General features: G+C 46.0%; 2 protein-coding genes across 2 annotated transcripts; both read right to left on the bottom strand.

The window, feature by feature from the left end:
• Window positions 1-242: 242 nt before the first annotated feature.
• On the bottom strand, window positions 243-77,367 carry Ninl (ninein like). Its single transcript, XM_036185963.1, has 24 exons — window positions 77,214-77,367; window positions 46,668-46,861; window positions 46,070-46,166; window positions 40,997-41,169; window positions 39,525-39,591; window positions 36,633-36,823; window positions 35,817-35,969; window positions 31,467-31,631; window positions 28,900-29,036; window positions 28,138-28,278; window positions 22,081-22,255; window positions 19,723-19,833; window positions 19,517-19,597; window positions 18,537-18,669; window positions 16,440-16,546; window positions 15,620-15,927; window positions 12,365-13,441; window positions 9,504-9,608; window positions 8,939-9,008; window positions 6,909-7,067; window positions 6,107-6,220; window positions 5,031-5,198; window positions 4,534-4,647; window positions 243-1,095 (listed from the first exon to the last, which is right to left on the bottom strand). Exons 2-24 carry the CDS (start codon window positions 46,848-46,850, stop codon window positions 904-906), a joined length of 4,221 nt encoding a protein of 1,406 aa, XP_036041856.1. The 5' UTR covers window positions 46,851-46,861; window positions 77,214-77,367; the 3' UTR covers window positions 243-903.
• A 19,152-nt stretch (window positions 77,368-96,519) lies between these two features.
• On the bottom strand, window positions 96,520-105,150 carry LOC118582082 (N-acetylneuraminic acid phosphatase). Its single transcript, XM_036184592.1, has 2 exons — window positions 104,987-105,150; window positions 96,520-97,742 (listed from the first exon to the last, which is right to left on the bottom strand). The coding sequence occupies exons 1-2, from the start codon at window positions 105,074-105,076 to the stop codon at window positions 97,086-97,088; spliced, it is 747 nt and encodes a 248-aa protein (XP_036040485.1). The 5' UTR covers window positions 105,077-105,150; the 3' UTR covers window positions 96,520-97,085.
• Window positions 105,151-121,896: the final 16,746 nt, after the last annotated feature.

Genomic DNA, 121,896 nt, shown 5'->3' with positions numbered 1-121,896 from the left:
TGATATGCAGGATATCTGATATGTGGTCCCCAAAGGGGTTGCAATTTACAAGTTGAGAACCACTGGATTAAGGCATGTACCACTATACCTATCCATCCCTGTTTGTATTTTTATTGAAAGAGTCCAAGTTCTGTTCTCAAGCTTGCCCATCAAGCACTTTGTCCACTGAACCTTCTTCCTAGCCCCATAGTGATAAATACAACTATTTACTTATGTGTGAATAATTTACAATTTTAAAAAACTTAAAAGAGTTAAATCAATTTTAATAGGAAAGAAGTTATTGAAAATACAGTAACTTTTCATATCACAGTAGAATACTCTGGTAAACCAAATGGTCATAATTTAGGTATATCTCAGTTATAAAACTATACCTTTTTTAAAAAAAAAATATGTACAATTTCCAGTGTGACAACATTTCTGTAATGAGATTGCACTTGCAACAACCAACACTGCTATCCCTGAGCCCACCACCTCAGATGCCTCCCTCCCTCCCTCCTACCTCTAAGAGCAGCAGAGGATTGCTGGGGGTCGCCCTCTTCCTGGGGGTGTACTGACCCACATGCAGAGCTCTGATGACAGAGCCCACCCAGAACCTGATTCTGCATTTCAGTCTTCCAGCCCAAAGCACAACACTCAAAATACTCAGCCACTTTCTTTCTGCTGCTCTTTGCTGACGGCCTGTCTTTCAATAGGATTAAACTTGGGGACTTAACCCAGGACGTTACCTGAGACTGACTTCCCAGCACCTGGCACATAGTAGACATTCTTCAAATGTTTGTGGGGTGAACAGGACTCAGCCCTTATGTGTCTAGGAAGTGTGGCGAGTAAGCCATAGAAAATTATGGCATCAGAGTAGCATTTGAAAAGACATTCCTTCACATGAATTCTAGGAATCAGCAGCTTCTACACAGAAAGTGATGCTGGTGCCATCTTACTGATCAGTTTGTTGAGAGCTCGAACTTTTTCTTCCAAGACACAGTTTTTCCTCTCAGCACCTCGCTGCTTCTCTTCTGTGAGCTGAACAGCTTTCATGAGGTGGGCATTTTCCACATACAGTTCCTTGAGCAGCAGATCAGATCTGGTGTTCTTCTCCAACTAGACAGAGGAGAGAGACACACTTTTCCTGTGAACTGTTGCAGGATGCTAGGCCAGCCTGCCCCTCCTCCTCTGCTCCAGCCCTACCCTTGGTGTTCTTGAGTTCTGACATACATACTGGATACAATGACAATTTCTGTTCCCTGATATAAGGGAGAAAAGTAAGAATCTGCAGAACTATGTGGAGAAAACTTAAGACAAATTTATGGCCATCTTTGCCACAAAATGAAAACCCTGCTGTTTAATGAAGAAACAATGAAACCCTCAAGTTACCAGAATACTTGGTTTATGTCTATGTGCTCTGCCATGGTGATGCCATGGGGGACACAGAGTCACTACAGCCACCCTGTAGCTAGGTGTGTGAGCCAGTTACTAGGTACAGGGAGTCTGGACAGGTTTCAGTGACATCTCCAGGCAGTGGCCCTTGCTGTGTCCTTGTTCAAAACACATAGGTACAAAGATTAAGCACTGGGCTCCATGAGGCCACATGGAGTACATGGACATAATCACTGTGCCTACTCTGGCAACAACAGTGCTATGGCAGAACACGCTAACAATGGAGGCAGCCAGAAACAAACATGCAAGGGAACCAGAGCAGTGTGTGCCACTGTGGTGGGATGAACATGTAGGGCCTCTCTAAGGACAGAGATAGGAATAAAGTCAAAAGGCTAGTCAAAGCCGGCATGAGCACTGCAGAAGAAAGGACGCACACAAAGGCCCTGTGGCTGGCAGCTGCTTGGGGAGAGCTATGGTTGGACAGACTTGGAGTAGAAGTGAGAACAGGCTGGGCCTGCCCTAGCTTACTGTGTGAGTAGCAGCTTTCAGCCTGTGCCTAGCCTTGAATGGCTCCATGTTATAAAGCAACAGCCTCGACTGGAATTACTGTGTTTGGAATGTAAGTAGCAAGAAAAGGATGGCTGTGTCCTGTATATTCAAGTAAAGAAGCCATCTGCAGTACACCAGGAGGCACCAACTAATAGACAGTGTCACTGTTTATATATACCAAATCATGTCAGAAACACGAGGCCCATGAGCTCAGCCACGACATCAGAGACTAAAGGGAGCAGCAGTGCAGGGCTAGCATGCAGCGGGCACACTTCTAGTCATGAGGTCCCTCAGCCTAAGCCTCATCCAAGAAAACTGCCACAAGGAAGAAACCTTGCCTCTTTCCCAGGATGCGGTTCAAGCGTAGATTTTCTTGCATGTGACACTGAGCTACCTCAAGCTGACCCTTGGCCTCTACCTGACCTGAATCTACCTGCCCCTGACACACCTGCAGTGTCCAGCTCTGCGCCTGCACTCCTTGTCAGCTTCACTATCTGGCTCTTCCGTACCTGAATCAGCTCCATCTTCAACTTCAGGACACCCCCGAATGCTACACAGTCTGACCTGTTCTTTCATCCTGTGGCCTACATGTTTAGATTATTGTGTAAAATGCAATATGTGGTACAACAGTTAATATTAGTTAAGACTGTAATAAAAACCTATGATTGTCAGTGGGCAGTTACCGTGGGAAACCAGAAGTACTTGTCAAACTGTAGCCATGGACATGGATATAGCAGCTTGTGAATTTGTGACTAATCTAATCAGTTCTGACACTGTAGAGAGACAGAAATGTGTCCAAATGCTTCTGACATGTGACATTCATGACAAGGAGGCAGAGAGGCTCAGAATTATGTAATGGGGAGCAAGGCAAAGGAAGGGGACTATCAGCAGAACTGTGTGTGTGTGTGTGTGTGTGTGTGTGTGTGTGTGTGTGTGTGTGTGTGTTTAGGTGTGTCTGTTGATGTGTGTATATAATCATCTGGAGGCTAGAGGTTGAAGTCTGGAGTCTCCTCAATTGCTTCTTCTTAAATTTTTATTTTTAATTATGTGTATGTTGTGTGTCTGTGTGTGTGAGTACACACATAAGTGCTGGTGCCCTTGGAGGCCAGAAGAGGGCACCAGATCCCCTGGGGCTGGTGTTAAAGGCAGTTGTTTGCCACCCAACTTGGATGGTAAAAACCAAACTCCAGTGCTTCTGTAAGAGCAAGCAGTACACACTCTTACTTGATAAGGTGTATTTCCATCCCTCCTTTGGCTAGGGCTGGTTGACCCCAGAACTCTAGGAACCTTGTGTCTGCCTGCCTCCCACACTGTACCAGCTGGGCTGTTTCCCTGGCCCTTTAGAATTTCTGTTGTTTCTTTTCAACACATCTTACTTGTTAAGACTGTTGTGATTTAAAAGCTGGCTTCTGCCCCTGGGCTGAGTGCAGACAAGGGAGGATGAAGGAAGCCTGTAGGTGGGATGACATGTGGCTGGCTTTGGTGTCCAAGGTGAAGCTGAGATATGGATACAAGGTGTAGGGGAGGAGGTGGCCACGGCCCCAAGGTCTCTGATTGAGCCAGCAGCTGGGAGGACTGGTAGGCAGGCAGTAAAGATTAGACAGTGCCAAGGACACGTTCATAGGAGGTGGGGCAGGTGTAGGGCACTGGGTAGCGAGGGGTCAGAAGCATCAACAGTGTGTCCTATGAAATATGCCACAGGGACAGTGCTGTGAGGTTAGGGGAGCTCAGGCAGGGAGGTCCCTTCGGCAGGGCAGGTGTGGGAAGTGTGTAGCATCTACAGAATTTGACCAGAATTAACGTTTCCTAGACAAGAGATAAACAGGTGACTACAAGGGGTTAAGTGGAAGTGAGGCCACACTGTAATCGGAGTCCAGGAGACAGTGAGGTTGAGCAGGGAGATGCAGAAGAGGATAGATTACATAGGGTAACTCTGGACTAGATACTCCCATACAGCCTGAGGCCTGTGAAGGAGAGGCACAGATGTCTCGTCCTGCTGGACTCATTTGAGGGTCCTTTGGGTACACCATACACCTCATCCACAGCACAGGACTGTGTGTTTCCCATGCTGCTCTGTGATCACAGTGCAAATGTCTTCCCCCTCTAATATACAAGACAGTCTCACCCAGTAGAGAGCTTTGCTAAGTCCACCTGGCTCCTGCCAGGGATAGCACAGTCTCTGAGTGAGTGGCTCTGCCCACCCTCCTTGACCCTCCCTCCAATCTCCAATCTTCAGAGTATGAGTAAGGACTAAAGCTGGGGTCACCTGTGCTATCTAAGGCTTCTGTCTCTGCCTCCAGAGTGAGATCCTGCAGACAGCCTTCACAAAGAACCCATCCCGGGTTAGGGAGGGGCATCTGATGACTGATAAGCCAAAGGATGAATGAACGGTGTCCACCCTGAGAATGGCAGCCACATTAATGAACGATATACAAATACAGTATGACATGTATTGAGAAGTCCATCTCCCTGGATTAGTAATTACTAAAGAAAAAATACACACTTTCTGCCTGTGGTTCTGAATGAACCCTTCCTTCATGGATCTCCAGGCTCTGGAAGCAGAGCCTTCCTGGGCCATGGGGAGGGGAGTTTGTGGAGGAAGGGCACACTCACCTGTACTCGAAGCTCCTCCACCTTCTCCTGGAGCAGCCACTCCACATTGCGTAACCGAGCCTCAGCATCCTCCGCCTGGTCCTCCTTGGCCTTCAGTTGCTGCCTGTACTCTTCCTGCACAGAAGTTACACACCAGTGTTGGTACCACAGGCAGTGTCTCCCTGGGTATAGCAACCACCTCTTTCTCTAGTTCAGGGAGACACTGTAGATCACTCTGTCCTCAGAATCTTAATCATAAATGACCAGTACCAAATGCTTTTCCACAAAGATGTCACTCTTCACCAATGATGACTATGATGGTGTGACCTGAAGACAAACTGAGTTTGGGAGGACATGTGGACCCTGGCTGGAGGGGCCATTAGGGTTGGCTGGCTTCCTAGTCTTCAACTATGACCCTGACCTACCCTCAGCTTCGACTAGATGTCCCTTGTTCCAGATTCCTTGTCCTTAATGCCTTTTCCCAAGCAGCTAGCGGGAAGTGGCACATCCCCACTCACCTGCTGTGCATTTAGGCGTCTCCCAGCCTCCTCCTCAAGGTTGAGCAGGTGCTGTAGCTCAGCTACATGAGTTCTAGGAACCAACTGACCCATTTGCTCCTGCAGGTGCTTGACAATCTGGCCATGCTGGGACTGTGCAGCTTCCAGTGACAGCTGGGCACTGTGCAGCTATAAGGACAAGTTTTGGCATGACTGATAAATGCAGAGTCATTACCAGACATAGTGAAAGTGTTAGTGTTATCCTCTGTTAAGGTCACCCCAGAGAGGACATAAAGACCCACTCCCTGTGCTGTGGGACCTACCTGTGTGTGTAGAGCAGTCTTCGTGGATTCAGAACTAAGTTCCCACTAGCCACATTGTCTCCATGCAATGCGGTAGGGAAAGATTGTGTCTGGGACCCCCAAAACAACAGCTGCTAGATCAGGTTCTGTTCCATTCACTATCCATCATGACCTACTTCATGTGACCAGAGTGAGGTATAGGCCATGTGAGCCCTGCCTGGTTTCCTTACACAGGGGAGGGATTTCATGGTCCTGAGACTTGGCTATGGCTCAGGTCCTAGAGCGTGATTAATATACAAGGCATTAAGGACATTGGGGACAGGGATAGAATTGAATGCAGCATAAGGTCCTAAACCCAGGGGACCAGAGCTACAGGGTTCAGCATGGCTATGAGCAGTCTCTGCTATTAAACTATGCATAACTCAGCCAACTCCTTCAATCAAGCAATTAAAGGCAGACTGAAACACAAGTTCAGTAAGTGATGCTGGATGCTTTATCTGAAACACAGAACACCCTTGACAGCTTAAAAGCCCTGGCTGCCACAGTCTGTTTACCTCCGAGATCCCAGAGACAGGAGTGAGAAGCCTAGCTCTATCAGAGATGTGTTTGAGGCAAAGCTGATCTGTCCATGTTACTAACAGAATGGGGAGGCCTCTGAGCCTGATGAGTTCCTGGTCAGCTGTGGAGCATCTGGCTGGCCTAATAACATCTTTAGGCTAGATCTGTCGGCTTACTCTTGATACTTCTCATAGCCTAGGACTAGACCAAGTGCTTCCAGCCACTTCATCTACCCACCTGGTCTTGACTTTCTTTGAGGCTTTCTGTCAGCTCTGCCTGTGACAGTCTTAAGCCCTGGCATTCCTCATTTACACGGTCAAGTTCAACTTCAAGGTTTTGGATTTGGACACCCTATTTATAAAAAACAACAACAAAAAAACCCAAAAAAATATTTTCATAATTATAAGCAGAGCCTGACACAGACAAGGCAATAAGAAAGTTACAGACTGCAGAATTTTTATCTCCCATGACCCTGAGAGCCTGAGGCCCACCCCTAATTAATTTCTTTACCCCCTTCTATCCAAGTGCACATCTACTGTGAGCTCGCATCAGGAAGCACATAGTGTCCTGCAGTTATGGAACCTGGATCATTCCCAAACACTGCTATTTGAGAACATGGGATCTAATGGCTGCGCCATAATTTACTCATTCACCTACTGCTGATGTTCAAATTGATTCTGGTCCTGTTTTTCTATTATAAACAGGACATCAATAAAAACACTTCCAGCCAAATCCATAATGCTTTTAGGTACAATCATCATCACAAGCAAAATTATAATGCCAACACACAGGGACACTCTCAGGCTCTTGCTATTTACTTAAGAAAGCTGGAGAGCCTCCCCAGTTGCTCTGTCGCCTGCACTAGCAGTTTGTTCCCTTTCTACATCCTGGTGGCTTTGCCAGAGCTGCTCGGGCTGACCCATTTCTCCAGGGCTTGCCCCTTTACTTCACTTTTGGGGGTACCTACCTACTTCCTTGGCCTCTACCACCCAGCAGGCCCTCCTTCCAACCATTCCCCAGGTACAGCCTGGCCTCCGACCTGCTGCTCCTCCCGGTACCCTGCCTCCTCCAGCTTCTGCATTAACAGCTGGATGGCAACACGATTTTCCTCCTTCTGGGTGTGGAGGGCAGAAGTGTCCCCTTCCAGCTGAAGGATCCTGCAGTTGAGCTGTGACAATTCATCTTTGTATTTCTGAGTCTACAGGAAAAAGAGTTAAAACACATTTTTAAAAAATGCCTTTAAACAGCAGCTCAATTCAGGTCATTCCAGAGTTTCCCAACCAGGGGTGACTTTTCTCCCTGTGGGCATCTGGCAACTCCTGGAGACATTTTGAGTAATCAAAGAAGCTGGGCAAATGGGCAGAGGCTGTACGTGTACACAGAAGGCAGGAGATGATCCAACCTCAGTGGCCAGCAGAGCTTAGAACTAGAAACTCTGCTCTGTTCCATAAGACAAGAGACAACCCAGGCCACCAGAGGTCGTTAAATACCACAGCCACTAAACTACCCATCTGATGCCTTCCAGTCTTTACCATTCTTCCGGTCTGCAAGTCACACAGGTCACACAGGACCAAACAGCACGGCACCCTGAGGAAGCAGCTAACAGATACAGAATAGAGACAGCCTGTGAGAGAAGTCTCTTCCAAAAGCCAGTGTCATGGAGAAAAGCAGGTATTCTGGGTCAATCAGAGCTAATGAGTCTCTGCAGAAGACCACACTTACATATCTGTACCCAGCAGTGTCCCCTGGGTCCTTGTTTGCCATGTGATTGGACATGTGTCCAGTGAGGAAGCCACCCTGTGTTTCCATGAGTCTCCATGGGATCCATGGGAAGAAGTATCCACCTGACCCTCTTGGATGCTGACCTTTGGTACCTCCGCCTAGGACACTCCTCAGAACCTGGCCCCACAGAGAAGTGCCATGCCCACAGACCTGAATATTAGGAATGCTACTGATCACTTCAGCTGTCCAGTCTTCTCAGCTACGTGATGGTGATGATGGTGCTGATCAAGGCACATCACCAGAGATGTACATGCCAGGCTCATTCTCTAACCCCTTTACTCTGCAAACAAGACAAAGTGGCTGGCTTATGCCAAAAAAAGGTCTGATAGTTACATGCATTATGCCAGCTGCTTAATGTGTAACTTTTGGATCACTGAAGCAATGTGAGTATGACCTGAGCTTGTACTTTGGCATTACAGCAAGATTGCGTTTAGTAAAGGATGCACCTTTTGGGGACACACCTGCTGAAATGTTTCAGAGCACAGTGTCATGATACAACTCAGAAGAACACACATAGCAAACACAGATATAGTAATAATGAGAAACTGTGGCTACACAGAAAATCCCCCAAACTCACCAGGGGATGGTGATGTGTGACAAAAGACAACCCCAAAGGCCACACTTGGTATAGTTCCACTTACATTATACTTTGAAATGACATTTCTGGAAGGGAGGGAAGATTGGAGTTGCCAGGTGGGAAAGCTGGCATGGCAGCTAAATGGTAACAGGGATTCCCCAATAGAAACACCAGTCACATGTCTTCCAAGAACATACACGTCTACTCAGTTGATAGAATTATGCAGGATCCAATCCATAAGCAGCCAATGAGGACAGGTATGAAAACTGGGGGGTCTAAGAGTCTATCAATATCGTACTTGGGCTGACATTGTTAAGGGCTGAGGCAGGTCCTCCCCAAAATTCAAATCTTGAGATCCTAACTGTGGCACCCCAGAGTGTTGACTAGATTTGGAGAGAAGTGCTTTAAAGAATAACTGAGGTGATGCTGGAGTCCTCGTGAGAGGAGGTGAGGACACAGATACTCACGGAGGGACTACCATGTGGAGACTGAAGGAGACTGGATGGCACTCATGACTGCTAACAGTTGGGAGAGCTACCAACCTAGGAGGGGCCTTCGGATCCTCGTCAGGGACGTGAGGAGGAGAGCTGGGGTCGGCTGCAGCTGGAACTTGTAGGGAAAGAATTCTCTGCTCTTCTTTCATTAGAGAGAAACCACTTTAAGACACTAAGAAAGGGAGGTGGTACCGCTCATGCCCATCAGTATCCAACCTGTGTGCCAAGCTCTTCCAGGTCAAAGCAGGCCTCTTCCTTGTCTTTCTTTAAAACCTCAATTTCCTGCCTGTTAAAGAAGCAGATGAAAAACATCACTTCGCAGCTTGGGCTCAGCCCTGTCCCTGCTCCGACTCACTGACTTGCAGATGCCCATAGTAAAGGCTGAAGAAAAGCACAGTGGACCGCTGGGCGGTGGTGGCACACACCTTTAATCCCAGCACTCGGGACGGGACGCAGAGGCAGGTAGATCTCTGTGAGTTCAAGGCCAGCCTGGTCTCCAAAGCGAGTTCCAGGAAAGGCACAAAGCTACACAGAGAAACCCTGTCTCAAAACAACAACAACAACAAAAAGCACAGTGGACCACCACCAGGCTGTGCTAGGCTCTGCTCCCCTCCAAACATTGGCAGCCCTAGCCCTCAAGTGCCATGTGGGACATTTCTGCAGAGCCCTGAAGCCTGCACATCTGCTCACAGTCCCCCACTGTCCTGCCCCTCCTAAACTCATTTTAGAGTATCAACAGGCTACAGGACACAGGTCTAGGGAACCAGGAGGCCCACCTTACCTCTGTGTTTCATTTCTGCTCTCTGAAGTTTCTAGTTCCAGTTGAATCCTCCCCAGGTCACTTTTCAACACGAAGTTTTCTTCAGAAAGCCTCTGAAACTCAGCCCTGTGGTCAAAGTTGAGGAGTCCAGTTGAGAGCTGGAAGGGGTAAGCTGGACACAGCCTCACAGCCAGCTCATTGAAAACTGCAGGCTGCATCCCCTCTCGGGAGGAGACAAACACAAGGGTATTCCCTGTCTCCAAGGCAGCAAGCTCTGGTGTGTACTCCCCTAAGGTCAGGTCCTTTGAATCACACCCACAACTCCTACATGCACAGAGCACATGGACTATGCAGACACCTAGAGCCTGTGAAGAGCCAAGTCGCTTGGAGTATATGCCATCTTCACAGAGGCCATACTCCAAGGGCCCCAAACCAAACAAAAAACTGGACGCTGAACTGAAGCTGTGGGCAAGCAGTATGCCTCACAGACCTGGGCTGGCCCATAGCATAGTGTCTGGGTCAACACCACCACCAGTAGGGCAGAGAAGCTATACCATAGGCACCCACACAGCTGGGGCACAGAAAGAAGCCTGGGCCATCTCAGGTGAGTGGTGTCCCACTTCTCTGTGAAGGCAACACAGAAAAGCACCCTCTGCTGAGGCTCTCAAGATTCCTTGTGGTTAACCTCAGGTAAATGTGAACATACAGAGATTAGCAGACACGTGAAAAGGCCACCAGGAATGACAGCAGAAACAACAAACGGACCTATAATCAGACCCCCAGGAACTTCAGACACTAGAATTACCAGAAGTCAGGGCACTGAGGACAATACTCTACACCGCACTCTACCTGCTTGAGAGGCAAAGGTGTGGAGTAACACCTATAGACATCTGCAGGAAGCAAAGAGCCCTTTGGGTACAATGCAGGTAGATCTGGAGGGTGCGGGGCTTCTAGCCCATCAAAAATGTCCAGGACTTGTCTTGTTTTTTGCTTTAAATATTTATGGACGAACACATTTCAATCTATTTTATTTATAGGTTTTTGTTTGTTTGTTTGAAGACAGGGTTTCTCTGTGTGGCCTTGGCTGTCCTAGAATTTATTTGTTTTTTTTTTTTTTTTTTGGTTTTTATTTATGACAAGGTTTCTCTGTGTGGCCCTGGCTGTCCTGGAACTTACTCTGTAGAGGAGGCTAGCCTTGAACTCACAGAGATCTGCCTGTCTCTGCCTCCTGAGTGCTGGGATTAAAGGCATGCGCTACTACACCTGGTAAGCTTCTATTTTATTAAGCAAACCTTTTTTACTATCTAGGTTGGCACCCCCTCTCCTTCTTCTCTCCCATCTCTCCTCCTATAATTCTGCATAGATGAATGTCAGCTAATAAAAGTGACAAATGAGGCTGGAGAGATGGCTCAGTGGCCTACTACGTGCCACTAGCCCAGACACCCTGTGATGACTACAGCCTGTCTATAGGAGCAGTGTGCTGAACTGAGGGCTGACGGGCCACTCACGGCTCCCCATCCCTGACCATGAATTCACAGGGGCTGGGCTCTATTTTAAAGATTTGTTTATTTATTATGTATACGGCATTCTGCCTGCATGTTGCCTGCAGGCCAGAAGAGGGCACCAGATCTCATAGATGGCTGTGAGCCACCATATGGTTGCTGGGAACTCAGAACCTCTGGAAGAGCAGCCAGTGCTCTTAACCTCTGAGCCATCTCTCCAGCCCTATTTTGGTGAATTCTTGGGAGACAGTGTTTCCTGCTGAAAGGAAGCCATGTCTGCTTTCTTAAGCTGTTTATATAGTGACATTTACTTGTCTGCCATCCCACTTTATTCATTCATTTTGGTGCTGGGTATAGAACACAGGGCCTTACACGTGCCAAGTACATGCTGTGTCACTGTGCCATACTTAAACCCCACATCGTTCCCCAGGATGGAAGCAACTGCACACTACTCCCCAGTGAGCAGGAGTTCACCTTTTAGTGGAAATGGTTGTATCCTTCATATGTGAGCACGTACCATCCTGGGACAAAATGTGTGCCAACTGTGTGTCACCAGCCTGGGCTTCCTGTAATGACCTGTAGTCTGTCTCTATAGGAGTAGATATCTCCTTAGTGTGCTGGTTAAGGGCTGGTGGGAGTAAAGAGAAGCATATATGGTTCACAATCATGTGTCTGCAAATGTCCCTCTACTGCCAAAGAAGGAGCCAGAAGGCTCTGGAAGCCATGGCCTGTAGCTTAAGCAAGTCTTCCCTGGATTCTTGTATCTGTGACAGAATTGATACCCATCCATATCTCACCTCCTGGCCATCTGGCCAACAGACCAAAACCTCAGCCTCTTTCCCAGGGAGGCTATTCCAATGACATCAGCTACAACAATATTTCCAGCCCTGTAGCAATGAGTTCCCCAAACCAGACAGTGTTCAGGCCAACCCAAAGCACTGCAGCAGCCCAGGGGCCCATTCCACAGAAAGCCTCACTGGCTGCTGCCCACTAACCAGCATAGTAGTACCCTGTTGATTCACTTTCATCAAAGAACCTAGCACAGAGGCATGCTGCACCCCAAACCCTTGCTTCCCTGGAACTCAGAGGGAAGAGGGTTCAGACAACCCACAACTTATATGAAGCATAGTCCCCCTGAGGGGAGATGTGGGGACACCAGAGCCAGCTGAGCTGCCTCAGAAAGGCCTGCTCTTCTTGACCTACTTGCTGACACCCGGGAATCAGGGGAGACAGGAGACAGGAGTGGGCTTGTGACTTCTGAGTAATATTAATTATACAGCCACACTGGTGGTCAAGGGCGAGAAACTGGGGAAACTGTACAGTGGTCACTAGGGCCAAGGCTGAGGGATTCATGTGCATTTTATCACCAGGACGACAAACCTGTAATCCTCTCTGGAGTCTGCTTCTTTTTCAAGAGCCCGGACAACATCTTCCAGCTGCAGAAGTTTGGTCTTCACGTCATTCATCTCACTCTCTGACATCACTGATGTCACTTTGGCCTCTGTCTCCCCGAGAATGGCAGGGTGCTTGAACTTGGCCTCTTGCAGATCTGGGAGCTCAGAGCAGGGCAGTGAGAGCCTCATTCTGGAAGCTTCTCCCCTGAACTGGAGCCAAGTCTCTTGGATACCCTCAATATTCCCAGTTGGCCCCTCTGAAGCCTCTCCCTGGACCCCAACAGGAGCTAGCTTCCTGTTCATGGCTGTCCATGGCTCCAACATCTGGGGCTGAGTGGCTAAGGGCAGCTTCTGGCCCTGGCCTGGTAAGGTCCTAGCAGGAGGTTCTGGCTCCTTTGGGACAGTCCCCTCCTCAGCACTGAGTGGGCCTTGATGGTTGTCTCTGACACCCAGGCTCTCCAAGGACCTTCTGGACACCAGGGTAGGGGTTGGCCTTGGCATGGCAACTATATTACAAGGCTGGCCAGGAAGCTCACTCCCCTTAGCTCTCTCTTGGCCAGGCCACTCTTCTGCTGGTGCCCCTGTCCTTCCATCAGGACCAACAGCTTGCTGGACTGGTGGCTGCGGCCTGCTGTCTGGACCCAGGGACATGGAGCTGGGTGTCCTCTCCTGCTGGTCCCTCACCACAGCGGCTCCATCCTTCAGGAGAGCACGCAGTACATCTGCCTCCCGGGCAAGTCCTTCTACCTGCTCCCTGTAGGTCTGCTCCAGCTTCTCCTTCTCCAGCGCGAATGACCTGCAGATCCGCGCTTGCTCTTCACCCATCACAGCCTGCAGCTTCAACTGCTGCCTCCGACAGTGTGCCAGCACCTCCTGTTCCCTCTCCTCCCTGCACCCCTTCTCCAGGCCAAGCTGCGCGGCCAGGTCCTGTACTCGCTGCAGGTGGGTCTGTAGCAGCTGGTCCTTCTCACACTGATGCTGCAGGGACAGAGTCTCACAGCAGGCGGCATGCTGGGCTTCCAACCACGACAGCTTCTGGTTCAGCTCTTCTTCTGCCTCTCTCCTGCAGAAATTCAGTCATACATTGTGGGTGCTGCCAGCTGAATCCCAGGCCCTTCCACTCATGGAAGAAAAAGCCACTTGAACTCCTGCTCTAAGGGCCTGGCTAGCCTCCTCCCTCCTTTCTGTAGCCCTACTTTGTGTCAGGATGCCCTCCCTGTTCCCTCCCTGCAGTCCTTTGTGGAGTCCACAGCACAGAACCATTCACCATGTCTGACAGCTTAACGACAATAGAGGTTACTATTCAAATTCCTGTCCTTGGCCACACTGCAAGTGCTCAGTCAAGTGTGGCTGGGGCCTTGCACTGAGTGCTGCTGGGCATCGCTGGTCCAGGTGTTAGTGAGAGGTAGAACTGACCCATACTGGAAACGCCCAGCTTGGTGAGGCATGCGGTGCACCCTGGCAGGGGGCATAAGTACAGTTGGACTAGCTGTGGCTCCACCTCCATGGAGAAGCTACCAGGTGCCCAACTGAGCAGCTCCTCGGGAAGAAGGAGCCTGGCACATCCTGGATGCTGCAAGAAAGAGGGCTCCCCAACCCCAGCCTCCAGGCGCCCCACCGGGCCCCAAAGGAGCTGTGTTCCAGTCCCTTAACACAATCCTCATGTTGAAGAGGAGATGGCTTAAGGTTTGCGGAGGGAGGGCATGTGACCTGAAGATGGCTGCTTCCGCCCGTCAGTTCCCTCAGGTCCCCAGTGGCCCTAGAGTCTCTGCTGCTATCACCCCCAAAGGGAAGGAGAGCTCTGATTCTCTCCCCTTCACATCCTATGTTTTCTGGCTACTCTCAATTCCCTCCCACCAAGCAGAGTGCCCACTTCAACAGGAACTGACGCCATGACAGCCACTTGAGCTGCGGCTCTCACATGACAGGAATGCATTCCTTCATTGTCAACATCTGGACCCAGCCAGCCTCAAGATGAACCATCTGCTCAGTCTAGCCAGTGGGAGGTCCTGGCCCCCAACATGACGGTGGCTGGGCCAGGAGGTAGGATGGGCCATTTTTTGTGGAATGACAACCTCCACTGGCTATGTGTCCACAGTAACTGAGTACTGACTCTGCCAAGTTGGCTTCAAGGAATAGAGGGCAGGTGACATTTATTTATCAGGTAACTGACACAATGAAACCCACCACATTCACAGATTCCAAGTGACCCTTTCCTTCCCTGGTACAAATGTTTTAGCTTTTCAAGACTTTTCTCAACCTACATTAACCGCCTATTTAGAGGGGCTTCTGGATTTTCCTTCCTCTACTGCTGTGATGGCTAATATTGGTTGTCAACTTTGCTACATTTGGAATCAACTAAAACCCAAGCAACTGGGTACATGTGTGAGGGACTGTCTTGATTGGATCATCTAAGTGAGAAGGCCTACCCCAAATCGGGCCACACCTTCTGGTGGCAGCCCACATAAAAGGACGTGGAAGAAGGAAGCTTTTGCTTTCTGCCTGCTTGCCCTCGCTCTCATGGGCAAAGTCATCTACCCTGTTGTTGAAGCATTCCTTCACAGGTATGAGAATCTGCTTCTTCAGGATTCCACCGCTGAGACATCCAGCCTCAGGGACCAAACTACCAGACTTTTGGCCTATCTGTTGAGAGAAGCCACTGTTGGACTAGCCAGACCACAATCACAATCTGTAGGTCACTCTAATAAATCCCCTTTTACTGTGTGTGTGTGTGTGTGTGTGTGTGTGTGTGTGTGCACGCGCGCGTGCTTGTGTGTGTGTGTGTGTGTGTCTGTGTACGTGTGTCTGTGTGCGTGTGTTTTCCCTTCTATCCGTTCCTCCTTTGTAACTCTACTACACAGACTTTCTAATGTCCTCAGTATTTAGTATCTGTGTGTGCATGTGCGTGTGCGTGTGCGTGTGTGTGTGTTCCCTTCTATCCGTTCCTCCTTTGGAGAACTCTACTACACAGACTTTCTAATGTCCTCGGTATTTAGTGATGGGGAATACATTATCTTGCTACCAGACAAGTGAAGAGAAGTAAAAGCACAGGGTCAAAACAACACACAGCAAACTGCTCCATGGCCCAAGGTGGATTGAAAGCAAAAACCTTCTATAGAAAGGTGTTCTCTGGACCTTTGTTGGAAGGAATCTTGCCTGTTATCAGGCTCTTCATCCTGACCAGTACATAAGCCTAGGGTCAAGTTTTGGTGAGCGCCCTGAACAAAAACCCGTCCCAAACCTTATCTGCTGCAGCTGTTCCTGGTGTCGTAGGTGCATCTCCACCTCCAGCCGCTGGGCCAGAGTGCACAGTGCCTGTGCACAGCAGTGGGTCAGCCCGGCTGCTGCAGGCTCAGGGCTTCGTGCCGCATCCTGCAGCTGTTCCTTCAGGCCCAGGATGACCTCCTGAGACTTGGCATACAGGGCTTCTAGATCTGCCTTCTGGCCCTCCAGCACGCTGACCTCAAGCTGGAATGCCTGTTCCATCTCCTTCTTATCTTTCTCAGAGTTTCTCTTCATGATCTCAATTTCCTTCTCATAGTAATTTACCTACAGAAAGATGAGCAGTGAATTTGGAAGTCCTAACAACAATTTGACAAGCAGCATAACACATGAACAGGAGGCTATCAGGCAGGATGCTCAAAAGAGCTGATGGTCCAGACCTGACCAGGTCCCATGGCCTAGAAAAGGGAATGGCAGGAAAGTGACATTACCAAGGTGTGCAGTGTGCCTATGCACCCCTTCACAGTAACCCTGGGGTAGGGTCAGTGGGTAAGCTCAGAAGGCTTGGGACCAAGACTGCCAAGCCCTTGGCAAGTACCATGAGTCTAGAGAGTGTGACAACTAAGGAGCCTTCACAAGACCAGTAGGGTAGCACTCCACAGGCTGGAAGCCCTAGGGGAAGGGAAATAATCGAGATATTCAGGTAAAGTCATGCCAGAAGCTTCCAGCATATCTACCAGAAAACACAAGGATACGGCAGTAGAAGAGAATGGCCTGTCCTGCTAAGCAGTCTGAGGAGCTAGACACACGGCTTGCAGCCTGAAGTCCCAAATCCTGACCTTGGTCTCCAGCTGCATCCTGAGCTCTTGGTAATGTTCTTTCATCTGCTCCACCATTATCTCTGTTTCCAAATTCATTGGAGCAGAGTCACCCATGAACAGATTGCCTGCAAAGAAGAGGACACTCTATGACATTAGGCCAAGGATGCCTCGAGTGACTTCTTGTCCCCTTTCATCTGACTTCTAGATGGCAGCTTTCCACATGTAGCATGAGAGTGCAGGTCTGGCAAGACGGTCTTTCTGCCCTCCACCTGCACTGTATAAAGAACGTGGGCCTGGTGGTAAGGGTCACTCCACCCTCCAGGAGCATAGTGGTTGAGGACTCTGGGGATGGAAGGAAGGGTCACAGTTTTGCAAGTTGACACTACAAAGAACTCAGACGTTCATGTCTTTTTCAAAAAAGATGTATCTATATTTTATGCGTATGTGTTTTGCATGTGTATCTGTGTACCATGTGTGTGCAGTGCCCATGGAGGCCAGAGATGGATGTCAGATGCTCTGGAACTGGACTTACAGATGGTTGTGGGCTACTATGTGGTTGTTAAGAACTGAACCCAGGTCCTTTGTAAGAGAAATACACGCTCTTAACCTCCAAACTCTCTCTCCAGCAAGGTTCAAGTCTCCACCATATCACTAGTTACTAACGGAGAATGAGGAGATGCCCGCTAGATTCATCAGGGCCTTTAACTCTCTGAAAGATCCTTGTCAGAAGGTGTATTCACCGCATTTAAAATCTGGCTCCAGAGGATGCCAGGAGCAGAGGGCAGGAGGACAGCAGCTTCACAACCTCCCTACTGTGTCGAGCTTCATGCCCAAGACTCCACACTCTGAAGCATGTTCAAATGTATACACGGGCTCACATTTCCAGTCTCTGTCTTGTGTGCTCTCGGTGATTCTGTGTCATGTTTTTAAATCATACCCTTGGGTCCAGCACTGGAAATCCTGATGTGTGAAGGCTCTGGTGAGCACAGAGGGAAATGTGACTAGCTCCACAGCGGTCTATCCCCACACTCCTGACCAGGGCCACCAGAGAGAGGAGCAACCATCATGCTTTACCTTCTGGCTGGGCCCCTGGCAGAAGAGCACAGGTGACTGCATCCCACGACGTAGTCCTCTACCCTACCCCCTACAGGGGTGTGCCAAGGCCACTCGCTATTTCTTCCTGAGACTCTCCAGGGATTCCAGCAGCCATTCATGTCCCACATAGGTAAGTCTCTACTAAGTTTCTTTGGGGTATATTATTTTTTTCTGCTTTCCAACATAAATAGCTATAGGGTACATGGAGACTCATGGGCTCTCAAAGATTGGAGAACAGTGCTGAGGGGCTTGGACTGCCACAATGTAACTAGGTAGGGGTAGTCAGGGCTGTTGGATTCCATGGGCAGCAGAGAGATGGGGCCATGAGTGCCATATGTGTCATATGATACTGCCCAAAGAAGCAGAGCTGGAGTGATTGCATTGGTGACAGCCTAGAACAACCAGTGGGAGGGCAGAGATTAGCCAAGTACCCACTGATCTCCACAAGGACCATGACACCTCCACAACACACCCCCCAACCCCCCCCCCCGCCCACATCAGTCTCTAGAAAAGACCAAGACCACTTCAACATGGGCCTTTGTCTTGACCCCATTGCCCAAGAGCAGGAGAGCCTCTAGTGTGGTTTCAGCTGAACCCAGCAGCCAGGACTCCCTCAGTTGGGAATACCCCATGCCACTATTAGCCACCTTGCTATATGATCTTCCATGCCAGTGACCTTTCGTGTCACAAATTTTGTCTGTGATCTCGTAGGAACTCATGTAAAAACAGGTCCCTAGGGCAAACCTGTATCTTCCAGGGTCAGGTAATAGAACTTCTGTGATTTCTTTTTTTTTTTTTTTCTTTGAGCTGAAGATCGAACCCAGGGCCTTGTGCTTGCCAGGCAAGCGCTCTACCACTGAGCTAAATCCCCAACCCAACTTTTGTGATTTCTACAAACCTAACAATGTCTTCCACCCTCGTCTCCTCATCTCTGACCTCTGGGGTGCCAAATTAATGTGCAGCCTCGTGGCCATGTCAGAGAGCTCCACCTTCAACTTACCCTCAGGACTGAGCTCCTACCTGCTGGGCCACGTCCGGGCAGCCGCCTTCTGTGAGTGCCTGGGGTCCCTGAGGGGCTCTGTCGACTCCTGGGAGGCCGTACTCGCAGGCCTTCGAGCTCGGTTTGCAATTCATCATTGCGATCCTGTAGGTCCTGTGTAGGCAGAGACAGATACCTCCTCCAGCTGCTGCAGCCACTCAGCCTCGGAAGGCCAAACCCAAGACCAGCCCCAGCCGCAGCGAGTGTCCACTACAGGCTAGACATACAGGCAGGTGTAGATTCTGGACTTCTAGCATGTACCACTAAACCTAGATTTGAGTCTACTACCTAAAGGTCCTACCAGAACTGGGGAAACCATTTCTTGACTTTGTCATGGATATCACTGGATACCACTTGACATCACTGGATATATGGAGAGGACTCAGCAGTGGGGGAGGGTGAAGCTGTGAAGACCGGAAAGTTCTCAACAGGTGCTACTTACCACCAGAGTGGTGGCACGGCACACGCATGGGGGTCAACGTCTTGGCATATGTCTGGGGCTATGTGTTGGCTCTCTCCTCTCAGCTGTGTGAAACTGGTATGAGGTTCGACAGCTACAGCTGTCAGACCACTTGTCTGAGATGAAGTGCCCAAGAGCAGTGAAGCACTTAGCAGAGAGAAAGGATGGTATCTGGGAAGCAGAAGCCTGGGTGGGTCCAGGCCGCTGGGCAACAGGGAACTGAACTGGGAGAGACGCCCCTTTTGTGAGGATGGAGAGTCTGCATTTGTGGCAGGCACCACCTTGTTTGTACTTTAATGACGTGTCTGGATGAGCAGGCTCAGACACTTGCTTACTACTGTAGGGAAAGAAGCTTCTAGCACACTTTCCTGGGAGTCTCTGAGAAGCCACTGTGCTGGCCCTGTGTAGTGGACCTCCTTCCTGTCACTGCTGCAGGACAGGCTGTAGGAGCAGGACTCAGGGATGCTCAAGATGGCCAAGCAGACTCGGAAAGGCACGCACCCTGCACTTGAGCTCATATTCTTTCAGGATGGCTGAAAACTGCTCTTCTTGGGCCAGGAGCTCCATACTCTGAGGCTCCAGCTGAAAGTGAGAAACATGTACAAATCAGCACATCGGGGTTCCGGGGAAGACAAGCAGTGATGCCCCGACTGTGATCCACCAACCACAGGCACTGCTCTGAGAACGCGAAACAGCAAAAGGCTTGCCTTGTCCTTCAGCACAAACTGGAGGTCACTCTGCAGGCGCAGGACCAGCTTCTCTGAATCTGAGAGCTTTTCCACCACTTCTATGATCTCCTTCTGTAATCGGCTGTTTTCCTAGGAGGCACGGATATGGGTTCAGGACACAGAGAAAGACAATGACAAGTGTCCACGTCACCCCTCTGTGTGCTGGAGGCTTGTTTCCAGCAGCATTTCTCAGAAACAGCCCTGAGTGACAATAATGGATTAAACCTCTGAACTGTAAGCTATGCTCAATTAAATGTTTTCTTTTATAAGAGTTGCTGTAGTCATGGTGTCTCCTCACAGCAATACAAACCCAAACTAAGACAGAAGTGGGTACCAGGGACTGGGGTATTGATAGGCCTGACCATGTTTTAGTTTGGAAGAATTTGGACTTTGGGGGTTTGGGTTAGGAAAGCAGTGGGTGCTTTAAGAACTGCTTAATGGGGCACACCAGTAGGAGCAGGGAAGACACTGGTGCTGAGGATGACTCAAACTGTGGGGGCCTGGCTCAAGAGATTTCAGAGGAGAAGAATTTCAGTATGTTGCCTAGAGATCATTCTTGTGACATTTTGGTGAAGGAAGTGGCTGCTTTTGCCCTTGAAGAATCTGCCTGAAGCTAACGTGAAGATATTTGGATTAATTCCATTGGCAGAGGAAATCTCAAAAGAGCCTAGCATACTCTGTTGTGTGGTTATTACTGTTAACTCTAATGAAGATTTATAATAAAAAGGAGAAAGCTGAGCATGTGAAAACACAAACTACCATTTGAAGAGAAAAGGAGCACTAGGAAGTGGAATGGAGCTAAGTCCTGTGTTTAAGGTGATAAACAGATTAAGAAATGGAATAAAGGGAGTGGTGACTTCAGGGCAAGATCCCACCCAGCCAAGTTTCCAACTGTGAAAGGGAATGAAAGAAAAGCTTAGAGTTGGGTGTGGTGGTGCAGGCCTTTAGTCCCTGCACTGGGAAGGTAGGGGCTGGCAGAGCTCTGGGTTTGAGGCTAGCCTGGTCTACAGAGCAAGTTCCAGAAGAGCCAAGCTTAAGCAATGAAGGAAATCATCAAAAACACAAAGCTGATAAAGATGTATTTGAACAAAGGGCCAATTTCTAGCCCCAGGAAGCAGCAGAACTAGGCAGCTTCAGCATGTGGTTGTGGCTTTAAGAGTCAGGGATAGAAGAAAGGGGTTATGGATTCTTCCTCCGAGACTATAGAAAGCTGCTAAGGCCAGGCATGTGTCAGGGGTGTCCCTGAATGGAAGTCTAGAGAGGCCATTGTATGAAGCTGTGAAGTTGAAGCCAGTATTGCCTTGGAGTCCCCAAGATGTTGGAGATGCCAGAGTTGCTAACAGGGAGTAGAACCAGCCCAAGAGAAAGAAGTGTGTTGCAGTCAACAAAGATGAAAGGAATTAGAAATCTGAAGAATATTTATATCACACTTGGAGATATAGAGTTTGGAGTTTGCCTAGCTGGTATTTGCTCTTGTTTTGGTCCAGTATTTCCTCACTAGCCTCCCTTTCCTCCATTTGGAATGATAATATATATCCTGTGCCATTATATGTTAGAAGTATGTGATCTGTTTTTTTCATTTTGATTTTATAGGGGATTACAGATTGCATGAATCTCAGAAGAAACTTTTGAACTTTGGACTTTTAAACATTGTTGAGACTGTGACAGACTATAGGGAGTTTTGAAGTTGGACTAAATGCATTTTGCTTTATGTTATAGCTATAAGCCTATAGGGCTAGAAGTGGAATGTGGTGGTTTGAACACATTCCACTGTGGGTATGGCCCCACAGACTCATGTATGTGAATGGATGGCCCATAAGGAGTTGCACTACTAAGAGGTGTGGCCTTGTTGGAGGAAATTTGTCACCGTGGAGATAGGCTTTGAAGTCTAATATATGCTCAAGCCATGCCCAGATGGTTCACTTCTTGCTGCCTGCATTCAAGACGTAGAACTCTCAGCTCCTTCTCCAGCACCACATCTGCCTGCATGCTGCCATGTTTCCTGCCATGACAATGGACTAAACCTCTGCACTATAAGCCAGGCCAAATAAAATATTTTCCTTATAAGAGTTACCAGAGTCGCCGGGCGGTGGTGGCGCATGCCTTTAATCCCAGCACTTGGGAAGCAGAGGCAGGCGGATTTCAAGGCCAGCCTGGGTTACCAAGTGAGTTCCAGGAAAGGCACAAAGCTACACAGAGAAACCCTGTCTCGAGAAAAAAAAAAAAAAAAAAAAGAGTTACTGGAGTCATGGTGTATCTTCACAGTGATAGAAGCCCTAACTAAAACTCTGCCAACATGTGTCGTCACAGTTTACAACAGGGATGCATCCCACCTACCTTCAGGGCCAAGGTCAGTTTCTCTCGGAGACTGGTCTCCTCAGCCTGGAGGCGGTCCACATCCTGCTCCAGCACAGCTCTCTGCCTGCGGGCTTGCTCCCAAAATAGCTCCCGCTCCATCTCTACCTCGGACCGCAAGAGGCTCAGCCTGCCCCTGTACTCTTGCTCTAGGTGCCTACAACATAGCACAAAACACACAGTCCCACTTGAAAGTGTCACTTTGCCTCCCTGGACACCTGTCCTTGGAACGCCCCCTCTGCTGGATCTTGTCAATCAACAGAAGAACGGCGGATATTCTTCCTTCATGGGCTGGTTGTGGTGACACTCAGACAGGGGGCTGGGGTGCCAGTGAACACACGGCAAATATCCAAAGTTGCCCTTGGAGCCCTGAGGTGAGCAAGCAGGCAGAGATCTCTGGGCAGGTACCCTGGATGTCCTCTGCCTCCAGGCTCCTGCACCCACATCGTACCATACCACACTGGGCAGCCCTGCCCCTCAGCAGCCCTGTGACAGGCCTTTGATGCCAGATGCACATCAAAGTCAGCCTCCTTCTCTAGGAACCAGGCTGCATAGAACCTGTGGACACTGGATTCCCAGGGACTGGAGGAACAGGTGCTAACAGTGGGGAAGCAGGGTCAAGCCTCACTCTTCACTCTAGAAGCAGCGACATGGGCTTTCCAAGTCTATCTAAACTGCCCATGAACAAGGCTCCTCAGCAGGATGCCTTAGGCAGGGTCAGTGATAAAACCCAAGAGAAGGTGTGGGTTCTTCCTCCAGCTGACACAGCCAGGACTTTTATCTCAGCTCAGAGCTTTCCAGAAACAAAACCAAAAAGGGAGGAAGATGGAGGAAGGGCAGCTGTGACTTGGGGGGAAAACACAATAAATGTGATTTATGCTCAAAAACAACTTGGGGAAATTTTGTTTTTTAAAGATATTTTAAAGGTTGAGGATTTAGCTCAGTGGTAGAGCTCTTTTCTGGCAAACATAGGCCTTGGGTTTGGTACTCAGCTCTGGAAAAGAAAAAAGAGATATTTCTAAGACATATTTTATCACAGTTGCCCCTACCACCCTATTTAAAAACCTTAGAAATGGACAGTGAAAAGGAAGTTGATAAAGATTGCACACTCAAAATGGGACCTCCTCAGTCATCAGGAAAGTGTGTGTGTGTGTGTGTGTGTGTGTGTGTGTGTGTGTGTGTGGTGGGGGTTATTTGTGTATGCTCTTGTTTCATATACATGCATGTGGAGGCCAGAAATCATAATCAAGTGTTTTCCTCAGCTGCTTTTCCATGTTATTTTTTAAGACAAGGTCTCTCACTGAGCTTGGAGCTTGTGATTCCGATAGACTGGCCAGCAAACTCCAGGAATCCACCTGTGTCCATCTCCCCATCTGCTCCCACTGCTAGGGTTGCAGATGTGTATTACTGCAACTAGCTTTTTACATGGGTGCTGGGGATCTGAACTCAGGTCTTCATGCTTGCTCAGCAAGCACTATACTGACTGAGCCATCTACTCAAGCCCCTGTAATGTCGTCGTGTAAGTAATGATAAGCTTATGAAAAAGAAGCAAAATACTCTCTAGAAAGTGAAACTTCTGATTTTACCTGGGTTTTCTAAATTTTCTATAACAAATATGTGTTGTTCCTCACTATAATAAAACTGTAGTAATAAAACTCTAACAAAACCATGAAAGCTATATATAGGAACCTACTGATAATTCCCTTCTGCTATGTGATGAGATTCACAGGCAGGGGTTTCACTCAGCATCTCCATACATCCCTCAAGCAGATTCACACACAGTAATACTGTTCCAAAGTTTATGATCCTCTGGGCCTGGGGAGATATCTCTGTCAGCTAAGCACTTGCTCTGCAAGCCTGAGGACCTCACTTCCCATGAAAAAGTCAGGCACAGTAGTGATACTCAAAATCCCAACTCCAGAAAATCAAAGTCAGGAGGATCCCTGGGGCTGGCTGGGATCCAGTCTCACCTAATCAGCCAGTTCCAGGCCAGCAAGAGACCCTGTCTCCTCAAACAAGATGAGTGGTTTATAGCTGACCTCTGGTCTCCACATGTAGGCACATCTGCAGGCACATGCATCCTACCCTTCATTTACTCCTGTATAAAAATGCACACACACACACACACACACACACACACACACACACACACACACACACACACACAGAGTTTGTGCTCCTCTGACCACTCCCCATGAATGACACACCACCAAGTCTCCCCAGATGGCTAGGAGGGAAGCAAGCCCTACATATGCTGACCAGGTAGATCAGTTCTATATCTCAATATAGGTTTCAAAATCAATTTGCTTTCAGTTTGCTCTCAAAATCAATTTGGAACACAAGGTTTAAAAAAGAGAATCTTCTGTGAACATCACTGACTCAGGACTGGCAAGTAGCTGATGCATGACCCTGAGAGGATGGATGGTCCCCACATGCCTAGCATGAAGAGATCTGGAGAGGAAGCATTAATGTCCCAGTGTCACCAACAAGGAGCAGTTAAAAGCAAGCCCTGTACCCACTCTGGACCCCACACTTGGGAGTAAAGTAAAAGTGTCGTGGTTGTGTCAACCCTTTGGGCATCAAGGGAGAGAAAATGACATTCAAGTGACTGCACTACTGGCCTGCCTTAGTCAATTGCCAATTTTTTTCTAAGTAAGCACTCTAACTTTGAACCAAACCCAAAGCCCCTTCTACTCTTTTTTAAAAAATACTTTTTAAAAGATTTATTTATTATGTATACAGTGTTCTGCCCGCAGGTATGCCTGTGCACCAGAAGAGGGCACCAGATCTCATTATGGTTGTGAGCCACCATGTGGTTGCTGGGAATTGAACTCAGGTCCTCTGGAAGAGCAGTCAGTGCTCTCAACCTCTGAGCCATCTCTCCAGCCCTCTACTCTCTTTCTAACAACAGCTTCACTCTGAAAACGGAGACTTCACAAGCAGTTCTGAGAAGACAAGAAGCAAGGGGAGGTTCTTAGAGTAGCAAATACCAACGTTGTGAAGACGAGTTAGCCTGGGGCAGGCCACTGTGGAAGACTTCAGAGGCAGAACTCACAAGAGCAGAAACCTAACAAGTGATTTCTTATGGAAAAAAGTGGCCTATGTCAAAGGGAAGAGGGACTGGACCAGCAAGGCCAAGTGCCCTGGCTCCACCACTTAGGGGGTCTCCCACACTTGGTTCAGTCTTAAACACATCCTCCTATGATGAAATCACAGCTCGGGGTTGACTAGAAACACTTAAAAGTAGATACCTCACTTCTAGCTTCTTTGAAAATTACCATCGTCCTATCAAGCCGTTGGCGGTGGGAGTGAGCATGCAGCCATGCTCACTCACACCCATCCACCCCCGTGTCTCTTCGCAGATCTACACAGTCTCACACCTGTTTATCCACACTCATACATCTCTCCACACACCTGACACTCACAAACTCATCTCAAACACAGCTGCAGTCAAGGCTCACATCCTCATCTCCATAATGTCAACTTGCACACAACCCTCATCAAACACGTGAGCCTGTGGTATTTGGCCTTCCCCAGACCCCAGAGAGGAGAAGCGCATGTGGCCAGACACAAGCCCTGTCCTACCAGAGCTGGCCAGTGTGGGGCAGCCCTGGCTGCAGGAAGGGAGGCAGGTCATGAAGAAAGGGGAGACATGGGTCTTCACAGTAAACCAAAGGCCACAGCTGACTCTGAGAGGTCTAGTAATACACCCTGCCTGACAAAGTGTGAAGACTACGCATCCCTTGGCACTCCTCAGACCTAAGGTTCTTAAACTCCCTAAATAAATAAGCTATCTTTGAGATACAGGAGGACTAGCTAGGCACACTGGCCCAGGCTACTATTTATAACCACAGCTACTCAGGAGACTGAGACAGGAAGATTCTAAGGGGGAAGGTGGCTTGAGGAGCTTAGTAAGACTGTCTTGAAATAAAATACAAAGGGCTGGGATATAGCTCTGTGGTACAGCACTGGCCTAGTATGCATAAGACCCAGGAAGAAGGGAGAAAGGGACGGCACGGCGTAAGACTTCAACTGCATACACCCATGAGTAACAGTGGGCAAGCTATGAGCTTATCTGACTCCATTTCTCTGCCTAGAATAGGATTAAGATGGGTGTTGGATGGGTTGGGGATTTAGCTCAGTGGTAGAGCGTTTGCCTAGCAAGTGCAAGGCCCTGGGTTCAATCCTCAGCTCAAAAAAATAAATAAATAAATAAAAAAGATGGGTGTTGGGGGTTAGGTGAGGCAGCATTAACACAGACAGGACCACAGCAGCCTGAGCACTTATCTCCTTCCTTGCAGCTTTGGGCTGCCCTGCAAAAGTGCCAGGGCACCTCTGGGGAACGAAGGAAGGAATGTGCTTTTGGTTTAAACCCAGCATTTATCAGAACACAATCAAACTGATGGAAGAGGCTAGCTGCTGAGGTCCAGTAGCATGGGGAACACCCTGCAAAGCCTGTGGTACCTGGAACCAGCTATCCTCAGGTACCTCAGCTATGTAAGGTGTTGTCTAGGCCACTGGGGCTCCAATCTGACCCTATGCTGTTCAGCCCTGTCCCTACAGGCCCCTGGCCAGTAGACTCTAGCACCAAAGCTGCATCCAAGGCAAATAAAGGAGGATGAAAATCCTCTGAACTCCCATCAAGCCTGTGGGGGAGGCTTCTTCAAGATCTTGAGTAACATAGCAGTGCAGGCGCTGTAGAGCTCAGGCGTGGGCCTCCACAGGATTCTGGCTCACTTCCCAGAGGACCTGAGCCTGGCTTTCGCCTATAGCTTGATGGCGTACCACCAGGCGGGACCCAGTGCACACCAGGAGAACCCCATGCTAGACTTAGTGTTCATAGTAGATGACCCTGTTGCCTCACACGCCACAAACCTGAAGAAGAATTAGGGCTACTACTCCTTCCTCAAACTCTTGGGGCCCAGGATCATCTCTTCTCTTCAGAATAACTATGCTCCTGGAGTCTACTTCAACCCACTGATCATGTGTGATGGGAAGCTCATCAAATACAGGGTCATTACCACTGGCGCCCCAGATGGGACACAAACCCACAATCCCTGGTTTAGGTGGGAGGCTTCTTCAAGATCTTGAGTAACACTCACGGAGACATATGACTCCACATTCCCAAGCTGTCAGGACTGCTATGAAGAAGCATGGCCTTCAAACACCCCAGTACGCATGACGGGATTCACAGACTCCTCAGCAGGTGGACACCCATTCCACACAAAGTACCTTCCCTTTTTCTCCCATCATGCAGTGCAGACCACACTGAGACAAGTGGCGCACTCAATGCTAAGCACATGGATGCTGGACTGGCCCTACCCAGCCCACAGGGGAGGGCTTCTGCACAGCAGGATTGGGACTCTGGCCTGGCGCAGGCCTCTCCTACCTGGGTGCCCAACCCAAGAGGGAGAAGATGGAAAAACAAGCAGCAGCACTCTCTGGCCCACATCATAACCCAGAGCTGGGTGATTAAAAGCATCAGGCAGATGACCACGTAGCTGAGGCTGACCAGGAAGCCTAAGACTCCCACAGTGGAGCTGGGGATGTTCCTTCCATACTGTAGCCCTAGAAATCTTCATGCCATGGTTTCCTCCAATGTCTGGTTAATAAGCCCAAGAGGCAACTTTGTGTTTTTCTCTTTGGCTCACCCAGTCACCCTCTCTCACTGACCCTATGGGTCATTCCAAGTGCTATTCATTCCAAATCACTCACCATCTTGAAATACTGGCAACTCAAGTTGAGATGGAGCCTGATAAATCCATGGACAGAGCTAGGGTCTTCCCCATGGCCAGAGGCACACAGAGGACACCAGATGTCACTGTCCCCACATCAGAAAAAGCAGGACACTGCTTATCAGATGCCAATTTTTCCTTTAAAAAAAATGTGTTCCCCAAAGTTGTCCCAACTTCCATTGGCTCCAGTAAAATGGCAAGATCACCTCAGCAGGCAGCATCCCTGGCCCCTGGCTGGTGCCCAAGAATGGAGCGGTCACTGCTGTGGCAGCCTAGGAACTATAGCTGAGGGCCCAGAACCTACTTGATTTTCTTTTCCGTGAGCTGTTCCAGGGCGGAGTGGCAGTCATCCATCTCTCTCACAAAGTCCAGGTTCCTCTTCTCAGCTTTCTCCAGGTCCTGCCTCGCCTTGTCCCGTTCATGTACCAGCTGCTCCACTTGCCCTCTGCCATGGGAAGGACAGATGGGACACTGCTGTCAGCCTGACAGACGTACCTGAGTCTCCCAGCCCAGTGTGACCTCACTGCCCCACAACCACTTCCTGGGGCACTCTACAGTTGTGGCCATTTTACCAGTGCATACGTCAAGAAAGGCCAAATGACTTCCTCAGCCCACCAGAAAGGTTAGTATTCAAATGGACTTCCTTTTCCTGTTGCTAGCCTTAGCCAGGGATCCCTCTCAAACCACAGGGTTTCTGCCTCTGCAACAGTAAGCTCCAGAATCAGCAGGATGAGGGTCAAGTTTAAATCTTCAAACATCATAAAAGTGGCTGAATGAGGTCCCAGACATGGATTTCTAACCATATCCCATATTTGAGGATGTTCTGGTAATCTTTAATTCTGGGGATGCATAATCCAAGTAGTAGCAGCAGTGAACAGCTGTGGGCCCTCAGACCTCCTCTGCTCTGTGCATCTGAGCCCTGGTTACAAGGGCAGGAGAGCAGGTAACAGGCAGCCTGGGAGACACCAAGGGAAACTCAGATGAGGCAGGGAAGGTATGTCCTGAAGTTTCCAGGAGGTGGACCAGGCCAGCGGGACCCTATCCCCATTCCCTCATGGGCTCTTACTGGTGGTAGCTCAGTTCCTGGCGATAGCAGGCCAGGGCTGCCTGCTGGATGACACCATCAACTGTTAGGAGTTCATTGTCAAGGGCCCAGGTCAGCTCCAAGAGGTTCACCTTCTCATCCACGCTGAAGTCCAGGCTCTGGAATGAGCAAGCCCCAGAAGGCAAAGGGGAGTGAGGAACTTCTCCAAATGTACTCTCTTGCTCTGTGGCAGCTCCGGGGCCCATACCCACAATGGCTACTTTAGCTAGCACCTGCCCCTTTCCTGTCTACAAGTGTTTCTTGGGGTGCTCCTTCTCAACCTTCTCAACTGGGCTGCCAATACTGCCAACACATCATGCTGTGGTCTCTAAGACACCATTTCATTGGTGGGTACAACAAAGGATGGACATAATTCTTCTGTGTAAACAATATATAAGATGAAGGAAGGAGCATATCTCACCTCAGCGCATCACATGAACTGAAAGGGGGAACTGGGAAATGGGGCCCTTTCCCCTCTGGAGACCAAGTTGTATGTACTTTGTAGGCCTGTGGATGCCTCTACAGCCAAACTATCACAAAAGAGAAGATCTAACACTTGATGTCCAACTCCTGGGAGCCACTCGGGCCCCTAACAGGTTACTTTTGTGTGTATGGAAAGGTTTCATGACAAGAATGCTGGAGCCACACAAGTGCGCCCTTCCTTATAAGGGTCCCCAGATGGAGTCAGAGCCAAAAAGTTACAGAAACATGTCACGGCAACAGCAGCTTCTTGCCTAAGAAAAAGGGAGCCATCAAAACTACCCTGGAGGGCTATGGAGATGGGTCAATGGGTAAAGTGCTTGCTGCTTAAGTGTGGGAACCTGAGTTTGAATGCCTAGAACTCATGGAAAGCTTGGTGCCGTGGCTCATATCTGTAATGCCAGAACTCTCATAGTAAGATAAGGCAGGAGGATCCCTGGAACTTCACAAGCCAGTTAGCCCAGTATAGGCACTAATGAACAAGAGAGCTTGTCTCAAACAAAACAGAAGGCAAGGACTGACGCCTGAGGTCATCCTCTGACCTCCACCTGTGTTGCACGCTTACACACGAGTGCTCACACAGAGTGTTCACACACATGCATGCACCCCAAAAACAAAATGAATGAAGCGAGGTGGTGGCTCATGTCTCTATTCCTAGAACTCACAGAGTAGAAACAAGATTTTTTTTTAAAGGTAAAATCTATCGGGATCAACTACACAGAGCAACGTCAGCATGGGCACAGGGAAGTGGATACCTTACATATGCTGAGGAGAGAAGAAATGGAAAAACCTGCCCACCTGTCCAATAGCAAGGAAGGGCTGCATAATTTAGTGGTGACACACTCTGATACCAATACTGAAAAAATTAAACTAGAATGTATAGACACATTTACTTTTCTGTGCTTGGAAAAACTCCACAATAGGCTCATGGCATGCAGGGGTGTGTGTGCACATACTCAGAAGGAAGCCAGTGGGGTCCTTCCTCGGACGCCATTCATCTAGATTTCTTTCTTTTTCTTTTCTTTCTTTTTTTGTTTGTTTGTTTGCTGCTGTTACTTTGAAACAGGGTCGTTTTCTGCCAAGTAGGTTAAGCTGGAAGGCATTGAGCCAAACCCCAAGGATCTCTTGTCTCTGCCTCACCAGGGCTGGGACTACAAACACTCAGCTCCTCATGCATTTGTACCAAGTAATTTACCAAGTGAGCTATTTCTCCAGGCCTAGCTGTGATTTAAAAATATTATATTAAAATTTTTAATTTTGTGTATATATGTGTGTCTGTGTGTGTACATCTGAGTGCAGGTGCCAGTAGAGACCAGAGACCTTAAATCTCTTTGAGTCGCAATTAGAGGCAGTTATTAACCACTTGCCATGGGGGCTGGGGACTGAATTTGGGTCCTCTGCAAGAGCAGTGGGCACTTTTAATCACTGAGCTATCGTCTTGCTCCAAATTGTGATTTTTTTTTTTTTCAAATAATGGAAAGCAAAATTTGGAAAGAAAACTAAATCTAGTTTGTAACACTTCCAGGAGATAGTAGTCTCTCACCCCTGCTGGCCTCAGTGAGCCTGATGTGGCTGCCCCAGGGCAGAACTCTATCTAAACCACCAATGTAACTCAACCAAAACTTACAGAGCGAGAATAAGCCCACCTGGGTGAAGTCCACCTGCCTCTGCTCAGAAGGAGTTCTGGTTCACTGTGGCCTCGTCGTGACTGACAGTGGTAACAAAAGCTCCTCTTAGCACAAAGAAGCTATGTGACTTCCTTCTTTTGGGTGACAATCGGGGATGGAGTGTATGACACTGAAACTTACTTTGGAATGGACATTTCCAGACTGTTTCTCTGTACTTTCAAGTTTCCAAATTAAATTTTCCCACATTTTAATTGCAAAACTTGATGAAAAAAAAAATGTTCCCTTTGGGATTCCTCCGCAGGGGTGGGGGTTCGTCAGCACACAGCACATGCTCTGCTGCATTTATCCATCGTAGACACATGGCCTCTCATGTCCCCTGCTCAGCCCCACAGCGTCTTGGACACCACCCAACAGGGCAGCCATAACCAGTGCATTCCAAACCTGCAAGATCTCCCTGCCATTCTGAATCCCCTCCTGGGCCCACGCAGAGATGACTTGCTCGGGAAAGGCAAAACCACTGCCGTCGTCAACACTGGAGAAGAGGCGCAGGCCTGAGCACACGGACACCAGGGACGAGGTTGTGGTTGTGTGGCAGCCATTCTCCTCCTGCACATCAGGAAGGAAGAGGCCCTGAGCACCCAGGTGTCTTGAGGCTGTGGTGTCCGTGACCTCTAACACATATCTTACCTTGCCACTGTGTTCCGTATTTTTCCTTCTCATCCGGGCTTAAAACAAGAGACCATATACCCGCAATGACCTGGGCTCCCTTCCCTCGGGAAGAAGTGTGGCATGGCCCAGGGTTTACCTGGGATCACATGGTTCTGCAAGGGACAGAAGTGGGACTGCCCCCAGTCCTTAAGCCCCCGCCCCTGAACTTGCAAGGGTCCATGGGCACCTGCTCTTATCTGTCACTGGCACCTCACACCTGTTAGGCCTGAGTCAGCTCTGCCCGCCCAACACATCATCATGTAAAGAAGGCCCACAAAGGGATCTGGCCATTGCTTCCTATGTTAAGAAAGTCCATGCCAGGAAAAGCCAGGATGAGAAAGGAGGGGCAGAATAGCTCAAACAGAACCCCACATTTCCCAGAACTCAGAGCCCTACAGCCCAGCGCTAAGCAGTACTAGGGAAGTTTATGAGATTGTAAAGAAGTCTCCCAGAGGGAAAGCTGCCTGTGATGCTTCTTTACTACCTGAATCCAAGGGTAAGAAGGATTTCCCACCCTCTCCATCCCACCTGGGGTCCTTCCCTACAAGTCTCAGCTGTAAGGAGCCTTGGGACTGAAGTAGCTAGTGTTTCCCTTATACTAGGGCCTGTGCTCTGGAACCCTGGGCCCTCGCTGCACCCAGGACCACAACCCATATCCTGCGTGATAACAGACGGGCTGCTGCAAACTCTCCTCACCACCTCCAGTTCCTAGATCTCCTTTCTCTTTTCAACACTCCTGGGCTGAAATACTTTCTCCAACACTCCAGCCTGTCCTCTCCCAGCCTGGTTTGTCCCTTTCTTGGACTGCGTTTTGACTGCTCCCCGACCAGCCTGGAAGTGCTTCACCCACGTGTAGCACCCGGGCAGGGCTTGCCGGCCGCAGCTCCAGTCTTCCTTTTGCCCTGTACACCTGCCCTTTCACCCGGCCCTACCTCTCCAGCATGCGCAGGGAGTTTTTCCTGAGCTGTGTGGCTGTCTTACAACCCCACATAGCAGACATCTTGCCCCATTTACAGAGGGAGAGAACATCTCTACCATGTCTAGTGATGGCCACCTGTGCATAAGCCCTGATACCCAAATGCACTGAGGAACTGCTGGTCCCTCCTTTGGCTCCAGCAGAAGGGCAGGACTGACATGAATCTCTCTGGAGTTTGCCTTCTGGAGCTGGCACAGCCACATAAAGCCAGCAGAACCCACACAGGACATGGGAGGCTCAACTCTGCAGTTAAGCAGGTCACTCTGCTGAAGTCCTTGGAGTCCTGAATGCTGCCCAAAGTAGGAGGCAGACATTCGGAAACAAGAGACATCAGAAGGGCAGGAATTTGGTGCTCTACAGACTAAAGTCAGAATTTGCCCTCTCTCCATCTTGGCAGCATGTGCCATAATATGTTAGAACACAGTGTGTGTGCACTCATGGCATATGTACAATGAGCATAGGCTTAAGTTAATGTGTACATACGTTTGTATATAAATTATGAGTAGGCATGAATGTGTGCCATATATGTAAACATACAGTGGGCTTATACATTCAGTAGATAAATTACTGTGATAATGGTTGTGTCTACAGCAGGTACACACCTACTTTTGATGAGCACTTACAGAAGATCAGTGTATACTCAGTGTGTGCACATATAAAGTGAATGAGCAACTGTTTACAGTGGGTGCGTATGTACAGAGCCTGCACATGTGCTTATAGTAGGAGTGTATACAGTAAGATGTGTTTGTACAGTATGCAAGAACAGTGGATGTGCACATGTCTACATTGGGTGCACATATAGAACCTGTGCATGTGTCTACAATGGGTGTGCATATACAGAACCTGTGCACGTCTTCAGCAGATGTATAAATACAGAAGATGTGGAGTTAACAGTAGATACAGATGTAGCAGGAATCTTAAAAGTTCTTATTAATAAATCAAACCTGAGGCCAGTTATTGGGGTGAATGCTGGAAGATCAGAGAAGCAGAACAAGCCACAGCTACCTCACCTCACCAGTTCCTCAGCTGGTCTTGTTTCCTCAGACTGCAAGCTTCTGAGTCTTCATCCCAATGGCTCTCAGCTGAACTGCTGCTCAAAAGCCTAAATGTTTGACCAGCCAAATGCTTCTAGTTTCTGGTCTTCACGCCTTATATATCTTTCTGGTTTCTGCCATCACTCCCTGGGATTAAAGGATCACTTATTGGGATTAAAGGTGTGTGTCTCCATGCCTGGCTGTTTCTAATGTGGCCTTGAACTCAGAGATCCAGAGGGATTTCTGTCTCTGAAATGCTAGGATTAAAGGCGTGAGTGCCACCATTTTCTAGCCTCTGTATCTAGTGGCTGTTCTGTTCTCTGACCCCAGATAAATTTATTAGGGTGCACAATATTTTGGGGAACACAATTCCACCACATACAGATATATACTGAATGTGCACAGGTCAATAGTAGGTAGTGCAGAGACAGAGACTGATTACTCTTCTACAGTGGGCATGCATGTACCATAGACGTGAGTGTTTCTACAGCAGGTTCACACATACAGTAGATGTGTAGGTATGGTGGACTGAATGTCTCTAAACTGGGTGAGACATGTACAGTGCCTAAACACATCTACATACAGTGGATGTGCAGACACAGTGGATGCACAAGGTCTATAGCACATACACACATACAGTTGATTCACATGTGTCTTCAGGAAGTTCAAACGTACAATGGATGTGTACATGTCTACAGCAGGTGTACACATACAGAAATGTGTGCACATAGTTGATATGAGTGTATAGTGAACATACATGTGTACAACTAGTGAGCATTTACAATGTGAGTACACAGCAGATACACACATAAAATGGACGTGCCATGTCTACAATAGGAATGCATTCATGGTGGATGTGTGTGTACTCAGTGAACTGTGCATGTACACACAGTGAGCAAAGTGCAGGAGGTATGGATGCATGCAGCTGCATGCCTGTGTTGCATACTTGTCTGTAGGTAGTTGGTTAGAAGAGAAAACAAGGTGGGAAGCTAGTCTAATAGCCATAGGCCAGAAACAGGGAGCAGTTCACTGTGTGCAGGAGAGGAAAGGAAATAAGGTACACAGAGAGGAGCTATAACTTCTAGCACATTCTAGACCATAGGTGAGGCTACCAGAGGAAGAGGCAACTTCTGGGAAGCACATGGGACATACAGTCCTCCTCATATGCTAGGGTGTCCAGGTAGTTGCTGGGCCTTCTAAAAGGCTCTGAGATCCCATTTGATAAGAGCTGCCAGTGGTACCAACGCACAGGAGACATGTGGCCTCACTCTGAGGGGGATCCAGCGGAACCAACACTGACCCGTGGGGGAGGTCTCATCTTCAGGCTTTCAGACCTAATGTTTTTGTGTTTATATATGGTGTGAGAATGGTGCAGGGTTGGCACATGCTGGGCAAGAATTCCACCACTGACCCACACCCAGTCCCTGGTATTTCTGACTTCAAGGGTTGATATCATCTTGCAATGCTTCCCCTGAGTTTCTCTGCCTATCCCCAGTGATTTTAGTCAAAAACTTAAGACTCTCAAATGCACCTGCCCATACCAGTGCTGTCTCCAGAGCTAGCCTGTACTATGTCTTGGTGCTAAAGAAACATGTGCTGGACCAGTAGCCTCTGAGTACAGTGGCTTACACAAAATAAAATTCAGGACTTGAGGTCAGAAAAACCTCAATCCCTATGGAGGAGGAATCCCAGACAAGTTACACTCTACAACTTATCCTTAGCATGTAGTGGGAGAGGGAGACAGTTGTCTCACTGAAAAACATCACTCAATTGCACACCTAAGAGCACATGCTGAGGAACTGCCATGCTCCCCACAGCACTACACTCTGGAAATTCCTGAGGTGGGTGCTCAGATTGTTTCTGTTTTATGGTGAGTAACATACCGTCAGGAATGCACACCACCAGCTAAGCTTGACATCCACGGAGTGCTGCACATGCACAGGTGTGTGAGCATGTTTATCCAGCTTCTGGGCTCAGTGCCGTGACACTGGCAGAACCATCAGCCAGGACCCTCATCAGTCAAGAGCAATACCAAGTACTGCTGGTGTTGGACATTCAATCCTCCCATTTTACCTGATAATGAGACCAAGGCCCGTTTGGTTTGACCAGACTGGAAGATTCTGGAAGTGAAGGAGGCTCATGACCGAACAGCCCAAGCTGAAACTCTGCAAGACTCACTCTGCCATCTCCATCTTGATCCAGTTTGCTGAACAGTTCTTCAAGTTCCTAGACAAAAGCCACCACTCTTCAGGCCTGGAGAGTCACCTTTTTCTGTCCCTCTTGCTCCAAGCACCCAACAGGGCACTTGGCTTATCCCAAAACCATCTGGCTGCTTTATAAAGGCTGCTCAACTGATTTGAATCCTATGTGGCCTTGCCAGGAGTGGGCAGCATCTGAACGTCCTAACTCTACAGATTCTCGTGTCCACTGGGGACACCTTGCTGGAAACCCAGCCTCAGTTCATGGTCCATCATGGATACAGGGTGGGAACAATAAGAGGAGGGACCTATGCTATCACCACAGCCAACTTCCTGCCCAAGTGTCCCCAGAAGAATGGTGCACACACCTGGGGTGTGGCCAGGCTCAAAGGGGCTGGGCTGGGCTGGGCGGAAGAAGAAGGGTATTTGTTCCAGGCAGAAGGAGAGCTGGAAGTGAAGGTCTCAGAAGCAGCTGAGACCCTTGAGGGTAGTCATAAGTTTGTGAGGACAGGCTGTGTGGGTGAAGGTGGACCCCTAGAGGTTTAGCCAACAGCACTGGGAGCCATCAAAAGATCTGAGATTACGAAGTGCAGAAGAAAACAGCTGTCTGAAGGTGAATTGCTTTTCCAGACCCAGCACTAAATGTGACCACTACAAATACCAAGTCACTGGGGCGGCCCCAGGCCTTTACCTGTTTCTCAAGCCTGTGGAGCCCGATGCTTTGGCAGACCACAGCCAGTTCCTGCTCATTCAAGTGACCACTGCTGCCAACCCCCAGCTCATGCCAGATGCTCTGGACCTGGTTCTCAGGAGTGTTGAAGGAGGGGCTACAGGATTTCCGGGGTGTCCCGAAGACTTCACAACCCCAGGATCGCAGCTGGCCTGAAGCAAGGGAGGGTCACAGTTAAACACTGATAAATACACCCATAATAAAGAAATCAAATGGAAAACTTAGCCTTATGGGCATTAGCTACTTTCGTAACAATTATCATAAAAGCTACTGTCCTCCAAGGAGAGCCAGGCCGAGTACTCCCAAATGACACCAGGGGCTGAGTAGTGAAAAGCGCACCAAAGGGCCTGTGGCCAGTTCAGCCTGATCCAAGACATAGATCGCAGGGCATTCTGCCCAATGCTGGGGACTTGCTGTATGCAGGTTAGCGAGGCCTAGATTCCACCCATGACCCATGGGTAGACAGAGCTAGAAGCTTCATGTCTTCACAGGTGGTCTAATGTCTTTTCCAACAAGACAGACCAGCTCCACAAATGCATCCACCAGGCACCTCCCAGGTCCTTACAAGTGGCTTGGGGCTTAGCACTCTGCAGCCAGAGTACCAACCTCTTCAACCAGCTCCAGACTCCCCCTCCTTGGCCACTACAGCCTAACACACAAGTTCTTTCATCAGTGCCCTCTCCAAAGATTTACGACAGCTTCCTGCTGCCCTCGGGTCTCACGGGTCTGGCTTTAAAGGGCCTCACAGTGTGCTCCCCAGCTGCTTACAGATGCATGTGCCACATTCATGTTCTCACTCCTCTCCTCTTCTGAAATGCCTGCCCTCATCGTTTTGGCATTCCCCATGAAGCGGTTTAAAATCAGGACTCCAAATTCTGACTCTTTCTTCGTCAGTACCCAGGGTCTGTGGCCTCTCTCCTCCAACCTCAGAAGTCTGGAGACAGCTTTCACCAATAGAACTCAAAACAAGTCATGCTGTGTGATTGTAGGGTAGGCGGCCCAGCTGGCCAGACCTTGTGTCGGGAGACCTGAGCCATTATGCTATGAGGAAGCCCGGCCATGCTGAGAGGACCTTCAAAAACAGTCCACATCTGAGCCTCAGCCCAGCTATGTGAGTCACCGTCACATCTTCCCATGATTTAGGACTCAGCCTTCCTGAGCCTCAGCAGAGGCCCTGGATCTCATGACACTGAGCCATGTTACCCACCTTCTTCAGCTCTTCATGAGTACTCCAATCCCCTTCCCAGAGAAGCTTTGCAGAAGCAGCATGAAGCTTCGGGCTGCTGCGGCCACCAAGGCCTGGTGTGACCCTCACTCTTATTCCCAAGCTCATAAAAACCCTCGGCGAGTGCCGTGGTTTGCACAGTGAGAGGTGCTCAGGCCGCTTTCAGCCTGTTGAAAGGCTCAGAAAAGCCTAGGCGGTCCCTTGGCCAGCTCCTTTTATCACTTCTGTGGTATCACTGATATAATCATACACTGTCTTTTTTTTAAACGATTTATTTATTTCATATGATTGGTGTTTTGCCTGCATGTATGTCTGTATGAGGTGATCAGATACTCTGGAACTAGAGTTACAGACAGTTGTGAGCTGCCATATGGGTGCTGGGAATTGAACCTGGGTCTTCTGGAAGAGCAGACAGTGTTCTTAACTGCTGAGCCATCTCTCCAGCCCCCTACACTTTCTTCTTGCTTTGGAATTGGTTGCCACTGGCCCTGGTCTTGTCTCCCTAGTTAAATTCCAGGATTCAACTCGTTTTTACACACATACCTGCATACATGTTCGTGTGTATCTGTCAGTGTACACGTTTGCTGGCACACATACAGTCTCTCAATGAACCTGGAGCTTACTGATTGGGTTAGCTAGTCAGCACACTAGGGATCCCACTGTCTCTGCTTTCCCAGTGCTAGACTTACAGAGGTGTACTGACAAAGCCAAGCTGTTATGTTAGTACTGGGACTATGAATTCAGGGCCTCTGGCTGTATGGTAAGCACTCTATTCACTGAGGCAACTCCAATACTTAAACACTATTTCTATTTCTTTACCTTTTTTTTTTTTTTTGAGCGGAGGATCAAACCCAGGGCCTTGCGCTTGCTAGGCAAGTGCTCTACCACTGAGCTAAATCCCCAACCTATTTCTTTACCTTTTATCACAGAAGCAACATAGGCAAATATGAGTTTGATAAAGTCACTTCCCTACAAAGCCTCTGTACCGTCTCTTGGGGTACTACTATAAAAAACTTTTTTGTGAATTTCTACATCCCCAGGAACATGTAATGCAATCGCCATCCCAGAAAGGTGCAGATGTACTTCACATCCGGCTCATGCCCGTGCATGCACCCAGTGGCTGTTTGGAGCTCAGTATCACACACAGACCATAGCAGCTCTGATGACCAAGAACCCCTGGACCAGCCACACTCTCCTGATGCTGATTTGCTCCAACTGTGGGTATTTGGTGGCTGTGCGAGGCTCTTCAGGAGCAGGACCACATGCTACTCTCTGCTGGGAACAACTCAAGCCCTGATAGGCCTGAGGCTACCCCTTCACAGCACAAGAGCCTGCAAACAGGCCAAGCCAAGCCCTTTGGTCTGAGACTCCTGGGCAATACCTGGAACCCACAGGCTGTGAATCACAGCAGCATGACCCGGCAACCTCGGCCAGGAGCCTCTATCTCAGGAACAACTGAAGACCAAGTGACTGTCTCAGGGCTGTGACGCCAACACACCAACCACTTCTGGAGAAGGAACCTACGAGCGTCACATACATAAAGCATGTAGTTCCCAAGACACTGCCCTGTCCAGCAACGGCTCTCAGAGCTCCAATCGGACACAGCATGAAACTGAAGCCATAGGTACCTTGTGCTTCAAATAGTTCATTCTGGGGTTCTTTAACACTCTCAGCATCTTCATCCGACTTGAGGCTCTGTGGAACACGTGAAGAAACGGATGTGAGTACCCCAGTGGGTGGTACAGTGGGTGAAGCATCAGGAATGAGCACAGAGGATGTTGGGGAGGGAGGGGCCACTGAAGATGTACTCTGGGCTGACATCCTCAGGCTGAAGTTCAACTGGCTGTGGTCCCACTAAATGGGGCTTTGTATGTTATGAGGACTAATGCCCTCTCCAGAGCAAAGGGTTCAGACATGAGTTTGGGCACCCGCCTTGTTCTGCATACCTGGGCCCTTAGCATAAAATACCAACAGTTCACACTGAAAACGTGGAAAGCACCTGTGTCCCACAGCAGACTGTGGCTAGCATTACACCCCAGCATTTGACAGGAATTGACCAACACTCCACTCATGGGACATCTGTAACAATACTGTGGTATCCTGGCCCTGTGCACAATCCTTTACCACCCTATTAGTTCATCACACAGAGGGGCTAGCCCTTGAACCCTTTAAGGGGCTCTGGGGACGATACAGTCCATAGTAAGCACTGATACCTCAGCCTAGAAGACAGGGCAATCACGGAATGTGTGCTTTAAGTAAAAGCCACACCACACCAGCAGACCAGAGCTAAAGCCAGCTTCTGAGCAAGTGCTGTGTGACCTGCTGATTTCCAAATGAACATCAGGGTGACCAAGACTCTTGGTGATAAACACTCAGTTCCGTTCTTCTACAGCATTTACCTCAGGTGACAACACAGTGTTCTCTGAGTCTGGGTCAGGGATGAGTATCACAATGAAGATGGAGAGTCACAGGCTCAGAAGTGTGTTCCCTCAACCTGCCAGGCCTGGCAGAGGTGTCTCTCTCCACTGAGTCCCCTCACCTGCCTGACGCACAGATTTCTTTACATGAAGCAGGCAAGGCTCCACTGCTAGCAGTGAAGGATGCAGAGGCAAGGAAAGGGTCAGCTCCCACACTCCAGGAGGCACCTGGCTGCACCATGCTGGACTACAGATGCGTGGACCTTGGTATACCCTGAGGCAGACAGTACTGTGGACTCAGTACTCCCACATTCCTAACCTAAAGGCTCACCAAAGGCTCCTTTTTCCATTCCCTGGCATGTAATGTTCCTCTGTTGTGAAGCCCTAACTTGAACTTTCCACAATGAAAGGAAGTCATAGATGGAAAGCCACGGAAGAGAAGTAAAGGTCATCACAAAGTCCCCATTGCTCCAAATCTACAGGAGGGTGGCCGGACCCAGGACTGCCACCAACAGAGAAGAGAGTTTCAGATGAAGCACAGCTGCCATGCACACCCAGGCTCTGACAACTCAAGGCCCAGAAACTGGCCTACATCCCCCAGGACCATGTGTATGGACAGTGACGAACCGACAATTACTTCCCTAATGCTGGACCACCTGGGTGGGAAGGGTTGGCTGACTCACCTCCACACTCTCCAGGGATGCAGAACGCCTCAGAGGTGGCTTCACACTACCCTTGGGCTGCTGGTCTGATCCATATTTAGTCGCAGTGGCGGAGTCACAAAGCTCAGGTCGGCTTCGACGGCCATACCACTTAGAACCACTCACGTACTTTGGAGGGACAGCACAGGAAGTGGCTGGAGAGACAGAAGGAGACAGGTGCAGAGGGGAGGGCTATAGAGCAGGCAGGTGGCCCTGCTGCCCACCAGGCCCTTTCCTAGAAGCTGCAGGTTGGAGCCCCAGCGTGGCTCACAGACACACAGTTGAGCATGTTACCCTGGCGGACATAAGGACACTGAGCAGTTAACAGGGGCTGTCCTGTTACTTAAAGCAAAACTGGGAAAGCCGGGTTGGGCAAGGGGGTGCCTACTAAACACCAGGTGCTCTTTCCCTTTGCTAAGCATATTTCAGGGAAACACCAACAGTCCAAGAACATGTAGCTAGAGAACTCAGGCTACTTCCCAGAACTCCTTTCTTAGTACTAGACTCAGGGTCACAGCCTGTGTCCCAAAAAGCCAAGCTCAGCCACCATCACAATATGGCAATTAGAAGAGCCAAATTAACAGTAAAAAGCAGGTGTACTACATGTGGCCACATTAAGAAGAGGAATAAGGAGATCAAGTGACACCCTGCCCCCCCCCCCCAGGTTAAGGTTTAACTAGAAGGCAAGAGATACGCATAACTTGGCACTCTCAATCAAGGTATGGTTCTGCCTATCAGTGACCCATCATTATCTTGACTTCAGTTTTTCCTGCAAGGCTAAAATCCTGCCAGCACTATGTGAAATCCTTCTGCTTTGCTTTCCTAGAGACAAGATCCTCCTCTATCTCATACCAGAATTCAGGATCAGGATTCTGAAGCAGGGCAGCTAAGGAGACCTGGACAAGCCCAATGAGGCCAGGCCTGGATAGGAAACTAAGGGGCCCTTCATAGCACATGTTACTTAGGTTTTATCAAACAGAAGGCAGCTTTGTAAGGCAAAAAAACACCTGGATTCTTTCCTCTGTGCTGACAGTCACTACCTGTTGACCCCTGGACCATCCAAGGAGAAATCTGGGTGACCCAAAGACACACAGGAATTGGGGATGAGGAACAAGGTTTAGTGAGATCAATGCTGAGTTCCATTCTGGATATGCTAAATGTGAAGTGATAGTGTAGCATTCAAGGTGTCTGAAACACACAGGGTTGTTCTTTCAGGGACACTTTAACAGTCATCATGAGTATCACTAATAACTACTCTAATACAATAGGCATTGGCAGGCTAGACATAGTATCCTTGAAAGGAGAGAGGTCATGGGGCATGTTGAGAAGAAGGAAAAGCATTCATTCCACAGAGAGAAATCAAGAGAACACATGAGAAAATGATCTGAGGCTAGAGCCAATTCCCCATAGGCAGAGAGAATAAAAAAGGGGAGGTGGGGGGAGGCACATGGTCCTTTACACTTCTTTGAGGGCTATGGATACTCTTTTCGGAGACCATGCACACTCTCTGTCTCTGGTCCTGTAGCCTCAATTCCCCTCAGAGGCCCTGTTCTTCTGCTGTCTGTCTATCTGCGGTGACAATAACTCTTTTAATGAACTTCGTATCTTCAACAATCTGCCTCAGTGTCTTTAAACCCCAACTCAAGATCTTCAGTCATGTAAACAGAAAAACAAAGAGCGTATAGTTCAGTTGGAGGCCAACAAAATACCAGCCAAGATCAGAGAGTAGCAACACTTGCAAGGTCAATAGTTACAGTTTCGGTCAGGGCTAGCAGCCAGCAGAAGCCAAGGTTAGTAGCTAACAAAGCAAGCCAAAGATGGACAGAGGGCAGTTCAGGGTATGACCACCCTAACTGGGAGAACAGTGCAGGGTCATCTCCCCGGGTAATATGTTGAAAGCATTAAACATCTCAATTGGAACTACCTCAGTCTTGGTCCAGTTTCTGGCATAAATCCTATTAAAAGCCCCTGCACATGTCTCTGCAATGTTTCCCTTCCCTTGGGACCCCTTCCACCACCCTATGGAGTTACTCTTTTTTCCTTAATAAACCTGTTTGCTTGGCTCTCAAGAAGGAGCAATCCCAAAACAAAGGCTCTTGTCATTGACTGGCTTCCATCTGTAGGCGAGGTACAGCTGGGCTTGGCGCTCCCTTCCTGTCTCCTGGGGAAGCACTTTCTGGTAGGGCTAGAATATGAAACCCCTGTCATGTGCAGTGGAAAGCATAAGACACCTGGGCAACCTAGGAAGATGCCCACTCTCTTCCTCCCCACCAGGAGACCTGCCACAGAGGCCCTGGCCACCAGGCCATGGCTACAGCCCCACCCTGGAGTTAGTTGGGCACATCTGAAAATGGTGCATCTTGCCCATGCTTCTCTTCCTTGTGGGCTTCCTCATGTCCAGTGGCCCCGTTCCTATCTCTATTGTCCATGATCAGGCTCCACACAGACTGCATACTGCTGGGACTGTCTTCAAACCACAGACAGGCAGCACTTCCCTTAGAGTACTGAACCATGGAGGAAAATACATGCTCTTCTTGCAACAGTCCGAAGGATCTCATCAGAGCAGCCCAAGGAGAAAGTCCCCTCCACTGTGGAGAAGCACTACTCAGAAAAGGTACACACAGGGCTCTTCTGCACAGAAGCACCAATGGCAGAGCAGAGAAAACAATGACTGGACAGAGCACCATGGCTCTCCCATGAGGTGGGAGCACAGTAAGTCACCTGGACCCAGCATTTCCACCAGTCCATCACAACATCAACTCAATACGCACTATATAACATCTTGCAGAAGCCCCACTATCTGGACAGAACTCTGGATACCTATGAACCATTATTAAGTGCACAGACTACTGAAAAAGTACAACAGAGTTGGAAAGTCCAGTGCATTTAGTTACATGTTCACCAGTGGCCTTTAGCAAAAGACAGGGGGAACAGAAATGCAGGGGGGCTCTTCCTAATCCAGGCATTTGGCCACATAAACACATTCTAATGGCAAGGTGGGGGGCACTAGGAGAGAAACTGGAAATCAGGATGAAGATGATGTAACTGGAACCAAAAAGGCAGGCAGTGTAGCCAGATGGTTGAGGAGCAGGCAGGGGAGAGGCACAGGAACGGACAAGTCAGAGAACTCTGAAAAAGACTGAACCAGACTCGGCCCTGGAGGGGAAGGCAGGGCTGACCCAACTCTGTGGCCAGAGGTCCATAACACAAGGTCAGTTCGGGTAGGCGGTAGATGTTTCCAGACTGTGCATAGCTAGTTTCTCCAAATTGAAACACTCCCTCCTCCAGTCAGGAGGGAGGTTCACAAGACTAGCAAAGCTCTTGAAGCTATCAGACTGAGGAAGCTCAGGAAGACACAAGGTTCACAAGACCCCATCCAAGGTTGTATCAGCACTGAGCAAGAGCTAGGGGAAGAGGCTGGTGGAGAGTGGGGCCTCCATCCATGCTCCTGTGAGTAACTAATCTCACCGGTTTCCCCACTGAGGCATGGGTAAAAATCTTTTCTCTGGCCTGTAGTTAGTGCTCTATCAGAGCAAACAGACTTTTGTTCGCATCTCTTCCCTGGAGGTCCCACAACAGAGATGGGCAGGAGTTGGTCTCCATTCAGTGGCATAAGGGGCCATGTGTCAGGAAAGGCATGGGGCTACCTAGCTGAGAAAAGCTCCTCAAGTTCTATGAAAAGACAAGAGAAAGAACTGGTATTGGCGAGGACGAAGTACAGATGCTAAAGAGGCTAACTTCTTTGGGAAACAGAACACATTCCAGAGATGGTGCAGTTTGAAGCTGTGCAGTGTCACATGACAGGAAGTAGAGTAACTTTTACCTTTGGTCCAACAGAGGGCTGGGTCTCACTTTTCCAAAGACTTTTTTTGTTTTTCGAGACAGGGTTTCTCTGCATAGCTTTGTGCCTTTCCTGGAACTTGCTTTGGAGACCAGGCTGGCCTCGAATTCACAGAGATCTGCCTGCCTCTGCCTCCCAAGTGCTGGGATTAAAGGGGTGCGCCAAAGACATTTTGATACCCCAGTTACTGTCCAAACTCTTATGTCAGGAGAGACTACAAGCCCTCTTCATGTTTGGAGTTAGAAAGGGATGAGACAAACACTTGTGCAAGCAGTGTGGGGCTGACACAGACCCCAGGGCTCTCTGTCCTGTGCCCAGAGTCTCTGCCATCAGACAGGAGAAGGGTGATACGTCATCCAAAGCAAGCAGCATGTGTTCTGACACTGTGTGCACAGGGACAGTGGACAACAGGGACTCAGACCCAAGCTGTCACGAACTAACTACGGATCAGGGACAAATGTCTTCTCAGCTCAACTGTGGGTGTGACAGGACCCTGGGGTGTCTAAGAGGGTAAAAATCGACATAAAATACACGGGAAGCTCACGGCCTAGCACCTGGAAGACGCTTGTTGCGAGTGCCAGTGCCTGTGACTTTCACTGTTACTGATTTCTACGTCTCTGCTCCTGACTAGGTAGGGTCCTTCAACCTATGCAGGATACAGCAACGATGATGTCTATGGTCATACAGCATGCCAGAGGGGGTAGTTGTTCCCAGTGAACCCTGAAATCATCCACCTCATACAGTCCTCATGTCCCTCAACAGAACTGCCTCCAGCTCCCCCAACTCCACCCCTAGCCCACTGTTCTTGTACCTTAGGACCAAGTCCTTGGGGCTGGTGGCTTCCTGCCATGACACAGTTGTACTTATTCTTGTGTTCCTGCCCCACAAGCATTTCCACGAGGGGATTCCTGTTAGCCCTGTTAGCACACTAACACCACTGGCTATGACAGCAGATGCTACCGTCCAGGACAGAAGGCTGGTCTACTTGCTTGGTACCTCAGAGCCCTGGGTACCACCTCTCCCTGCTCCACACCCCTCAGTTCACTTGTCAGCGCCCCCTACAGGTAGGTAATAGATGTTACAATCTCATAGCATTTACAGAAGAGGAAACTCCAGGCATTTTGCTCAAGTCTACACAGCTTGATGGTGACAGAAAGAGAGGCCACAGGCAAATATAGGAAGGAAACTTAAGTGCTTAGAGGAAAGTCTCTTACCTGACTCCGAGGAACTACCTTCATCATCAGAGGGTCCTACACCAGAGCCAGAGGACAGCACAGCCACAAAACCTTCCTTAAACTCCTCAAAGTTGACCTGCAGGAATTTGAGTAAGGAAAAGACACTGTTGCTTTCCACAGATTAACATTTAACTTTCCACAGATTAACATTTAACTTTCCACAGATGCACATTTAACTTTCCACAGATTCACATTTAATTTGATGGACAAAACCAAACCAAACCACTGAGAGTCTTTTTCTGATCACTGCCTTTTGGAGTGAGAACATTCCTTTCACTTTTCCAAAGATGTACTTAAAATTATTTTTCACTAGAAGAATCTAATACAGAGGTAATTGTGAACCGCTGTCCCACCACCAAATAAATCATTTTATAAAACCAAACTAAACAACACAATTAGAGAACAGTAGCTGGTGTGGCGGGTCACCTACACATGGTGGGTGTGACCGCTTACATTCCCTCAAGCTCTTTCCACAACCCTAGTACAGCCCTGCTTCACTGCTGATGACCTTCCTTTCCCAAATGCCTGTGTCAGTGGCACAGCTCTGCACACTCCCTCAGGAGGAGCCCACACTCACCCTGGCTAAGCGGTCATTTCCAAGAAGCATCTGAAGAAGGGCTGGCAGCTGCTCTTCCAGGCCAAGCTTAGTGCAGAGCTGGGTCAGCTCTTCCTGGTCCAGAAACCCGGTCCCCGTGCTGTCACAGCTGCTGTAGACATCCCTGAGCTGGGAGACATAGTGGTCCTCTTCTTCATTGTCCATCCCATAGCAGGCTGGTCACAAAGGAGAAAAGTACATGTCAGGATAGGTTTCTCGGCCCCACTCCTCTTGTGGCTATATGTTGGACAAAAGCAGATCCCAGAGGTACCGTGTCCAAAGAGGCATCAGGAGCCCTTTCGGGGCCAAGTGCAGCTGGAAGAATCAGCTTCTCTTTGCAGGAGAGGCTAGTGTCTAGGACAGGGGCCCAAGCTGATACAAGAAAAGGGATTTTGTTCTTGTGAAAACAAAACAAAACAAAAAAACTCTAGAATAACTAACTAAAAAGCAGATAAAGCCCGGTGCTATGGCACTTGCCTACAGACCCAGCAACATACGGGACTGAAGCAGAGAACTGCTTGAACCCCAGAGTCTGAGGTCAGTCTGGGCAACATAACAATATTCCTTTCAAAGAAGGGAGTGAGGAGGGGAGAGAGGAAAGAAGGCGGAGGAGGAGAGGAGGAGAGAAGAGATAAGCACAAAAAAGCTCAACCATTCACAATTCCAATACCTAAAAAATCGTTAGTAATATCTTAAAGAGCAAACACCACTTTCAACACACACACACACACACACACACACACACACACACACACACTCTCTCTCTCTCTCTCTCTCTCTCTCTCTCTCTTCCGTTTAATCTTATAAACACAAGATCTCTCCTTTATACATAAAAATATCTACTTAAAAATTAAATTAGTAAATTCTACACTAAACTTCACTAAATAGGAGAGCATATGAAGGAGAGACACCAATGAAAGTGTGCAGTAGTCCTGGATACTGGGGAGGCTGAGGCAGGAGGCACAAAACATTAACGCCTCTTTCTCAGGATACCTCCTAGGTGGCCGGCCGTGTCAAAACGAAGCTGAGTATCTTCTTCCCGGCCACAGGCTGTCAGAACCATTGGAGTGGGTGACGAACTTGAACTTCTACTTTCTAGGAGAAGTGTACAGCCACAGAAGAGGGGGGTGGGATGGATGGATGGATGGAGGGATGGAGGGAGGGATGGAGGGAGGGATGGAGGGATGGAGGGATGGATGGAGGGATGGAGGGATGGATGGAGGGATGGATGGAGGGATGGAGGGATGGATGGAGGGATGGATGGAGGGATGGATGGATGGATGGAGGGATGGATGGAGGGATGGATGGAGGGATGGATGGATGGATGGAGGGATGGAGGGAGGGATGGAGGGAGGGATGGAGGGAGGGATGGAGGGATGGAGGGATGGATGGAGGGATGGATGGATGGAGGGATGGATGGATGGAGGGATGGATGGAGGGATGGATGGATGGAGGGATGGATGGAGGGATGGATGGAGGGATGGATGGAGGGATGGATGGTGATAATGAAAAACGGTGTGGTCCCTATGGAAACCACCAGAGACGCCACAAGAAAAACTAAAAGTAGAGTTTTCCTATAACCAGCAATGCCTTTTCTGGGTATATACCCCCAAAGAAGTGTAAGTAGGGTCTTAAAGAGATATCTGGATTTCTACATTCATTATAGCATTAACCCCAAAATGGCCAAGAAGAGAAGCACTCAAAGTGTCCATCAATGATAAAGATGATAGGGTGGCCATGAGTCTGAGTCAGGGTTTCTATTGCTGTGATAAACACCATGACCAAGAAACTTGGGGAGGAGAGGTTTTGGCTTACACTTCTACATCACAGTCCATTATTAAAGAAAGTCAGAGCAGGAACTCGAGGCAGAAACCGAAGCAGTGGATGTCCAGGAGTGCTGCTTACTGGTTTGCTCAGCTCTCTTTTCCTTCCTTCCTTCCTTCCTTCCTTTCTTCCTTCCTTCCTTCCTTCCTTCCCTCCCCCCTCCCTCTCTCCTTCCCTCCCTCCCTTCCTCTCTCAAGATTTATTTTATTTATTATGCCTACAGTGTTCTGTCTACATGTTGTCTGCAGATCAGAAGAGGGCACCAAATCTCATTATAGATGGTTGTGAGCCACCATGTAGTTGCTAGGAATTGAACTCAAGACCTCTAGAAGAGCAGCCAGTGCCATCTCTAGCCCCTCAGCTTGCTTTCTTATACCATCCAGGGGTATCACTGCCCCCCAGTGGGCTGGGCCTTCCCACATCCATCATTAATCAAGAAAATGCCCCACAGATTTGCCAAAGCGCAATTTGATGGAGGCGTTTTCTCAATTGAGGTTCTTCTTCCCAGACAATTCTAGTTTGTGTCAAGTTCACAAAAAAAAAAAAAAAACCAACAACAGAATACTGTGTAATTAAAATACTGACACCTCCCATCCCCTTTTTGAGACAGGGTCTCACTGTAGTCTTGGCTGGCCTGGAACTTTCTACATAGACCAGTCCTACCCTGAACTCAGTGATCCATCTGCCTCTGCCTCTCGAGTGCTGGGATTAAAGGTGTGCCACCACCGCCTGTTGGTCAAGTGTTTTACCAGCAACAGAAAGAACTAGGACACACCTGGAGACCAGAATGCTCTGCCATCTTACTCCCTCTCTCTTCTTCCTTCTCCCTGTCATCCCCAAACAGCCTCCACTCCAAGTGGCAATGTCCACAGCTAGTAGCTGCGTTACTGGCTCACGTTACATTGACAAGAGGCACTGGTTCCTAGTGTGGACTGAGCTAAGGTCTCACTGGGACAAGTCCTGCAACAGCAACTGAGAGATAAATGCACGTCACCATCCAGACTGGCCAAGTGCACTGAGGGGGCAGATGTGGCCTGTGCATCTGGTCAGAGCCCCGAGGTGGGGTGGAGCCTGTGGCTGCTGAGCTTAGGGAACCAGCCGCGTGCTTCTGTCCAGCTTCCTTTCTACCAGAAAAGGGAATAGTGCAGTGCTTCCCCGGCTCTTCTGATCTCCACTTGACATCACAAAAGGTCACACTGCCTCTTGTCAAGGACAATAAAAGATGAACAAGTCTGCAGAAAAGAGGCCGAAAATAAACTACCCTTCGTGGGCAAATTCTAGGGCAGTAACAGACAGCAATTTGGCCTGAAGTGGAACAGCAAGACTTCAGGACCAAGGAAAAACTTCTTTAGAATTAACCATAAAGGATAGCATTACAGGGTCATGAGGAAAAAAAATCCCTTAGTTGCCTCAGTTTCCACAATATCAGGAGAGTTACAATGCCACAGCAGAGTGATGGGGTCTTAAAGGCAGAAAGAGTCTTGGATCCCAAGGAACAAGGGAGGTTTCTTGCCCTTACAGGTTTTGGGGGGTGGGAGGTAAATTCCATACCATGCGACCCAGCCTGCTTAGGTCAGGAAGGCATTGGTGAAAGGCCAACTTTAACAGAAGGACATCCTGGGTCTGAGCAAAACTGATTAGGTTCGGCCTTGAACGTGGCTTCAAGGAAAAGGAGATGACTCAGCTGGGGGCTGCAAAGTCCCAGCACTGTGTCTCTTACCAACTCCTTAGTGGAGGAGGCTGCAGGGGGTTGGGGGTGGAGATCCTGACTCTGGGAAGTGGATACAACTGGAGGGTCTGTAATCTAACACTTGTGAAAATGTTATGTGGCAGATTTTCTATTTTCCCAACAAAAGCACCCAAACTGCTTCCCATTATTCTCAGTTGCCAGCTTTCACTGGGTGAAGAATCTTTTGACATCTAGACTGCCTCCTAAGGAAGCTGCTGTACCCATTCAAACATCCGGGGCCATTTCCCTGGGCATGTCAAAAGTCTTTTCTGTTTCTTCTTCACTCAAAATTCATTACTTGATACTCCTCAGGATTCCACAGGTGTGTAAGCTATTTGCACATCAAACCACCCAAAAGCCTGGCTTTTAGCAGCTAAATGTGAAATGGGGTAATAATTCACTTGGCTGCTTCATGATGAATGTTTTTCTAGCAGAAATGAGGAGTCTCAAAAGTGCTGATTTTGAAACTCAACTGTAAACATTGCTGCCAGGGGAGCCAAAGCCTGTTCATCACACAGGAGTAAAACCTACTTCCAAACACATGAGATCTGCCCCAGCCAGTCATCCTTGGCAGTCACTCTACAGGACAGAGAAGCCCTCTGGAAGCAGAGGCAGCCAAAGCTGGTTTGCAATCCATCTGTGCAGTCCCAAGGGAATCTAATCCCTGTCCCCATGACCCCACTGAATATCAAAGACCAGGAGCAGTGCAGAAGCTGCAGGAGTGAAGCTCCTCTGTGGGACCTGGGGACCTCTGTAATAGGAAACAAGCCCCACCAATGGCCTCTATATATCTGCTTACTACGAACAAATAAGATGGGGTCCTGGTTTGCCAGGAGCCAGAACCCAGGATCCAGCTGAGCACCACACATGGCACTTAGTGGTCTTGCCTTCAGTAGCAGCTTTTGCCCTCAGCACTCCTCAGCCATCAGAATCAATTTCTATACTAATGGTTTGCCTTGCAAATATTTCACTAATTGAGCATCACTCCAGACTCCTTAGCCCCTTTTGACTGGTTTCTTCATCATCAGTTTTAAGTTCTTTGTATATTCTAAACATTAAACTTCCATCAGATATACAGCTGGCAAAGTTATTCTCCCATCCTGCAGACATCTCTTCACTCAGCTAACTGTGTTCTTTGCTGTACAGAAGCTTTCTAATTTTATGGCAGCAGCACATTTGTCAATGGTTGGCCAAATCTCCTGAGCAAATGGAGTCCAAGTCACAAAATTCTTACCTATGTTTCATTCTTGATGAGTTTTCCCTACTTTTCTAGTAGCAATTTCGGAGTAGCGGGTCTTACATTAAGGTCTTTGGTCCCTTTGGAGTTGATTTTCATGCAGACAGAGAGATAAAGATCTGGTTTCACTCTTCTGCATTAAATGTCCAATTTTCCTAGTACCATTCGTGGTCTACAGAGCAAGTTGCAGACCAGGCCAGGCTATGTAATGAAACTATGTCTATAAACAAATGCATAAATAAATTCAAAATGTAAAAGACAGATTCCTAGGATTCACTTCAAATTTGCTTGTTCTCTTTCCAAACATCTATTAACTATTTAATCAACAGAAAAGAATCATGAAGAAGCTGAATTATGAGACCGGTCAGTTTCTTGGTTCCTAAAATGTACAGTGGGTAGATATGAGCTCTGTTTAAGGAGTATTTAGTGCTTTGGACCGCATTTCTCTACTAAAGACCTGGGGGAAATGCAAGAATGTCTATACACAGAAACAGCTATCACCTTCTGACATTAGAAAACTTAAGAATGTCATTGAATTGATACTGTTGGATCTTTGTGTATTTGTTAGAATTTGATCCACTCTGACCATACATTTAGGCAAAAGCTGAGGTGGGGGCTCCTCATAGCTTATTAGGTATTAGATATCACCGTCAGGATAGAGTGCATTACCCTAGAAGAGGCTTTCACGTGTGTTCAATCATTTCTGCGTGAAGACTCACAGAAAAACTTATGTGTAAGAAAGCAGACCGCAGTATGCTGTGGATTTCCAGACACCTTGAGTTTGACACTTCGACACTTCCAGAACTACAAGACGTCAATCTCTGTTGTTTACAGGGTTCATGTTCTAAGGCAATATGTTCTAGAACAGGAAATACGGGGACACTTGGAAATGGTGCATCTCCCACGGCTATGGCAAGGACCCCCTGCTGCTTGTAGGAAATCTTAGCTGGCAGTTTTGTTTCTCCTTCACTCTTACTATGTCACGCCACAGTTTACTGGGATCCCCAGCTTGTGACGGGGAAGTTATCTCTTGCCTTCAGCCCTTATATTAACAGCACGACTCAGGTGTCTCAGGAAATTATTACAGCAACACCATACCAGCATCCATTCACACTAAGGAGTTTGTTTTTAGTTTTTAAAGAACATAATTACCTGAATTTAGATAGAATGAGGTTTGAAAACCAAAGAGTGACAACCTACTAGGGACAGTTTGAAAAGGCCATTACAGTATCAGGCACATTCAGTAACTCACAGATACCAGAGTCATACAGAGTGAAGCATAATCAGTATCCTTGTTATAACTGGGGTGGTGGTTGTTGTTGTTTGCTGTGGACATCGCTCTGTATAAATAAAATACTGATTGGTCAGTAGCCAGGCAGGAAGTATAGGTGGGACAAGTAGAGAAGAGAATTCTGGGAAGTAGAAGGCTGAGGTGGGGAGACACTGCCAGCGGCCACCAGGACAAGGAAGATGTAAGGTATCAGTAAGCCACGAGCCATGTAGCAAAGTATAGATTGTTAGAAGTGGGTTAATTTAAGATAAAGGAACAGTTAGCAAGAAGCCTGACACGCATACAGTTTGTAAGCAATATAAGTCTCTGTGTGTTTACTTGGTTGGGTCTGAGTGACTGCGGGACTGGCAGGTGAGAGAGATTTGTCCTGACCGTGGGCCAGGCAGGAAAACTCTAACTACAGTTGTTGTTGTTGTTGTTGTTGTAACTATTATTGTAGAGTGCAGAGAGTACCTGCTATGGTTTGGATGGTGTGGACTTGTCCCTACCAGTTCATGTGTTTGAACACTCTACAGTAGGTGCTGTTTGGAAAGCTACAGAGAGCTTGGGAGATGTGGTATAGCTGTAAAAATAGGATCACCTGAGGCAGAAAGTGACTGCCAAAGCTGAGTAACCAGCCACCTCCTGGACCTCTGCTATGGTCACCATTTGCTTACACCATCTTGGCTTATCAGTCCCCTTGTCACAGAGATGAACAGCCTTAGGAGCCATTAAGGTTCAATGCCTCCCGCCATTGTCAGTTGTGGATGCCACCTCCTCTTATTTTCCTGGAAACACGAAAAGAATAAAACTTAGCTTGGCTCTGTATAAAAGTGCAGGTATCTGGGCTGTGTTGTGGCCCATCAGGGGAAAGATACTTCCTCCTAGTCCAAAGACAGCTGCCCACATAATGCATTGCATGGGGCTGGTTTGTGTCCTTCTGTGCAGAGAGCTGTTTGGTGGTGATCTGTAGGACTTGGAGCTTGGCAGTTGGTGGTTGGATTGGATTTGGACATTGGTGATTGTTTGGACTTCAACATCGACCATCTGACATACTTCAAATAGTGAGCTCTTTCCTGCTGTCTTGTTTGCACATGCTCAGAGGTTTTGGTTTTTGTTTATGTGACTTTATTCATTTGGGGGCATTTATTTCAGCCTTGTCTTCTTGTTTATTTCATTTTTCTTCATGCCTTAACACCCATTTTTCCTTTCTTCTTTAGCGGGTGGGGTGGGGTGGGGTGGGGAGACAGGGTTTCTTTCTGTAGCCCTGGCTATCCGGGAACTAGCTCTGTAGACCAGGCTGGTCTCAGAATTTATCCTTATTCCACTTCCTGGTGCTCTTTTTCTCCTCAAAATTTACTTTTTGTCATGTGCCCTGCTCAGCTTGCTCCTTTCATTATAAATCTTCATTTGAGTTACCACTAATATCCACACAACAGAGTCCATACTAGACTGTTTAGAGATTTCTTCTGTCAATGGAATTAATCCAAAACTCTTCATTGTACCCTCGGGCAGACTCTTTGGACAAGGGCAAAAGGCAGCTACTTCCTTTATCACAAAAATGATTCCTAGGCAACATACTAAAATTCTTCTCTGAAACCTCTTGAACCAGCTCAAGACCACTGTCTTCCACGCTCCTGCTAGTATGCCCAAATAAGCAACACCTGAAGCATCCTCACATAGTACAGCTGCTGCAGGTCATTAAGACCAAGCAGAAAACCTACCTGGTGATGGAATGTGCTGCCCAGGGACCCCTGCTAAACAGGTCACCAAGTGTGGGTATCTGAAGCAGGAGGAGGATGCACATACTTTATTTAGAGAACTGATTTTGGCCATCAAATACATACACAGTCACAATATTGCCCACAGAGACATCAAGCCTGAGAACATCCTCTAGACTGGGAGGGAACATCAAACTCAGTGATTTTGGTCTGGGGGAAAAGACTCGCTTCTGGGGAAAAAGTCAAGGGCTTCTAGGGGTACAAATGAATATCGTACTCCCGAGGGATTTGGTCACACACAATATGAAGGGCTTCCCACTGACATCTGGAGACTTGGGAGTGGTCCTCTCCCTTTTAGTGACTGGACAACTCCCATCAGAGAGATAAAGCACTCCAAATTGCAAATTTTATCCCAAAGCTGTTGGGTCCCACATCACCTCTCCCCAGTTTCAAGGCCTACTGAACCGATTAACGACTGTGGACCCCACAAAGAGCCACCCCCATCCCCTGCATCGTGGAAGGTATGGTATAACCATATCTGTACCATGAGGAAGATACATTGATTTCCTCTGCAGAAACCCCAAGAGAACAGACCCCAACCTTGCTTTCCAGATGTTTTCAATGGGGCACAAAATTCAAGAGATTAAAGACGCCTTGAACCAAAGGGATATACTCGTGTCATGGCACCCTACTTAATTCTTCAAAAGAAGCAGAGGCAGCACAGAATTGATCACGATGGAGGGCAGGGTGGCACAATGGCCCCTGCAGAACCTCCCAACCTTCCTCTGCCTCTAAGGAGGGGGAACAATGCCCCTACCCTTCCCAACTTCACTCTGCCCACTCTCTCTGAACAGCCTGGAGATGAGAGGAAAGGATGCAGGGTGCATAGTGACTCCTTCTACCCTTCCATCCTTGAAGAGAGCCCTCCTGGCTCCCCCCAGAACTGACAAATGCCTCACTTTAAAAACTAGACATTTAGAGAGACTGAGAGTACAATTGAGTGTTGTTGGAATCTTAGATGGTCTTTTAATAAAAAACTCAGAGCCAGATATCAGAGTGAAAGCTGAAAGATCAGAGAAGCAGAGCAGCAGCCACTAGTTCTTACCTCTACAAAATCCTCAGCCTCAAGAGAGCGAGTTATTGTTTCCTCACACCTTATATACCTTTCTCTGCCCTGCCATATTACTTCCTGGGATTAAAGGCGTGTGCCACCACTGCCTGACCTCTGTGTCTAATCTAGTGGCTGGCTCTGTCCTCAGGCAAGTTTACTAGGGTACACAATCGATCAACACAATTTAGTCCACATCTTCACCAACAATGTCCTCGGTGTTCATATCCTCATAGATCTCAAGTGCTGAAAACACCTAAGATGTGAGCACTGAGCGCTCTAAGATGACAGACACAAGGAGTAGCACATCCTCCCGGGAGTCCACGCCCAGGAGCCCCATTCCCAGTGAGCCAGCCCAGGAAGAGAGCACAGGCAGACAATCCTTACAAGACAGCAGCCCCATTCTCGAGGGAAACAGACCCACAGGAGAACATCTGAGGGCAGTGCCAGGGTGTGCCCAGAATCCCACAGAGACCCAGAAACACTGGGAAAGGAGATCCATGGAGTGCTGGTGATTCCATGGAAACTGAGACTTCAGAGAACCTTGAATGCACAGTGAGAATGTCACCCCAGCTACCTGTCTCCAGGTGTACCCGTGAGCCAAGAAGACAGTGGCACTGAAAGCAGTGGACCCCAGAGGTTCTGACCTGGTGGGTGTATCTGGGAGATACAATGTGGACCAGGTCAGGGCAAGCAACCGAAGACTGAGAAGCAGCAGTGAGGGTCCATCTGGAGTCCAGAAGTGAAGACAGAGTGGCAGGGACAGCTCAGCCCCACGGCTCTGGTGCAGCCTTTAACTGCCATGCTGAGGGAGATCCTGAAGCCTTCACAAATCACCCCAGCTCTTGTCTCTGGTTGTACACATTATTTCAAATTTGAGTTGTTTGATCTGTACTCTTTATACCTGGTTGGAAACACACACACACACACACACACACACACACACACACACACACACACAGATTTCGTATTTCATGTGCCTTCCCCTTCTGTAAGCGCCTAGATGTCACTCCTAATCAGTTTGCGCTTGTCTCCACCCACACCTGGGACATTAATCATCCTGCTCTACTGTTTCATAGGAGCCATGTGACATCAGTATGCACCTTGTTCCCCAATTTGCCCAGGGCATCCAGCCATGTGCAAGGAGAGGCTGACCTACTGACTGTTATTTGAGAAGATCCAAGGTGAGGGCTGAAGTGTTTGCCGCTTGAGTCCAGAGAAAGAGCCGGTAACAAGTATTGCAGGGGGCAGGGAAATGTTGATGTGGGAAAACCCATGAGCTCCCATGGTATGATGGTGTGGGCTTTCCTCTGGGAGGCCCATCGTGACTTGCCACATTCCCACAAAGCAGAAAGACCAGAGATCCTCCAATATGGTTAAAGTCAAACTGGATTCCTCTACCTCCAGACCCCACTCTCTAGGGCAAGCTATTTGGCTATTCTCATCCGTTTTATCACAAAGCTGGCACCTAGCATGCACAGGTCCTTGCCACCTCTGCCTCCACTGCTGCTGCTGCTGTTGCAGCATTGTTATCTCCATTGCAGTCTGGGAAAGACCAGGTGCTTCTGGTGCCAATATGTAAACACGCAAAACCCCATGCTGTGGAAACCACAGAGAAACACCAGGAACACCACTCAATGTGGAACCAGCCTCATCTGCAGGGACCTGGGAAAGGACCTCCTTTCTGAGCAGACACCCTGAATGGAAGAGAGGTACACAGGTGACGCTTCTGGCTCAGGCCATCGGGAAGGGGTGGTCAGTCACAGGTGATGCACACATGGACTTCGTGATTCTTACCAAACCCTCCTTACTCCGGTCTCCTTGATGGAAGAGGTCCCTGCTGACTGACAGAGAAGTAGGGCCAGGGTCAGAGACTCTCAAGTGGATGGACTGAGGAGAACAAGAAAACTGTGATCTGATCCCAGGAGCACCCAGCACCTTACCCTGACCCCTTGTCCTGGGAGAACACTGTCTGAGGCAGCTTGGAGAACTTCCTCATGAGGGCAATTCTTCTCTGTCCTGGCAGGAGCCAAGGGAGGGTAAGGTGTTTCTCAAGTCCCCTCTATCCACCACATCTCCATGCATGGGGCATGGAGAGTCAGCTGGTCTAACTGTCCCCTTTGGTCACCTAGGCACAGACACTACTTCCCCAGTAGGAAGACTCAGAAAGACTGCCAGCTTTGAGGGACAGACATACAGAACCTACAGTCACGTTGGGGTTTCTATATTTTCACCACCCGCAGCAGTGACATCACCCAATACCTGCAGAACTGAACCATTTTTAAAGGACTTAGATTTTGAAAGCCAAGTTACTGCTGATTTTGTGCATTGGGTGTCTGGGTGAAGATCAGCCAGCCAGGATGTGCACAGAGAGCTAGGCACCTTGCTGTGCCTGCAGAAGTGTTCCCAAGAGTGACACACACAGGGACCTGGGCAAAACATCTGTATCTATAATATAAAGATTAACTTCTTTTCAAAGTAAGTCTTATTGTACACTTAAGCCACCAAGTGCCATTATTTCATGATACATCATCTCATAATACAATTTCCCCATGTGATGAGAACCACTGTGATTCACAATAATCCACCACAGTCATTGTGTACAGTAGATCTCTGGCTTCTTCCCACTACAAACTGGCTCATTTCCATCCTTAGACCAACATCTTCCTATCATTTTAGCATCTCGCTTTAGGTCCCTCTAAACACTATTCTCCCCCTCTTGTGGCTTCCTTCGCTCAGCATTTTACCCTCCCATTTTACCCACGTTGACATTAATGGCAGGATCTTTTCACTTCTTTCTCTGAAGCAGGTTGCTGTTGTGACGAGCAGGCTAGCCAGTAACTCGCCCTCCCTCTCAGGATCCTGGGTGCTGTGGTGGCAGGCTTTCTCTCTTTGCATTTTTAGGCCTAATCTCATTCCTCTTCCTAGACATGTGGGGGTTTGGGGCTTCCAACTCTAATCAAGCAGCTGTTGATATCCCCACCCAGAAAAATGCGACCCTAGGTAGAACTAGAAAGGAAGAAGTGTAAATGTGTTTGCCTATCACACAGCTGGAAATGAAACGTACAAAATCCTATGGAATACAACAAAGAGTGTCCAAAGTGGGAATTTTATAGTTCTAGGTGCTACATCAAAAAAATCAGACCTAACAGAAATCGCTTGGTGATACACCGTGAGGCCTTAGAAAAATGAGAAACAGGTCAGACACAGGAGCAGAGTATGGGGAGAATTAAGATCAAAGCAGAAATAGTAGAGACAACAATACAAATAACTAATGCAGCATTGGGTTGGCTCTTCAAAAGGATGAACAAAACACACTCCTCGGCTAACTAATCAAATCAGAGAGAAGACTCAATAAAATGAGATATTACAACAGATACCAGTGAAATTCAGAAAGTCATTAGGTCATAACTTAAAAACACGTTCCACTAAACTGGAAAATAAAAGGATGCATTTCTAGATACATATGACACCAAAGTTAAATCAAGTTGAAATAAATAGTTTCTGCAGTTGTACATTCAGTAGTAAGACTGAGCCACGAGTAAAAGATTTGAAAGGCCAGGACCAGACACACTGCAGGAGTCTACCACCCCTCAACGAAGAACTAACACCATACTCCTCAAATGATTCCAAAATGAAGAAATGCAGCCAGTTTGTTTTTAATCAAGCCAGTATTACCCTGATACAAGACCAGATAAAATACAGAAGGGGAAAAAAAAGAGACAAAGAAATTACAGACTGATTCTCTTGTAAATGAAGGTAAAATTTCTCAATAAAATACATGCAAACCCAATTGAAGACCACCTCAAAAGATCACCAATTATGATCAAGTTGGTCTCATTTGGAGATGTTGGACTAATTTAATACACATGAATCAATACATGTGATTCATCACATAAATGGACCTATGGACAGAAATCATATGATTATCTCAACAGATATGGAGAAGACCTGTGACAAAACCCCATATGCCTTAATGACAAAAGTCATGGAGAGGCTAGGGTTGGAGGGAACCTCAAGATAACAAAGCTATTTATGACAAACTTACAGCCAACATCACCCTAAACAGGTAACAAATATCAAAACATTCCCCGCGAGATCAGGGATACGACAAGGGTCTGTACTCTCACACTCGCAATTATACAGTGCTTGAAGTCTTAGCTAGAATAATGAGACAAGGAACAAAAGGGATGCAGACAGGGAAATAAGTCAGATGTCCCTTTGTATAATGACACGATTCTATGCATAAGAGACCTGCAGACTCCACCCACCAAGAACTCTTAGAACTGTCAACACTTTTTCCTGCCATGGCTTCTTTCTAGGTTTCTACAAAGAAACGTAAACATTGGAAGCCAGTTTCACATATGAGAGAGAATGTGTAATGTTTGACCTTCTGGACCTGAGTTACCTCATTCATTATGACTGTTCCAGGTCCATTCATTTACCTGGAGATTCCATAATTTCATCTTTCTTCCCATTGTACAGATGTACCACATTTTTATTATCCATTCATCAGTTGATGGCCATCTAGGCTCATTCCATTTCTTAGCTACTATAAACATTAGAGCAATAAGCATGAACAAGTATCTCTATATAGGACATGTATTCCTTTGTGGGTATAACAGGCCTGTAAATACAAGCTAATGTGTCTCAGCCCTGTAAGCTGCCCTCACACACTGTCAGTAGGAACTCTACAGTATACTTTGTCATAAGCACAGCTCACACCCTGGAGCTTGTAACTGGCATCTGATGGAGAAGTAGTTAGGTCAGACTAAGCCTTTGTCCCAAGAGTCCGTGTGGCCCCTAGGGAGTCCCTGTCAGCCTACATGAAACTGCAGGATACCAGGTGGTATGTGCCAAGAACTACTAGATGTGCAACATCACGCTGTCAGTGTTACAAGTGGGCTGACACAGTACTTCCTGTTTTACCTTATTTTCACATAATATCCCCTTCAAGACCCTGTTTCTAAAAGAGCCACATTCTGAGGTATGGAAGGTGCTGAAGCTACAACTGAGGAAACCGGGTGGAACTCACCTCAGCCTGATGACTACTCCCCTCCCCTTTGCTCTGTTTTCCCAGCGGCTAACACAGGCACCCTCACCATGTCTTCATCATCTGCCCAGCAGAGGAACTTCGGGTGAGTGTTCAGGCAGTCAGATGTCTCTGTCACTGCTAGTTTTGGAAGTTGTTTGCAAGGCACTTTTTGTTTACTCAAATAATATTATGTCCTTCTGGGGCCTTTGAGGGGTTGAAGACTAGGTAGTTATAGGTGCAGTTTTCCTTAGTTATGATAGAGAGAAAATTATAAACCTTCGGAGTCACTAAGATGGATGGATGGTAGAGTGCTTTCTCTGAATTTGCTAAATGCAAATGGACTGAATATTGTAAATTAATTCTTACTTAATAACTGTTTTTGCTGCATATAGTTATACTATGTTAAAGTTAAAACCTTTCTTTTTATTTAGACGAAAAGGAGGAGATGTTGTAGAGTATTATTTTAAGGTGTGTTACTTTTGTTTATGTTGCATTTGTTTAACTTTGTAAAGCTGTGTTACTGTGCCTGTCTAAAACACCTGATGGTCTTATAAAGAACTGAACAGCTAATAGCAAGGCAAAAGAAAGGATAGGTGGGGCTGGCAGGCAAAGAGGATAATTAGAAGGAGAAGTCTGGGAGAAGAGAAAAAAAAGGAGAAGTAGCCAGAGAAGGAGGAAGACTCCAGGGACCAGCCACCCAGTTACCTAGCAAGCCATGGAGTAAGGGTAAGATTTACAGAAGTAAGAGAATGGGAAAAGCCTCAAGGCCAAAGGTAGAGTGGATAATTTAAAGTTAAGTAAAGCTGGCTAGCAACAAGCCAAGCTAAGGCCAGACATTTATAATTAAGTATAAGTCTCTGTGCGTGATTTATTTGGGAGCTGGGTGGTAGGCCCCCCACAAGAAAAAAAAAACACATAGGAAAGCCAGGTTTGCACTAGCAAGGTCCCCCTGAGTGTCTCAAGAATCCACACACCTTTTTAGCAGACTTCCCATTCCAAACCCCACTATACTTAAAGTCATTTCCTACATTTGTTTATGTGAGAATCTTAAGTGACTTCAAAATGCTTCTGGAAAAGACATATGTGATCTAAAGCAAGGGCTGGCGAAGTGATATTTTAAACAGAGCCAAGCACTGGCTGACAGTGGTCTCTGCCAGGCCTGGGGACACTCAGGAGTGGCCATTAGTGTCCTCCTCTGTGCTTTGGTATCTCTAACTAACGGCTTGTGGGTGACATATAGAGTCATTTTCTGATTTCCTTCACTATTAAAGATAATTGTAAAGAAAATATAGGGGTTGTGAATATGGCTCAATGCCTAGAGTGTTTCCTGGCATGTATGAGGCCTTGGGTTCAATCCCCAGCAGCCTATAACCTGGGTGTGATGGTGGTAGCACATGCCTATAATCCCAGCATTCACTAGGTGGTGGCAGAAGATCAGAGGTTCAAGGTTATCCTTGGCTATACATCAAGTATGAGGCCAACCTGGACTACATAAGACTGTATCAAGGTTTGGGGATTTAGCTCAGTGGTAGAGTGTTTGCTTAGCAAGCGCAAGACCCTGGGTTTGATCCTCAGCACAAAAAAAAAAAAAAAAAAAGACTATATAAAAAAAAAAAAAAAAAGGAAAATGAAGTAAAGAAATAACTGAGCTGGGCAGTGGTGGTGCACGCCTTTAATCCCAGCAGGCAGAGGCACGTGGATCTCTGTGAGTTTGAGGCCAGTCTGGGGTACAGAGGGAGTTCCAGGAAAGGTGCAAAGCTACACAGAGAAACCCTATCTCAAAAAACAAACAAAAAAACGAAAGAAAGAAAGAGAGAGAGAGGAAGGAAGGAAAGAAGGAAGGAAGGAAGGAAGGAAGGAAGGAAGGAAGGAAGGAAGGAAGGATAACTGTACTTATTTCTCATAGTAAAACAATATAGTTTCTTCCAGAGTCCAGAGGAGATAGGAGTTAGCCTAAAATAAACAGGCTAGGTCAGCATTGGCATATACCTTAACTGGAGTCTGGTAATTCCTTGTTCTTTTAAGACAAATACAGGAATGTATCACCCAGGACCTGGGTAGGGAACATTGCCTATCATAGGTTTTCCCCACAAGGATGGTAGTGAGGAGGGTGAGCCTCTCAGAAGGACACACATGGGACAGGATATAGTTCTGATCTCATCTATGGTGCTTCTGAGTCCAGCACATCCTATTCTAACACAAAAAGGTCAGAGCAGAAAGACTGAGGGTCAAATGCCCAGTCCCTGAAAGATGGAAAGAATTCACAAGTAACACTCCCCAGAAGAGCTAAGGTAGACCACAGCAAGTGCTTTGGAGAAGCTGGTGTGAATCTTCTAGGCAGAGCTGGGGGCCAGGGGTGGGGGGTGGGGGGCAGAAGTCCAGCATTAGGTGGGTATGTTTACTCAAGGGATTATTTATAAAGCAAACACACTCACAACGACCATCCAGAGTAAGAAAAGACACACTGACAGCATGTCCAGGAGATCTCACTGTGCCAACCTCTTTAGAAGTGTTTGAGGTATATTTTGAAGACCGTAAAATTTCTTTCAAATGTCTTAAAAACATCTTTTTTGACCCCAATATTCATAGGAGTTCCCTTGGAAAGTGACTTTTCTCCTGGAAATCACAAAGCACAGTGTAATGAAGTACCTCATATTTGACCTTTTTTTTTTTCTTTCCTTAATTGGAATTCAAAGGTTAATCATTTATGCATGACAACACCCCCCCCCCCATCATAGCTACCTGGAAGGCAGATACAGGAAATCCACTTGTATCCAGAAGTTCAAGACCAGCCTTGGCAACATACTAAGACCCACAGCCTTGAAAAGAAAATTTTACTCCGACACTTCAGCTTCATATAAACCACACACACACTTTAAGATGTCATAAATGAATGAAGATACATGTCTAAGTTTATATTTGAATTATATCATAAATCTTCTATATAAAAATCAGTGCCTGATCAAATAAAATTCCAATGTTCCATAAAGTTTTATGAAACACACACATAAAACTGAATACATTTTAAAATCATAGGGGTCTGTAATCCAATCAAAGTGACCCTTTCACAGACGAAGGCTGGTGTCAGTGAGAGCAACAGCTTCCACCTCCGAGGAATAAAAGGCACAGTTCACTCTAAAGCTAAATGTCAGTGATCACGTCCTGACTTGGGTCTCCTCAAATACCATGTGCCGATGAGGTAGCAACTTAAGAATTTTTGTTTTCTTCCTCCAAAACAGGGTTTCTCTGTGTAGTTTTGGTGCCTGTCCTGGATCTTGCTCTGTAGACCAGGCTGGCCTCGAACTCACAGAGACCCACCTAGCTGGGATTAAAGGCGTGTGCCACCGCTGCCCAGCCAAGAATGTTTATAGTAAGAAGATAAAGAAAGCCATGGATCAAGACACTTTTTAAATATATCGGCGGGCACATCAGGTGGGAGGTCACAGCAAGATGGGAAGAACTCTGCAATGACCTTGGAAGCTGACAACACTCGCAGCCCTTTTACTGGTTTTGTTAAGCTCATCCATTCCAGAATGTTTTTATCTGTTAGTCACAGGATGTCAAGTCTGAGAGAGGGAGGCAAGGAACGGCTATTTAGTGGTAAGCCAGAGAGAGATTATAATTAGGCTCTGGACCAGCAACACTGCAGCCTTTCCGCGTCACCAGCATTCTAATCTGTCAGTCAGCCTCCGCAGACATGGCTCCTTTCCAGGAATTCTGATTCACGGTTTCCCCCATTGGCCAACCATCTAATTGTGTCTGGCTTGGGGATATATACTATTTATCAAATACTACACTGTCCTGAATAGCTAGGAAAGCTCATTTCTAGGATGTGATGGAGATGAGGGCAAGCAGAGACTAAGAGAGCAGTCTTGAGGGAATGGACTAGCTGGTAAAGCCTTTAAGAAACTCCGTATCAAAAGCATTAGCCATCATTATATTCACACCGGTAAAAACACAAAAGGCAAACTACAAAGAAAAGCCATCTCAAGGAAGCACCTGAAGGTAAGTACAAAGCAGGAGGGTTCTGGAAGTAAGCTCGAGCCACAGGGGCACTGAGAGGGTCCCCACACTCAGCAGCTGCAGCAATGACGAAAAACCAGTCTTGAGTGTGTCATACCCGTAATCCCTGCATTTGGGAGTTGCAGTCAAGGAAAGAAAAATCCTGCTTCAAAAATGGGGGAGGGCCGAGCAGGGGACATGGCTCAGCAGTTCAGAGCACTGGCTACTCTTACAGAGGCCTCGCCTGGGTTCAGCTCTCAGCACTCATATGGCGGATCACAGCCACCTCTAGGCAGTTTCAAAGGATCCAATGCCCTCTTCTGGCCTCTGTGAGCACCGGGCATGCAAAGGCTCGCAGCTTGCCAGCTGAGTTTCTGGCTCTCCCCTCATCAGGCAGGCAGAGATCCACAGCCCTTCCTTCCATGTGGATAACAACAACAACAGTAGTAACACTCATCTCAGCTATCAGCAGGACCCAAGCAGGACCCAGGAAGCTGATTGTCCACCCTTGCTTAGAAGGCTGCTGAGGGCTGAGGGCACAGTGGAGGCTACGCCTCCAGCTCTGTGCTTCCCAGAGATCTTTAAAAGCGTGTTGAGGGGCAGCTCTAAGTGGGTGAACAGAGGCACTGAGTAAGTATCCTGGCACAAATACTTTTGAGAGCTGCAACAAAGCAGTAAAATGTAGAGAGCTACGACCCCATTTCATACTCTGGCCACTATGCTCTTCCCCACATCAAGCACCAGAAGCACGTCACCGGCCCGCACTTTCTGCTTTGCTCTACAAGGGCATTCTGTTTCCAAGGCCTTGTATTATTCTCCAGGGTTTTTATGTTTTGCATTATTTTTAGTTTCCGGCAATTACCTGTAAGCAGTGTCAGTCTCAAGGGACCTCAACAACCTCATCCTACACAGATGACCATCTGTGACAACTCGCACTGAGCCACAGGGTTAGTAAAACCCAGGGTGTTCCTTTCATATAAGAGAAACCAAGTCTACAGAGCTCCCCAGCCTGATGACCCAGGGCCACAGAACACTTATCAGCTGCCAAGTCACCTCCAGATGACAGAAATGCTCTGCTGGGCAGGAGCATAAAAGATAAGCAGTACACTGTAACTTGTTCCGGCACAACACTGTGTGCACACGAACCACACTCAGCCATGTTCCAGACAGAAAGGCCAATGCAGTCTGCTCACACCTGCAGTCTCAGCTACCTGGTGAGCTGATTCGGACAAATCACGGGAACCCAGGAGTTTGAAGCCAACCTGAGCAAAACGGCCAGATTCCGTCTCAAGCTTTTAAAAGGGTTAGGAGAAGCAAGGTATAAAGCATTCATTCACGGGTAGGCATTTACTGAGCACCCACTATATACCTCACAGCATCCTAAATCCTTGGGGTACTATAGCCAACATGACATGCAGCTGGTGCACATACACACCAGCAGGAAAAACACCCATACTAAATTAAATTAAACAAGTATTTAAAAATAGGAGTGAGGGAGGGAGGGAGGGGATGCATTAAACAGTTTTGGTAACTAAAAAAGTCAAAAGTCTGGGACTTCAGTCATTTAGGTGTCCGAATGTGCCCCTTGGCAGGTCACATGCTGGAAGTTTTGAATGAAGAAGGGCAGTGTTGGGAGATGGTAGAATTACTAAAAGGTGGGACCTAGGGCAAGGACATCAGTTTACAAGGGATATCACCACTGAGGCCACCTTCCCAATGAAGGTAAAAATCAGTGTTCTTCAAGAAATTTGAAGAGAACCACAACACTGGTGCTGTTCACATCACAAACGAAGAAGTAATTCAAAATCTGTCACAGAAATGCCAAGTCAAAAAAGCCACTCTCAAGAAAAACCGCATCCAGGGAACCACCCAGAAGATCGAGAGGTTTGACCAGGTGGCTTTCAGCTCCTGTCGGCCACTGCAGCCACTGCGGCCACTCAAGGGTGCAGAGGAAAGGTTCTGCATGTGAGCATGCACACCAGGAATCTTGGCAGAGAAACAAACCATGTTAAAAGGACCAAATGGAAGTTCCAAACTAAATGCCAAGTGTCTGAAACTAAAACCTGGATTGATGGCTCCTCGGCAGCACAGAGATGACCCAGGGGAGGAGACAGTGAGAAACTACTCAGTCTCCAGAACAGAGACAGTGATCTAAGGTGTACGCACGCACGCACGCACGCACACATGCACACACAAGCATAGGTACACACATCTAAGAATAATTAAAGCAAAAGAGGTCATGATTTGAAAGAGAACAAGGGGGGTGTATGGGAGGGCTTTGAGGGAGCAAAGGGAGAGAGAAATGATGTAATTATGAGCTTTAAAAAAAAGCCCACATTATTTAAAAAAGAGCCCCAGAGCTGAAGAGATGGCACAGCAGTCAAGAGGACTGGCTGCTCTTGCAGAGGACCCAGGTTCAATTCCCAGCACCCACATGGTACACACAACTGTAACTCGAGTGCTGTGGATATGATGCCCTCTTCTGGCTTCCACAGGCATTGCATGCATGTGGGTCATAGACACACAGGCAGGCAAAACACCTACACATAAAAAAAATTTTTTTTTTAATCTAAAAAAGGAGATTAACTCCAAGACTATGGAGTTAATTTCAAAGGCCCAGAACACAAGATGAGAAAATGTAATAGAGTCTTTTCCCTAAAGGACCTAAGTTTCTACACATTTCGCCATTCTGTTTTGTTTTAGTTAGGTGACCTTAAAGGCTGAGGGAGAAAAACAAACTGGGGCCTGGGAGATTTTTCTCAACACTTGCCTCCCAGCGTGCAGGTCCTGGGATCTCCTCTCAGTCCGTGGCTGAAACTTGTGGACCACTTGCTAAATAACCTTTGATACACAAAACTAACATTTCTGAAGCACAAATTCCTGGGCACATTCCTAAGCACTGACTGACGCACTGACCCAGAGGGCGGAGGCCCCACCACTGTTCCTAAGAGACAGGTAAGGAAACTGAGGCACAGAGAGGCACGCAATCTGTCCAAGGCTGTCGCAGAGCAGATATGCAGTTGTCTTCAAGACTGCTAGGAGGCTGTGAAGATGTGTCATTGGGAAGAGCCATAGCTCTGCAAACAAGAACCTGAATTCAGATGCCCAGCACCCACACAAAGCTAGGTATGGCCCAAAAGTACAGACAGAATTCTGGGGTTCACTGTCAGCCAGTTGAGCTAGAAAGAAAACAACAAGCCACTGGTGAGCTCCAGATTCAGTAAGCAATCCGGGCTAAGGGAATAAAATGATTGGAAGAGCTGGACACCCAATGTCCTCCTCTGGCCTCTACATTCACACGTGCACATGTACCGCTGACATCATCATCATCGTTACAACACACACACACACACACACACACACACACACACACACACACACGCTCTTACACACACGGCTTTCCCATTGGCTTTGCCGTAGATGATACCTCTGACTGTACAACAAAAAGGTGTATTTTACTCCGCAGGAAGTTGCTTGTCTCTACCTCCCCTGACCTCCAGGGAGAGGCAGCCTTCAGTTATGCTCTCCTGCTGGGGAAAATGATGCCTTCTGTAACTACACTGGAAACAATCCAGAGAAACGGAGCTAAAAAAATGTAAGTTCTAGAACTTTCTAGTCAGAAACTTTCCTTTAGATTCACAGAACCCCCATGACTGAGAGCAGCCTTGCCTGGTGTCAGAAAAGCAGACTTCCCAAAGTTTCTAGCCTGTGCCAGCCTACCTTCCTGATGCTGTGATGAAATCATGACCAGAAGCAAGTTGAGGAGGAAAGGGTTTGTTTGACTTCCACTTCCACACTGAAGGAAGTCAAGGCAGAAACTCAGACAGGGCTGGAGCCTGGAGCTGACACACAAGCCTGCTTTTTTATAGAACCCAGGACCGCCAGCTCAGGAATGGCACCATCCATAATGGGCTGGGCCCTCCTCCATCTATCACTAATTAAGAAAATGCCTTACAGACAGATATTATAGAGGCATTTTATCAATTGGGGTTCTCTCTTTTCAGATAACTCTAGCTTATGTCAAGTTGACATAAAACTAGCCAGCACACTAACTTTCCAAATAAATCTTTTTCCTTGCCCAAACAACTGGCCCTTCCAGTGGTTGGATTTTTCCAGTGGCAACAAACATGGGTCTTGGCAACAAACATAGAGCTGATTAAATGACCCTAACTCCAGGTACAAAACCAACTTTTTGAAAATATAGTTCCTCATTCCTACCAACAGTACATAAACACATCGAGAATTTTTAGTACCTAAAGAAATGTTTCAGGGCTGGAAAGATGACTCAGCACTTAAGGGCACTGGGTGCTCTTCCAGAGGACCCAGATTCTACTCCCAGAATCCACATGGTGGCTTACAACCATCTGTAACTCATGTTCCAAAGGATTCAGTGCCCTCTTTTGGCCTCCACAGCAGCAAGCACAAGACTGGTGCACAGGCATGCATGCAGGCAAAACACTCATGCACATAAAATAAAATATTTTAAATTAAAACTGTTTCTACGAAATACAGGGATTTCATATCCAAAATACATTGGAACATTATCTCTTTCATTTCCCTACCAAATGGACAGTCTTAATATCATGCAAGAATCTATGTTAGTACCCCTAACTACAAAGAGCATTAATGTCAACAGCCCCCCAAATTAAGAAGGAAAAGTTTCAGCCAAGCATTTTACACCCTAACCCCCAGTAAGATGCTTTCTCCTCACCAGAACCTGGGTGTAATATTTTTTTCAAGTTAGCTATAAAGGAAATAAGAGAATAAAATCGCATAGCCTATAAAATCTAATCAGAAACCCAGGAATGTTCCCATACACACTCTTTCCTATCTGAAATTCCAGCCGTGCAATTGGGAGCCTGAGGCACACCACACACTGTTGACTGTTTTGTTTTGTTTAACCATAAGCAGTCCAGAGAATCTGGAGAGAATTAATATTTTGGATTTCTACTTCTAAAGAATAGGCCTGCTGTGAAGGTCAACACCAACAACTGGAAGGCTCCAAAGGGATTCACAATTGCCCCAAACTAGTCATCCTAAATGCAGATAAACAACCGTTCCAGAAACCAGGCAATGAGGAGATCACTGGATTTCTCTACTGTGGCTGCTTCAAAGACTCACCAAACAAAATAACCTAACAAGTTATAATCTTGAGCTGATGCAAAGTTTCCCCTTAGTCAAGCAGGAATCCAGAACCACTAAACATTAGACTTGGGCTGGAAACATTTCTAGTGATACGCAGATGTCTAAAGAGACTTCAGAAGTTTCTAGCTCTACAGTGACAGGAGGCCCAGGAAGGACAGCAGAGCACTAAGGGACAGTGGAGCACCTGGGGACATTGTAAATACTGCACAAAGTACCTGTTCCTTGAGGCCTGGAGTAAATTACCCAGTGAGAAAAGTTACAGGAACCTGTAACAAGTAGAGAGAAAGGAACTTGCAGGGGATGCTGAGAGCCAGGAAGCAGAGCAGCAGCTCAGGCTCATACCTGGTCCAGAGAGAAGCTCCCAGAGCTGCTGGCCTGAAGTGCATTGTCATTCTACGACTCTGACTTCAAAGACTCTTTTTAAAAGCACTCCTCCTGAAGTCCTAGAAGTCTAGAGCTGTAGAACATCTTAGGCTGCCTCATTCATTGTCTTAGAAACTATTTTCTCTTGACAAATAGGGCAAGTGAGGCACAGGCAGGTGGATTCTAGTTATTTCAAGAAATGAGCTGAATCAAACTCAGCACAGGAGGCTGAGGCAGGAGGATCTAGCATTATCTAGAAAAACTGCATATTCGACATGGATCCCAGTGGAACCACAGCAGGCTTAGTTTGTGTACCTGCTCTCTGTGATGTTTGCACAATTATGAAGTCACATGCTAAAGCATTTTGTTGAACATGACCCCATCCTTCTGCAAATCTATACGGGGCATGTCTGGTTGAAGACCTCATACCCACCTTTCCCACACCCATTTTAAGGTCAAGTCTCCTGTCTCCATTGGAGATTAGACCCTGGGCTTCTGCCCTTGAACTTTCTGAAGTCAGCTCTGACTGAAAACCAGCTTTCTGCTCCCTGAGGCAGCCAACAAAGGAAGACTGGACTAGAGTGTAGAGGTGAAGGCAGAAATCCAGTCTCAAGTGTCTGTGTATGCACCAAGTGACGGGTGGAAACAGTCAAAGGAGGACCAGACTGGGGCACAGATGTCGGTATGAGACAAAATGTTTACACCTGAAGCTACTCAGAGGAATGCCATCTTCCCCTCCTCTTCAGAGGCTGGGACCACAGAAAGACACTACCCTCCACATAATCCTAAGAGGCCACTGATTTTAAGGCAAATGACAAAAAACTAATGTCAAAATCTGATGGATGTGAAGATAACATCAATTTGAAAGTGCACCCCAAACTCAAAAATGTTATCCTAAAGAAGGTGTATCTTAGAATAAGGAGAATACGACAGGCTTTTCTGAGTCATAGGCTGTGGATAGAGGGCAGATGTTCTCAAAATTTTAATAATTTTTCTTTAATCTTGAGGATTTTGTACATGTATAAAATGAAACACGATTAGACCCTCCTTCACTTTTCCCAGATCCTCCCAACTTGGCCCCTTCCCACTTAATGTCTTTTCATTTGTTTGTTAACCTCCTAAGTCTAATTATTGCTGCATTCATGCACAGCTCCAGGGACTTGGCTGGGAGAGCAAGGGAACAAGATAAAAACAAACACAGACAGACACAGACGAAAGCTGAGGTCGAGGGATCTGGGCTCGTTGCTGAAGAAACCTCAGCACCCCAGAAGTTTGGCATGTTTATTAGATAGCCTTGAACAGAGAAGTAGGGCTGTAGCATATGGCTACACAGGAGGTGGGGTTATTACATACAGATAAACAAGGAGGCGGAGTATAGAGCTAACCAAAGAGCCAAGTTTAGCTAACCCTGGTAGGAGGGGCAGTCTGTTGGGCAGTCTTCAGATGCAAACATGGGCGGGAGAGGAAAGCTAGAGCAGGTATTTTCTGCACCCCGAGGAAGGCTCTACCATCCCTCTGAGCCTGAGGAACCCCTATGGAGTCCTTGATATAGCTATGCCTGTATCAACAATACAAGTTTGTGCAGGACTTCAGTCAGGACTGAGTACCCTACACGCTCTGCCCACTTGTGTCCGGGTGTGGAGTCACCCATTGAATCATGAGAAATCCGCAGTGGCTACATGTTCAAAATAGAATGATTCTCCCTCTTCTAGTAACTACCAGCTTTCAATAACCCCTCAGTAAGGGATGAGACCTGGAGAGGACTCCCCAACTAGACCAGAATTGGGGCTGGATTGTCTTACGCCACTAACCACGGCTGCCCCTGAGCTCATGAGTGTAACAGCCATATCAAGTCCAGGAGACAGCATTTCTCCACACTCCTCCCCATTACCCAGCTCTTACACTCTTTCTGCCTCCTCCTACCTGACTCTGGGGGAGAGAGGGTTACTTGCAATCTCTTATTCTCAGCACTCGGAATTGTATGAGCCTAAGTATTAACCCCTACTCACTGCAACAAGAAGCTTCTCTTAAGTTGTGGACAGAAGAGAAAGGAATGACTTAGGGTTGATGCACACAGCAAAAGGGATCAGTGTGAACACACCAACAGGAGGGTCCCTCAGTCTGGTTGTCAATCAGTCTAGATGAACTGATGAGTTCCAGGTTCAATGAGAGATCCTGTCTCAAAACAATAAGGTGAAGAATGATTGAGAAAAGCACCTGACATGAACCTCTGGCCTTCATACCCATGTATGCAAGCACACACACACACACACACACACACACACACACACACACACACAGAGTAGATGAAGTCCTGGGTGAATGTGTATTATTGACATGGGCATAGCCATGTCAATGAACCCAGTGACTCAGAAACATGAAAATGGCCAAGTCTTACCCGGGTGGTACTCAGAGGAAGAACAAAGCGTTCCGCTAATCCAAGGGTTTAGGAAAGACTGGCCAGTGTGCGCAAAAACTAGCAACCACAGCTTCCTCCCTTCCTCCAGGAGGACTGCTCCCTTACAGCAGCCTCCTACTGGGACGAGCTAATCCCTCTCCTGGTTCTGATTGTGGTAGGAGCTTCCATCAGAGTGAGCACATCCCACCCAATCCCAGCTTTTCTGTCTGTCTGTCTGTTGTTTCTTCATTCCTACCGTGTCCCAGTCAGGTTTCCAAGGTCGAGCCGTGCAGGACTCGGCACACACACACACACACACACACACACACACACACACACACACACACACACACACACACACATACACACACACACACACACACACACACACACACACACACACACACACACATACACACACACATACACATACACACACACACACATACACACACACACACACACACACACACACACACACACACACACACACACACACACACACACACACACACACACACATACACACACAAACACACACACACACACACACACACACACACACACACACACACACACAGGCTCTGAGGGTCCTCGGGCTGTACTGACACAACACTGAGTTCTCTCTCCTGATGCTGCTGCTGGCACAGTTCCAACAGACTGATCCCACTCCTTGTTCTTTGTTTCAAAATTTATTTTATTATATACGTGCGTGCACGAATGTACAGATGACCAGAAGAGGGTATCAGATCCCCTAGAGCTGGAGTGCCAGGTGGTTGTGAATCACCTGACCTGGATACTAGAAACTAACTCTGGTCCTCTGCAAGAGCAGTAAGTACTCTTAACCAGTGAGCCCTCTGTTCAACCAAACCCCTTGATCTTAAAGAGAGTCACAGAAATGATGCACCTTTACAACCTACCCTGCATAACGCTATGCACAGAGGAGCAAGTGAGTGACGAAAGTAACCTCAGCTACAGCTGACACCTTGAAGTCCTGTCACCTCCCTGTTTGTTTACACTGCACTACACTAGGTTTCCTGTCACTGGCAGCTAAAACATCTTAACTGACATACAACTGTATATGCAAAACTCTTAGAGACTTAAAAACTCAGCGCTTTTGATTTCCCTGATAGACAGTGACCACCACCACCCCCTCCCCCACATCAGTGAGACACAAACACATCAAAATCACTGCTTACTACATACAGCAGATCCCCAGATAAGGTAATTACTAGGATTTTTTTTTTATTTTATTTATTTTTTTGGTTTTTTGAGACAGGGTTTCTCTGTGTAGCTTTGCGCCTTTCCTGGATCTCGCTCTGTAGACCAGGCTGGCCTAGAACTCACAGAGATCCGCCTGCCTCTGCCTCCCGAGTGCTGAGATTAAAGGCGTGTACCATCACCGCCCGGCAATACTGGGGTATTAAAGACTGTATCACATCACACAAAAAAGAAAACATCACTTTTTTCTAATGAGACAGAAAGCAATGCACACATACACAAAAAACTGCAATACACACTAGTGCTCTTTCCAAACTTGAGCAGTCAAAGTTATGTGGAGGATTCTGGTTTCTTCCAGACACAAAACATGACTTGAATGCACAGGAGATCACATCCCAGCCTTCAGGAAGCAAGAAGCCTCACAGGCTCTCCATCACTGAAGTCTGAGCATGTGAGTCCATACCAGAGACAAAGGAACATGCAGTGCTAGATATACGTCTCACAAACGGGAGATACACTCCACATGCTTCATCAGTTCCTTAAGGACTTCTGTTGGTTCAAACAGAGCTGTCAACTTGTCGTAGGCTCAAGGACACCCAGGAGGATGGGGGTGGGGAGAGCTAAACCAGGAACTGCGGTCACCTTCCAACAGCTCCAGGTAGAGTATGATCCAAAGTTTTGACCTCCTGCTGTGAAAAACCAAATTTCTGGCACTGAGCCTGAATTTCTAATTCATATTTGAGGCCAAGGACTGAGTTAATCCCAAACCTAGAGTCACTGACATTCAAACAACGATGATCAGAAAAGTAACAAAGCACACAAGGAGAAAACTCTTCCAGCCAGGAAACCAAGTTCCGGTGTGAGGGCAGGACACTGCCCCAGATTTTATATCCTGCTTCTAGATCTCTATTGAACCAGGAGAAAGAGAGGAACCTAACAGCTGCCTAGTCATGGCATTCCTCAAAGGCAGGTGTCCACACTAGGAAGAAGGCGCTCAGACAGAATCCTCATGTGTTTCCGGTCTCAAATGTCACAAGCATTATCCTGAAAATTTAGAGAGGCTCATCCACCAAATAACATCCACACCCATAGTTTACCGTTAGAAGTCGGCTGAACATTCCTAAAGATGCAAACTCTACGGGATTTTTTATACCTGGCTGTCAGCACATGCCCCCAGCCCACCCATGTCCCAGCATGGACCTAACATGTCTTCAAACTGCAACATAAAATGAGTTAGATAAAACCCATTTTCTGTAAGTTTATATAAATTTTTTTAAAAGTTAAATCCTAACTTTTCCTTTATAAGGTGTTCTTTTTCTAAGTCAGTATTGTTACATCTTATTGGAAGTTCACGTTTTTGGAGAAGGCTATTTTCTCATTCTGGGGGGAAAAAAACCTGTATCCTCCTCCAATTTTTACAATCTCCGTTTTATGTAACAGAGAGATCCTACTTTTCTTTACCATCTGAAGACATGTTGCTAATGATGGGGATTCACACTGAGAAGTGAGTCATTTGGCAATTTCATTACTGTGCTAATATCATGGCGTGCACATATACTAACTTAGATTTCCAAGGTTAATCACCTGAGTGGCCTCTCAACACAGTTAACAAGCTCCATACACATGAGATGCTTGAGGCTGCTGCTGACACAGCAAAGCATACTGTCTTACAGTAAGCTTTCTAAATAGTAAAACTAAAGTCATGACAGAAGTATAGTTTCAGTAAGTACTGTAAATGCAGTAAGAACTGCTTATCTTTGGTATTGTTACTGGGCTGGGGATGTAGTTCAGGAGTAGAGCTCAGCACACCTGAGACCATGGGCTCCATCCCCAGCACCCCCAAAAGTAAACATTATGTGCTATACCTAACTGCATGCAATAACTCTTATAAAGCTAACGGATTAGACTGTTAACATCAGCAATTCCTTGAACCAGTATGTAATAATCATTACAAGGTTACAGGGATGACATCCCTAATAGGAATTTTTCAGTTCCTAGTAGGACCACCTTCACATATGTGGTTTGTCCTCCATTAAAGCATTAGTGCCTGGCAAATGACTACAGACTAGCCTGGTCTGTAGTAGTTTAAGCCACTAACAGATGATGTAAAATGAACAGACCAGGCAAGCTGGCCGCTGCTGTAACTGCCTCCACTGGCATGTTCTTTCTCATACCCACCTGTTCTGGTACACAGTTCATAAACTGCTTGGTTTAGGGTTCTGTTGAAAAGACTCATTTCCTTTCTTTCTTTTTTCTTTTTGTCTTCTTTACCCACCCCCGCCCCGCTTTTTTTGTTTATTTGGTTGGTTTTGGGTTTTGTTTTGTTTTGTTTTGTGGGGGGGGCGTTGAGACAGGGTTTCTCTGTGTAGTTTTGCACCTTTCCTGGAACTCACTTTGTAGACCAGGCTGACCTCAAACTCACAAGAGATCCGCCTGGCTCTGCCTCCCAAGTGCTGGGATCAAAGGCATGCGCCACCACCGCCCTGCTTCCCCCTGCTTTAAAAGTAGTGTAAATCCACAGTCAAGAACCTGGAAATCTTCAGCCAAAAGCCTTTAAGAAGAAACACCACCTTAACAGTTCCTCTGGGCTACCTGCATTGTACATCAGTTGACCTTTTTTGCATGGGCCATCTCTGGACCTTCTTCCCCCGGTTCCAAAGCTTAACTAAATCATAGCGAAGAGAGTGCATCACTCTTCACTTGCACCACATACAAACAGCTACAGAGATCACCTGACAATGTGTGTGCGTGAGAAACCATGAATTGGACTCCCATCGTGGGAACTGCGAATTTAAAAGACAACTAGACTGAACACAAACAAGGGATCTCTGCCATCCTACTACTGATGGACCGGTCTTGGAAGTGCACAGCAAAGTAGAAGAACGGGTGCAGACAGGGACGACCTTGACACAGATGCAACGGGCTTCTCCGCCCCAGAGGAGGTGTCCCAGTTTTCAACAACTAAGTGCAAACTGATAATACAACCAGAGATCACAAGGACGTCTTCACGAGGCACAGGAGAGATCAACGCGCAGTAACAACGCCAGCAGGTGCTCCCAATCAAGCATGGTCCCCGGCTTTTCCAGGGGGACTGGTGGACGCAGACATTGGCGGGGCTCGCCCCCCACTCCGGTTCCCCTCATCAAAAGGGGACGAAGGCGGGAAGCGCGGCGGGCCCATACAACCCGCGCTCCGAGTTCGTCAAAGTTTGGAGCGGCGGCTGCACCCCATGCTAAGTTCGGTACCGACCACCCCTCCCAGTCCAAGAGCGCCCCAGAGAAGCGCGACTCCGATGCGGCTTCCCGAGCGCGCGCCCGCATTCCAGGCATCCGTTCCGCTATGCACTGGAGACAGCGTGAGGACGCCGACCCCCGCGGCCCCGCTCGGCCCTCCTCGGCCCCGCTCGGCCCTGTTCGGCACCCCTCGGCCCGGCTCTGCTCCCCTCCCCTCAGCTCCTCTCCCACGCCCTACTCACCTGGAGAGTAGGAGGCTCCGCTCTCCGCACGCCGAGTCCGCGACGCGGGCGCCGGGAGCCTAGTGCAAAGCGATCCGGGTGGGCTCGCCAGCCGAGCGCCCCTCGACCGCTCTTTGTGTCTGGCCGCGCTCCCCTGGGCTCCCAAGGCCTTCGGGCGCCGCCCCCTCGTTCTCGCGGGGCCTCCCCAGGGAAGGGGAGGGGCGGTGTCGGGGGGCGGGGCTTGGAGGGGCGGGGCGAGAAAGCAGGCGGAGCTGGACCAGGGGCCTAGCTGGTCAGGAAGAAGAGGATACAGTATAAAAGCTAGGCTCTGGGAGATAGAGTGTCATAAAAACCAAGTTACCCAAGTCCTTTCAAGTGGAGAATTCTACAGAGTGAAAGGCAGCCAGGAACATATAAAAAGCCTATACCATACTCTGATCAGCCATACTTTGGCTGTTTCCCTTTTGATACGTCATAACTTGTCCTACTTAGGGATGGACATGACAGCTGTGCACACCCTGTACAGATGAACATGACAGCTCTGCATACCCTGTGGCAGTGGTGTAGCTGTGGGACATATAGCCAGGGCCTTGATTCCCTCTAGATTGTGATATGAGGTTCCTAATTGTGCTGTGCTATAGTTGCTGCTGTAAAGGATGTGTTTTATTGGTACTGGGGAGATGGTTCAGCGCATAAAGGCCCTTGCCTTGCAAGCCTGATGACCTGAGATCAATCCCAAAACCTATGTAAAAGTGATAGGAGGTGCTGGAGAGACGGCTCAGCAGTGAAGAACACTGACTGCTCTTCCTGAGGATTCAAGCTCAATTCCCAGCACCCACATGGCAGCTCACCACCATCTGTAACTCCAGTTCCAGGGGATCCAATGCCCTCTTCTGGGCTCCTCAGTCACCAGGTGTGCATGTGGTGCATAGACATACATGCAGGCAAAACACTCATACACATAAATTTAAAAAAAAAATAGAGGTAGTAGGAGAGAATCAATTCCACAGAGCTCTCTTCTGACCACACACACACACACACACACACACACACACACACTCACACTCACACTCACACACTCACACACACATTAAGGTACTTGCCCTTCTGGACACACACACACATAAGCATCACACACACACATACACACACACACACACACACATTCACACAATAATTGCATTTTAACATATTTTAAAAGACTGTATATTCTCTATCTCCTTACACTCCAGGTTTTTCATATACTGTTAGAGAATGAACTTGGTATTTAGTAAGAATCACCATGCCATTTAATGAATGCTGGACTTTATACTACCCAGTTATATATCTCTAGCATCTTCACTTTCTTCATCTGTGAAGTGGAGATGTGAAAAAGACCCATTGCAGGGAGATGAACTAAATCCAGTCAAGTCAGCAACCAAAATTAGCCATCACAGCCAGCGAGAAACAGGATATGTTGCTCAATTTTTCCTAACTACAGCAAACAGTTGAGATAAGAAACTCATAAAGAAAAATGGGTTTGTTTGGTCTTTCAATTTTAGAGCTATTAGTCCATGATCATCCATCTTTGTTGCTTGTGGCAAGTCACACCACATCAAAGCTGGGATGCAAGGGGGCTGGAGAGGGAGAGGAGTGGCGGGGTAGGGAGGCAGAGTCCCTTCAGGGGCACCTCCTCAATGCCCAGAGGATTTAGTACTAGATCTCGCCTCCTAAAGGGTCTGTTGCTTCAACAGCACCACAGACTTGAACCAAGCTGGCAGTATGTGGGAAACATACCCGCTCCAAACTCTCATGTGAAAGGAATAAGTCCCTCCACTTGACAATTTACAATTGGCAATACCAGTGCCTGAACCTTCTCCTGGAGACTCTAAGATTTCCTCAGGAAAAACCCCGAGTCAGTCCTGCCTCTCTTTCTTATACTCTTTATCCATTCCACACATCCCAGCAGCATCTCATCCCGGTGGGCCTTCTTTTTGTGAAAATTTTATTTGTTTGATTTTTAAAAGTTATTTGATCAATTTAGTCAGTGTGCATGGCAGGGGTGGGCACATGTGCTTGGTCGTGGGCAGCATCCTTGTGCAGCAAGTGCTTTTACCAGCTAAACCGTCTCCCAGGCCCCAGAAGGTAGTGTCTTCTCAAAAATAACTACTTTCCATCTCCTTTTGAACACAAATGGTAGAACACATGCCCCCAAGTCGTCACCGAAGGAATGGCTTTTGGACCAGGTTCTGGGACTTCCTAATTTCCCACATAAAGAAAGTTGCTTTTCCAGATAGAGAGACACAGTCAGCCTTTACCCTGCAAATCTTTTTGACACGCAGATTACACTTAACCTTCCTAACAAGGAAAGTTGCATTGTCCTGGGACAAAATATGATCCCCTTTCACTGTGGATATAATGTATCATTTTTAAGCCAAGGAGCTAGGAAACAAGGCTTCTGCCCTAGAGTCTATGGGTTTAGCAGCCCACGCTGGTACCTTATCTATTCTCAGCAGCTCAGAACCGGGAGGCTCACCAGCCCAGTCTGGCTGACTCACATTCATTTAAAGATTATCAGTTGTCTGTGTAATGGTCACAGATCTCCTTTCATTTCACACCGTTGTCTCGGCAGAAATTCAGGAAACTCTTGAACTGATATTGCCATTTTCTTTTGTCTTTTTATTTAATTTTAATTAATTCATTAACTTATTTATTTTGGTGCTGAGCAGGAACACACAGCCTTCAGCTTGCTAAGCATGTGTTCTAACTGATCTGCATCTCCAGTTTTAACATTATAGTCTCAAAGTATGATAAAATGAGAAGAATTCCTTTCTGATCCTTGGATGATGTCTTCTTCTTTGATTCTTTGTATTTTGTCTTCTTGTTCCTGACAGAGGAGGAAATGGTAGAACCACTGCAAAGGCCTTATGGTGTTCTTGAGCAATCTGTCCTTTCTAGAAATCTCTTTTTTTTTCCCATCACTTGATATGAGTGCCGTTTGGTTTGGGTGTCGGGGATTGAATCCAGGGCCATGTGCATGTTAAGTCTGTGCTCTACCACTGAGCTTCACTCCTAATGACCTTATGACTTCCTGCCTGCATTTCCCTCCTCCCTCCTCTGTCCTTCTCTTCCTCCTCTCCCCCTTTATCACTGAGCTACATCTGCACCCAGCCTGCTTGCCCAGGATTTCTAATATCAGTTGGCTTGTACTGTGTGATTTCTTTCTTCCTCTTCTCCTCCTTCTGTGAGACACGGTCTTTCAATGTGGACCAGGCTGGTCTGGAACTTGGCAATCCTCCTGTCTCAACCTTCCAAATAGTAGGATTATAGATACATGCCACCACACTCTACTTCTTTCTTTTCCTTTTGGGTGGTCTAGTAGCTGGAGGATGTGGCATGGATGGGGATGAAATGGAGAGACAGATGGACCAAGATGCTGCCTTAGTCAAGTTTTTGTTGCGGTAAGAACACTTGCAATTGAGTAATTATAAAGAGAGGAGTGTAATTGAGCTCACAGCTCTGAAGGCTGATGATCTAAGGCTAGGTGGTCCTGACTAGGCTTAGCCGTGCTTTACCACATACTTGGGGTTAAACTGCTCCTATTTTTATAGTTAAAAAAAGATGATCCCAATTTTATTGGCAACATCCAACACATCATAATCAGAAGCTAGCAGAGCATACTCCTTCTCTTCAGCAGGTCCTCTCAGGGTACTGACTTTGGAAACACCGATGTAGTAGAGTTTCTTCACAGCCTGTTCCATCTGCAGCGTGTTGCCTTCACATCCACAATGAACACCAATGTGTTGTCATCTATCTTCTGGTGCTGTGCTGTGCTTGATTTTGGCACAGTGGTCAAAGCTAGTCAAATACCCTTGACAGATATTTGGGCCGCATCTGGAGCCACAGGGTCTTGAGCCTCCGGAGGTGAGAGACCTGTGGCTCTTCTTCTCGTGGCTGTGGATGCCGTTCGGCACTGCCTACCTGACTTCAGTCCCTTCACTTGGCTTCTGGCTTGGGAGGGGCAAGAACTTCCTTCCTCACTTTCAGCACCATCTTAGTGAAAGGGTTTCTGACCTCAGTCTCCTCTTGCAAGAACTAAGCAGGAACCCACAAGAACTATATCACCATCTTCCCAGGGCAGTGGCCCCAGTGACCGAACCATCTTATGTCCTTCCTTTTTAAAAATTATTTTTGTTTGGTTTTGTTGTTTGTTAGTTTTTTTAATATGAGCTTTGCTATATGCTGGCCTGACACTTGGATTCCTCTAGCCTCAGCCATTTAAATGCTGGGAGTTCAAGCATGGAACTCTATACCTCTAAATACCACCGAATGGTAACCAAGCCTCTGTCATAAAGCCTTGGAACAACCCATGTCCAAACTGTGGTAGAAGGGCACTTCTCACAAGAAAATGACGGGATTAATTTAGGTTTGATAAGTGACCAATCTCAGTTTCTCTCTACCAGAGAGGGCTGGGCCAGCCCCAAGAGGACACACTCAAACTTTAGAGACAAACTGCCTCCAAACAATAGCAGGCTTGTTTTGTCCAGCTCAGAGTATATTAGAGTGCACATTATTTGTGTATTTGCCCAAGTATAGGAGTGGGACTAAGCATCCCTAGATTGGAAAATAAGGTAAGGATGGAGCTCAGTTGGTAGAGTGCTTGCCTAGCATGCACAAAATTCTGAGTTTAACTCCCAACAATACATAAGCCAGGTGTGGGGCCTCATGCCTGTAATCCCAGCACTTGGGAGGTGGAGACAGGAGAACCAGAAGTTACAAGTCACCCTGGCTACACAAAAAGTTTAAGGCCAACCTGGGATACCAGACAGGATAGCAGAGAGGTAGAGAGATGACTAATTAACATAATTAACACTAAAGGCCTTTCGAGAAAGTCATATGGAAACTTAGTACAGTAGAAACACCCTAAGATACACACATATAAATATATGAAAAGAGATTAAATTGAGTTGCCCTGCAACAAGGAAAATAGACACCACAGGCTAGCAAATGAAAACCCAGTGCCAAGAATCAGTTACCTCTTTTGGAGTTGGTAGCCAGTAGAGTCCCATAGACCCCCAAACATTACAGGCTCTTATCACTGCTCTTGGGAACCCTGCAGAACTTGATGGTAATACCTTGTTGCTGAAGACATTGCATTCCTGAGTCATAGGACATGAAAAAAAACCATCAAGCTTCACTGGCTTGCTTTCCCCATGCTAGAAGGTGCTATACATACTACTGGAGGAGAAAAGAAATCATCAGTCTTAACCAGCTGTGAGTCCTGCAGGTTACAGTCATGACATATAAAAGACATATAGTAATATATATGACATATAATGACATATAGTAATAACACGTAAAGGCATGCCCATTGGTGAAATGGACGCACAAACGTTATAGGAGTTACCAACACTTTCTGGTTGGATTTAAGGCCTGAACCACAAGATATCTGGCACAACTATCAGAGTTAAGAACCTGTGGCAAAATAGATCATAGGACCTAGGCGACAACCCTTTTTTTTTTTTTTTTTTGTGAGACAGGGTTTCTTTGTGTAGCTCTGGCTGTCCTGGAACTCTCTCTGTAGACTAGGCTGGCCTTGAACTCGCAGAGATCACTCTGTCTCTGCCTCCTGAGTGCTGGGATTAAAGGCGTGTGCCACTATGCCCAGCAAACCCACTACTATTAACCAAATCATGATTTATTTCTATACCCATAGACTAGTGAATCTCTCCACCTTATCAAAAGAGTTTCTTGAAAGCAGTGGCGACAAACAGAGACCCACAACTGGTCAAGGCACAGAGAATAAGAAGCTTTGGAGTGACCAGTCCTACATGGGACATCTATCATATCTATTCCTCCCAAGGCTCAGGGATCTTTGCAGAAGAGGAACAGAGAGCCAGAGGCAGCGGATGACTATAATGAAACAGTGCTTTCTGGACACAACAGGTAATTGCACATATGAGCTCAAGCCACACAAAATCTGAGTATGAAGCGGGGAGGTGGTCCCCAAGCCCTACTCCGAACTGAGGAGTTATTGGCAACTGACAGCTACTGGGAGAGAGAGAGTCTGTTTTCTTAAAGGTGTGGCCCCTAGTGGGTTGACCATGCTCCAGGAGATGACCCCACACCCAAGAGTATTTGGGTAGCACAAATTGGAATTTATGGGTTGAAAAAAAAAGACCTTAAGTTGGGTGGACAGGGAGGTATGGGGTGGATCTGGGAAGAGCTGAGAGGAGAGGGAGTGGATATGTTAAAAGTACAATGTATGAAATTCTCAAAGAGTTAATTAAATACCATCTAGAAATAAATAAAAGAACCAGTAAAGAGTGCATTAACACATTCTTTTGTTAGTATTCTTGCTGGTTTGCTTGTCTGCTTTGAAACAATGTCTCATTATATATTCTACGCTGGCCATTAACTCCTGGTTCTGCTCTGCTTCCCAGGCTGTGTGCCACCACACTTGGTTAATACAGAGCCTTTATTCAGAATGACCACAAAAAGAAGAAAATGAAGACTGAGGGCAATGAATCATCTGCAACACAATTGCATGAGAATATTCAGGTCTCTTACCTTAAGCTTCGTAGTCATTAAATGGATTTCCTTTAGGTTTCTAAATCCATCTGCTCTGGTGTCTCTGTCATGCAGCAGTTGTCCTGAATCAATCATACAACTCAGATTGTCTGCAGAACTGAGCTCTCTTCAGATAAGGGAATTGTTCTGCACACTTCCAAAGGCCAGTCAGAGACTCTGAACCTGGCTGGTAGAGCCACATGAGCCAAATAATGAAGATAGGGAAGGGAATGTTGGGCTCATAATGCCAGTGATAGATTTCTCAGGAAAACTGGTCAGGAAGTAACCTGATATTATATTTTAGCTGGGAAAGTAGCCAGGAAGTTAGTTATACCTGGCTTGTAAGAACACACATGGGAGACTATCGAGTTGTCTCAGTGGTTAAGAATGCATATTCTTCTTTCAGAGGACCCGAGTTCAGTTCCCGGCACTCGTATGGGGGCAGCTTGAGACCTCCTGTAACTCCAGTCCTAAGGAATCTGATGCCTAGCTGGACTTCTTTCCCCATGGTCTTTAATGAGTCTGCATTTAAGACAGTGGAAGCCAACTGCACTAACCTCAAGGACATCACAGCCCTGTGGGTCTCCTCCTGCAGAAAAATCTTGCACTGATGATTCAGGAGAGTGTACTTCATGCTAATATACCAAGCTTCCCTTCCATTGACTTGAGTCTGTCTGTCTATCAGGTTATATGCAGATCTGCCCACAAAAAAAATTATTTCATTCATTCATTCATTGATTCATTCATTCATTCGCATGTGTGTGTGTGTGTGTGTGTGTGCATGTGTGTGTGTGTGTGTGTAAGCATATGTACCACAACATATGTGTAGAGGTCAGAGGAAAATTTAGGGGGATGCCAATTCTTCCTTTCCACTGTGTGGGTTCCAAGGGTTGTACTCAGGACTTCAGGCTTGGTTGACATGCACCTTCACCAGATGAGCCATCTCACTAGCCCCAGCTCTGTCCATTTTTGAAAAGACACCCTGAGCGTCTGCAACATCCCGCCCATTGAGTAAACTATCCTACTCTGCTTTGTCTTGTTCTGTTAAGTCCTGTGCTAAAGCCCGACTGTTAGGCTCCACTTTTCCCAACTAAATTGAAAGTCTCCACCATGAGGAGTAATGGTCTGTGTGCCACATCTCCCACAGCACCTAGCAGGAAGCCTGATAAACAGTCAGGTTCTGTGTTTAATGAAGTCTGCAATAAATTATATGTGCTCTGGCAATGATTTCAATGACTGTAGCTTGGAAAAATAGTTTCCACGAAACAGACGTTCTTTTTTTTTCTCATGAAATTTCCATCACCATGTGATATATGGAGTCAAGACATGCCAACAACCCTCAGAGAGTTGTGCTTTGACAAACAGCCACAAATAGGATGTTTGTTTTGTTTTGGTTTGGTTTTTGTTTTTGTTTCTCAAGACAGGGTTTCTCTGTGTAGTTTTGGTGCCTGCTTTGGATCTCTCTTGCTCTGTAGATCAGACTGGCCTCAACTCACAGAGATCCGCCTGCCTCTGCCTCCCGAGTGCTGGGACTAAAGGCTTTTGCCGCCGCCGCCGCCGCCGCCTGGCGCCCCGCTGGTTGGTGGGTCTTTGCAGTGCTGTCAGTTCACATTCATTTTCTGTAGTTACATTAAATAAGAACCATCAGAACTGGGGTTTTGGGGGGGTTGTTTTTGTTTTGTTTTGTTTTGTATTGTTTTGTTTTTGTTTTGAGACAGGGTTTCTCTTTGTAGTTTTGGTGCCTGTCCTGGATCTCACTCTGTAGACGAGGCTGGCCTCGAACTCACAGAGATCCTCCTGGCTCTGCCTCCTAAATCCTGGGATTATGGTGTGTGCCACTGCCGCCCAGCCAGAAACATATTCTTTTTTTTTTTTCTTTTTTTTTTTTTTAAGATTTATTTATTTATTATGTATACAGTGTTCTGCCTTCATGCATGCTTGCAGGCCAGAAGAGGGCACCAGAGCTCATTACAGATGAGATTGTGAGCCACCATGTGGTTGCTGAGAATTGAACTCAGGACCTCTGGAAGAACAGCCAGTGCTCTTAACTGCTGAGCCATCTCTCCAGCCCACCATATTCTTTAAAACATTTATTATTTAAAAGAAAGATTGGCCGGATATGGTGGCGCACACCTTCGGTCTCAGCACCCAGGAGGCAGAGGCACGTGGATCTCTGTGAGTGTAAGGCGGGACTGATCTACATAGCAAGTTCCAAGACAGCCAGGGCTACATAACAGACCTGGAATGTTTCTCAATTTGAGTTTATCTGATGCTTAGACTAGTATTACGGACTTTGAGGAAGAACACAGAAAAATGTGCCTGTGTCATCACATCGTATCAGCTAGAATCCAAAATCCATGAGATTTCTTGGAGACAGCATTTTGCTTTGTTGCCTAGACTGGTCTTAAACAGGTGAGTTTGAACAGGGCTGCTGCTGTGCACTGCTGCGTCTGACTACATGATGTTATTGGTGATGTTAATCTTGACCGATCAGTTCTCTTGGTTCAGGTGTTGACTGCCGGGTTTCTCCTCCATGACAGTCTCAAGTTCCCTTTCCATATTCTATTCTTTGCTAGCAAGTTACAAATCCAGCCCACACTCTAGGAGAGGATTAAGTTCCGGCTCCTGGAGGGGAATTATTTACATGTATTATTTAGTATTCTTTATAAGGAAGACCTATCTCTTTTTATTTATTTATTTGTTTGTTTGTTTGTTTGTTTGTTTATTTTGAGCTGAGGATCGAACCCAGAGCCTTGCGCTTGCTACACAAGTACTCTACCACTGAGCTAAATCCCCAACCCCATTTATTTTTTTAAATCATTTCTTTATGTCAGCCTATATACTTACTTTATACTTTTTTATAATTTGATTTAATTTACATATCAACCACGGATTCCCCTGTCCTCCCTCTTCCCAGACCCCCCTTCCCCCAATCTACCCCCCATTCCCATCTCCTCCAGGGCAAGGTCTCCCCTGGGGATTCAACTCAGCCTGGTAGATTCAGTTAAGGCAGGTCCAGTCCCCTCCTCTCTTCACCTAGGCTGAGCAAAGTGTCCCAGCATAGGCCCCAGGCTCCAAAGAGCCAGCTCATACACTACTTTATACTCTTGATTAGAATCAAAAGCTGTTATTTCACAGTGCAAATTGTTCCAGCTTTAGCCACAGGGACTTATTCCCTCATTTTTTCACTTTAGGAGAGCATTTCCTCAATGTTTGGCACTATTTAATGTTCTAGGTGCCTCATATTTTCCTTGTCTTGGTATTAGCATCAGATCATGTCTTTAAAAAGCCTTGATTTCTTTCATTGGAGAATCAGGTTTAGAAACAAAGATCTGAGTGTGTTTATTGAGATTGCAATCATCTGCCTACCAACCTAACTACACACTAACTATATGCATTATATGTTAAATACACGTGCTCATACCAAAGGCCCCAGTTTAAATGTGATACCATGGGCTTTAATTAGTAATTCTTTGCAAAATATTATTTTAGTGTGTAAATTAATGGCTCCCGTTGTATTTTACATACATATCATTTTACCATTCCTATTCAATATCTCTTTACTCTAGCATGTCTCTTCCTCTTCTTCCTACTGTCCATCCTTTCTGCAAGTAATCCACTTTCCTTCACATCATATGTTAAAATGCAGATTCTGCATGAGAGTAAGCATAATATTTGTTTCCCCCATCACCCTTTCTTAACCACTGAGCTATCTCTCCAGCTCATTGTCCTTTCTTTTACGCTCTCCCCACTCCTTCAGGCTCCATCCTCTCCCCCACCACAGAAGCCCTTCTATTTCCACGTCCTACATATAGTATTAAAATTAAATCTAAGTTACACATATGAGACAAAACCTATTTGTCTGAGTCTGGCTTATTTTGCCTGACATGATGATTTATAGCTGCATCCACTTCTCAGCATTTAGGCTGGCTCCATCTTTGACTCCCAGGAAAAGAACCGTAATAAACAGGGATGCACAAGCCTTTCTGGTTTTTACTGACTTTGATCCCTTTGGGTATATATCCAGGCATGGTAGAGCTGGATCATACAATAGTTCTTAGGGTTTTTTTTCCCCTTTGAGACAGGGTATCACCTGGGACTTGCTATATAGACCAGGCTGGCCTCTGCCTCCCCAGTGCTGGGATTACAGGTGTGCAGCACCACATCTAGCTTTGTTTTTAGATTCTTGAGGAACCTCCAGGCTGATTGCCAACAGTGTAGAGGGCTACCAGCATTTATGTTTTCTTTTCTTCCTCCCTTTCTTTTAAAATATCTATTTGTTTACCTTTATTTATTTTTAATTTTTGAGACAGGATCTCATGTAGCACAAGCTGGCCTTGAATTTACTGTGAAACCAAGGATGGTATTGAACTCTTGACCCTCCAGACCTCCTCTTCCACCATGCCTGGCTTTGCTTTTTTTTTTTTTTTTTTTTTTTTTTTTAACGCAATTCTAACTACAATGAAATGTAGTCTTAACTGACATTCCCCTGACAGCTAAGGATGTTGTACTTTCCCCCATATAGTTACTGGCCATTATTCTTCTTTTGAGAGCTATTCGATTCATTTCCCCATTTATTGCTTGGATTATTTTGTTTTTTTAGTTCCCCATATCAATGATTCCACTGTCAGATGCAGAGCAAGAAAAACAATGCTTCTGTCCTGAGAGCTGTCTCTTCACCCGCATGTCTGCCTTGTTCAGTTTCATGCATTTCCATTTGTCAGTGCTATGTGTTCACATGCTAGTGTGCACACAAACATTTGAGGAAACCCGAGGAGGTCCTCAAGCATCCGGCTCTACCACCCTCCACGTTATTCTCTTGAGACAGGGTCACTCACTGCATGTGAGCTCACTCTTTCATGGAGGCTGGGCTAGCCCATGATCACCTGTCTCTGTGAGTTTACTTATAGAGCATGGAAGAGGGATGACTGGGAGGAGTCTGACTGGCCCCCAAAGCAGCCACACTTCATTCAGTGTGGATGATGGCTTCCCCACAGCCACATAGATAGATTCCCATTTCAGCTAACCTTCTCAAGCTTATATACCCTAGCATCTCCCCAGAGGTTAAGGTCACTTGCAATGAGGGTAGATCACATACAAATATCTGGGACAAGTGACTGGAATCTTGGATGAGGGTTCATTGATCCTCCCCATCCCCACCTATGAGGAAATGTCAACTGTTGACAAGTCTGATCATGATGTACTCTTGCAAACATAGGCCACTAATCTAATGAAGATGGGAGTTGTTTTGCTTGGAGGACCATAATCTATAATAGGAACATGCAGCCATGCCCAGCTTTTCTGTAGGCTCTGGGGATTGGAACTCTGATCCTCACTTTTGCACAGTAAGTGCTCTTACCCACTAAGCCATCTCTCTAGCTAGCTCTACATTGGTCAATTCTTGCCATGTATGTTTTAGAGCAGCAAGAGTCTTTCTAAGAAGTCTCTGTCTTTATCTTGAAGTGATTTTTCTGTGCTTTCCTCTAGTAGTTCCAACATTCCAAGCCTTACATAAAAGGTTTTTGATGCACTTTAAACTGGTTTTGGTGATGGTGAGAGTTACAGATCTAGCTTTGCTTTTTGCGGCTATCCAGGTTTCTTGGCACCATTTCTTAAAGAAACTGTCCTTTCTCCAAAACATGTTTTGGGCACATCTGTCAAAAATCAGGTGGCTGTGGCTCTGTGGATCTATTTCTTGGTCCCATATTCTGCTCCATTGATCTGTATCTGTTTTTCACTACTTCCATGCAGTTTCTGTTAATCTGACTCTGGCATAATTTGAAGTTAGGTATTGTGGCAGCTTTGGCATTTCTTTCTGTTCAATATCGCTTTTGCTATTTGGAGCCCTGTTCATTTCCTTGCCACTGAGAAGGTTTTTCCCTAGTTCTGTGAAAAACATCCTTGGACTTTTGATGGGGATTGAAGTGAATCTGTAGGTCATTTAGTATTGCAGCCATTTCACAATGTTAATTTTGCTAATCCACGGCACAGGGGGCTGCTCACTCTCTAGCAGGCATGTTCAGCCTTTTGACATTGCCATCTGTGAAATTCATGTCCAAGACCCTACCAATGAACTAAGAAACAGCCACACAGACGTTTAAGTTTACAAATTTGTGTTGGGCCATATCAATAATTACCCTGACACAGCCAATGCCTTAACTGCTGAGCCACCTCTCTTACCCCTCAAAGGAATTTCTACATAAAGTAAATAATCACATTATTTGTCCCTAAATCTAGTTTGTGCTGAATTACATTTATTGATATGTTGAACCACTTTGCATCCCTGAAATGAAGCCAAGTTGGTTACAGTGTAAGATCTTTTTAATTCTCTTTGCAACGAATTTGAGTATTTTTATCTACTTTCATTATAGAAATTGGTCTCTAGGGGTTTGTTGTCGTTGTTGTTGTTGTTTCCTGCTGTGTTCTTCTGTGGTGATCAGTTAGTTGGCATTTATTGAGTCTGTCTGTATTTCTGTTCTTGTTTGGTTTGTGTTTTTGCTCTTAATAGCAGATTGTTTCTCCTATCTGAATGGTACTGTGAATTGAGCCATTAAGAAAAAAAACTGCTGTAGCTGGGTGGTGGTGGCGGTGGCGGCGGCGGCGGCGGCGGCGGCGGCGCACGCCTTTAATCCCAGCACTCGGGAGGCAGAGGCAGAGGCAGGCGGATCTCTGTGAGTTCGAGGCTAGCCTGGTCTACAGAGAGAATTCCAGGACAGCCAGGGCAACACAGAGAAGCCCTGTGAAAGAAAAGAATAAGCTGCTGGGGCTGGAGCGATGGCCGCGCTTCCAGAGGACCTGAGTTTGATTCCCAGCACCCACAAGGTGGCTCACAAGTGTGAACTCCCGTCCCAGAGGATCTGATGTTCTCTTCTGGCTTCTGCTAGGACCAGATATGCACATGGTACACAGACATACATGCAGGCACAACATCCATACACATAAAATGAAAATAAAAAGAGAAACAAACAAACAGAAAAGGACTGCTCCCTTTGAAGATAAAACAGGAGCGAACTAAAGCAACAGATGCACAAGCCACAAAACAGAAATAAAAGAAACAGGGCAAAGCAAGCCAAAGCAGAGTGTGCTATAAAATCAACTGTTACTTAAGATAAAGGCTGCTGTTGAAAAGAAAGAGCCAAAGTGGGACAGGGAAAGGCGTCAAGGAAGGACATGAAAAGTTACATAAAGGAAAGCAGAAAGATGGGGAGCGGAGAGCAGTGTCCCAAGACGGATGGAAAAGAGCACGGGAGGCTTTAAATCCCAAGATAAAGTGTTGGAGAAATTTCTCTCTTAGTCTTCTAAATTTTGTTTCTTAGGTGGGGGGGAGCAGTGGGGAGGAAATCTATCAGACGGTGGGGGGGCAGTGGGGAGGGGATCTATCAGACAGTGGGGAGGGGATCTATCAGACAGTGGGGGGGCAGAGGGGAGGGGATCTATCAGACGGTGGGGAGGGGATCTATTAGATGGTGGGGAGGGGATCTATCAGACAGTGGGGGGGGGCAGTGGGGAGGGGATCTATCAGACTCAAGCTGTCTCCCTTCAGGAGTCACTTCTCTGTATCAGGAGCCTCTGCTGGCCATTCAGCTTTGCAGTGTGCAGGCCAGGTAGGTTCTCCCAGCCTCCTTTGACTCCACTTATGCATCCTTGGGTGGCTCATATGATAAACAGAGGGTGTCCTCAGAGCACTGGGAATCCAGCTCTGAAATCCATACAGAAGGACCAGTTTTTGTGCTTTTAGAGCCCACTTAGCATTAAACACCCTCCTGGGGGATGAGGCTGCAGGAAGACATGCACATGCCTCTTAACCAACTCCCACTACATACACAAACCCTCGCATGGATCCATTAAACTGTGTCACACAGTTTCACTGAACACACACCCCTGCACCCTTAGCCACGACATCAGAACTGCTCCTCCCACTGGGTATCCAAAACTATACTATGCACACAGCCCTTTTCTCCACTGTCCACACAGCCTTATTACACACTTACACACACACACACACACACACACACACACACACAGACACACACACCACTTTTCTGAAATGTTGATGATAGCTTTCTTTACCCTCTTTGGGCCTCATATCACAGCCTGTTTTTGAAGGTCCATCCAACCTGTGCAAATTTGACTCCACCATCTCTCACGCAGATCCCATTCCTCAAGCAGGCTGACATTACCTCTTTGGAGATGATGGTGACCTCCTCCTGGCTGCTGAGGACTCCATACACTGGTGCTGGGCTAAATTCCTTCTCTCCAGAAATGTTTTCTCCCTTCTCTGCCCCCATCAAATGTTTTGATTCCTTTATATATCAGCTTAGGAGTTAGGACCCGAACAGAGTAGCTTCTTTGACCTTTGCAATTCCAGGATATCCAGTCAACACTTTGAACTAAGTAGGTAGATACAGATATCAAAGCAAACCAGTCCTTGGAGTTCTCAAAGCAGCTGCTAAGAGCATGTTTTTCCCAGAACTCTTCCACACCTTGTAAGAATGAGTTGAGAAAGGAAATGATGTAAGGTCAAGGGAATTGATGTGAACTTTCAGTGCTGGGGGTGCTAGGACCACACACATGCCAAGTACTCCCTCCACCATTGATCTGTAACCCACTCTGCTCCAGCCTTAGTTCTTTGAAGGGTGTCTAATCTGTGAGGCCCCTTCTTGAGCCGAGTGTATAGTCTAATGGTGGAACTTGGGGTTGGGGAACAGGGATGCCTCCCATGTAAAGCATAAGAATAAGGGGGCTGTGGCAAGGGCATGAAAGACAGTAGACAATGCGGGTGGGATGTACCTTAATTCTCACTGATAACAAGACAAGGGCATGAGACACGTGCGGCCACGTAGTGCCCTTCCCAGACCCACTTTTGAGGCCCAGTGATGGGAAGGCAGCCCCTGTGTGCAACAGGAAGACAATTGATGCCCATGAAGGCCTGACTAGACTGCTGCAGGAGATTTCTGAATTGTTTCTTCCACTGACAGTGATCAGTTTTCCAGGAACAAGCAGAAAAGCAGTTTTTTTTTAAAAAAAGTAGTTTTTAACCTTTTTTTTTTCTTGGAAGAAGGTGTCCCCCACTAAGTAGATACTAAAGGAATAGTAGGTACGGAACAGAGATGGCTAGACTTTCTTTGCCTCTGGTCACTTCCAGATGTCCTGCCATAAAACATTGTTCTCTGCTTCCTGTGTGGACAGTATGATGACTAGCTGCCTCCTACTGTCATACCTTCCCTGACATGATGGACGACATGCCCTGAAACTAACGCTGAGAACTGCCCTTCATCCAGGTGAGGACTTTTTTTTTTTTAAGATTTATTTATTATGTATACAGCATGTATGCCTGCAGGCCAGAAGAGGGCGCCAGAACTCATTACAGGTTGTTGTGAGCCACCATGTGATTGCTGGGAATTGAACTCAGGACCTCTGGAAGAGCAGCCAGTGCTCTTAACCTCAGCCATCTCTCTAGCTCCCAGGTGAGGACTTTGTGCTAGCATCTGTGACTAAATTTTATTAAGTTGATGATCTAATCTGTAAGGTGAGGCTGACTTTCTGGGGTGTGTGTTCATGTCAATGACATCTTTTGTCCACTGGGAAAAAGAGCATTCAGGTAATCTGAAAAAGCTCTTGAAAACTTTAGGTACAAAAGTAGTGGGGGCGGGGGTAGGGGAGTGGGGGTCATAAAGACACAAGATAAAGTTGAAGAAATGTCTCAAAAGAGTTAGTAACAGACATGGAAAAACAGGAGCAAAATGAAGTGTGGAAGGTTGAAGTGGGGGGTCTAACATCTGAACAGTAGTAGTTCCATTAAAAAAAAAAATCCCCACAAAACTCAAGGTAGTAGGGAGGCATTTAAAATAAGCAACAGGGGCTGGAGAGATGGCTCAGTGGTTAAGAACACTAGCTGCTCTTACACAATCTGTGTTCAGCTCCTAGCACCAGATAGTGGCTCAAACCACCTCTAACTTCAGTTCCAGGGAACTTGAGGCCCTTATCTGACCTCTGCATGTATGTGGTGCACACACATGCATGCAGGCAAAAATTCATAAGCGTTTCCCAGGATCAGAGAGTAAGTTTTTGGAAGGGTTCAGAGGGCCAAACGGAAAAAGAATTCTCATCAATGGACTTCTAGAGTTCCCAGAGCTACAGGAGAGAAAAAAGAACCTCAACACATACACACAAATGGCTGTTAGAGCACAAACCAGTATCTTGTTTGAATGAAAATGTTGTATGAATGTGTACTTTCAAGCATTTAAGATCTTAGTAATATTCCCTCACCTTATTTCTAAGGAACCTACAAAAAGAAGCCTAGCACCCAAACAAGAAAGTAAAAGGGGTCACAGAGGACATTAGACAGGCTGAAATCCAATCTAAGAGACAAAAGGGGAACCACAGGACAGGATACCCACCAGGCGGGTAGCATGTAGTCCAGGCCAGGGCAGGGCTAGGAATCTACAGCTGAGCTGGCTTTCTTCACCTCATGAGCTTTTTTGCCAATTTCCCTTTCTCTGACTTGTGTATAAGTAGTGTTTGCTCATATGTGAACAAAATAGATTACCATTTTTAAAGAAGGAATGAAAAATACCAGAGTACCGCACACTTTAGGAATATATAAATTACAAGGCTGTATTTAGTAGGCATATAGTAACATATTAATATGCTCACTATAAATAAATGTTAAGATGCTATGATAAAAAAATGACTTTTTTCTCCAGTACTGAGAACCAAATCCAAGGCTTTGTGCATGTTGGCTGAGTACTCTACCATGAAACTACACCTCAGTCCTGAAAAATGTTTACCAAGAGTTACAAATTAGTTTGAAGGCCATTAGCCAAGTACTTCTGTAAGAAAATTCTTGCAGTAGATCCATCCTTGTGGTGGCCCACAGAAGCTTCCTAGTGAGACCTTACTCAAGGTCAGAGACTCTGAGCTTGCTTTACCCAGCAGGGCTGCATAATGGGATGATTTGGTCAGGGGTGTGTTTACCAGATGTTTAAAGGGGTCTACACTTGGCTATATGGTGTGCTTTGATCTTGCAAGGAGAAGGTCTTTTGCCTCTCTCCTTGGCATATTATAAAAAAAAAACCCTTTTGAATAAACCTCTGGGCAGCTGGGTGTTGACCCAGGGCCCTCCCAAAGCTGTCCTGTGTCCGTCTTTCTCCTCATTGTCTAGGTCTATCTTTCTACCTAATATTTCCTCATTGCTCTCTCCTCCACCCAAATACTCTTGGACAGGTTGGAGCTGGACTCTGACAGACTCCCACACATCCTCGCACAGTGGAGAATGTCACAGACTTGGAACATACCCCCGTGTCAATACCCAGCTAGGGGCCCTGTCCACGTCTACTTTAGGGATCACTCTTAGCCGCAGTGCTCTGGGACCTGTGGACAACTGAGACTTTCTGGCTTTGTATGGGCATGCCATCCCTGGGGAAACTATAATATAGGTGACATTATTTTTACCACTGTTAAATTTTAAAGAATTCTAACATCCTAAAAGCAATAGTAGCATCACAGGCCTATTCAAATACCTTTACTATTTATGTAACACTCCATCAGAAGGTAGAGCATCAGAACTCTTTCCTGAGGAAGGTAAGGACAGAGTGAGATATTGCATGCTGAACTGTCTGGGACATGCTATGAAGACAAGTAATTTTACTTGTATTTTTCCCAGATTACTTTTGCTGAAGAACTGCTAACATCTTAGGAATGAAAAACCTCTAGTTAGCATAGTAAAGATGACCTGGCTTATCTGTGTCTACTACTTGTGGGATGGCTAGAAGGATGAGACCTCAGTGTGACATCAGTTGCTATTGTAAGAATCATGTACATAATTATTTTTACTCAAACTCAACAATTTTTAGATAGGTACATTTTAATCAAGGTCATATGGGCACTGGACCTGGAACATCCTACTTCACAGCAGCCATACTGTGGGACAGTATATTTTAAAGCAAGGACACAATATTTTAAAGAACTAAGAGAAGCAAACACAAGAGGACATTTGTACAGAGAATCTGGTTGTTATTAGTAGACATAGAACAATAGTTATTAGGTTCAGAGGAGGCAGAACCTAGAATTTGATTGTCTCACTCTTGAAGTCAAATCTATATATTTCTCAATGTAGTCTATCTAGTATTTCCCATTAGTGCTTCCTTCTAATCTTTAAAAATCTACTCAAACCAACTCAAGTACTATTTATTTCATTAATTTTCCTTTATTAGTCATATATTCCAAATCTGGTTGGAAATCATGAGACTGGCAGTCTAACAGCCTGGGGGAAATTCCCTGGTTGCCATTGTTGCCATGGAACATTCATTAATCAAGCTCCAAGTGAGCACTGGAGGGTCTGAGACACAGTGCTGCCGCACACTTGGAGGTAACTGTGAAAGCCATTCAAGTCAATTTTCATTCTTTCTTTCTTTTCTTTTCTGACAGGTTCTCACCATGTATCCTTGAACTCACAGAGATCTACTTGCCTCTGCTGACTGAGTGCTGGGATTAAAGGTGAGTACCACCACGCCTTGCTTTCCACACCTGACTTTACTACTTTGGTCATCCGGGGGAAACAGTCACCAGAAAACAGACCAGTAGGGAGGCTGCCTGGTCAGAACACATGGAGGCAATTCTCTTCTGTGGATCCACAAGAGCAAATGGCTCCGGTGCCATGTGGCCAGCACTTAACCTAAGCAAAGTGTCCAATCCTCTCCACTGTGTGCCTCAAAACAGGTAGTTTTTACTCTTTAGGAATAAAGACTATGGAAGCCACAAGCTTACTACAGAAGTATGAAAACAGTGTGGGAAAGGAGCACCATGGGTTGATTTTTGATATTTTTTTCCAAATGACAACAATCTGTCATGTTCACACTACAGAAAATTAAGCCCTTCAAAAGCCATGGAGAAAAATCAAATAGATAAGAACATACACATTGAAAGTAGGCAAAATATTTTAACAAAAATTATCTAAAATACGCAAAATTTCACTACGAAATGTTTTGATTTGTATGATTTAGTACTTATTCAGTTGCTTGAATCTCTATTTTAGAATATCTATTTTTTTTTAAAAAAATATCTATTTCTATGCTGTAAACCAGTACCTTCACATCCACATGTAAGCTACCCTGCCTTTCTTCAAGTTTTCTGGACTACACAATTAAAACCTGGATTTCAGATGTGAGTACAAGCCTATGGTTATCAACAGCAGCAGGGTTGGGAGGATCTTCACAGCATGGCAGTGAATCCCTCACTCACATTATTCTTGGAACTGAAAACTAAAAACACAGAATGCCTCGGTGTTCATTAGTTCTACCCCGTCAACTGGCTCTGCACTTGGTTGCTGTGTTCTTCTGTGTGCTATATAGACATGCTGACTTTGCAATCTATGCTTTGTAAGAGAGCAGGTAATTCCAGCACAGAAGACACCATATAATGAGGCATGGGGGATGACGTCAGCGGCACCCTTCCACTCTTGTTTATCCAGACTGTGGCTTTCAGTCCTGCATTGAGGCCTCCTTGTATATCGGTTTCCAGTGTGTCACCAACCATCACGCAGTCTCCTGGCTGCACTCCAAGGAGATCACAGCAGTGATAAAATATGGAAGGTGCTGGTTTCTCCTCTTTCTGCTCTCCTCCAACAACAATAGCATCAAAGTAAGACTGGCAGGCACAAGCCTCTATCTTCTCCCTCTGTGTCTGTCTGTCACCGTTTGTTAACAAGAGTAGGCGGACTTCTTTGCGAAGTTCAGTGAGCATGGCTTTGACATCTTCTGCTAGGATCATATGCTGTAAACGTGTAGATTTCCACAGGAAATAACATTCTTCTGCCAGTTTCCTATTGTCAGCACCACCTTTGGTTTCCTGGATTGCTTCTTCCCAGTGTGAAGTCCTCACTTCTGTAATGCATGTACTGTAAGGATGAAAGCATTCCTTGCTGAGTTTAACCTGAACTTTATTACAGATGGTTTCTGCCTCTTCTTTGTAGTGGTATTTTGATTGTAAGAGCTTTATTACCTAGGCAGAGGAAAAGAACTTGGTCAGCATATCTCATCTTCAACAGTCATGTCTTGAGAAACAGAGACTTCTTCCCATACCATACCATCTCTAGAGGGAACTGGCCTTAGTTTTGGAGATACCAAATTAAGGACTCTCCACCCACAGAGACAATCTACCCCCCACCTCTGCTCCCTATGTCCATCTCTGATTCCCATATGTTTAAAAATCCGCATCTATTTTATGATTCTTCACATAAAGTAAAAAACTTTTCATTGTGCTGGTAGCCTACCATGTTTCATACTGGTCATGAAGACATGAAAGTAGGAATTTTGCTTAAATCTAGTGAAACATTTTAATAATTTCTGAAAAGCACTGCTATCTCTCTCTCTCTCTCTCTCTCTCTCTCTCTCTCTCTCTCACACACACACACACACACACACACACACACACACACACACACACAGTACCGAGGATGGAACCAAGGGTCTTGTTTACATTTCATTACTACCACCAAGCTACAGTCCCAGCTCTATTATACCACATTGTTGGTCTATCTTAACTTTTACTAAGGACTGAAACATGGCTAGCTTTATGGCTAAATTATACCTTCTTTACATTTGCTATAACTCTACAATTCCCTTTTCAAGATAAGGCAGTGGAAGTTCAGAACTGTTAAAAATTTTCCTGAGTTGGGATTTGAATTCATACTTGTCTGCTTCCACGGCAGACTTGTTTGCCTGATAGAGACAGGGTCCCTTATCCCTGGGGCATCACCACAGGAAAAGGAAGCAGACAGGTAACCATTGTTGACTGATGCTGAGTTAACTGCCACTGACAATTAAATGGACAAGGACAATGGAAATAAAAGCTGAATTCATTCTTAAGAATAGTTGTATAAGGCTTGACAGAGAAGTCATACCTAAAACAAGAGTTGACAAGCAGATAACACGGACATGGAAGGTTTAATTCATTCTACAAAGAATCCACAAGGGCATGGAATTCTGACCCCAACAGGGCAAGCTAAGTTCAGCCAAAATGGAAAGGACAAGGAGACATGGATATGCTGGAGGGCCCTTGAACAGATGCTGCACAAATCCCTTCTGCACCCACTTTTCCTACATATGCTCACAGTTTCATACTCAAGTCTGCAAGTTCTCTGCTTGCAGGCTTATCCACATGCATCCAGCATGCAAACTGGGGTTCAAGTGTTGCCCTAGGAGCAGCCTTCAGCCAACAAGAAGCAGAAACTGAGGATAAACATCACACCTTTGTTGCTTCTTGTCACAACTGAAGCATGCTCTCCAGTATCATTCCAGACTGGTGTCTCATACCAGCAGTCACCTGATCATGATATACTTCGTAAGAGCCACCCTACTCTTCTCTCCCACACCCTTCCAACAAACTACCTATACTGAAGAATGTGCTTCTAAAGTCTGGCAAACCAAGGCAACTATTGATCTTCAGAAACAAGTGCAAGGCATTGTGCTATGATGTCTGGGAGTGCTCCTCAGCAGCTGAACATGGGTCTAGCATGCATAAGGCCCTTTCCTGCACCACCATCAAAACACCATGTCTGTTGAAGCAAAGAGTCCAGTAAGACAAAATGACACAAGGGGCAAGTGGCATACTGCTCACTCCAAAACTCTACATACTGAAAAGGAGCAAGATATTAATAAAACACAGTTTCTTTTCTTAAAGAGTATAAGAATTCTTTCTAACAGAGGAAAAGGACGTATTTCAGGCTATCTGTATAAGCTGGCTTTCTCACTGTAGCCCAGGCTGGTCTTAAACTTACAGTGATCCTCCTGCCCAGTTTGCAAGAAGAAAAGTTTTATTCATCAAGAAAAATACATTAGTCCTAAAAATTAAGGCAAAGGCAAAACACAGAAAATTAGCCTTTTCAACTCCATGGTTGTGCCACCATCTCCAAACAAAAACAATGTGGAACTCAATTACTCTACAGCTGTATGCAAAGAGCACTCTAAAAGTTTCAGCAGCCCACTGCTACATGGTCAAGTGACATAGGCCTGGTTGATAGAGTAGAAAGCGCCAACGATCCACCATCCCATTATTGCAGTTGGCAGCACAATAACCTGACTTCTGAGATTCTGCAAATGCAGGGTCAAGGCCTCCACAAGCATACCACTCCCTTCCCCTAAGTTCCATACCTTTCCTAATCACATCTGTAATTAATTTTCCCATTAGTCACACCACGACTGCTACACAGCAACTTATCAGATTTGTTTATTATGACAATATCATTTTAATCATATTAACGTCACTATTCTATTGCTGTGAAGAGAAACCACGACCAAGGCAAGTCTTATGAAAGAAAGCATTTAATCCATTATCATCATGGTGGGAGTCAGACAGGCATGATGTTGGAGCTGAGAGCCACATCCTGATCTGCAGGCTGAGATGCCGGCCTAGCATAGGCTTTGGAAGCCTCAACGCCCACCTCATGACACACTTTCTCCAACAAGGGCATACCCACACCAAGGTCACACTTCCTAATCCTTCTACAATCATGTTGCTCCCTGATGACTACGCATTCAAATATGGGGGACAATCTTATTCTAACTGCCATATATCTTGAGCTAAGGGATGGCAAAGTGGGCAAAACACCTTCTAAGCGCAGAGACCTGAGTTCAATCTCTAGAACTCAAGGAAGAATGCTGAGTAATTACAAGTGCTTGCAATCCCAGCACTAGAAGTCCAGTCAGGAAGATCCCAAGGCTTGCCAGCCAGCCAGTCTCATCTAATCGGTGAGCTTCAGCCCAAGAGACCCTATTGCAAAGGAGGCAGATACTGTTCTTGAGGATGACACATGAGAGGTTCTCTTCTAGCCCCCACATTGAACACACATGTGCATGTACACTCAAGAACATACACCCATGCATATAAAAATATCAACATCTTTAGAAAAAATGTTTATCAGTCACCCATATATTACTAGTTCAAACAGAAATACCACTTAAGTTGAATCAGCACCTGTTATTACAAACTCTCCTAGCCCCTCACTGAAAGTAAGTGTGAGCTCAATTTGAAGTGGAGGACAAAGCCCTCTAACTTGAAGTTGTAAGGACATTTTGTACTTGGGGTAAGACAGCTTAGAAAGAATTGAGGTAATGAATGCCCTAGGTAACTGAAGGCCTGAAGACAGGAGCCCTGCAACATCGAGAGAGCAGATTAAAATAAATTCATTTAAAAACTCTTGCACTCTGAACGTCTATGAAAAGAAAGACCTCTTCTACTTTCCACTCCCCGGACCTGGAACTAAAGTCACTGTCACAATAAGAGTCAAGCTAACTTATTTGACAAGACTCTCTGGGATTAGTTTGGGAACTATATAACAATAACACTTTAAGAAAGTATTTTCTGAATGCCTGTCATTTGAATGTGAAGGGGCTAAATTATCACACACACACACACACACACACACACACACACACACAATGACTGCTAAACAACCCAGAAGTTTAAATGACTTTTGTTACTATTTTTTTAAGATTTACTTGTATGTATCTGTATGTATACATGTCTGCCACATGTGTTGTTGGGCTGCCCATGGAGCCAAAAAAACATCAGATCCCCAGAAGTTGGAGTTACAGGTGGTTGTGAGCCATCCAACATGGCTGGGATGTAAACTCAGGTCCTTTGGAGGAGCTGCCAGTGTTAACCCCTGAGGCATTTCTCCAGTCCCTCTACCTGTTTTTGTTTTTTTCCATTTTTAAAAAAATGTTTTAGAGACAGAATCTTATGTAGTCCAGGCTGGTCTCAAACTCTTTTTGTATCAGAAGGATGACCTTGCATTTCTGATTCTTCTGCCTTTACATCATGAATGTTGGGATTACAGGCATGTACTACCATGCCTAATTTTATATGATTCTGGGGGCTGAGGCCAGGGATTTGTGGAAATTAGGTAAGCATTCTACCAAATGAACTACATCCTCAGCCCAGATGGTCCTTGTTATTTCTAGTTAAGTCAAACATCATCTACTCACTAAGGCCAAATGTGATGAATCTACCTTAAAAAATGCAATACATTGCTCCCTCTACTTTTTCTAACATACCTGTAATACATTTATCATGTTCATGGTTATTTCTATCAGACATTTAATTTACAAATGATTTTCTTTTGATCTGTTCTGTGGTGATATTTTGTTTGTGCTTTTAGCAAATAAAGCATGACTGGACATCAGAGTGCAAGTTAACTTAGAGGCCAGGCAGTGGTAGCACACACCTTTAATCCCAACACTTGGTATCTTATACCTTTGATCCCAGTACTTGGGAGGCACACGCCTTTAATCCTAGCACCAGGGAGGAGGAAACAGGAAGTGATATGGTTGGGCAGAGAGAGGAATGAATATACGGTGGGCAGAGACAGGAAGGAGCTCAGCCCTTTCAGGCTGAGGAGTTGGTGAGGTAAGAGGTGGCTGTAGCTTATTCCTTTGTCTCTCTGACCTTTCAGCATTTACCCTGATATCTGGCTCCAGGTTTTTATTATTAAGACCAATTAGGATTTGAGCTACACTGTTCAATAAGAAACTATACATTTATGCATGTTTCTTCTTGACTATAAAAGCATGCTGTAGTGTTGTATAAGAATGGTCCCGCCATGTGGTGGCACATGCCTTTAATCCCAGCACTGGGGAGGCAGAGCCAGGTGGACCTCTGTGAGTTCAAGGCCAGCCTAGTCTACAAAGTGATGAGACCCAGGAAAAGGTGCAAAGCTACACAGAGAAACCCTGTCTTGAAAAACAAAAAAACAAACAAAAAAAAAGAATGGTCCCAATAGGGCTCATGTACTTGGCTGTTTGATAACCATTTAAGAAGGATTAGGAGGTGTGGTGCTGTTGGAGGTGTGTCATTGGGGGCGGGCTTTTGAGTTTTTAAAAGCCAGGCCCAGTCTTGCTCTCTGCCTCCAACTTGCAGGTCAGATGTGAGCTCTTAGCTACTACTCCAGCATCATGTATGCCTGCTACCATGCTTCCCACCATGAAGATCATATAGACTAACCTTCTAAAACGTTACGTAAGCTCTGACTTAAATGGTTTCCCTTGTAAGTGCTTTGGTCATGGTTTTGTCGCAGCCATAGTACAGTAACTAAGACATATGCATAAAGAGAATGGAAAGAACTTTCCCAAATGGCTCTTCAAAAAGTAAAGTTGAAATACTCCTTCTCAAGGCAAAGGTCAGATGGTTTCTTAGCCTCTCATAAATCATTCAGAATGGCTTATGACAGCTGCCATATTACTTTAGAATAGGTAAAAATTTATAAGGAATGTTACAACCTTATAAGATAAAATCTACACAACATTTAATTTTGCTAATTACACAGACTATTTATAAATAAACGAGGTGGTAAAAGAACCAAGACTGAAGATCTGAATTTTTGTCCACCACCCAGGATTCATTCAGCATTAGTACATGTCAAACAAAGATAATTACGACAGCATATTCCCTTTCAGTAAACTCAGGATTCAGCTGAAGGCATGGGGTGCAAAAACTGATAACATCCTCTGGCAGGAGCAATAAGAGATACCATAAGAAAAAAAATATGCCGTCAACATAATGGAGAAATATAGTGGGTTGGTGGTGGTGCTTTGAGATTGGAGTTTCACTATGTTGCCTAGATTGATCTCAAATTCTGGAGCTCAAGTGATGATCTCAACTTAGTCTCCCAAGTAAGTTACTGTTTTAAAAATACAAGAACCAAAGCTCACCATGGTAGGAAAGTGGAGATTTATTGGATGTGGTCAGCCTGGAGACAAGACCACAGCAAAAATCTACACAGGCTGAGCCTTTCTGTCATTAAGGCAAGAGTAAGAGGGGACTGGGAAAGAAGAGTGCATGAGGACAGTTCATTAAGTGAGCACTGGGTGCTGCGTTCTTCTTATGTATTATATTAAAACTACCTGATAGCGGTACCAGACTAATACTCAAATTTTACAAGGATTTGAGGCCAAGCATAGACAGGGAACCTGCTGAGGCACTCGGTATTGGGAGAACTGTGATTTAAATGAAATGTACAATTTTAGAGGCCTATAACAAGAAAACAGCCCCAAACAAAAACCAAGTTTCCAAACACTCGGTTGAGCTGGATAAGAACACGGGTTAAGTATGCACTGTCTGCAGGCAGAGATAATTGAGAGGGTGTCAAAATGCAAGAGACAATTCACAGCGTGGAAAGCTTCAGTTAAGACTGATTCCAAGTGTAGGGAGAAATAGCTCAGTGGAAAACGCTTGTTTAGGATGGCAAGGCCATAGGTTCAAACCTCAGAACCAAGAAAACACACACACACACACACACACACACACACACACACACACACACACACACACGAGACCCAAAAACAAATCCAAATACCTAGTGACGTTGACGTTGGCACTTTGGGAGGAGCAGCCTAACCACTTAGCAAGCCTATTGTATTCTAATGGTGGAGACATAAGCTACCTGCCAATGGATTTATTAATACACAGAGGAGAGACCTGACGGAGATAATGGGTGTAGATTTTCCTAAAAAACGTAGCTGTGCAGAAAACCACAGTCCAAGAGAAGTGTTGTGTAAAAAAATAAAAAGCAGGAGACCGACACGAATTGCATGTGTGAAATGCGGGAAGAAATGGAAAAGGTTTAAGATCCGGATAAACAAAAACTACCTGATGAAGCATAGGACCCTTAGTATTGAAAGGGCTGGCTTTTGTTAGTGTGTTTTCCACATCTGATAGTCCTTCGGTTTCTCCTTGAGGCGGAAGGCAGAGGAAGGAAAGTAGGGGTGGGTTAAGGGCTGGAGAAGACGAGGACGATGTCCGGCAGCATCTGCTACAGGAAGGAGGATGCAGATCAGCAATGCCTCCCTAAAAGAACGCCCTCTCAGCATTTTATGTCCCGAGGGTCTCAACCCCAGAAAGCCCGGAAGGCCAGAGAGAGGCCTGCAGGAAAAACACCACTCGGATGCAGGTTAAGCCCGACTCTCAGAGTTATGTAACTTCTTGGGCCAAAACCGTGTCTGAGCCTCTTTCCCCCAAACCCACGGCAGCCCATCGCGCGCGGGGCTGCGGCAGGAGGAGGGCGCGCGGTCCCGTCCCGCGCCGTCCGAGCCCGGGTGACTGCAGGTGGCGGCGACTCTGCAGTCGTGGCAGTTCCGAGTCCAGCTACCCGCCCCGCGCGCGGGAAGGCAGCTCCGGGGGCCTGCGGGTGCGGAGCGGACCGCAGAGTGCTGGCCCGGCAGGGGAGGGCGACGGCGCGGGGACGTTACCTCCAACATGCCTCTCCGGCTCGCCCCTGCCGTGTCGATGAGCGTGTTGTCCAAGTCAAAGAAGACCGCGCGCACACGACTCAGCCCCATCGCCTCGGCCGCTCACGCCGCGCGCGAGCCGCCGCCGCCGCCGCCGCCCCGCGCCTGCGCGAGACCGGCCAAGAGGAGTTGGGCGGAGTCGCGGGGGTCACCTGACCCTCCTGAACCGTCCGGGCCTCTGTGGAACTACCGCGAGATGCTCTCAATACCTGAGCGCGTGAGAGCCGAGGGATGACGCAAGACTCGGAGAGTATCAATTTTGGAGGCGGTGCGCGTGCGCGGGATGGGTGCGAGCGCGTTGTGGTTCCTTGCTAACGGGTGGGTGGATGGTTAGAAGCGCGGGTCTCTCTTTCAATGGCTTGGTGGGCTTGCTTTCCTTTCTCTGCGGTATGGGCTGGAAAGGACGTCCGAACCGCACTGGGTGAACTCTCCAGGCACTTGGCTGGTCTGTCTTTGATGACTGCACAGTCACCATCACCAGCTGGAGCACCAGGGGTTGCGAGGTAGCCTGTAATCTTTGCTGCGCTTTCCAACCTTGGAACCCTGCTGCCTGATGTCCCCAGCGCTTTACTTCTGTCCATAGCCTTGTGGAGGCTGGGGTCTGCACCAGAACATCCTCTGAAAAATGCTGAAGCCTTGGCAGCTTGTGTCTAAAGAGACGTGGGAAGTTTTACAGTATCAATTGAATGGTCTCCCCATTTTTAAGGTTTTCCCCCCCATTTGTATTTGTGTTCTTGTGCACATGAGTGCAAGAGCTTGCAGAAGACCGAATAGTGAGCTGTTCACTGTGGGTGTTGGGAACTGAACTTGGGTCCTCTTCAAGAGCAGTATGAGTTCTTGGCCATTGAGCCATTTCTCCGGCTCATTTCTCCCCGCTTTTATTCATTTCCCTGAAACCTTGCAGTCCACGTCTTGTGTGCCTATTAATTGCATGGTTTCCTGGCTCTAACAAGAGGGCAAGGAAACAGTCTGTTAATCGCCACCATCCACCCCCACAAGGGCAATAACAAGGTTTGCCTTGTGGTAATTGAAATTAACCTTTAATCCTTTTTTGCTTAATGAAATTTGGGGCCACCATCAGTAACCAGAAGTGATTTATTGGTCCGTCAATGCTACAGACCTGATGTTGTTGAGCTTGCAACTAGGGGAGGTTCTTACATTATAAGTTGTTCAAAGACACCAAGAAGTATTTTTTTAAAAAAACATTTATTTATTTATTATGCATACAGTGTTCCTCCTGCATCCCTGCAGGCCAGAAGAGGGCACCAGATTTCATTACAGATGGTTGTGAACCATCGTGTGGTCACAGGGAATTGAACTCAGGACCTCTGGAAGAACAGCCAGTGCTCTTAACCTCTGAGCCATCTCTCCAGCCCCCAAGAAGTATTTTATGACGTGAAAACTGCTGAAATTCAAGTTTGATTGTCCATCATTTTAGTGTATTAACTTTCTTTTCTTAGGCTTTTGAGACAGCGTCTCATTGTGTAACTGGCTGGTCTGGAGCTATCTATGTAAACTAAGCTTGCCTCAAATTTACAGTGATCAGTTTGCCTCTGTCTTCCAAGTGCTAGTTCTAAAGGCATACACCACCACCTCTAGCTTGAATTAACTTTGACTAGGATCTGTGTTTATTCTTGAATGATACCGGCTAAAAGTGGCTTCTCTTCATAGTGAACTGTACCCTATCTGGGTAATACATACAAAAAAAAAAAAAAAAAAAAAAAAAAAAAGCTACAAAACAGCTGAGCCTCCAGCCAGTCAGGCTGAAACTGCCAAAACATGATTATATAAGGTAAATGCTGATTCAGCCAATCAGATTATTCCTGTATACCATTGTCTTTTCATTGGCTATAAATTTAACTTTGAGCTGTATTGTGTACATAAGGAACCCATTGAACCAGCTTTCATCTGATGTTTTGCCTGGCCATAGAACTTCCCATTTGTTGAAATAAATTTAACTCATCTTGGGTTTTTAAAAATTGAAATGCAACATTTTTAATTTGTTTAATTAATTTAATAATTGTTTATGTGTAGTATATTTCTGCTTTTGCCTTACAGTGACAGAGTTGAATAACATCACTGTTAGGTCTAAAATGATTAGCTTTTAACATAAAAAAAATGCTCTCATAACCTGAGAGACACAAGTCACAAATAGGCTTCTGATGCCCAATAGAAAGGGATGAATGGCAGACTACCTACAGTTTCTATATTTTGTGGAGCAGGGTCACAGTTGAAATCTCCTTGCTACTGGGGAGAGTAAGTTCATGCAATTTCTCAAAAGTATGCCTCTTCTAATAGACTACCTCCCATGGACACAGTGGGGGTGAATCAGTTGTGTTCTCTTAGGCTAGAAGTCAGCCAAAATTATGAATGCATTATGTGGAGTTACTTTTTGTAGCTGTGTCAAATTTCATAATAAATGTAGAAGAAGCTGCTGATGGGTATGTGAATCTTAGAGAGTTGGAGCAGGTCTTCTAATGTGCATATGGAGTGTTCCTTGGTTCAGGATCAGATCTAAACCTAGACAAGACAGAGCAGTCTATGTAATCAATCCTAACAGACAGGTTTGTTTGACTTTGTGTTACCAGGTATTGGTTGGTGTCTTAGTTGGGTGGATGGTGAAAGCATGGGGCTAACAATGAGGGCTCAAATCCAAAGGCTATAGCACTAAACTGGAGTAGCCCAAATAGAAAGCAACATTCATTTAACACACCTATGTGGGACCAGAGGCATCCACCTTCTAGCAACTGGTGCCAAGGCTGGCATCTAGGTATCTGGCAGAAGATACGGCTAAAGAGGCCTCTGGGAAAGGAAGTGCTGATGCACAGAAGTGTCATGGGATGTGTCTTTGCCACAAGGTCTCCTGTCCAGCCTGATAGTGAACTAGTTGAAACACTGGTTCCAGTCACACTGTGCCACGCCCACGACGGTGTCGCCCACGTGACAAATGCCTTGGATGAGGTAGTTACGTGGGAAAGGGGGGCTGGGGCCCTCGGGTCTATGCCCCCGGCGACCCCGCATCAATCTGCCCGAATCAAGGTGCCAGGCTACACGGAACCATGCAGATCTGCTTGCAGAGGCTGGCTGGCACTCTGCCTTCTTCTCTTTGCAGCTGTAATTATTGCTGTTTCCTTGTGTATTAATTCCAAGAAGTTAACTCTTAATGTTCCTGATGTGCCCCATAAAGAGAGTAATGATTCCTCAAAAGTGGCTTCAATACCCCCACCTATGATTCAAGCTCTTAGACAAACAGTTCAAGAGGGTCCCTAAAGTTTGGGGGAATTCATGAATGATTTAGAGCAGAAAGAACTTATGATTCAGAAGGACGAAGATTCTAGCCAAGAGAGAATGAAAGTAAAGGTACAGGCACTCATAGGCAATTCACACGCGCAGCTAACAGCAGCTGCAAGGAAGCAGTTACAGGAATTAGCCATTCCTACAAGAATTATTCAGGGACAAATAAAGTTTCTCATCAAGGGTCAATGGTGGCAACCCCCTAACTTTAATCTTAGATATAATAATTAGTTAGAGCCATTGCCTTTTACGGGAGCTTATGACGTACATGGGAACCGATGTGTGAATCATAATGGTATGAAAACAGAATGGCATAAGTTACAGTTCATGGAAAGATTAGCTAGGTACCGACCCCCCTGGTGCCTTCTCACCCGCAGGCAAAGGTTAAAATATTTTCACACAAATGAAACCATGGTTAGAACAATGATGGAAAGGGTTTAATTTTGATACGGAACAAAGGTGTAGAAGGAAAACTACAGCTAGGGCTGTAATGTTCTCTGTCCGGATGAGGAACCACAAAAGAAAAAGTAAAGGCTATACTCATGAGATCTGTTAATCATTCTGAGAAAAGTGTGTGACTACATTGTTGATTCTATGTCTATCACCCTACTGGCCGATTGCCGTGTTTCCTCAAGTAACAGTATAAAATTCACTGCTTGGTCTGAGTAAAATTGCAGCAGCTTCACAACATACTCTCGTGTCTGTGGCTATCTGTCATTCGCCGAATCCCACTTATCCTGAGTACCTTCACCCCGTTCTCCCTCGGTCTGGTGGTCTAGCTGAGATCCAGTCCGCGGCAACACTGGATCCATCACTGCTTGAGACTGACTCTATACTGTAAGAGTCTTATTCCCACTCCATGTTACTAATTTATGGAAAGGTCTGGTAATTTATAATACTGGGTGACTACTTGTATTATGTATTTGTTCCTTGTCCCACTTACTGAGTCCCCTTAATCCCTCGGTGTCCCCTGAGTGATGCAATGTTTTCTTACCTGTAATAATCCCACTTGGATCACATCACATTTATAGCAATGTGGAGAGGGAAAGCATGCAGATAGCTTCAGGGAAGGCCAACTACCGCAAAGACTAAATGGTTAGAAGGTAGAAGACAGAGTCCTCTGACCACTCACCTAACTTGGAAGGCCTGAGCAGGGTAAGGGACAGAGATTAAATTCCAGAAACATTGTAACAGTACCCTCATACTCCCTGTAGCGATGAGTGAGTATAAGTCATTGCCATGAGGGCAGATCACCCAGAATGTCTGATCCATTGGTCTTGTTTTTCCACAAACCTCCCTCTTCTGGGTTAATTCTGGATCTATCTCCAAGGTCACAAATGGTTTTGTGACCATCAGAGTCAATTTGGGCCAGCAGGAGAGGCTCAAGAGGGGAGAGGGCCCAGGGAACTCACACAGGAAGCAACTACTACCTTCACCATGTGGGCCAAGGAATGTGTCTCCTAACCTCTCTCATTGTCTCACCTGACAATAGGATTTTCCAGGAACTGCATAATTGCTCTTCCTTGGGCCTTGCAATGCCCCTCAGACCTATGCTCCAGACAGACCCACTCAGGACCCTTCTCGCTCCCCAAGGACTTTCAGAAATCCACTTATGTAGCTGGAAGTTTTCCTGTGTCCTGTGAAGCTGTATTACTTTGTCTGTCTAAAACACCTGATTGGTCTAATAAAGAGCTGAATGGTCAATAGCAAGGCAGGAGAAAGGACAGGCGGGGCTGGCAGACAGAGAATAAATAGGAGAAAAAAAATCTGAGAGGAGAGAGAGGAACAAGAGAAAGAGGAGAATGAGGACACCAGGGGCAGGCCACCAAGCCACACAGCCAGCCACAGAGCAAGAAGTAAAGAAAAGATATACAGAAATAGAGAAAAAGAGTAAAAGCCCAGAGGCAAAAGGTAGATGGACTAATTTAAGAGAAGACTGGCTAGAAACAAGCTAAGCTAAGGCTGGGCATTTATAAGTAGTAATAAGACTCTGTGTGTATTTATTTGGGAGTGGGTGGTGGGCCCCCCAAAGAGCAAAGAGCCAAAAGAATGAGAGACAAACAACTACAGTTTTCTGTTTTCAGACAGGAGGAGATGCTTCCTATACCTTTACATTGGATCATAAGTTGAAATTGGACTGTGATCTTGGCAGGAAGCCTCACACCAAGGAAGTAAAATGGAAAAACTTGTTCCTTTTATGACAGAACAGAGACACTATAGCCATGTATGAGTAAAGCACAGAAAGACAGGGGAGTCAGAGCAAGCTGGCTGGAAGAGAGGTTTCCAAAGAGCCACATGGGCTTCAAAAATTCTCCTTCAGCTCCAGAAACAAGCAAAAATGAAACCAAGAAGAACCACTTTTAATCCAGCTGTGATTTCACAAAAGGGAAGAGATGGTACCTATGGGAGTTTGGGGGGTGTCTGTGTGCTTCAGTAGGCAGGTAAAATTGCCCAATCCATCCTTGTGGCCTCATTTCATGGACAAGAAGACCAACGCTGGGAGAGGAGAAGCAATGTATTTGAAGACACACATCTAGAAAGAGCTGGGGCCAAAGTCTTGTGTAGCATTAATTATACAAAGTAAAAGAATTCATTATGATATTTCTGGGTGTGAGTGTGGACTTTGACCACAGACATTTCTTTCTTATTCCCCTTTCTACATACTGGAAGATCCTTTTCACTTAAAGGCATCAACACACATTTTATAATGTATTTTTTTTAATGAAGTTTGTTTTTTTGTTTTTTTGTTTTTTGGTTTTTTTGGAGACAGGGTTTCTCTGTGTAGTTCTGGAACTCACTCTGTAGCCCAGGCTGGCCTCAAACTCACAAAGATCCGCCTGCCTCTGCCTCCTGAGTGCTGGGATTAAAGGTGTGCACCACCACTGCCTGGCTTAATGAAGTATTTTTAACAATTTTTTTTATTAGATGTTCCATAAAATCCTTTAGGCAGTTATTAAATATGTTAAATATTAAGAATATCTAAGCTATTGTCTTTTACATAAAAAGTCTGGATTTGTCATTATTTCTACTACTAATAAAGTTTATAGGCTATTTAAAAACTACAAGGACATTCAATTCTGAATGGAAAAAGTAACATGAAGGGACAGAGAATAACACTACTAATAATATAATAACAAATAAATTTAGATGAAACTTTCTGTCAGTCAGAACAAAAGAAACAATGTTATGTGCACTATTTGATCAAATGAAAACAGCGGGTCTTTTTATTGCCTTTTCCATAAAAATATATTTTATTGGCACTAAAATCCATTTGGAGAACATTCCATTAAATCCTCATATGAGGGAAACTTTTGCCTTTATTATTTTTTAATTCATGAATGTATACCATTCTTATGTAGTTTCCATATTTATGTGTATCCCCTCTCTTATTCATGGACTCTTTTTCTTTACTATTGCTACATGCTGCAAGAGTGTATCTTCTAGGAATCTGCCCCCAACACCCAGTTAGGACAAATCTCACCCGCCAGGCCCATAGATGCTCAGACCCAACCAAGTAAACACACAGAAACTTATAATGCTTACAAACTGTATGGCCGTGGCAGGCTTCTTGCTATCTAGTTCTTATATCTTAAATTAACCCATTTCTGTTAGTCTATAAGTTGCCACGTGGCTCGTGGCTTACCTGTATCTCACTTGTCATGGAGGCGGCTCGCAGTGTCTCTCTGACCCAGCCTTCTACCTCCCAGAATTCTCTTCTCTCTTGTCCTGCCTATACTTCCTGCCTGGCTACTGGCAGGTCGCCTAGACAGGATCTGAATGATGACACTACCAGTCCATGTACCAGCATGGATGGGGGTACTCTCACAAAGTCCCTAGATGAAGAGTCAGAGGCAGTTAATGACTGCCAGAGAGGGAAAAATCAGCGTTTTCCAGGGATGATCCTCTAATGGATTATCCAATACCAGTGGTCAGCCCTAAAACATGTACATATGAATAACACTAAATGGACTCAGCAGCTTGTACTTATATGTTTATTTATACATGTATTTTAACTACAAAGGGAATTCGTTTTTTAAAAATGAGTTAGCTTTCCCAGGACCTACCACACAGGTGTGAGGCATTACTCTAAGCACTGTGCAACCTCATTGGAGGTAGGCTACATTCAGGTGTTATAAAGAAGAGCCAGGCAAAACAGGCTAGTGCCCTTGTCTGTGCCCATATAGCTGCTCAGTGGACAACCCAGAAGGTCACCTCAGGATTCTGTGGTAGCATTCTTTATCTTCAAGTGTTTGTATGTCAATAATAGCAGACGATTCCAAACCATCGTGCTTATGATAATCGATAACAATGATGTCTGGATCTTCCAAACCTTTCTGAGAATAAAGACTATACCTGGACAGTTTGGGAGATCTGCTTTCAATAAAGTAAGTTTTTGTCTGAAGAAAGTGCTGGTTGGGTATTATTCATTGTGTTCAGCTGTTTATCTGTGCCCCAGCACGTATTCAGAGACACCATAGGAACTTTAGACTTCGTTTTCTGTACTAGATTGACAATATTTCATTTTCTATTACAAGCGAACTCCCTCTTTCCTAGAACCTAAATAGCTGTGCAATTGACACATCTGGAATTCTGGAGAACCTTGGAAATACACAGCTCTTCTTGATGGGGGCATGAACTTTATTCCAAGTCACTTAGGATTTTCAGGAAGCCATCATGGCAATTCCATGTCCTCCTCTGGGAAAACTGAGTCTCCGCTGTGTGCTTGCTGCCACCTCAAGTTGGAGTGTTTATGTCTGAAGTGATCACATTATTCTTTCCCACAATGGCATCTCGGAGAAAAGGGCAGTATGAGCCTTCTGTCCCTGCTGCTGTCTGGGGCCCAAAGGCTTCTGGGTAAGAAGTGGGCGGGCATTGCACAAGGCAGCAACTGTCTCCGGGTGAAGCAGTTGGCACGCATTACATTTGAGCGCAAAGGCCTGTGGGTGAAGCAGTTGATAATCGTTGTTGTTGCTGTAACGCAAAGGCAATTGGTGGGCGGTGCTATTGCTTGGGCATTGAGGACTGTGGGCTCTGCACGTTATTTCAGGTGAAAAGGGGTTAAATTCAGTAAATATCTAAAATCTTAAATTGCTTTCTACCTAATACAAGTATTCACTTCAGGGGGACCTCCCCCCCCCCCCCCCCGCGCCTTTTTTTAAAAATGTGAACTTCTGGGATACACTCCTTAGTTTCTTAAACCAGGTTTAGTAGACAGTGTAGTTCTGTCTCCTTTATTTACTTGCTTTGTAAAATAGCTAACGGCTTTGCCTGCCTGTTATGTATTTTTGTACCTATCCGAAGCAGGTTACCACATGTTTTTTAAAATCTTTATTACTTAAGGCTATCCCAGCAATGTTTCCAGGAGTCACATCCACGGGGGGAGTGGGGTGGGCTGGAGGAAGGAAGGGAGACGGTGAGATTCCTAGGACTCCCTAACATACTTGGTGGGTTAAAACAAATGTATTGTCCCACAGACTGGTGTTTTAAGAGTTAAAATTCAAGCTTTTCTTAGAGTTGGATACTCTGGAAGCTCTTAGTATGTACTTCCTCTTAGCTTCCAGTGTTGGTTGGCAATCTCAGGTGTCCCTTAATTTGTAGACTCACCACCACTACAACATCTGCCTGTCTTCCCATCAAATCCTGTGTGTCTCTGCTTTTTACTTTGTGTATGAAAGTCCCTGGATTAGAGCCCACTCTAATCTCATGAACTCAACTTGATTACATCTGCAGAGATCTTTATTATGGTTTGAATCTGAAATGTCCCCTACTGACTGACTCCTAAATTCTTGTTTGGTCTTCTCTCCAGCCTGGCTATTTTGGGAGATTCTGTAAAGTTCAGGACAAGGGAGGGTGGCTCTTATTGGTTATAACCCATGAAAATATCTTATAGACTTCCTCTGCTTCTTGGACCACTGCAATGTGTGTGAACAGCTGTTGTCTACTACACTCTGCAGCCACCATAACCTTGTGCTCAAGCTCACATGGCCAAGTGACACTGATATAGGAAGTCAAAATAATGAAGTCATCTCTTATGTTACTTTTATCAGGAATTTATCCCAACTATGCAAAATAACCAATACAACCCTAATTCCAAACAAGGTTGCACTAGCAGGTTCTGGAGTTAGTTAGGGCTCAACACATTTTTAGGAGCATGCAATTCAACCCACAAAAAACATACAATTGTAATAGCTTTTCCAACTTTAACCTTAACCCTTACCAGCTGACTGACTTCTGTAGGTGTGGTTTAATCACACAGAAGATGGGAATGTATAAAAGGACATATTTAGATTAAAATAGATGGATCTTTCATTATTCTGGTTATCATTCTTACATTTAAATAACTTGGTATAATTTTCATTGTTTTAAGTAAATGCAAATCAAAATAATCAAAAGCATAATCATAGCCTCCATAAGTCACTTGATGTACTCTGAACAAATTGCTGAATTATCAAAACAATATGAAGTTACACTATGTAAATTTAATCAGAATATCATTTCGGTGGACGAATTAAATGGTATAGAGTTTTCTTTTGAAAACTTTTAATGTTTTATTTACAGGGAAGGATTAAACTTTTCATCTATAATTTAGAAGCAAAGCTCATCACAAAATGAAGCCAGTAAAACATGTATCACTTGCTAGCAATAAACTAGAAGATGTTACAGAAATACCTTATGAAAAAGGACTAATTGATTCATGGCTGTCATCTAAACCAAAGGAAAACACTGAACAAAATCACTTGAGGAGAAGATTGGAGAAGTTGTCCTAACATCTGGACCCACTAGAGAACTCACTGAATGATGTACTTTGCCCATGATCTCTAGGAAGACAACAAACACACAATAAAAGTGAAATGCCTGGAAGATGACCAGCTCCTGAAGATGGGGAGACACCACATGGTTCCCATGCCGTGGGAGTTCCCACAATGGTACCAGGTCTGGTGATTGTCCAGCAGGATATACTGGATTCAGCACACAGTTAGACCTGGATAAGATTTATTACAGAGGGATAGAGGAGGGTGATTTATCTGATGAAAGGAGAGCCAAGCCTACAAGGTCTCACAGAATATGTTTAATTTCTCTGACAGTGATTTGTGAAAACATATGTGATATGTGAACCTGTGAAGAACATTATAAAGAAATGCAGTGCTCAGAGTTTATTAGAAATCTGTCTCATAGATGGCCTGTTCATAGTAGGTACCAATGATCCATACTCACACAGAAGCATAAGCCACACTGACTGTGCATACAGCTTAGGATGTGCACCATTCTTACGAGTGAATGGTTGGAACCTTCCTGAAAACCAGTTTCTCAGGTGCCAGGTTAAGGCCAACTTTGGGGGAAAGTGTACTTAGTGCTTTGAGCATTTATGTACAGAACGGATAGAGTCCTGAGTATCCCTTCACTGCTAGGAAATAGGGTGAAGACTACTGTCCTTGGCATCTTCTGATAAATGATAGGCAAAGGATGGAAGTTTGTTCATGGTGCTGGCAGAAATAAGTCTGACTGATAATGAGTCATGGCAGATCAATTTACGTTTAGATTTTGTTAAATATAATTTCAAACTGAATTCATTTCATTTGCTTTGCACTCTTTCATAGGTTTCTATGGTGGAAGAAACTATAAATTTAGCAGTGAAAATGGAGACAAACCATGAAGCTTTGCTTCTTCATCTGTGAGTATTTAAGCCTAATGCAGAAGAAATGGAAGTGGAGAGGTTTATGCTTTCCTCTTGAGCCGCGTATATAGTCAGAACGGACTTCTAACCATGGAAACGATTCCCATAGGAAACTAACCTGATCATTTGTCCATCCTCTGCCAGCCCGTATCTCAGCATTGAATTAAGGCATGTCTATCAGAGTGGACGTGTGTATAGTAGAAAAACGTTCTATTTACCTGGATGGAAAAAGCTGCAGTAAGAGCCGTAGAAGGTGTCGATATACTATCGCCTCTATGGAAAACTTCAAATGTGAAGAGCAACAGATAAAAGGTACACACCGTCTTACTTAGCAGGGTAATTAATTCACATTGCAGTCGAGGTTAAGTCCAGTGTAACAAAACCAAGACAAGTATTTCTCCATTATAATCAGTAATCTGAGAATTACAGTGGGAAGATCATCTCAGGTTTAAAAATACACATTCTACACAGAATATCCTAAGACGGGGACCCAGTTGTCTGCTGTTGAGGGCTTCCATACTGTTTACAGGGGAAAAAAACAATGAGTTGACATACCTCTAAATAAAATTATTTAGTTTATACAGTAAAAATGTACACATTATAAAGTGAGCAGTTAAGTCCAAAAATAGATTTATAAGAGTGATTACATCTTACACAACATATGCAGTATTTTGCATGTAAAAACAGCTGGTTTTAGTAGGTCAAAATGTGTTTGGTTTTCAGCTGTGTTGCAGATCTTGTAAGCTGAAGTAACCTATGTTGAAGTTTCTCTGAAACATAATAAATGCCTTTTCAAAGAATACAAAATTATAAGCACTCTCCCTACAGTCTAAAAGGTATTTTGTTTTGTCTTGCCTCAGAAGCACATTTACTTTTTAAAGATTTGTTTTATTTTTAATTATGTGTATGTATGTGTTTACTTGTGGGTATGTGCAGTTGCCCATGAAGGCCAGAAGAGGGCAAGGATACCCTGGAGCTGGAGTTAATACACTAGGCAGTTGTGAGCCTCCTGATTCTGGGAACTGAACTCAGCAGGGTCCTCTGAAAGAGTGCCCCAGTGCTCAGCTACTGAGCTGTCTCTCCAGCCCCTGGCTGCACTTTTGAAATGGATGAAAGTTCATGGTGCAATGAAACATTAAACAACTCAGTGGTACCAATTTAATCATGACATTTCCTTAATAACTGTAGATTTGAGCTCAGCTGTGGGGGCCTTTATCACTTGCATTTCTGAGAGCAACAGGTACCTGAAGCACCTGCCCACAGTCCAGGTAGTGGTAAAAGCCCACATTCAGCAAAGAAAGAGGCCCATAGTGTCCCTTCTGTGGTGCTGGGTCAGAGCGTTGACAGTGGCATATCCCAGCATGGCAGAGGGGAAGATTGTAGGCAAGAACTGCATGGTTGCCTACTTTCAATCCTAACATTGACACCAAACTCATATAGATTATTACACATCCATGGTAATGGGGAAGATGTCCTCATCTCTGAAATAGGCCCCAGGTTGCTTCTCTAATGACTCATTCTGTATCCCCTTTTTTTCCAGAACCGGAGGCATCATCTACTGCTACAGTTCTTATAGCTCTGCGCCTCAGCACTTCAGATGGTCACTGTCTCTACTGTCCATGTCCACAGGAAGCCCAAGATCTGACTGTAGGTTTGAGGGAGGGTGGTCCAAAGACTGTCATGGCATTGTCAAGGCCAGCCGGAGGGTCAGGTAACATCACACAGCATCAGATTTATGGAGTCTGGAGGAGGTATCACACATTGCTCTGTATACTCTGCTCTGTATACTCAGGAGTCTCATGAAACCCTGAGTGGTTCCCAGCTCCCAGGAGGTATGTGTGATATGCAGAAGGGGAGAGGTCAAGGGCTTGCCCACAGTACTCACAGCATCCTAGATGATCTGAAGGAGCACTGACTGTCATGGTCTCCTTGGAGGTCATCTCTAGATTAGTAGATGGCTAGGGGTCTGTGGGCCAAGGGGAATCTACGTCTTTAGAAATTATAGATGGTCTGCTCTCAGGGATGTTTCTATTGCTTGTAACCAAGAAGAAATGACAAAGATGTTCATAAATGGGAAGGAGACAGAAGAGATATACCAGGAGTAGAGCAGCACTAAGGATGTCATAGAATTTCTGCTACCTCCTAATGCCTTCCTTCCGAGGACAGTGACTATCCCATATCTGGTTGTTCCTTTGCATAGGCCTTGATGCCCTAGAACTGGGGGGTTTGGATCCATGGTGTGGAGCAGGTGCCCTGGGAATGGGCTCTGGGCCCTGACCTGGACATCCCCTAAAATGTGAGGAATAAACCCAATCTGAGCACATCAGGGTATCTCTCTACCCTCACCATTGGGTTGGCTGTCACTTCATATACTAGTCCATGTTCTCCATGGCTACAGTATTTTCTGGATTCCTAGCTAACAAAACTCTCAAACCTTGTTGATGTTCTCAAATAAGCCCCAGACTAACTTAGGAGTAAAAGTTCTTCTTCTTCCTCTTTATACAAGTGGCTCTAGTCCCCAGACCCACTCCACCAAAGACTGCCCTATCCTCTGCAATCAACACCATCTCTTCGGTCACCTACATCCTTCTCATCCCTATTGCCCAAGGTGCTGGGACAGTTCAGAGATGCTGAGTCAGTCTTGCTTTCTCTCTTTTCTTCCCCATTGTAAGCAAGACTCTGAAAGTACTTATATCCATTGATGGAATGGTAACTGTTCCAAACCTGAGTCTAAAATGAGGGAAAAATTATTTGTAATGTTTGTGTTATTCTCATATAGATTCTCTCACTGTGGTTAATTTGGGGCTACTAACAGTTTAAATACCAGCTGGTCATTTCTCAGTCCAATCCACTCCAACACAACTGTATTGTGTCCACAGTTGGTTTGTCTCCCCTGGGCTCAGCCATATCACACCCAGTGGACCATTCTATAACCTCTATCCACTCCAGTTTCAGTGTTTCCCTAGACAGAGAGGCTCTGCATAGAAGAGCAGGGTTGTTAGAAACTGAAACTGATGGAATCCATCTTTGTATTCTTTGAAGCAAATGTGATTGTCTTGTAATTTTTTTAAAATATGTATATGTGTTTGTATGTGTGTGTGTTTACATGTGTAAATTCAGGCATGTGTTGTTCATATGCCATGATGCACGTGTGCAGGACAACTTTGGGTGTTGGTCCTCTTCTTGGACATTGCTCAAGACAGGGTTTCCTGTTCCTGACTACCAATAGTAGGCTAGCTGGCCTGCTCTCTTCCAGGGATTCTCTGGTCTCTGCCTCCAATTTTGCTGGAGGAGCACTGGTCTTACAGACTCACACTATCATGGCCTGCTTTATGTGAGTTCTGGTGACACCAACTCAGGTCCTCACACTTATCCATTAGGCTCTTTACCCACAGAGCCATCTCAGCCCCTTATGAACCTTATGACGTTTTACAAACATTAAAAACCTTCCAGCCTGGGGGCATGGCTCAGCAGTTAAAAATGCATACTGTTCTTGCAAAGGAACCGAGTTCAGTTCCCAGCACCCACTTCCAGATGGCTTATAACTGTAACTTCAACTCTAGGGATCCTGTCCCTCTTCTGGACTCCCTGTGCATCTACACAACACACACACACACACACACACACACACACACACACACACACACACACACACATTTACACATATATAGACATAATTAAAAAATTAAAAATAAAACCAATCTTAAAAACCTTCATACTGTCAGTAATAAATGTATAAGTAAATAAAGAATAATACAAAACAATTCTTAGTACACTGCAATTTGAAATCCTAGACATTGTGAGTTTTGTCTTTTGTATATTGAGAAAAGCATATGAAGAATACCTTGAATTTCTTATATAATTTTTCTGTAAGGCAGGCATCTTTCCTATCTTACTAATCATCATCCTCTATATGTTTTGGATTAGCAGTCAACCCTTAATCCCTTGTATGCACTTTTGGTGCTGGGAGAGCTCTCCAGTAGTTCCTTTGCGAAGTTTTAAATGGTACCATCTTCCTTCTTTTGCTACCACCACATTCCACATGAAATTCTCTGGCTGCCCAAGTAGAGTCTCTCAAATGGGGTCAGTGTCAACACACCACTGCTACCTGCTCACCCCTCCCTAACTCCTCTCTGGTCGAGATTGCATCACAGTAGTAGCTCTACTTGCTTCTTCTCTCAACTTTCATCTTATTTGCCAATATCATTTTATAAATTATTTACTTTTGTAAATACTGTGAAGGCTCATTACTAAGTAACAGGGGCAATTATCAGCTTCCTGGGTATGTAAATATTAAGAAAGATGCCTACTCAGACTAGTTTATTACCAGCAGCACTAAGGAAATATTATTGGGCACTGATAGTAATAAGCATTTTATTTTATTTTTTTAAAGATTTATTATATATAGTGTTCTACTTGCATGTATGTCTGCAAGCCAGCAGAGGACACCAGATCTCATCATAGATGGTTGTGAGCCACTATGTGGTCACTGGGAATTGAACTCAGGACCTCTGGAAGAACAACCAGTACTCTGAACCCCTGACCATCTCTCCAGCCCATGATAAGCATTTTAAATTGGTATGTTGATCTGTGAAGTAAAGAGCCAGCACTCAAAATTACACATTGTGCAATTCTTTATGCTGCATTTGTGAGGTATCTGCTGGAGAAGACTACTCAGGCATGGTTCAAGCCAATAAGAATTCTTTATTAGCCAGCCGGCAACTAAACTGGGTGTTTGGGATCAGAGTGCAGTCCTAAGCCTTTTTCTTGGTGAGCTTTTAAGTATGAAAACCACACCCTGGGTTGACACACCACAGTCAACAAGAAATTTAGCCAGAAGCCAAAAAGTAAGATTAGTACATTTAAGGACTTTCCCAGAACTATGGACATTGATAGATTAGGTCTTTTATCTCATTTTGTCAGGTAGTGCTGCCTACATGCTGGGTTCCAAGACCTGAATGGTACTTCCATCATGGCATCAGTTATGCTAATGTCTAGAGAACTACTGAGTTCTAGAAGTCTACAACACTACATCTGCTGTGTGAAGGGAAATTTGAGCCTTGTTTTTGTTGACCAATGTTACTCAAACTCTGGCAACTAAAATCCATGAGTACCCACACCAAAGTGAGAACCATTTGTCTTCCTTAAACATAGTGCCAATTCAAACAGGAAAGGGATGTGTATAGCCACAGTTTCCAGAATAGGGGCTGTCATAAGATACATGTGAAATGATTTTTAAAATAATGGATTTGTCATTAATGGTAGCAGTTTCTCTTAAATGTTACACTTCAGTTCAAGGCTTAATATTATTTATAACTGCTCAGCCATTAGCTCAGACTTACTACTGACTAGCTCTTACACTTAATTTAACCCATAATTCTTTTTTTGTTTGTTTGTTTTTTGAGACAGGGTTCCTCTGTGTAGATTTGCCCCTTTCCTGGAACTCACTCTGTAGTCCAGGCTGGCTTTGAACTCACAGAGATTTGCATACCTCTGCCTTCTGAGTGTGGTGATTAAAGGCCTGGCTAACCCATAATTCTTACTTATGGTTAGCCACAGGGCTTGATACTTTTTCTCAGTTCTGCCTTGTCATCTTGCTTCCTCTCTGGCTGGCAACTTCTGACTCAGCCTTCCTCTTCCCAGAATTCTCCTTATTTGCTTATCTTGCCTATACTTCCTGCCTGGCTACTGACCAATCAGCATTTCATTTATCAACCAATCAGAGCAACACACATTCACAGCATACAGAATGATATCCCACAGCATTCCCCTTTTCTTTCTAATCAAAAAGGAAAGTTTCAACTTTTAACATAGTAAAAATACATATAACAAAACAGTAATCAAGCAAGAATTACAGTTACAATATCTAGTCTATTTGTATTTGGCAAAATTAAAGAAGATT

The sequence above is a fragment of the Onychomys torridus genome, chromosome 4 (assembly GCF_903995425.1).
Source record: "Onychomys torridus chromosome 4, mOncTor1.1, whole genome shotgun sequence".
Lineage (NCBI taxonomy): Eukaryota > Metazoa > Chordata > Mammalia > Rodentia > Cricetidae > Onychomys > Onychomys torridus.
Note: the sequence above shows the minus strand (reverse complement) of the source record. Positions and strands in the feature narration are given on the sequence as shown.

Coding starts and splice junctions, on each gene's coding strand:
- LOC118582082 (XM_036184592.1), bottom strand. CDS start 105,076: ATGGGGCTGAGTCGTGTGCGCGCGGTCTTCTTTGACTTGGACAACACG. Junction 97,743..104,986: donor GCCGGAGAGGCATGTTGGAG/GTAACGTCCCCG, acceptor TCCTCTGCCTAG/GTAATAAAGCTCTTACAATC.
- Ninl (XM_036185963.1), bottom strand. CDS start 46,850: ATGGACAATGAAGAAGAGGACCACTATGTCTCCCAGCTCAGGGATGTC. Junction 36,824..39,524: donor TGAACTATTTGAAGCACAAG/GTACCTATGGCT, acceptor CCCTTGCTTCAG/GCCAGCTGCGATCCTGGGGT. Junction 1,096..4,533: donor TGGAGGAGCTTCGAGTACAG/GTGAGTGTGCCC, acceptor TCCTCTGTCTAG/TTGGAGAAGAACACCAGATC.